The sequence below is a fragment of the Zosterops lateralis genome (genome assembly GCF_965231275.1).
Source record: "Zosterops lateralis genome assembly, chromosome: 19".
Lineage (NCBI taxonomy): Eukaryota > Metazoa > Chordata > Aves > Passeriformes > Zosteropidae > Zosterops > Zosterops lateralis.
Window position 1 is genome coordinate 2,015,533 of NC_139779.1, and position 143,220 is coordinate 2,158,752.

General features: G+C 43.3%; 4 protein-coding genes across 8 annotated transcripts in view; 2 read left to right on the forward strand and 2 right to left on the reverse strand.

Annotated features, from left to right (window-relative positions):
* Window positions 1-450: 450 nt before the first annotated feature.
* Window positions 451-65,407, reverse strand: USP32 (ubiquitin specific peptidase 32). 5 transcript variants are annotated; one of them, XM_083875098.1, is made up of 34 exons: window positions 65,294-65,407; window positions 45,090-45,217; window positions 41,460-41,565; window positions 40,840-40,958; window positions 37,747-37,906; window positions 30,185-30,316; window positions 28,664-28,771; window positions 27,767-27,882; window positions 26,671-26,733; window positions 25,114-25,197; window positions 22,740-22,801; window positions 22,527-22,629; window positions 20,856-20,901; window positions 19,444-19,619; window positions 18,604-18,744; window positions 16,836-16,953; window positions 14,190-14,344; window positions 13,873-13,954; window positions 13,305-13,379; window positions 12,700-12,838; window positions 12,293-12,398; window positions 11,740-11,913; window positions 11,108-11,282; window positions 10,332-10,483; window positions 9,633-9,744; window positions 8,863-9,074; window positions 7,956-8,140; window positions 7,523-7,609; window positions 6,486-6,606; window positions 5,624-5,815; window positions 4,775-5,066; window positions 3,945-4,348; window positions 3,535-3,627; window positions 451-2,887 (listed from the first exon to the last, which is right to left on the reverse strand). In XM_083875098.1, the coding sequence occupies exons 1-34, from the start codon at window positions 65,349-65,351 to the stop codon at window positions 2,714-2,716; spliced, it is 4,650 nt and encodes a 1,549-aa protein (XP_083731224.1). In that variant the 5' UTR covers window positions 65,352-65,407; the 3' UTR covers window positions 451-2,713. The 5 variants fall into 5 exon arrangements, with proteins under 5 accessions (XP_083731224.1, XP_083731223.1, XP_083731222.1 ...); XM_083875097.1 differs by having other exon boundaries at window positions 16,794-16,953; XM_083875096.1 differs by having other exon boundaries at window positions 20,709-20,901.
* Window positions 65,408-89,415: 24,008 nt separating this feature from the next.
* On the reverse strand, window positions 89,416-107,650 carry APPBP2 (amyloid beta precursor protein binding protein 2). The gene is made up of 13 exons (XM_083875024.1): window positions 107,488-107,650; window positions 99,208-99,296; window positions 98,379-98,530; window positions 97,752-97,875; window positions 93,536-93,704; window positions 92,598-92,687; window positions 92,105-92,172; window positions 91,916-92,021; window positions 91,493-91,617; window positions 91,275-91,360; window positions 90,767-90,957; window positions 90,224-90,389; window positions 89,416-90,019 (listed from the first exon to the last, which is right to left on the reverse strand). The coding sequence occupies exons 1-13, from the start codon at window positions 107,626-107,628 to the stop codon at window positions 89,766-89,768; spliced, it is 1,761 nt and encodes a 586-aa protein (XP_083731150.1). The 5' UTR covers window positions 107,629-107,650; the 3' UTR covers window positions 89,416-89,765.
* Window positions 107,651-117,417: 9,767 nt separating this feature from the next.
* Window positions 117,418-139,875, forward strand: PPM1D (protein phosphatase, Mg2+/Mn2+ dependent 1D). Its single transcript, XM_083875061.1, has 6 exons — window positions 117,418-118,002; window positions 123,218-123,446; window positions 126,158-126,282; window positions 132,845-133,035; window positions 135,170-135,409; window positions 138,423-139,875. Exons 1-6 carry the CDS (start codon window positions 117,564-117,566, stop codon window positions 138,960-138,962), a joined length of 1,764 nt encoding a protein of 587 aa, XP_083731187.1. The 5' UTR covers window positions 117,418-117,563; the 3' UTR covers window positions 138,963-139,875.
* A 2,249-nt stretch (window positions 139,876-142,124) lies between these two features.
* Window positions 142,125-143,220, forward strand: part of BCAS3 (BCAS3 microtubule associated cell migration factor) — a 302,849-nt gene continuing 301,753 nt past the window's right edge. The window contains exon 1 of the mRNA XM_083875300.1: window positions 142,125-142,321. The gene's annotated coding sequence lies outside the window, so the exon portion shown is untranslated. The remainder of the gene's footprint in view (window positions 142,322-143,220) is intronic.

The following is a 143,220-nucleotide window of genomic DNA, read 5'->3' on the forward strand; positions in this document are numbered from 1 at the left end:
AAGCAGAGCTCTGAGGGCAGAAAAGCAGAGCTGGGAGGGCAGAAATGCAGAGTTGTGAGTGCAGAAATGCAGAGCTGTGAGGGCAGAAAAGCAGAGATGTGAGTGCAGCAGGGCTCTCCCAGCCCTGGCTGCAGCAGGGACACCCCAGCACTGCACATCAAGTACCTGAACAGACACCAAAACAAAACCTTCCTGTACCTGAGGGATCACTTTGCTGCTGACATGGATTGTTTTCAATAATAAGAGTTATTAGCATCAACAAAATACCCAACTTACCTTTTGTAAACAATGAAGAAGCTGCAAAGAATTGCTGGATTCGAGCCCGTGCTTCAGCTTTTGGATTGATAAAAGGCATTTTGAGCTTCATGGAAGCAGCACAGACACTTCAAAGCAGGAAAACAGTTATTAAAAATTATCTGACAAGAAGTGACACTTCATCTGCATCCACAGTATTTAATTTGTTTGAATAATATAGTTACAGATAAACAGGTTCACTCCATATACAATTACCAATACCTTTGTTTTAATACAGCTCATATTCCAGTACATCAACACTATTTTATTTACAAGGCATTTATGTACATTAACATCTTTCTAAAGTCAGTGCATTGTCAATAAGTTTTATACAATAATTTACAAAGTGAATGTAGTTAATAGTTAACTTAATAAATTTACTACTAATTCTTGAATTAATTTAATTTAAAAAAAATTAATTACAACCAATGTAACAAACACAGAAGATCAAATAACATTAGTAGATTGTGCTACCTGCTTAAATAAAACATTTTTTAAAGTAAATCAGTTGAAAACCTTTCACTTTTCATGGAGTTTGCGGAGGGAGGAGTAGACAAGTGAGTGTTGAAAAAGCTTCTAACCTAGAAATTCACAAGTCATGTTTGCTTTTCTTTAGGCTCAATGTTCAGACCACTTCAAAGATAAAAGACCATAGAGGATAAGGAGCAACACCTGACAAGGTAAGACAAGACTCATTTTTGGAACAGATTTGCTGTCCCCAAAGAGGCACAACCTCCAAAGGCTGGGAGGGCTCTGCCTGAGCACAGACAGCCAGACCAGCTGATACCATTTCTTAAAATGGATAAACCCCAGATCCTCCTGGAAATGATAAAACTCACTGAAGGTTTGGCATTCTTGTCAAACACCCCAAAATGAATTAACAGCAGAGAACCACGTCAGTAACAGTTCTGTTAGTGAAGGTATAAAAATCCAGAGAACTGGGAAGATGATGTGTGACAAAAATTAATAAGCTGCTGAAGCTCAGCTGAAGAACAAAAGGCCAAAAAAGAGTGAAAAACTTTTATCTTCATTCAGATATGCAAAAAATTTAACACTGAAAATGTTTCAAGAAATACCTGCTCAAAAAAAAAAACCACAAAACTTTCTTTTTATTTTCCAGTCTCTACTAATTCTCAGTCACACTTCCCTTCATGCAAGAAGCCCCTTGAATTATCAGAGCATGTTGCAAGGGCATGGAAAGCAAGTCTGCTTTAATTGCAAGTATTTGCATAACCTGGTGTAACAAACAAACAAACAAACGGACACAAAGATCATTTGAAAAGGCAACCAAATTTTGAAAACAAGAAACTGAGTTAGGAAATCAATAAGAAAAACCCCTCCATCCATGAATGCTACGACAGCCACAGCTTTTCTTCCTTTGAAATACACAGTGGAGATTCACAGCCATTCACTCCAGAGCCCTTACAACAACAACAACAGAAAAAACCAAACAAACTGCGGGTTTCAATCGAATCAGATGCAGTTTCCAAAGTGCAAAAATTTCAAAAAGCAACACCAGTCATGAAAACAATAAGCTCAAGCATCTCTCCTTCCAAAAGCTGGGAACGTTTTTTTTGTGCAATGTGCACTTTTTTTTTTTTTTTTTAAGACACCGTGAGTGTAATCACAACTACTCTCTCCAACCTGAAGTTTCTTCTTGAGGCAGCTCAAAAAAAGTTTGAGCCAGCACTCTTCAGGCAGAAAAGCCATTCCTGAAACATGTTGATCTGCACAGCCAACACGTGGAGAAAAAAAACCACAAATATAATAAACCATTCAAGTGTAGAAATTAAATCTCTTCCTCAAATGATGATTTGGTTGTGCTCCCAACACACAAGAAAAAAAGCAACTGACACACATTAGTGGTGGCAAAACTGGAAACTTCTCTTCCCCACGACAGTAATCTGTTTCCATTTGTGCACTTTTCCTTCTCTTACCTTCCCTGTTTTGCCAATACAATGCAATAAAACTGCAGGAAAAAGGAGGTAGCAATATCATGTTGTCCAAAGACAACACTACAAATTGTTTTTCCCCGTTAACCTTAAACCTAACGAGAGCCTCGGGGGGGGTGTTAGGACAGTTGGTAAACTCTACACTACTCTGTTTAGCTCTTATTTGGATGTTTTAATTTAGCTCTTATTTGGTCCTAAGTCGGCTTTGCTCAAAACCATTGGATTTAAAGGCCAGTGGCAGTCTCAGATGTCCAACATCAGAAACGTTTTCGAGCATGTAGTGAGAAAACAACAAAAACAGATACTACTGGATATTAACTGCTTAACCAGGGGGCTCTTTTTGTGCTTTCAGCTCACAGGGGGGGACAACAGACAACCAGGAGCTGTTCTCTGTCTCAGCCAGGCCTTCCCCCCAAGGGCACATCCCGGGGTTCCTCCCTCAGCCTGTGGCAGCAGCTCGGGCTCACTCACTGCAGCACACAGTATTTCTTGTAGTCAGATTCAAAGTCCTCGTCCATGCTGCTCGTGTCTGCCATCTTCTTGCCATCGATCTTGGGCAGGAACTGGGCATAGTCCACCCCCTGCTGCTCGTAGAACAGAATGTAGGCAGAGTCCGTGTCGATCTCGTCCGGGTGCAATTCCTGACACGGGGAAAACACCCGGGGAAAAGCCCGTGGGATAAACTGTTGCGTTTCAAACACACCCTACACTGCCCTAAAAAGGGTATTTTTAACTGGGTGGAACACAAGGAATCCCGTGTTCTGTCTCCCTTCTTTGTTATCTCGCTCTGTGAATTACTTGGGAACTCTGACAATTTTACAGTGATGAATTCAAATGCTTAAAACTGTCAGAGATGAGTTATTCACCAACTGAATACAAACTGCTGCCATCATGGAAATGTATTCCTGGCTTTCCATTCTTAGTCAATTTGCCATCTTTGCATCTTCCCTTAACTGTGGGAGCAGCTGATGAACAGATGTTACCTTGGGAAAAACCTCAGTTAATAATTTTAATATTTATCTGCTGCAGCTTTGGAGATGCTCCTGATTTCAACCAGCAGCTCTCCACAAATGTTTCATTTAGTGGAAGGTGTCCCTGCCCATGGCAGAGGGGTGGAATGAGATGAACTTTATGGTTCTTTCCAACCCAAACCATTCTGTGATTCTAAAATTTCTTTAGCTACAATTTCCCGTTCTAACTTTCTTTAACTCTGGGTAACCAAAGCAAAAAATTATTTGAAATAATTATAATAATGATGTGAAATAATGAGGAGAAGGAAGTGCTTTACCTTGCAGCTGCTGTCATTGTAGCAGTACCACTTGTTGTTCGGGTTTTTGGCATAAGTGACGTAATGACCCCCTCCCATAATTCCTGAATGGCACTGAGGAAAGTGAAGAAGAAAAGAAATCCTGGATCAAACATGCAGTGAATGACTCCCAAGTCCATTACCTGTGAGGGAGCCATCACAACAAGGAGCTAACTCAACACACAAGCAGAACAAATCAGCAGAGACTTAATTTAACTTAACTCACACCCAGTTTTAGGGCGAATTTACCGCGCTGACTTTTGCTCTCCTTCCCTACACATCCCTGTGCTGGCACGACCCCACCAAAGACATTCGGGTTGAAATAGAAACTGAAATCTGGGTTGAAATCAGTGTCCCAAGGAGGCAGTTCTGGCAGAAGAGCAGCCACCTACCGAGATTGCATAAAGGTTGTAGATGGGGTTGACCCAGACGTCATCTCTTTGGTCGTCGGCCGTGTCGTCCTCGCTGTGGTTCTCGCCCTGCCCGTTGCTGAGTGAGCTCTGCTCCCACAGGTACCCGTTGGCCAGAGCCCCCTCGCTGTCCTGCCCGGGGTACAGCTCGCCCTGGCTGCCCCCCAAAGCCTGCCCTTTAGTCAGAGCATCCCCCTGCTCGTGCTCAGCACCGTTCTCCCTGTTTGCAGCCAGGTTCTCCTTGCTGCTGGACAGTTTGTTTTTCCCCAGCTGGGGCAGCCGCAGGCGCCCTTTGCCTCTCCCCAAAGTCCTTGGGCTGCTGTTGGGGCTGCTGTTTTTACTTGAAGGGCAGCTGGTTCCACTCTTCCTCCCCAAGGATGGAGATGCTAAGACAGAAAGCACAGAGATTACTAAGATTGAGTACAAACACAGTCTAGATTTCTTTTTGAAGTTGTTTATTTAAATAAGCAAACATTAAACCCCACTGTTTCACTGCAGCTCGTGAGTAATATATAGAAATAAAACCCATCTTTGTGCACACACATCCATACACCTAAAACCTGAAATTTAATTCTTTTATGCAGGAGCACATCCCTTAAATTCCAGCCCACTTACACAAGTACCAATATCTGTTGTCACTGAGCAACTTCTTAAATTTTCTTTCATTTTTTACATAAAATCTTCACTAAGAAACATTTCCAAGTGTAGTGCTTTGACCAAAAAACCTCCCAAACATTAAAATTTTGTACGTAACAACATTTTTCCCCTCCAAACACCAGCACTGAGTGGAATTTCCCCCAGTCATTCCCTACCTTTGACATTATTGAGGACAGTAGTGTTTAGGGAGGATGGGCTCCTGTTCAGCGTGTCCCCTTCTCCAGCTGTGCCAGTCACCTGCACATCTGTTTTCCTGCTGTCCCCTTGGCCAGCCCGTGCCTCAGGAAGGCTCTCAACCTGCAGGGTGAGCTGCTTCCTTTGGAAATGACTTGGATCCCTTTGTACCAAAAAGGCACTTGGGTCAAAATTTTCTCGGGGAAATTTAACGATTTTCTGGGATTTTATCCAGCGGCCGTTAACGAACTGAAATCTTTTCAGGTGAATGATCTAAGGGGAAACACAGGAGAGAAAATTATTAAATAGGGGCAATGACATCCCAGTGAATAATTTCACTGTTTAAAGAGAGATTTTCCCAAAACATACACATTTTATTCTAAGCTAGTAAAAATAATGCTCTGTGTCACAATCTGGATTTTGGGTCGAGCTGGTAAAATATGAAACTAATATTTTCTTGTGGAAATGATGGCAAAGGTTGCTTCAATTCAGTGATCAGCACTATCTGTTTTGAATAAGAAAAATAAGAACTGCAGGTGTTCCATAACCAGAGAGGAGATGGTGTCACCATCTGAGCATGAGCTGAGCACAAACCACCACCATTTCCTGCAAGGCAGCAGCTAAAAACATTCAAAAGGATTTGATGTTTGCTTTATTTGCCTGCAAACTCAGTCAGTTTAATATTTATCATTATTATTATTTAGTCAGTGCCCCACCTGAGAGTGTGAGCAAAGCAAATTATTTTATTCAGAGCAAGGCAACTTGAAAAATTCTGGGAACAACATACTTTGGGTTTTGCTGCTGAGGAGGAAAATGACACAAAATCCTACCAAAATAGGGGGAAGTCTCCAAAGGTCCAGTTTTTTGGTGGCCAGACAGTGTGTCTTGCACTTGGAGCAGTAGTACATCTCATCCTCCCCCAGCTCCTCCTCGCTGGTGAAGGCTCTCAGACAACTGTCCAGGTTGATGGGCTCAGCCTGGGCTCGCCGGCTTTGCTCAACACTCTCATGTTCCTCCACGATCTGGAAGGGAGAGAAAACTGTCTCTGACTTGGAAATGTAACACACACACTGCTCAGGAGGGCTCTCCTCACAGGATCACAGAAATATCTGCACTGGCTTGTTCAGAATTAAAGATAAAAACGAGATGTGGTAAGTTCTAGCAGGGATTTTATTTCAGTTATGAAGAGGCAGATAAAAGTAATTCGCTGTTCTTATACTTGGGTTCTGCTCATAAATTATCCATAAAGCACAACTTTATGGACAAAACTCATAAATTGGAAGTTATTCCAGATTAACCCAGCTACAGGTTTACCTTCAGATGGGTTTTGTTGCCTTAATGAGGAAATAGGTTTACTCACATGTTTATAGTTAGAGAAAATGTATCAAATTAAGATCTTTTGTAATGTATTATGTAATATATTATTATATATCTTGACTAGCTTAAAAGCAATTCACAACAGAGAGCAAATGCACTGCTGTGGTTCTTTAAAAGCTTCCCTTCCACACCATTAGACCACAGAAGGGATCTAACATTGAGACATCGATTTATCCACAATATATTACCCCATGATTGCTGTCTTTGGTTTAACACAAAATGGACAGAAGCAGCACCAAATAAAGCAAAGAGGCTGCAGTGGGAGGTGTTTCAGAGGTGCTAACAGAGAGCCAAGGGGGTGTGTTGGTGTTTTACCCGTTCCTGTGAGGTCTGGTAGCGCAGGTGCAGCGCCGTGGGGTCCCAGTCCACGGCAATGTAGGCATTGCCCACACAGGCCCTGTCCTCTGTGCACTCAATCTTACAGCCACGGCAGAACCTGCAACAAAATAAAGGTTGGATGTGGTCACTGAAGTGTCCAATCACCTCTGCATTAATTCAGTTCTGCTCCTTGGTTTGTGTCATCTGCACCCTCCGAGCTCCAGGCTTTGCCTTCAGTGTGAGATATTTTTATGCAGCAACATTCAGAGTTATTTGTGTTTTTAGTGCAAAACTTTACCAGAGTGAGAGATGGAAGCAGCTGGGAGAGCTCCACCATCTGCCTGCCCATGATGCAGTGGAAATGTCCCTGCCCATGGAAGAGGCTGGAATGGGATGATCTTTAAGTTCCCTTCCATTCCATCATGACCCAGTGCTGACCAAACCCAGCTACGACCCCAAAAACTCCACTGCTCTGTCTCCACAAGTTATTTTCACCATAACTAATCCTAAGAGCTACAAAACACTTTTTAAAAAATTAGTTTATGGCCTGAATTCCTTCCAACATTCCTTTCATTAGCAAGTCTCTGTATATAGAAAATTCCCAACATCCTTCCAGGGTAAATTTCTTATTGCCCATTTTAGATCTTACCCTTCAAATGGCAAGGAACTCATAGGGGAGGATGAATTACATCTAAAAATTTGGGTTTGTGTCAATCCCCCAAACCATGCAAGTCTGTGGATATTCGAGGCTGCACAGACACAGAATATTGTGAAGGGTTAATAGTTTTTAGATAATCTCATTTCTGTCTCCTAATTTAAAGTTTCTGTGGCAGCAGAACTTTTCAGCTCTGCAAGTCATAAAAGCTGTGCTGCAGTGCAAGTCTGCCTGGAGAGAATTCTGGTGAAATTACATTCCAGATTCTTATTGTTTGATATTACCTCTGAAGTCTGAAATGTACCACAGACCCATTACCATAAATTACCTTTCTGCTGGAGTGATTCCCTGCTGTAAATGGAAAAAAATGACAATTTACCTGTACCACGGACACCAAGCACAAGAATTTCCATCCTTCTGAACTACCCTGAGGGTGAAGGGGTACTGATACCCCATGCTGTCATCACTGAAATAGAGGAGAACACAACATCAAACAGCAGCACTCACTGCAATTACCTCCCTTCACTGGGCTTGTTATGATTACTTAAAGAAAACCCTCCAAAACGATAATTTTGGTTACAATTTACTATTAAAAGCTGCCTTTCCATGGCTTAAATTCATCAGATATAAATAATTATCAAATCACTGGATAAGAACGAAGCCAACATTTAAGTGCAGCTACATTTAACTGTACTAAAAATGAATTTAATTTTAATGACTGCCATTATTCTGAGAAATCAAATGAATACAATTTTAAATCTTGCAAGCAAGTGTAAGGGGACTGTATTCTAAGTCTGAGGTGCCCAACTCACCAGTCCTGGGCATGGTTACTGGCTTCCTGAGGAGGGAGGGGGCTGGCCAGCCTGGAAACCTGGATCCACACAGCATCATAGAGGTCCCTTTTCCTTGTGTGAACTGTGCAGGGGACAATCAGTGGCATCCCAAAGAGACTGGGCCGATTCTTCTGAGATGAGAGGAAATACAGCTCTGTCCTCATCTGTGGGGAGCAAAGGGAGGAGTCAGATGGGAAGAAGGTGCATTAACTCACAGTACAATAATCATCTGGATTGTGACTTATTTCAGGCCTTGGCAATTAAAATTAATCAATAATTGTATTAAAACTACACTAATTTCTATATTAAATATTGTAAATTTTGATCGCTGATTTGAAAAATGTTTATTGGCAAATCTCCACAAATGTTGTTATTTTATGATATTATGGTGACGTTATCTGAGCACGTCAAACACAAACGTGTATAATTATCCTGTGGACGTGAAAAAAATATTTTTGCTTTATAAAAATGCCTTTCTAAGTGTGCAAGGCCACTGACCATCTTCCTGTGGTAGATTTTGTAAATTTTGATCACTGATTTGAAAAATGTTTATTGGCAAATCTCCACAAATGTCATTATTTTGTGATATTATGGAGATGTTATCTGAGCACGTCAAACACAAATATGAACATGAAAAAAAAAACCTTTGCTTTATAAAAATGCCTTTCCAAGTGTGCAAGGCCACTGACCATCTTCCTGTGGTAGATTTTGTAAATTTTGATCACTGATTTGAAAAATGTTTATTGGCAAATCTCCACAAATGTCGTTATTTTGTGATATTACGGTGACGTTATCTGAGCACGTCAAACACAAACGTGTATAATTATCCTGTGGATGTGAAAAAAATATTTTTGCTTTATAAAAATGCTTTTCCAAGGCCACTGACCATCTTCCTGTGCACTGCAATGATGTATCCAGTGCAGGGGCTGTCACATAGCGAGGGCACGTGGCCGTTGAGGGTCCAGCTGGGCGGGCTGCGCTCCGTCCCGCACGGCACCACCGTGTTGGGCATCCCGTTGGGAATGAGGCTGGGCTTGGAAACGTCCCCGTTCATCAGGATGTTGGGGGTTCCGTTGGCTGATGGTCCAGTTGAGGTCTCTGCAGGCAGATAATTAAATTATCAATCATGTTATCACAGCTCATCTCAGGGGTTTTATCATTTTCGTTCTGTGTGGCGCAATCTGCGCTTGTCCTTCCCTTAATCCTGGCTTAGTGATAAAGTTTAGTCCTGAGCTTGTCACCACTGTCACTCACAGTTTAAACCACCCTATAACTTTCTGAAGAGTGGTTATAGACAGCTGAGGGTTGGTCTCTTTCTCCAGGCAGCACTGACAGAACAAGAGGACAGTCTTAAGCTGCGTCAAGGGAAATATAGGTTGGATATTAGGAAGACATTTTTCACTGAAAGAGTGATTCAATACTGGAATATTTAATCCAGTATATTTTATTTTTTATCCCCACTCTGCCAGGGGAGGTGGTGGAGTCACCATCCCTGGGTGTGTTTAAAAAGAGACTGGATGTGGCACTCAATGCCACGATCTAGCTGAGGTGTCAGGGCTGGGTTGGACTCGATGATCTTGAAAACCTCTTCCAACCCGCACACTCTGTGACACTGTGATTGTGTGAACAAGCAGGAGAAGCAGAGTTTTCCCTCACCTGTCTGCACAGGGCTGGCTGCTGACGTGGGGGAGCCTGGGATGGGGATCTCGAAGGCGCACAGGAAGCCGCTGACCGACAGCCGGACCTTCTGGTTGTCCTGGGGGAAGTTCTTCAGGAGAGAGGGAAAGCTGCTCAGGCACTGGGGCACCTTGAGCTGGGACCAAAACGTCTTCTGTTCTTCTGCAAACTGCTTTTATCAGTCCCTCCCCTTCCATCTGCCTCCTTACACCCTTCCAGAAGAATAAAGGAACCCAAACCCTCTGCAGGAGTTATCAAGAGCATCTCATTTCATGCATTTTTAATCTACAGCAAAAAAATCCATCTGGAAATATCCATACACACCCTAAGCCAGTCATTACTTATTGTCCTGATGTATTGATAGTGTTTAAATTCATCACAGCACCTTAACTTGAGATTTATTACCTCAAGATGATTTTTTTTTCCTAAAAATATCATTATTTTCCTAATGTTATCATTATCAAGCTATTTTAATCTATTTACAGCTAAGCCAAAACGCTGTTTAAGAATGAAGTAAAAGTTCCTATAGAGAGATAACTAAGCTGATTTTTTCTATCATACTTTTAGTTAAATTATTTCACAGCTTTTGTAAGCAAAGTTTAAATGTTAAAAATAATGAAGTAACAAAAGCACCCAAAGCATGATGCAGCAATAATTAATTTTTTTTTTTCTTTTTACCTTTATATTGGAGCTGTGCACCTCTGCAAGCAGAATCTGCTCTGGTTTGAGGCCACAGAGTTCACTGAGCTGTTTTTTCAAGCCTGTGTACTTCTCATCCATGTTCAATCTCAGCCCGTATCGAACAGGAGTGGTTCCATCTAATTTAATTACTGTAAAGGGGAACAGAAACACCCTGCTCAGCAAGCCAGGCCAGTTTTAATGACAATAATACATTACAGCTCTCTCCTTATTGGAAAATATTTTTTCCCCAACTTGAATGGATGATTTATTTTATTCTCCCCGTCAATTTTTAAGGTCTGCAGGCATTGATGTCACAATGTCAGAATGTCTCTTGCTGCACAGGCAGTAGAAAATGGTTTCAAAATTTATTTTACTTTTTTACCATCTTTCCTTTTGCCTCTTTTCCAAAAATCCAAAGCTCCTTCAGAGCACAGTTCATGACCCAGATTGTGTTTGTCCCCCAGCCCCTGTTTTTCCTCTGGGCAGATTTAGGACAACCTCCACAAGAGAAGGATCAGAAGGAAAGTTCTCAAAAATTTTCATTTTAAAAAGATTTTATATTAAATCCTTCAATCAGGACTAAAAATGGGCCATCCTTTTCTGTTTCTAAATGTTTTATCTTGATTTAACTGTGTTCCAATGACAATTCTTGCCCTCTATTACATTAAAATTGTTATATTATTATTAATAAGTAGTAACACAAAATTCGATGTTTTACAGCTGTTCCATTTATACAGATTTTATTTTAGGAATGACACATTCCCAGCACTCACCTGTAATTTCTAGGTGCATGTAGCTGTCCATTGGCAAAGGCAAGGATAAAAAATTAAAAGGGTCAAACCTAACACTTATATGCCCACAAGTTTTACATTTCACTTGTGACTTCAGCTGCCCGTGAAATAAATCTACAACAATGGATCTGTTTCTTCTCAGATGGTTTTCCCAGGCCTGAAATGAAGCAGAAAAAAAAAAAAATAAAATATAAAGTTAAAAACTGGAAGCTACTTCATTGGTCTCCAAAGTTTCCTTTGGCCTATGGGAGTCAAATTATTTCCTAATTTCTAATAAATAGGAATTATTTACTTACAGCTCAAGTAAAGTTCTCAACACAATAATCAAGTTATGACACCATTTAAAATATTTCTGAGAGGATCATCAAGCACCTTGAAATATTTTGATACTCTCTAACTTCGAGTTGTTCAAAATTATTGTGAAGTATCATCATCTTCATAATTTTACCACTACAATTAAAATTAATTTCCAGCTCAACGCTGAAATTATCTCTGTAAATCACAAAAGTGTTGCCACAGGCAGCCTCATCAACAATTCCTCAGCTTAGGAGGAAAGTAAGGAAAAGAAAAAACACCCAAAAAAAAAAACAAAAGGCAAAGATTTGAAGCTCCACCTCTGCTGCCACCTCCCAGTCTGGCCGACCATCACTGTCCTTCAGTTCCACATATGGCTTGTCATGAACTCTGTTCAAATCCTCATGAAGTCCATCCAGAAGAAAAGCCAGAAGCTCCTGGGAGTCTTGCTGTTGAAAGCCATTAAACCTTGGAGCATATTTTGCTATTGTCCACTGTAAAATGAAAACCGGCAGAAGTTGCTTTAGTATCGTGTAAAAAAAAATGTAAAAATAAATCAGAATATTGTAGGTGAGACAGGTAGTGTCAATGAAGACAAATTTAATTGTTGCCAAGAGTTGAAGGGAGGCCCTTTGCTTTCAGAACAAAAGCTCATTTACAGGGAAATTCATCATCTTTTGTACCTAAAAAGGGCTATAAAAGCACTTCTTAGAGCACAATCTGCATCAGATCACAGAGCTCCTTATAAACACAAATTCCACCAGCTCTGATAAACACTGGCTCCTTCTAGGGAAGACTCTGCATCTCCAAACTGCTCCAATCCAGGGAAAAAAAGTGATTTTCTGCTTTTCTAAGCTCCTTGTTTTAACTCACCCTCAGCTTTAGTGGGGCAATGTTCTTCTGGGTGCCACTCCACAGCTCCTGCACCAAATCCCCATAGCACTTGGCCATGTGTCCTTTCATTCCTATGGGATTTGTCCTACAAATCACAAAGGAATTAACACCAGATTAATTAACATCTAACCACAGCTCAAACCTGGAGATGAACAAGAAACAAGAAGTTGTTTTTTCCTGCTCCCAAGAAACAAGAAGTTGTTTTTTCCTGCTCCCAAGAAACAAGAAGTTGTATTTCCACACCTCTAATGTAATATCTGCTGCAGAGCTGCTAACGCTGAATTTAAATCACTCCTTTACACTGAATTTCAGCTTCTGCAAGAGCAGAGAGCCCTGCAGGAATGTTCCAGCAGCCCAAACTGGCAGTGCTGTCCCCCAGGAATTACCTGTTGAGCTCGTAGAGGTGCCTCCCTGAGATGAAATAACGTGTCAGGGGCTGGGTGTTGCTCACACATTGGATGCTGGAGTTCATGAAGCAAGTGTTCCCCAGATTGCTCAGGCCTGTAGCACCTTTCTCAGTAGGAACTGAGCAAAAAAAACAACATTATTTCAGCAGAGGAGGAAATTCAGGATGTTGTAGCAGAATCTTCTCAATTTAATTGAACCTGCTCCCAAATTATGACATTACACACTACAGTTTAAAATATCTGCTCTCTCAACTCTGCTTCACAGAAATTGAGGTGTTTTGTTGATCTGATCCACCACAGAGAGCAGTGCAACCCATACAGAATGTAATTATGGCTCTGAAAATTCTGGGTTCATTTGTTAAAATCTTAATTATTCCTTGCTTTAACAAAATCCAAGGTAATAAACAAATAAATCCCACCCTCCCACATTTCCAGCATTTAAGTTGATATAAAAGCCAAGCAAAGCAGCATAAAAGACCTCACCCAATGTTAACAGGATTTGTGTTTAAAAGAATTGTTTCAACATTTCAAGTGTTTTCTTGGATTTTTCTCATCCTAATCCAGCAACTCTGTGAAAGACTCACCTTTGTGTCTGTCTATTTTACTGCTGTTTGCTATAAAAGACATTTCTTCTGGCCAGCTCATGTCTTTGTTTCGAACTAGAAAAAGACATGAAAAGGGCTTTTTAAAAAACTGTTACTTACTCCAGAGAGCTTACACAGCTGAAGAGGTTTAATTAAAATTTTCTAATATTTGGGATTAGAAATGTGCTTTAATTCTAGCTATTAGTTTTGCTAGTTTCCATTTCAATGTTTCTAATCATTATTGGAGCTCATTCTAACCCTGGCATCCCTCCAACCACACCAGGAACATTTTTAGGAAGCAGCCCTGGGATTGCTTTTGCTGTTGAAGAGCAAATTTTTCAGTGCTTATTCTAATTCTCAATAAAGATCCACCAGGTCTGAACAAATCAGTTCATGAGCCACCTCCATTATTTTGTGTTGTTGCAAACCAATAAAAGATCCAAATGTATTTCAAAATAGGGACAAAATACATGTAAATTTTCCTAAATTAGCTTTGCCATCACCTCCCCATAGGTTCCCTCTGTAAACCTCTTATTTTTAGAGGTACAATCAATTATACTTTTAATACCTTCTATTACTAAATGCTGCTCATCTTGGATTTTAAGGTATTCCAGTCTGTGATCTTCATCATCCAGCAAAGTGAGATAGTTCTGCAGGAGAAAAAAAGAAAACACGCCACAGAATTAGAGTGTACAACATGCACCTCAAATGGAAACAAAAGCACAAAAAACTCTGAAAAACAAACAGCAAAAGCCTTTAACTGTAAAGATATTTATGGCCACTGTGCCTGTGTTGTTAATACACATTAATACACAATTCAGGGAAGGAATAAAACACAAAATACACATAAAATAATGAAAAAAGGAGGGGAAAAAGCAGGATTACCTCACTGTTGTAGAGCCAGAGGCGCATGTCCTCCTCCTTGATCCGTAACCGCTGCGACAGGTACTCGTGGATCTCTTTGATGGTTTGCATCCGACTGAAGCAGCCAGTGTAAGCCAAGACCCTTTTCAAAGGAGCATTTGGGGAAGGGACATTCCCTGCATCCAGTGGGAAAATGGATTTATTTACCCAGAATTACACACTGAGTGTGCTCTCTGCAAAAAGTATTAACACTCATAGTGCTCGTGTTTATGAGTTAGGTGGGAACCCAGTTGTTATTGATCCACTGGGACAACAAATTTGCTGTCACAAAGCAGGTAAAATACCTCCCCCTCCTTAGCAAAACCTATTGGAAAATTGCTTCTCTGAGATTCTCATGGGAAATAAAAAAAAAATCAGTGGAGTTTTACGAGTTTTCACCGTTCTTTTTGCCTCTTAATGACAGTATGAGAGGCAAAGGGGATTTTCAAAATAAAGAACTATAAAATTTCATAAGGATTTCCTTTTTGAGATTCAAAGAATTCAGTAAGTATTCTGTAAGAACTCTGTGAGTATTCTGTAAATATTCTAACATGCTTACAGAATGTTGTAAGTAAAATTAAGTAAAAAAAAAAACACAACAGTTTTGTTGTAGATATGTTGTAAGTAAAATTAAGTAAAAAAAACCCAGTTTGATTATTTTTGGGAGTAGCATGACTTTGGCTCAGCTCTTCTGTGGGGATGAATGCTGCTCTGTGCAATGAAATCAGTCTGGCAGCTCTCAATAGAAATACTCTTAAGAACTAAATTTCTTAAAAACAAAATTCTGTGAAGACACCTGGGATTTCCACCAAAATTCCTCAACAAGCTCACATTTGCAACAACAAATTAATTGGTCAAGATTGTTGCTCTTTCTAATGGGAGCTCATCTTTAAATAAAAGATTTGCACTAAAAATGAGACCAACTTTAAAGAGGAGGGAGGTTTTTTTTTGAGCTTTTTTTGTTAAAAATTCAGAAGTTCCCCACTCCTTACAAACATAAAAAGCTTTTATTATCCAGCCAAACCCAAACTGGGCAACTGCGATACTTAAGTAGCCTGAGAAGTGACACAATTCTGTTTTCACTGTTAAAAAATTACAATAAAATTAACAGTATAACGTGAAAAGGTGCAATATTACATCATCACATGCAATTTGACAAGAGAGTAAATAATACCTTATAAATCAGCAAAGCATCAGTCTGGCTTCAGTGTACCAAGCAAAGTACTCAGGTTTGGGTTTTTTTTTAAAAAGAAAACAACATTTTCTGAGATTAGGGATCAGAGGATTAGTTGTAAGATTACAGCAAGAAAGCACATCTGAGATTAATAACAGATTGGACAATCAAATTAGTGCAGTGCAAAGTAATTCCAAATCAAGATCAAATTTGGCACGTGAGAAGATTCTCTTCATTGGAATTTGGGCGTTTTAGGCTGTCCAAACAAAGCAGTTTCCACTGGATTAGGTCAGGCAGGAAAGCTGAATTTGGGCAGAGGCACTTTGTGCAGCACAGCTCGATGGCACAGGCAGCTGTGACCACACAGAGGGTTGAGATCCTACCAAAGAATGAAAAATTGAGCATCTGCACCAGGGTTTTACCCACATTCTGAAGGATTGAATTTTCAGCAATCAAGTGAACCCATTTTTTGGATTTTGGATCCCATTTGGATGTCCAAACGGGAACAGCAGGGATTCCTTCCAGCCTCTTGTGTGAGGCAAACTGGGAACTGCAGACAAATCCTGCAGCACCTCAGCTGAAATGTGAAACCACAACCTAAAGATTATTCTGGTACAATCTTTTGGTGAGCATTAACACCACAATTATGAAAAACAGATTTTAGCTGGGTGTTTGTATTTAATTGTCTTTTTGAACTACGTCAAATAATAGTCTTCATATTCCATTCATTTCATCTCTCTCTAAAGAGCATTAAACAATTTTGGGCATCAAAGCCCAGCTGCCCAAAGTAACTCAGAAGCAGTTGGCTGAGCATTAATTGAATTCATTGTGCCACTGCACTATCAGAGAGGCACAGAGGCACCTCTTCAGTGGCTACAGGAATCACTGTCCCAAAAAGGGAATGCCCAGCTCTGCCTCTTCTTCAGTTCAGTCCTGCAGTGCTCATTTCTCACTCCCAACTCACCCATAAACAGTGGCAATCAACTGATTTCCCTTCAACCTCTTCCTTTGAGGAAAAGGCAAGGAAAGCCCTTCAAATGCTCCCTGCTGCCTTTTCCTTTGAGGAGAGAGCAGGGGGAAAGCCCTGGATGCTCCACTGTGCCGATGATGCTCATTTCTCACTCCCAACTCACCCATAAACAGTGGCAATCAACTGATTTCCCTGCAACCTCTTCCTTTGAGGAAAAGGCAAGGAAAGTCTTTCAAATGCTCCCTGCTGCCTTTTCCTTTGAGGAGAGAGCAGGGGGAAAGCCCTGGATGCTCCATCATGCTGATGATGCTGCAGGACCATCGAGCTGGAGGCACAAAACGCAGCACAGGGAAAGCTCCCCCAGAGCCTGGGCTGGCCTAGAAACTGCACAAGGGGAGAGGGGTGGTGGTGCTGGTGGTTCTTGCTGCATTCTTCAAGTTACCTCTGGGCAAATGCTGAGGGAACATTCTGAGGCTCATCATACCCATATTGACCCAGACGTTGGACTGCTGGGTGCGCGTGGCCGGCTGCTGCCGCAGGAACAGCAGGTACCGAGGGAACAGCTCCAGCTCGGGCACGTTGGTCTTGCTGTTCTTGATCACCTGCAGAACAAGTTTGGAAAACTTTTAGAGATTTATCTTGCAAGTTTGAAGAGAATGGCAATAGGAATAGGAGTGGTTCAGTCATTAAATTATTAAAAAACCGAATTCTTTTATGTGGAGACAAAAGAATCCGAACTTATCGTGGGGTTTTAGGCAAATATCCCCAGGAATGACAATTTCTTGATTCCTAAGCACTTTTTTTGGAGCTTATTGGTTGCAGGTTGTCAAAAGCAAACACTTTATTTAGTGCAGCATCACTCTCTGCATCACACCATGGAAAGAATCTTTTTCTAATTCCTGTAATATATGTGAATCCACAATGAACCTCATTAATTCCACTCAGTGTATAATACTTCCAATATAAAAGTTTCACAGCTGTTGAAAGAACTGACAAAACGCAGGATAAGACATTTGGTTTGAACTTTGTGAACCACAGGATTGACTTAAAACCTTCATATTGCACAAACAGGCTGCAATCTACTTTTGCTTTATTGACAGAAATTACCCCAAACACACATTTTGCAGCTTTTCAGACACCGTTTCTACAAAGATTTTTGCCACCTAGATCTGCCCAAATATACAGGAAGGAATGTTCAGTCTTTTTGTGACCATGTGAAGCAGATGAAAACAGCTCAAGCTGTGAGAAAGAACGTACCACACTCAAGTGCCACAGTGTTCAACTTCAGCTACAACAAAAACAATGGTGATGACATTTTCTGAGAGGAAAAAAAAGCACATTATTTTGTGTATAAAGTGATGTGGCCTTTTCTGGATCATGAAAGGTGTTTGTTTCCATGGAGAATGTGTGGGAGGAGGTAAGAAGCCAGTGATTTTCCCCTGTAAAATAATTGTCTGCACTAGAGCCAACAGACCAAATTGTCAAAAATCGTAGAGATAATCCTCTCCCATCTGTGACACTGAATGTTTGTGCCACCAACCACCAAAAATCTACTGCTACCAGCACAAAAAAACCCTCACATCCTTTTTTTTTTAATTGCATCTCCTACAAGGGACTACCTGACAGAGAACAAACCGACCAGTCTGTGGAATAAACACACTCAAAAGAGAAATTGAAGAGAAAGTTCCCAATGTTTCCAAGTGAGGAGATTCCTGCAGCTCCCAGGAGGAGCCATTCTGACAGAGCAGAGTTTTGGCCTGTTTTCTTTCCTGGACTCACCTATTTCCAGCTGCTTTAAACTCTTCCCCAAACTTTGTTTCTGTGAGGCTGAACCTGAAGGAGCAATTGTTGCCTTCCCCTCACTCCACAAAATTGTCAGAGAGAAGGAACAGGTTTGCAGAGCTGCAGGTGTCCCCACTTTTCATTTTACAGCTTTTTAAGATGAGAGTTTTGATGGCAAAAGCCTTTTAAGTTGACCTCAGATTTACTTTTGTGTCCTTTTAGCAAACACCAGCAGCACTTTCTGCCCTGCTGCCAGAACCCCCTGGGATTGTGCTGCAAAACTCCAGCTTTCCCACAACATCCACAAAAAAACATCCACAACTTTCCCTCCAGGGCCAGTCTGGAGGCTGCTTTTTTCCCCACTTTGCTCTTCAAGACACAAGATGAAGGAGGAGGTGACTATAAGAGGTTACACCTCGTGCCACTGGATAAATTTGGTTGTTCAAAATGTCTAAAAAATCCCAACTCACCGGCCTGGGCAAGGACAGGTTTGCTCCATACCAGTGGTAAAGTGCTCTCCAGACTGGTTCTGGCACCATGACATAATCCTTTCCTTCCACCAGCTGTGGAGATCTCTTCAACCTTCCACCCTCCATAGTTAATGATGCAGCCTTTAAAATACAAACAAACAAACAAAAAAGAGGTTTTCGTCACATCTCAAGTGGAGAAATTAGTACACAGCCACAATGATTTTAGTTCATGAACACAGAAGGCTCTTTAATTATTAAAAGACTTCTAAGTAACAATTAGCAGCTGCTTTTCACACTGAGAGATGGTAGTTAAATGTAAGAGTAATTAACTTTCAAGTCTCATTATTTACTGTTTCTCTAAAAGCTTCTGCAGTACAAAATTCATGTGTTTTGTGCTCTTTGTGTCACCTACTCCAACAACTCTGAATAGAAATAAATCCCATCTCTGCTCAGCATTGATGCTGCTGCTCTGTGTTTCATGTTCTATTTGCATTCATACTGCAAAAACTATCCATTTTGTTTTATTATATTGTTATACAACAGCAGTAAATTCATATTTAGATGGAAATGCTCAAGTGTTTGATTATCAAAGTATTTTATTTTTAATGCAGTAAGATGCCTTTTCATAAATACCTTTCCAATTGTAAGAATATTTTGAATGTTCCCTTTTCTCACAAAACACAAGAGTAGCTGCAGAAGCAGAACACAATTTTCCCTTCTTAAAAGAAGAGTAAGAAACCTAAATTTTGCTGTGTGACAGAACAGCATTAATTCAGAATTAAGCTGAAAAAAAGCCAACATAAAAAAGCTGTGATGAAAGAGAGCTAAAATATGCTTCACCTTCACTGGCTCCTGTGTCACCAGGGGCTGGTTATCAATAGCTCCCGGTTTCTGGGGGTTCAGCTGCAGCAGAGAATTCCCATTGGATCCCAGGAAACACTGGTTGTTGTTGTCTGAAGTGTTGTGCTGCCTTGCAAAGCTCACCTCAGAGCCTGGGCTGCCAGGGTACAGAGTGTCTGAGCACAGGGAAAGAGAAAAAACAGAAATTATTCACTTCTTGATCCCATAAACCACAAAGGAATGAGTTACACTCTTGTTTTAAAAAGTATTCAGTTTGCTGCCCTTCATCCTGCAGTGAAACATGCAACTCCTCCACCTCCAGAGGGATCCATCTATTATCTCTCAGAAAGGGATTTATCATTTTATATTTTATATATTTTACATCTTTTATATAGTGATTACACAAACACAGCTCTGAAACAGCCTAACCAGCTTTGCAGGAGCAAATGTGGTGAGTATTAAATTGTTATCTGGATGTTTGAATATCAAACTCTTAAAAGATAGATCCAACAATGCCTTGCTTTATTTTTCCTTGGAAAGGAAAATAGATTTATTCTTATTTATTCTTATAGAAGTTGCTTTGGTCATGCAGAACTAAATGGAAATTTCAATTAAAATAAAAATAAAGAAGCTTTGTCTCTCTCTGTCCTTTGTTTACCCCAACCCCTATACCCAAAAAATCACAGCAATTTACCTAATTTCAATTGAAGTTGTGATTTTAAAATATCAGATGCAACCTTCAGCTGCCTCACAAGGAAAAAATCTCCAGTTCTCACAAGAACTCATTGAAAATCTGGAGTAAAATCTCTTTTTTCACAAAGATGGCTCTTAGGATCTGCACAAACTCATGCAAATTTAAATCACTTGTCCTGTAAAACCACAACTGTGCTTTTCCTCATGTTTTTTTGCTGTTTTTTCCCTCTTTTTTACCATCATTGCATGGCAGAGTATAAGATCAACCAGCTTCAAACAACTTAATGTTGTTTAGTTGGAAATAACGTTGGAAAGTGGGGGGAAAAATCCACTCAGAAAATCAACGATGAGACAAAAAAAACCCTCAAAAATAATTCTGGAAATAAATCCCAGCATAACAGATGAAGTGCTGTTAAACCAGACTTTGTGTTTACCCACCACACACTAAAAAAATCCTAAAAAAAAAATTCCTACAAATCCAAGCTGTGTTATCTCTCAGGCTGGGGGGTGGTCCATGCACTTTTCCCAAAAGCTGTTCTAACACGAACCCTCCAAGGAAATAAGATGCTTACTGCTGCTGCTGGACTCTGAGGCTTCTGAGGCAGTGGAAATATTATCTGAAAACTTTTCTTCTGGTGCACTGGAGTCATTAAGACCTCCCATTTTGTCTTCTCCCTGCTCTGGGGTATTGGCTGCAGCAGCTGCCAGGGGATTCTTACCTCCACTCAAGACAGATGAAGGCTCTATCACAACTGGGTTTGCATCCTAAAGTTGGGGAAAAATAGAGAAAAATGTTAATTATCACTCAAAATCAAAGACGTTTCAGTCAAAGCAGCCACAAAAAAATTCACAGTTCGGTGACCAATTTTGCACGAGATTTGCTGAAGGAAAAAATGTTCTCTGTGTTTATCAACAAAAAAAAATCAGCAGAAATAAACACCACCAAAATTGTTCAAATAATCAAATAAACCATTCTGCTACTGATATATATAATCATTTATATATCATTATATATATCATTATATATACGATATATATAATGATATATATGAAATATATAATGATATATAAATGATATATATGATATATATATTCTACTGTTTGATTGTTCAAACAATCAAATAAACCATTCTGCTATTGAGATATATATATATTATATATATCAGGATATATACAATATATATATGATATATAATGATAAATAAATGATATATAGGATATATATATTCCACTGTTTGATTGTTCAAACAATCAAATAAACCATTCTGCTATTGAGATATATATATTATATATATCATGATATACATATGATATATATCATATATTATATATATATATTATTCCACTGTTTGATTGTTAAAACAACCAAATAAACCATAAACAGAGCCAGAATTCCAAAATTATTTTCCCTGCCTAGATGCAGAAAAATCCACCTGGTTTTAAACAGCTGTAATTACAGACTGTAAATATTTGAAGATTATGTCTAAATGAGAACAGCAAGCACAACAACAAAAAAAATCACTTTTTTTTTTTTTTTTTTTTTTCTCAAACCTGCAGCATTTTCACAGAAATTCTGGTTTGTTTTTTTTTTTTTTTTTATTTGTCATTGAGAAGTGCAGTGAGCAATGGCCTGGTGCCATTGTGCACAAAGAATAATGGTCATTACAAGGTTAGTTAATGCACACAATTTTCTCAGTACTTTCAGCTATTTGTTTTTATAAAACAAATCAAGTATTTCGGTGATTATTTATGTGGGTACAAAAACTCTTTTGAGAGGTTTATTTCACTTGTTTAGCCTGCAAATAATGTATCTCTCCAATTAAATTTTATTAGATTTATTAAACGTTCTGTACTTTGTACAATTCAGTGGTGCTTTAGTTGAAATATTTCAATTAAAGTGTATTAAAGAGCACCCTGTATCTATAAAGTTTTAGCAGGACTCCTTTGATTGGGTATCAGACTATTTTTTGTCATTGCCTCTAAAGCAAATAATTCCAATTTCCTCCTTCATCCAGAAAATTCAGAGTGTATTTGTGGCCCAAGCCAAGTCAAGCCTAAAGTGGGCAGATTGATTATCAAATGGATCAGAAAACATGAAAGAAATTCTCCTGTGAGCATGGTTTTTATTCAAAAAAATATCTTAAGATGCAGAAACGATGCAAGAGATGAGAATTTAATGAAATTACAGAGCAAAGCTCCCCACATAACAATGATTCAGCAGAACAATTATTTTTCCACCAAGAGACATGAGATGCTCAATTCTGAGCATTATTGGTTCTGCTGTCATTTCCTCCACATTGGTTTGTTGTTTTTTTTCTACCAACACATTCAGAAAGACAAGAAATAATTTATTCAGTATAGATTATTATTATTATTATTATTTTACTTACATATTTGACATATTCTTTCCACTGGTGCCACCAGGGCATGGCAATGAGAAACCAGTTGTGCCCTGGCTGGAGGCCATACCTGCTCTCTCTTTCCAACCAGCCTCTGCACAGAGAAAACAGGAATTTTTAGCTTAAACAGGGAATTTCCTGGTCTTTTGAAAATGCTAAAAAGTGGATCTGAAAGTCATTGAAGCTCCTGAGCAAAGCACACACCTGATAATCTGTCCTTCCTCCTCTGGGGTGGCAGGTCTCAGTCCCAAAACTATGTGACACACCTGGAGAAAGAAAGAAATTCTTATTAACAGGCAAAAAAAACCAACTCAGATGAGACTTTTCAGCATTTAATATTGGAGCAAAATTACTTAAAATTGAGTAAATCACTACTAAAAAAATCTTTTGAGCTGTGAGAATTCCCAGTTTGGTTCCCAGTGTTGAGATAAAGCACCAGGAATGTGAAATGCCACACAGATATTAAGGTGAAGAAAAAAGCAGACTGAAAGAGGGAATGAGGAACTGGGAGAGTGCAGGTGGTTGGAAAAGGATGAACTAAAAGTTTAAAAGAATTTAAAGGGAAAAAACTGGGAATGAGTGGTCCTAGATGGGATTGAAAGGGGAAAAGTTGAAAATGAGTGGTTCCAGGTAGGATTGAAAGGGAAAAACTGGGAATGAGTGGTTCTAGGTAGGACTGAAAGGGAAACCAGCACTGGAAGAGGCTGAGGGAGAAGTTCAAAGCAGAGCAACCAACCCAAACCATGCCAAAACCACTCTGCAAAGTTCAGGCCACTCTCTAAAAGCTGCTATTTTAATTCCTCTTTTTTTAATTTAGTTTTGAGCTGAACCCAGAAGGAAAAGGCCCCATTCATCTCCTGGCCTGGGTGGGGTTTTATTCCCAGTACAAACCAGTGTCAGATAACTCCTGTCCCAGTAAAGGTGGGCAGGGAATGAGGAGAGGAGGGAAGGAATCCTCAGGATCCTCCCAGGGGAGGCAGGGACAGCTTTTCCACCCTCCCAGACGGTTTTGCTGCTCACCCCATGAGTTACAGCCTTATTTCTCCTTGGAGGTTATCAATTTGTATCTCAGCTGGAGATTTCTAATCACTGCTAAGATGTCTTATTTAAATTTATATTACAGGGAGAGAGACCATATCACATTTGGAATGAAACAAAGGCCATTAGCCAGGGGGGAAGCAACAGATTTTCCAGCACACACAACACAGCTGGGTTTGGTGTTTCTTTTTAAATTTGTGTGGCATTGAGCTAAAATGAGATTCTTCAGATAAAGCAACCCCTCTGCAAACAAACCCATTTGTTGACAAGCTTTCCACTCAGAGTATTTGGCTTTTCTCTGCAGATGAGGCAAATGACACCTCAAATAAACGCCCAGATAAATCAATGGCAGACTCTGCCCTCTGTGCTTTACGTGATAAAGTTGTTAAAATAAAAAAAAAAAAAAATTAAAATTAAAATCTAAAATGAAAACACAGCAACTATGCCAGGAGAGGAAAAAAAAAAAAAAAAAAAACATTGTAAATGAGACTTCCAATGAGCAATGTGCAACATTGGTGATGTGTAATCAGCATTAAAACAGATTTATTACATCTCAAGTCATTCTTTGTCAAGATTGCAGGGATATTTGTTAGTTCATCAATATTTAGTTATGAGGGGGATATTTGATGCCAGACAGGCCAAAAATAAAAACAGGCCCTTCTGGAGAAGGTTGCAACTTCAGCAAACATGATGTAATTGGAGATAAAATGAATTTGAGGAACTTTCTGGTGTTACTCTTTCCAGCTGTGGTGGAGCTGGTGGCCTCAGGATATTCTCACTCAGTCACCCTGAAGCTCTTGGGAAAGCATCATTCAAAATGTAATTTATAAAGCAGTCACAGGCCAGTTAGGATTATTATTATTATAATAATTTAAGCTCCAAGTATCAGCCTCAAAGGAAACCAGGTAAGGAACAAACTGCAGTGGATGAAAACACTCTTTGAGGGTTATTTTCTGCACAAAGCGAGCCAGAGCTGAAATATGGATTGCAAGGATTTAGAAAAATCCAATTCAAGCTCAATTAAAACCCAATTCAGCACACACTTAATCCTCAGATTCTGCAAGGGAACAGTGATAGGATATCCCAGCTTTCCGGGACTGCTTCATTAAGGAAGCAATGAGAGGTACCTTAGAGGGCCTTAACAAAAAGTAGAAAGGGAAACTGGTTGTAAAACATAAAGGGAAAGAATTTGAGATTATTTTTTTTTTCTCTCAATCCATGGGTTACTTTCTTGGCAAAGATTTGCCACAAAAATCATTTCAAACACAGCCTTTGTCTAATGGAAAATGTAATTGCTGATACACTGGAAATTTCATTTTGTGAACAGTGAACCAGGTTCTCTTGAACAGATGAGGCTTTGGGCATCTCCAGGCACTGCAAGGAACAAATCAAAGACAGAATCATCCTGCCAAGGCAGCCCAGAGCTCAAAGCCACATCCCCTCCTGTGCACACAAATGCTGATGCTGCACTTCATGGCCATGCAGAAAGCTCAGCAGTTAATTACTGTAAATTACAACCTTAGATTTCCCCTAAACATACCTGAAATAGCAGATTTAGAAATTCATTGGCAAGAGCACTCTTCACACTCCAGATCTGGTAGTCCTCCAGAGTGAGGTGTCCCAGCTGGAAGGGAGGAGAAAGAAAAGGGAAAGAAAAAAACATCAAAAGATAAACCTGATTCTGGTAAAATACTCATTACCTGCCTCATAAAAGGCATTAAAAAAAAGGGACTGGATAAAGATTGGCTTCTAGCAATATTTAAATAGAATTTGATCCAGGGAAAAAAAAGAATTCCAGTTTTAGCATAACACAGGCAAGTTAGAGAATTGAAGAGCTCTGAGAATACAGAGAGTGGACAGTGCCCAGTGTGGAATTATTCACACCCAGTGTCCATCACCGGCACCCAACTCCACACCCACCAAAGGGTGGCAAAAACCAGTTTTGTGTCACCAAATCCTTGTGATCTCACCCAACAACACAAACCCCAGCAATTCCTCATCACCTCCAAGTGCCAGTGGTGGAACACTGACCATGTCAGAGGGATCTTCCACCCAGTGAAGGGATCAATCTGGTATTTTTTTATAATTCAGAGCCAATTTTCCAGCCCTGGCAGTCACTCTGCCTCTCTTTACAGAGCATTTTCTCCAGAGTTCACTCAGGTCAAAGCTAACACACGAAAAGAGGTTAAATAATTGATGTAATTACTGCACCATCAGCTCTTTGCAGCACTACACTGATGATGCAACTAGAAAAATATTCTGAAGATTGAAGTCTTCTTTTTTAACTCTTTGTGGAATCAGGACTTGCTTATAAACAACTCTTTTTTAAAGAAGCCAACCAGTAAAAACCTCAAAGGATGAAACAGAGAGAAGCCACAATTTCCACTGGTTTGGCAATTAAAAAATTACAATAAAGTATTTGCCCACCAGTTTGTTATTGGAGTTCAAGCAGGCAAGACAACTATTCCAAACACATAATTAAGCATTTCTAGACATTCTTTATAGTTTTTCATAAATTATTTATCATTTCCCAATTAGTGAAGCAGAGGATGAAATAGTAGAAGCAACTTCCACAATATTTTTTTGTGGCTCTCTCCAAATTTCCTATTTCCAAAGAGCAAGGAGGAGACTTACAGATAATTACAGATTTACACCCAGCTACATTTAAACCACCAAGATTTTTCTGTTGTGTCATGACAGCTGCTTCCACAGGAGGATAATGTGTCTTGACACAGCATAAAATACAAGACAAACTTCTGCACTCTCTCTTAAGATCAATTTTAACAGGAAATAAAGAACAGTTTCCCCAGAACAGATTTAAAGCTGGTGTTAGTTATGCACAGCAGAGCTTTGCAAACTGTGCAAGGCTTCCAATTAATTTCATTTTGGGTTTAGCTTCAAGTATTAAAATGGCTTATAAAATTCAAACATGTTCTTTCTTTCGCAGAACAACGTGGTAAATTTTAATGGAAAGCTGACATTTCTTGAAAAAGATTCTTTTATTGACACATCTCTGCTCTAAAGAAAGCACTTCCTTATAAATAAACTGAAGATACTGGGCTATAAAAATGACAAGGAAAGAACAGCAAATTCCTACCTTTGTGTTATCATGCACATGTAAAATATCTTCCACGATTTCAGACAAGCTCATGTCCAACTCCTTCAACAAAAGGATTAGAAAACAGAGTTAAAGTCTCCCAGCAGAATGTGCTCGGAATAAAAATAAAACCGTAAGAGACGCTGGGAACTCTCAGTAATTCAAACCAAAGGCTCCCAGACAAAAAGCTGTGGTTTTGTACCTGTCTTTATGTGAAAGAACATAAATTATAGACAAATCAATGAGATTTGGGCAGGGCAGGAACACATTCTGAGCAAATTTTGAGCTTGGGGAGGTGACAGCTCTGCAAGGGAAGGGACAGTTGTGTGTCCCCATCCCCAGCTGGGGGGAGCCTGCACCTCACTGAGCCCCCCCAAACAAGATGTACATTCCTCCTCTGGAAGGAAGGCTGAGGAAACATGCTGAGGTGTCTTTCTCTGCCTTGGCCAGCCCTGACACCTCAACAGTAAAGGGGGCACAGCTCGGTAGCAGGGTGAACCTCACCGACCCCTGTGAGTTCTTTCTTGCTTGAAGGAGTGAAGCAACGATGGCAAGAAAAAAGAGGAGGCTGTTCTGGGTTAATTTAACTGCTGGCTTTATTCATCAGGGGATCTGCCCCAGCAGACACCCCTCAGCAGAAGCAGCAACGGGGGAAAAATGAGGGAAAAGAATCTTTCTGAACCCCCCAATGCAACACCTTTTATTGGGGGGAGGAACTCAGGGATGGGTTTAACTGGGGACAAATCAGGGGCCAAAGGGCTCTCTGAATAAATGACACACATAGTAACAAATTAATAACTCGGGTGGGGAGACAGTTGAAGTCTTGTCCAATCACTTGGGGTTTTTCCTGGAACTTTCCAGACTTTTGGGAGAGACCCCAAAGTGACAGACAAGACCCAGGGGATGGGAAACTTCTGACTGACACATAACTGGGGTTGGGGTGAAACCAGTGAGGGTGGGACATGGGGCATGGGACAAACCATTATAACTTATAAAAATGAACTTAATCAAGGAACAAATGCATACATAAAACTGATAAAACCAAACCCACACCACCACAGAAACAGAAGGAAACCAACCCCCAGAGCCCACTCACAGGTATTTTGTCTGTCCTGTTGTCCTTCCACACTTCTAGAAGTGCCACCACCATGTCCTTGAGCTCTGTGCGAGACAAGACCCCATCCCGGTCCACGTCAAACACCTTGAAGCAAACTGAGGGAAAAAAGGGAATGACTTTGCTGTTAGAACCACTCCATAAATCTTTTTTTTTTTTTTTTTTTTCCTTTATTCCTTGCAGCCTCTAAGCCTGCAGAGCCCCCCTGATTTAGTGCTGACAGTTCAGTGGGGAGGGATGCACTTGTGGAGGTGAGGAAATGGGAGCAGCTGTGTTTAATAAACTCAAATTCCTGCAAAAATCCTCTGCTGTGTTTGCTGATGGGAAGTAGCAGGGGATATATGTGCATCCAGAAATTTCCAGGGAATTACAGCTTGGAAGTTGCAACAATGTGGTTTTGGAGGAGAAGAAGGGAACAAAAAGTTGTTTGAAAAACACAGGAACCTTGCAGGGAGCCAGCTGGGGACTGGGCAGTGAAAAGCCACAACATGCTATTTACCACAAGACAATCAAATAGGACATTTGTTTTCTATTATAGATAATAAGTAGCTAAGTGTTTGCACTTTCTATATTGAGATACACATTTCTGCCTCAAAATGCAGAACACTGTAAAAATACTGAAATGTAGTTTTTTTCCCAGTTAGATAATTTACATGGAGCTACTGATAAGCTGTAAAATACATGGAATTAGGTTTAATCATCCCTTTATAAAAGGAAATCATTATATTTAAAATTCCTCTATTTGTTTTTAACTTCTAAAGTCACCTTTCACAGACTTGTTCAGTGGGAAAACAATCTCAAAAGGTGAAAACAACTAAACCTAATTGTTCAAACTGAAAAAACTCCTCCTAAATTAACAATTAAATTTTGCATACTTACACTTCTGTCTCTCTGCCAAGGGTCCCCTGCAACATGCTGAGAGCCCACAGGAAATTTCTTTAAAATCTATGTGATTGTCTCTGTTTTCATCAAAAGCATTAAACAAACCTGCAAAGCACAAAAGCATCTCCTGTTACAGCACCTGAGAGAGGGGTTCAGGGGGGAACAGGGGCAAGGACAACCACAAACACTGGTCATTTATTCTCATTAAAGGTGATAAAGGCAATTAAGCACTGCTAAGAGCATTTAGAGGTGAATGAGATCTCTCCTGGATGGCTGATCCAGGGCTGGGGAGGGAATGAAGAACTTTGAACAGCTCCTCACACCCTCTTTGTGATGATTGATTTAGAGCTGAACCAGCATGGGCAGAAATTCTTACAGAAATCACTGAATTTCACCGCAATGATTGATTTGTAATGATTGATTTAGAGCTGAACCAGCATGGCCAGAATTTCCAATTTGCCTGACAGAAATTCAGAAATTCCTATGGAAATCACTGAATTTTTCACTGCAATGTTTGATTTGTAATGATTGATTTAGAGCTGAACCAGCATGGCCAGAATTTCCAATGTGCCTGACAGAAATTCAGAAATTCCTATGGAAATCACTGAATTTCACTACAAATCTTGCCCTTAAGAGCTGTAGCTTCAGCCTTCAAAGCATTTAAGAGCTCAAATTATTCAGCATTATTTATACCATAATTTATTTTCTTTTAGCAACCATGACTCTACAGAAAGGAAAGAATGGTCAGAAACCATTCAGGTTTCCCCACAGCAGCTGTGCAAAAGTTTAAATCACTAAGTAGATAAAATACACTCAGAAAGAAAAGGATGTGGGGATACATCTCTGCAGAACTGGACATAAATTGTGATTTTTTTTTACCATTGCAGATTTGTTACTTACTGCTGCCACTTATCAGCAAAGCCAAATCTTTTGGTAATAAAAAAAATTGTCACTCCAGGAGTGCAGAGGTGCAAGAATGTCCCTGAATGTCCTCATGTCATGCAGCAAACGGCAAAACTGCAACCTCCAGTTATTACCAGAGTGGCTTCAAGTGGACAGACCAGTTTGGTTGTCAGTAGAAATAACAACCTAACAATGTCCTGAATAAAAATCTTCCTTCATTTACACTCTTAGGGAGGAGTGTTTCTTTGGCTCCATGGTACAACTTACACACTGAGTCATTTAATAGCTGAAACTCCCATTTGGCAGTTTAAAAATGCTCAATGTTCTCTCATCCAGGGCCAGAAGTTCAGTTTGTCTTTACAGAATCATAAGAAAAAAAAAATTTAAGCAACTACAGGGCAACTTCCAAATGAAATCTGACATTTTTCCTGCCAGCTGATAAGAATGCAACACCTCCTCCAGCATTCCAGATTTCCCAACAATGAGATTTCTCAGTTTTTCTCATTTTTCAGAACTCAGTGAAATTATTTCTGTTCCAGCTCAAAGGACATTTCAGAACAGAGACTTTGAAAGGCTGTGAGTGAGCAGAGGTTCCTCACTGAGCCCATCCCATACCTTCACTCAGGGATTGATGGATTGGGGGGGACACCAGGGGGGCAAACGTCTCCAAATCAAAGCGGCCAGTCCTGGATTGAGCTTTCAGCAGCCAGTAACGCTTCTCCAGGTCGATGATGTCGGATTCTTCCACTGCAGAATCAACAAAAATAAACCAAAATTACCTCCTTTGTCCACAGAATCCTCTCATCTATTCCCCATCGAGGAGTTCACCATCAATAACATCATCACAGAAATTCACTTTTCCCACTGTTAGAGCCTCTTCATTTTTCACCTGTTTTCTTTTTGGTGACTTTTAACAGGCAGATTAAATCTGCAGTGTCTTCTTTTCCTCAAGGGTTTCAGTATTTAAATCCTCAAAAAAGATGTGAAGTAGCATTAAAATAATAAATCTCAGATCTTTTATGGAAAAGAATTATGTAGTACTTGGCTGCCCTTAAAAACTCCTATTTCAAAATTTTTAGGATTTTTATACAGTAATAAATTAATAATTAAATTAATTAATTATACAGCTAAGTTAATAATGTTACAGCTAAGTTAACTAAGTTAATAAGTTAATACAACTAAGTTACTAAATTTTAACGTGGCATTTAAATGTTGTATCTCAGCATTATTTTTTTCCCAAATATAAAACAGTTTGTTTAATTTTATTATGTACACTATAGAATAATTTATAATTATTTAATTTACAGTAAACACTGAGGAGTGGTTACTCAAACCTACAATACAGAAGAACTTAAGAAGCAATTTAAAAATAGAAAAAAACCCAAATCCAAGAAACAAAACAAAGTGCTAAGCAAGGATAGACAAAAACAGCCAAAGGAAAAACTTCAAAACTTCAAAACACTCTATACAAATGCTCTCTTTATGCTTTATCCTCGAAATTAAATATATATATAATAAAAAAAAAGATTAAATTTCTGCCCAACAATACTTGTAACCTTTTTACATATGCAAGTGTGTCACAACAGTGCTTTAGGTCACTCAGTGCCAATTAATTGGTTCTCAAATAGATCTGCAATGACAGAGCTGTCTATATTAAGAACCACTACGTGTGATCTCATTCCCAGATGGTTCTGAGCCTCTAAATCCAAGCCAGTTTTCTAATAGGTTTAACTTGAGCTATTTGGCCTGGTTTAGTCCACAGAAACAATAATAATCCTGTCAGGCTTAAGAACACAAGGGCTTCGCCTAAAAAAAAGTTGTGTTCAATTGGAATTTTATTGATTTTTTTGCCCCGTTGGTGTCATTAGGGGCAGTAATTGAATTAAAATAGTAACTTGGGTAAGCTGCAATGAGGATGAAGTTGTTGTGAGCACCCAGCAGGAGCATCAGATGATGATGCACCAAAAAACTTACACAACTCCTTACCCAGAGTGGAAAAATCTGAATTAAATATCTGGAGTTGGAGGAGTGGAAGGGCTTTGAATTTTCCTGTAAGGTGTTTTTAGAGAGCCCAGCTGGAGAAGTGACATCAGTGACAAGTGTTCCTTTGCTGTGTGCCTTCAGAGCAGCCACAGAGGTGACAACCCCAGCCCTGCCTCCCCAGGGCATCATTCCCAGCTCCTGTGTGTTCACACAGGGACAAGAGGAGCTGATCCAGAAGAAAAACTCCTTTTTTTTCTCCTTTCCCCCTCCTTCCCAGATGGATCAATCCCCTGGTCTGTTTTACCATCCCCTGGCTCTTGGCTGGGGTGTAATCACACAGTTATTTGGGTTGGAAAGGACCTTTAAAGGTCACCCCAATCTCCTCCAGGGACACTTTCCACAGCATCCGACCTGGCCTGGAATGTTTCCAGGGATGAGGAATCCATCATTTTATCACAAAACCTTTTTCTCTCACATCTACACTCAGTTTAAAGCCATTACCCCATAATCTGTCCCCACAGATCCTATTTAAAGTCTGTCCCTAATCCATGAGGAAGCAGAAATGCAAATTTATGAAGGAATATTATTCTACTAGAAATCAAGAAAGAGGAATAGAGGAGTTATTTCTTTAAATATCAGAGATGTGAGGAGTTTCCCCTTCCCAAACGATGGCAGAGGGGAGGCTGTGCTGCCATTTACAGGAATCCCACTTCCACCTTCCTGCTCTCCTTAGCAAACACAAAAGCATTATTTCTGTCCTCTTGTGCATGACCATGTAAATCACTTTGCTTCCTTTTAATCCACCTCTGTAAGTAGGAAGAATAACAAATGTGTGAGCTGCACTTCATTCTTCGAGTGATGCAACACTGAGAATACTCAAAAGGCAGCAGGAAGCTCAGCTTGTCCTCACTGAAGAGGAAATCTGCAGAACCCTTTCTCTGGCAGGTGCAATATTTGTCTTTAGTAATTAAGAATTGCAAGAATGTTATATTCTTATATATGTAACTCATAGAAGTCAGTTGTATTATGATTTTTTTTTTTGATTGTACTTCTACAGTGGTAACTCCATTGATTTATTATTTCATTTCAGAAAATAAAGGTTAACAGAAATCATCTTGTGTTTCTGTTCACGGACATCATGGTCACTTAAAGACAGAAAATTTCCAAATAATCACCTTGAAAAGAACAGCTGATAAGTGTCAGCACAAAGTGTTACATTTTTATTCCTGCCCCAGTGCTCTGACTTTTTTGCACAAGAGCCAAGCACTTGAGAAAGTAAAACCAAGTAGTAAATAACATTCTTAGCACTGATTAGCCTTACACAAATCAGGTTAGGCACGAGCAAAAATGTGACAAAAGAGTATTTCTCATTCACAGTTATAACAAACTGCAGCCCAGTGCTCCAGTTGCAGTGAATAAAAAGGGACCAGGATTTATTGGATTGCAGCACAGGAAGTTTAACTGCAGCTGAGCAGCAGCTGTTGCATAATTTGATTTCTCCAGAGTGATATTTTTTTGCACATAATCTTGTAAATCAGTCTCAAGATATGCAGTGCACCATCCATTCCTCCATGAGTGCAAACTAAAAGAAATCTCTGGCAATTTATGATTATCCACATAATCATATTTGTTACTGAAGTTAAATGAAGCATGGGAAAGGCACACTGCACTTAATACCCAAACACACCAATGGGCATGACAAAACACCATATTCCACAGAGCTTTTGCACAGATAAAGGATTTTATCTTCTCAAAATATATACTTTTTCCCCCTTAATGTCTCTTCAAATCACATCAAAGTGTAAATTGGGCTTTCATTCAGATTACTTAAAAAGATCTGGTTTATATTCACAATATAGGCCAAAACCTCAGGACACACAGGCTTTCTAGGCCAAGTAATTATTCATTTTGGTAATTAAAGACATGATATGATTATTTGAGGTCACAAATACACCTGAGGAATTTAAGCAGTTTACTACCACAGGCTGATTTATGTCTCCCTCATCACTTGCCCAGTAGAAATATAAAAAACTTTCAGATCTGTAAATCTATGAATACTATTTTTTTGGTTCAATTCTCTAAGAATTGGACCAATATAATCAAGATGATAATAAGTACAACTGAAGCACAGTCTCCTTGTAAAGGAAGAACAAATAAACATTTTCAAATCAAAACAGCATCTGTAAAACTACTAAAAATGAGTTAATTTAGAACGTTGATCAATAGGCAGGTGCATAAACACTAAACCCTCATGTTACATTTTAATGCCGTTCCCACAAAATATTCCATAGATACAAAGCCATAAATAATCTCCTGCTTTAGAAAACAAATTTAAAAGGACGTTTTCATTTCATCCACTGCTTATTACAATTCTTTATAGGACCAAGAAGTCACTAAGTATTCCAAGAGATGATAAAATTCCATATTTACCCACCTATGGGTACAATCCTGTCTGGCTCACAGCAGCAGAAACATACCATATTCCCAACATTTTACCAGCACTTGGATTGTTCTCCTGTTCACCATGATGTGCTCCAGGCAGTCCCCTGATGGCAGGGAGGGCTCTTCATGGCAAACACAGCCACCAAACTCTGCTCCTCACTAAAAAAAAACTCTCCTTTGTGGCTTGCAAATTAACCCCCAGGAGACTCTGGGGCTCAGAGCTGCTTTGCAAGACATAAAATAGCCTGGAACTAAGAGGATAACAAGTGGCAAAATACAGATTAAGTGACACCGAGGCTTTTACTTATTGGCCTGGGCTGCTGACAGACTTTCATCTTTGTGTTTTTTCCTAATTAAAAACAAACACGTGGGGAAGGGGATATTAAAACCTGGGCTAAGAGAGATCCGTGTGTGTGTCAGAGATGAGTATCCAGCAGAATATGGATTATCTGTGCCTTAAAGTCGGAACAGGGAGGTGATAACAGCACAAGTGATCACTCTGTGGGAGGATGATGATGGGAAAATGCACTGAGGGAATCCCTTTGCTGGCATTAAAAGGTTGGGTGTTAAATTCTGGAGCTGGGACACCCACTCTGGGATGTGTGGAAGCCTCTAGAAGCCACTCCTGAAGATTGGGAAATGTTCAGGAGCCAAGCCACACTTGGGAAAGGCAGCACACAACGAAACCAGCCCTTAAAAGCTCCCCTAAAGCCAAAATCTTCAGGAGTGGCTTCTAGAGGCTTCCACACATCCCAGAGTGGGTGCCCCAGCTCCAGAACACGAATTTAACACCCAACCTTTTAATGCCAGCAAAGGGATCCCCTCTTCATCCTCCCACAGAGCTGACAAATCCCAACTTGCTCCTTCCACAATATTCAGCTTTGATTTTGTGCCGTTTCCAAAACTGCCTCTTCCACTTCCACCACCCATCCCTGCTCATCCAGGGCTTGTACTAAATGAGTGAGAAATGGATATTCTAAAATAGAATTATTTGTACTGATTGCAGTCATAACTGCACCTCGGTGGGTTGAGGGACTGTCAGAAAGAACAAGGTGGATTTTTCTGACCCCATTCATAGGGGAATTTGGGTGTTATTTAATCAGAACTCGGTGACACAAGAACTGGGGGACAAAGAAGTACAAATTAAACATTCTGTCAGCTCAAAACCAGCAAGCTGATGAACAGAATTATCTTCCCTGTGGAAAAGGGCTGAAAATCTGAGTATTTCAGCCCATTACATGATACTGAGTCACGCCAAGATGACACATTAAAAAGGCAACCAGCACCTATGCTGCAGCAGAAAAAAAAAACAAAAAACATTTGCAGCCAAATGAAAGGAATCAATGAGGTGTTCCCTGAGTCAGTGTGACAGAAATGTGGGATTTACAGGCTCCACCATAGTGCTGTTCAATGTGATGGCTTCAAAAATATAGATATTAAATAAATTTAAATGTATGTGATCATACTATAGAACTGAGAAAATCCAAATTATTGCTGTGTGGTCACTCCTCAGGTGTAAAACAAATCCATATCCCTGAAACTGCTTTTTTTAGGAACAAAGGCCAGTTATTTTGGCAGCTTTCAAATAAAATTATTCATATTCCTGATTTAAGTGAAACGGAACCAAATTTGATTAAAAGCAGCAAGTGTGTGCAACTTCCTGTAACTTTAAAATTTCATTTCTAATTATGTGTTGAGAAATGTAATTAAAGTCATCTGCACACCAAAACAAATGTTATTTACAAAGGAAAAATTAGTATTCCTTTGTTTCCCTGATAGCCTGGCTCATTAGGCAAATTTAAATGGAGTCACTGATGCCTTGCAGTGAAATGGGGGCTGTTTCTAAATCAAAGGGAATAACTTTTCCTATTTTTATCACTGCCATTTTTTTATGGCCCTGACATATTGTCCAAGAAGTTGGATGGGCAGCAGAGTGTGAGGTAAGGCTGGGGAGGGGAGGTTTGTGCCAGGAGATGCAGCAGGACTGAGAAATCCCTGAGTGCACCAGTGAGTGGCACAAATTACTTGGTATTTTGCAGGAGAAGAAAGTGGAAAGGTTTCCCTCTTTCTCTGGATTCTGGTGTTTGCCTCAGTTTACCAAACATGGTCTCACTTCCTGGTCCTTCCAAAGGTAACCATTCTTCCAGGAAAAATATTAAAATCAAATATTAATATTATAGTAACATTAATATCAAATATTAATATTATGGTATTGATATTAATGATAATTATTGATATAATAATATCTTAATATTAAAGTATTTAATATAAAATATATCAACAAGCCTTCAACAGGTTTTACAGATTCAGCTGGGTTAAAAATACTTCTGTACTGAATTTCTTACTCCTTAGAGTGACCTGATTAGGCTGAAATTACTTCCAAGTGCTCGAGCACTTATATTTTCCTTATTTTTGCATCTGTTGGATGAGATTCCTACACTGTTGTAAATCATAAAATTTATTTTTATCTAGAGGTTCAAACATAATTATCACATGGAGTTTCCAATTCTGTGACAGTCACCTCATCACCTCCAGGAATTTCTGGAATTCACTGAAAAGTTCCATCCCAGCTCTGACATGATGGTACCAGTGACAGGGACATCAAAACCAGAAGTGAGAACCATAATAAATATGAAATAAAATCTATTAAAACGGCAGCTGTTAAATTTATTTTTTTTTTTAATTCTTCAGTTTCAGTATTAAAAAAACTTTCTGTGAAAAGCAGTAAAAACTCTTCTGGAAGTTTCAATTTCAAAGCAAAAAAAAAGAGCAGATCTCAGTTTGATAGAGGTGAAGATCCTTCCCAGAGCTGAACTCCAGAACACTCAGAGGGTTTGGGGTTTTTTTTCCACATTCCTCTTTCTCTGCCTTGTCTATGAGACCTCAGAATATTCTGTGGTTTTCTGTAACCTCAGTGTCTCCTGCTGCCTTTCATGTAATGCAAATAAATTACCTGTTCATAAACTCCTGACTTCATCCTGCATTTTCATTTCAGACGGTCAGAGAAGAGTTTGAGTGCCCTTCTTTAAAACCAAGAGGATAAAAAGGGTGTGTTGTTTATTCCAGGAACTCACCCATTAGAGGATTCAAAGCCACACTGGCACCAGTGAGGAAAATCAAGGGGAACACATAAAACACACCCAGACTGCTCAAACCCCTGACATCTCCTCCTCCCAGGGATCCTCAGGGATGGAATAGATGCTTGCATTACACTGGTACATATCAGCTTTTTGTTTTTAGATTTCATTTCAAAACCAGCTGTTCCTTCTTTTACATTAACACAAACATAAGGAAACACTTCTGCTCTGGAGACAATTCCTGAACATGTTTCTCTTTAGTTAATTCTACCACATGCCAGGAATATTATTTATTTTACTGGAGAAGCAAATTAAGAGGTAACACTTATTTTTGAAACAAATATTATTTTCTCAACTCTCTCAGTAGTTTTACAAGCAAAAATAAACCCAGTATTACCAGCCAACCACTTCAGAAGACAGTTTTTGGTTTTAGCTTGCTTGGTAGCAAACTTCTATAGGAGTGTTGTAGCTTCAGCATTATTATCTCTTAAAAATAACAACTCTGTGTCCTTGTACACAACATTTTACACCACAGGAAGGAATGAGCTCAGAGAAGGAATTTCTCTCATTGAGCTGAATGTAGCTGAGGAGGGAGATTCAATGCACAAAGACCCTGCCCATGAACTCTGGCAGGTTTTGTGAAGATGTGCAGCACAAAGAAGCACCTTTACTCACAGTGTGTGACTCCAGCCAGGGTCTGGTAGAAGGTTGGGGTGTCACTGTCATCAGTGAGGGTCACGTAGACCCCTCCCGAGAGCAGCCACCGCGAGAAGGTGAAAGCGTCTTTGTTGTGCAGCAGCCAAACCCTGAACTTCTCATAGTTCACCTTCTCACCCTGCAAGAAAAAAAAAAATAGAAAAATGGGAGATGTTTTTTTCTCTCACTGCTGCCAGTAAACAGGAATCATCCAGCTGTATGAGCAAAAAAAAATTGGGACAATCTCCTAGAAAAAAAAAAAAATAAGCGCTAATGTAATTTTTTCTGCTTGGAGCCATGCCTGTTTTTCCTTTTTTCCTTTTGAAACAGCAATGGGAGGGAAATTAACTTTCAGTTCTCGCTGCATTTCAGCCACCTACTCAATGTGGCCTTTGGAAACTCATTTACCCTGAACATCAGGTGAAAGGGATGAAAAGAAAAATGGTTACTTGCAATTCAAAATAGCAGAGGTTATTTTGATGAATTTAAATGTATTATTATAGCTACCAGCTCTGCTGCACAAAAAATAAAAGCAGGTGCTATAAAATCATAAACACTTTTATCTGTGCAGGTATACAAACAACACAGAAAAAAATGAGATTTAGGAATAACTAACGTTGTGATTAATTACTGCAGGAACATGTGGAATTTTTTTGCTTCTACTGACCAAAACTCACGCTTGGAGCATAAATGTGACCATGACATTCCCAGGATTTGCTCACTCTCTGTCTCCTGGAGCTCCCTGATCAGAAATACATAAAATATACACATTCACAGAATTTCAGTGCTGTTTAAACCATTGATTTGAATCCTTGCCAAGCTGTGGCCATGAAACCATAGGGATCAGCAGACTAATTTCTACAGGACCTACAAAACTACCTCAAATAAAAGCAAACCCATTATCAGTAGACAAACTCATTATATGGAGATTCTCATCTCCAGGGGAAATAAACAGGGGTCTGCAAAGTGGAAGAGGTTTCAAGTCATTGATTATTTAAACTCCCCTCATATCACAGACCATTAAACTTCACTGAATTACATCTCTACAGAATCCAACAATTTGCATTTGGCCACGGACTATCTGCAACTGCCAAGTGCAGAAAATTGAAAATTCACTGTATTCCCTTTGCCAGGCTGCTCCAATGGTTCATCACCAGCACTGCTGAAACATTTGCTTCCTATTCCCATTGCAGGGGATTGTTTCAGTTCCAGATACTCATTCTTTTTATGCCTCTTCTTCTAGACTATGAAGAGTTTTATATTTTCATCCAGCAAATCCTAGACTGGTTTGGGATGGAAGGGACATTAAAGCCCATCCAGTGCCACCCCTGCCATGGCAGGGACACCTCCCACTGTCCCAGGCTGCTCCAAGCCCTGTCCAGCCTGGCCTTGGACATTTCCAGGGATCCAAGGGCAGCCAGAGCTTCTCTGGGCACCCTGTGCCAGGGCCTGCCCACCCTCACTTTGATTTCTTATTCTTTCATTTCTCCAACACTTTGGACCAAGAGAAAAGAACATTTTCTCACCCCTGTTCCACCTTTTCCCTCTACTTTTTGCATTGCTCTTTGTAAAGGCAGCATGAGCTGGGTCATTAAAACTCCAATTTCCCCTGGAAGGGCAATGAAGAGGGGCAGAAAAACTTTGGACAGGAGGAAGAAAGCATTTGAAACAAGCAATAACTACAGCTGAACTATGATAGAACTCGAGCAATGCAGTTATCACTGATTTTTTTTCCCCCCTTTATTTCAGAAACAAAATGAAAACTCAGATACATCCTAAAGCTTCTATCTCTAGCTGAGTACATGCAATAATTCTGATGAACAGAAGTACCTATAAACATCATTCTGGAAATCAAAGCCATCCTCCAGAAGGTAGGCAGGAAGGCCCACAGCAGGAACATTAAACTTTCTCACTCTCCAGCAATGACCGTGGATGATTAAGAGCCCAGTAAATCCTGCTGAGTGGGTTATTACACTATTTTCATTTTAAAAGAAAAATCAATATGCAGCGTTTTCTTGAACAGGAAAAAAAAATGCTCTGAAGCTCAGATTGATACTCATCTTCCTGCAAGGCTTCATGAAGCACTTCTGGATTTCTTGGACAGTGTGCAATTAACTTGTGGGGTGCAATTCATCACACCCCACTGATGGGAAATCAGGAAATGACACTGTGGGGCAGCTCCAGAAGCTGGGCTGGAGTGGATTCAGGATTTATGATCCCAGCCAGGGCTCAGGAATGCAATCACTGCCTCCAAAGGACACCAGGGCCACATCAGAGCCTGGCTCAGGCAGTGCCCACAGCCAGAGTTATCTCCAACACAGAACAATAAAATCTCGAGTAATTAAGTAACCTGATAGCCACAAATAAAGCTTCCCAGTCAATCTGCTCAATCCTTTTGCCAGAGGAATGTACAGTGATGTCTCCATTTTGCTGGTCTTAGTCTTCTGATAACAAACCAAGCAAAAAAAAACCTGAAAATTCATCAGGATCCCTGGAGTCCAAGAATCATCTATGAACACAGCAAAGTACCAATACCCTGCTTTAGAGGAGGAATTCAGCAAGCTCCATAAAGATTACATCTCTCAAACAACCCAAAGCATAATTAAATCTTGTAGCTCCTGACAGGAACAATGATACAAAAAGCAATAATACAAAACTATTATTTTGAAGCAACCACTGCTGTCAGGCATTTTTAAATCCTGATTTGCAGATTTGTTTTCTTCTCAGCTTTGTGTTCTAGATTTCTTCCCTGCTTGCAATAAAATATTCACACTAATGACTAAGTTCCCAGCAGCAATATTAGTATTTAAATTTACCTGATGACATGATTACCATTGGGAAATGATCTTTTTTCAGCACAGAGAATGCCTGTATTTATACACCAAACACTGCTCCCATCAATAGAAATTACATGTAATACCACAACACAAAAAAAAAAAAAAAGAGCTTTTACCCTATTTAAACAAGGTCAATTTGTTCCCAGACGTGCATGAGGATGAAAAAGAAGCTACTTAATGTAATCTTGACTTTTTTTTTTTGTAAATATAACAGGAGAAAAGGTGCATGACAAACCTCAGAGAAGCATTTCTTGAGTGACTCTGGGACTTTGCCATCAACCACATGCAGCATCTTCTCCATCTCCTCACGGACAACATAACTCCCAGATTCATTAGAGAAGAGGCTGAAAATATCTGAGGAAATAGAAATAAACATCTCTTAAAGTTTATAACTGGCTGAGAATGTCAAAGGCTGAGCAACAACTTAAGGACTAAAGACTTAGGTTGATCTGAGTTCAATATAGGCCCACAAGGTTTAGGTCGAGATCTTCCTTTTCTTTTACCATTGTAATCAAAAGGAAAATGAGTATCATCAAGTCAGATTAACAGAGAAGACAAAACAACAGAAGTCAGTAGGCAGATGATTTCTTTAAAAAAAATAAAATTATCAATGCCATTCTCTTTGCTCTGCCCACATACAGAGACCATCAGGCTTTTTGTAGGATCCCAACGCTGACATTGATGATGACTTGGCAAATATTTCATTTTGATGAATACAGAAAACAAAAATGCACCTAATTTTGAAATCTACAGCTAAAAATGCTTCCAAAAAACCCTGTCTTCACTGTAAAATGGTCACATTTTACACTCCCAATCCACTGCCTCACTGTTACTGTTTGAAGTTACATCACTTACATTTTGTTTTCTCCTCCTCTCTGCCTCTTGTGAGTAGAACTAATCCAACTATCAAGTTATTGAAGTGCAGCCCTTTGGATATTCCTCCAAATGAACAGTAGATAACCTAGAAGAATAAAACAGAGAAGTTAACAAAAAAATAGAGAAGTTAACCAGAATCAGGGCAAACAGAGATGTCAGAAGTAAAAACAGCAGCTCGTACTGAGGCTCCACCTTATGTGGTTTTTAGGCCCATCACTTTACATTCAGCTAAACACATTTCAATTATTAATTGTTTTCCCCTCTTGTAGCTCTTCTGGAGCTACAAACAGCCTTTACTTAGTGAAATCAGGTATAAATCATGAACACCAATATAAAATCTCCATGTTAGAACCCTCCAGTGAAGATATTTCTCATTTACTCGTGCTGTTATTTCCCCAAATTTCTTTATCAGGGCTGAAATCTCCTCTCTGATAATCTCAAAGGCATCAGGGGATGCAGCAGGAATCCCCAGGGCCAGGCTGGCAGCAGAGAGGGGAACACCAGAGAGCCCTGTGAGTCACTGCCCCATCACAGGGTGGTTTCCAGCACAAACCAAAATTAATCCAGGACTGGGAGTGCCCCGACAAAACCCGTCCTGGGCCTGGCAAGGCTGGACTGGCCAAGCCACACGAGGCTGATAAGGGAACACCTGGAGCAGAGTGGATACACCAGATTTACTGCTGCTCCTGCAGCCTGGCTGCACACACCTCAACAGGGCTGCAGAAATCCTCTCCTTGTCTGTCTGTCTGTCTGTCCATCCATCCATCTATCCCTTTGGAACACTAAAATATGTCTGCAGCATGGCAATGTCAATGTACAGCAGCATCTCATTCTCCACACAACATCCTGACCCCACTCGGAGACATAACATGACCCAAATTCTTGAATTTCAGCCTCTCCTCTTGCTAAACTTTAATCCATTTTACAAATGCTTGAAGGGCTGAATTATTAAAACTGAATTTGTGCTTTATTTGGACACAACAATTGCTGAGGCTTCGAGGCAGAGATTTGAATTCCACACTTTTTTATGTCTAATCCTTCTGTCTTCACCAGATGCCTCCAAGGCTACACTGCCCACGTGAGCAATTTACCTTCATGTTCCACTGCAACCATTATTTTTTTTTGGAAATATGCAGCTAAAATATCCTCTCACTTCTGCTGAACTTTGTACATCTCAGCTGCCACAGCAGATAGACACCAAATATTACATTTATACATTATTTCAACACAACACAAGGATTGCTCTGGAGATAAATAGAGGAAAGGGATTTTGTGGATAATGTCCAATGTATCAATATTTAATATATGTAATTAAAACTAAGGGAGTTTAGCTGCTTAATCATTCCTTGGGAAGAGTTAATAAACTCTGAATAGTCATATAACAGATTTTTAAGGAGGGAACTCCACATTTTTTCACGTTGGTGCGGCATCTGGAAAACTTCTAATAACATGCACCACCGAAATGTGATGCAAGTTTGTGTTTTCCAAAATGACTTCATGCTGTTGCAGCTTCGCTGAAAACAGCCACACCCAGGAAGAATCACAGCAATTTGCATTTCAGAATCTAACATTTACTATCATTATAAAGCACATAGAATTCTTTTTATATAAAATCTAAGCCTGACATGTTCTGTTTCATGGGCAACTGAAGAGTTTAACAAGATTTAAAAATCTGCTTCCCACCACCTGAGCAGCTTTCCTGCAGTTTAACAACACAGACACATCTCTAAATTTCCTTTTATTAATATCTTCAACTCCATTCTCCCAAGAGATCCTTCCAGATCACGACTGTCCTGAACAAGTAAAAAATATTTTGTGTGCAGGACAATCGCCCAAATTGCCGGACCAAAGTCTCACTGGTTTCACTTCTCTGTTTTGTGTCCCATTTAAAATTCCTGTGTTTTTAATTTAACAAATTCCTGAAGGCCTCTTACCCCTGAGAGATGAAAAGCCATTATTCACAACATGCAGAGCACACACAGCCCAGCAACCTGAGGCTCCAAATGATCTGTTTTAGTGACCGAAAGGCTGAAAACTCTGGATTTTTTAGCTGCCTAATGACTTTGCCTGCCTCTCCCCATCCTGAGGCCAGGAATTACAAAGCACCCCTTGACTCAAATCCCAATTTTGGCCCAATTTACAGTTTTCAAGCTCCCAGATTTGATATTCCACTGCCTGAGTATGAATGTTACAAGTGCATCGTAATTTGTACTCAAAATTTGAGATGAGTTCTGATGAGAAGCCATCAAAAACCAATTAGGAGTCTTCCATTAATTTTATTTCACCACCTGGAAACCAAGAACTGCTCTATAACCATCATGAGTGTTAAAAGAGATCATCATCACCAAAACTGTGTCTGTAAGGACAGATTTTTTTAAAAAAATAAAATAAAAACCAGACAGCAGATATTTGCAACCCCAGAATCTCTGTTTGTGACCAAATCAGTAATTTAATCCTTAAAAAGGATATAAAAGTACAAGTATAACAGAACATAAAAATCTCAATATTTTATATTATTTCAAAGTGATCATACATTGTGTAACATACATTTTTTTTGTTTAATCTTAGGGGTTACCAACTCTCAAAGCATCCAGAAAACACTCAAAAATTCACATTGAAGACAAGCTTTAAATCTGAGCAAATCAGACCCCTCCTTTTCCACTGCAAATTTTCCTGCTAAGCTTTAAACACCCACATAAAAAACCCAACTGTTTACAGAAGGAAAGTAGTATCATCCTCTTTGCCAACATTTAGGGAAAAAAACAGGGGAGGGAAAAAAAAAAAAAAAGAATGGAGAAAAGATTAAACTGAGGAGAAGGAACCCTGCCAGAGTGTAAAACCTTCAGCAATGCAACACTTCAGCACTCACATTATCTAAATAAAACTGCCAGACTTGCACGTTGCCTCTGAGGTCAACAGCTCTGAGGAGGCCAAAAATAGAGGCTGTGACTAGAAATGACATGGAGCAAGAGATCATTTGAAAGGTCTGCCTAATCTTTGGTCTCTCCACCAATAATATTTTGATTTCTCTCTCTCAAGAAAGGGGTAACTCTGTGAAAGAAAATAACTTTGTAAACACACACGTGTGTAGGGTTGTGTTACTGGTTTTTTTTAGATTTATATGCTTATAAATTTTGATTGTGGTTATTTTTCAGCTCATTTATACTCTTATTATGAACAAATTTATTTTTAAGAGCTTGTAAAGGTCCATCTTTAGAAAAGAAATTAACAGCCAACGGAATCTCAAAGAAACCAACAGCAAGTGCCATCTCTGGAGTAAATAAAATCTGTTATTGTGGTCTTGGAATTTGTAACAATCTTTTAATTGCCCAAATTTGCATCTGGATATTGAGGTTTACTTCAAAGTCATTTAGCAGGTATTAATAGTGTTGGGAGCAGGTCTCAGCCCAGCACATCCCTGACCACCCACAATCCAAGCCTGGAAAAACCATTTTCAGGCAGAGAAAATTGTGCATTGTGATGTTGCATAAAAAGAGAGAAGCAATTCAATAAACTCCATAAACATTTGTGTGTGCACAGCAGCATCCAGCTGCTCATTTATCCACTGCTTTTGGTTCTCCCAGGAAAAACAGCAAATTCACAGCTCACCTCAGCAACTTTGGGAGGGACCCCATCACCCAGAACTTCCCTGATGAAGCACTGCTGGGTCATATAATAGGAGAGGCCACAGGTTCTCTTGAAAGCATCTTTGAGCCTCTTCAGTTCTATGTCTGTAACTGAGAACAGAGGAAAGAAAGAAAGAAAGAAAAAAAAATAAAAATTGGTCAATAAAGATGTTACAGAAAGGTAATATCTTGAGGAATATCAAAATCTTCCTTATGTTTACCTTTACAATAAAAAAGACATGAAGAAATTAAATGCATGATTTCCCCTAAAGAGTGGGGAAATGTGACAGGGGAAAATGAGATCTAATAATCTAATCTTGCTTGAAAAGAGAAAAGGGAAGCAGACCTGTGGTTACCATCAGTGTGAACAACAGCTCAATGCCTAAGTTTTCTGACTACAATAGTGGATTGTAATTTGTTCTAAATTCAGCACCATTCTTGTCACACAAAGGAAAATAAGGCAGCTTTATGATCAATTCTGCATTGCATGTGAGCCAGGGAAATTATCTGCAACCAACAGTAGTGAATATTAGAAAGAGCAGCTCCAACAGCATCTTTCAAGCAGTTTCATCTATTAACCACTCTGCTTTTCTGTATTAAAACAAATACTTTTGAGTTTAGGAGACAGTGCAGTGAGGTGTGATTTAACAGGAATAAAATGCTGGACTACATTTAATTCTTCACCCAAGACTCCCTTTGCACAGCCAAAATCTGTTTGCCAGCTACACCTGCTCAAACTTGTTCCCAGCTGTAAAGGTGGAAAATGTGATGACATCCTGCTCCTCCTGGCCCTGGGAGCTCCCTGGAAAGAGCTGCCTTCAGATTTTACAAGCACAGAGCAACTTTCTAAGAAAGTGTTTGAGAAGGGGAGAAGGATCTCGTGGAATTAAACAAGCCTTGTGTCCAAAGCCAATTTGCAGGGAATGGCACAGGATCCTCTGGAAGTTCCTGAGTGGTGCAGAAAAAGCAATTTACCATGGAGGAGCTCAGGGAGATGATGCTGCTCACGGGAGCTGTGTCACTGTATTTATAGCAAGGCATTTTCCTTACCCTGCTATCACAAGCCAGACAGAGACAACACTGCCATGGCCAAAGGCTTGGCCAGCTTTCTGTCAGCCAAAATAAAACAGAGCATTCGAGGGCTTAATGCAGCACTCGGTAAAACATCTACTTTTTCAGTTCATTCATTCATCAAAAGCAAAAATCAATCCTTAGAAATAAATCACATTAAAATATTAAAACTCCCTAATTTTAATCCGAGTCAAGGCTGAAATAGATGTTAGCTCCACTTAATTGTGTAAAAACAGAAATTGGGTTGTTTCCTCTAAAATTTTATTACAAATTCTGGGTACTTCTGACCATAAAGAAAAAAAAAAAATCAAAGTATTTAAGAGATAAACCTGGAGTGTGACCCACACAGCAGCAGAGCTATCAATTAGCACAGTGGTGATTATCATTAGCACATATCTTGTTTTACTAAAACGAACCTGCTTTAATTACACGGCAGAAGAATGTTGATCTCATACTGTTACCTGCCTTACAAGGTGTTTAAATTCCATTATTTCACATTAACATCCACCCAGAGTCACCGTGTGCCTTTCCAGGTGATGCTTTAATGAACACTCAGAGAGGAGGAAATGAAGAGAGGTGCTTCACCTCCCATCACCTTTAAGCACAACGAATCTTGAGCCAGCAGGGACAACTCCCCACATTTAATGAGTGTTGGGATTGCTCAGGGATCAGGGAAAAGAGAAAACTACTGCCTTTGTAATTTTGGCAAAGCAAAGCAAACAACCTGGATCCCAGACTAAATCCAACAGTAGTTCTGGGATGAAAATATTCTCATTTTTTGCAGTTTTTATATGCCTGCACATACACACATACCTTTAACAAAAAATAAATTCTGTGCTCTGGTTTCTTCTCCCTCTATTAATTTTTTTATCTCCCTAACATTTAATCCAATCTAGTTTGAGGCTTTTGGAAAAAGTTTTTGTACAAACACAGCATTTGCAAAGCTGATGCTCACAGCACCCCTGAGTGCCCTGTGTGCACTCCAGGCAGGGCTCAGGAGCAGGAAAATCCCATATAAAATATCTCCCACAACCCCTGGGAGTGACTGGAGTGCCAGCCAAGGTGAGGGGAAGGTTGGGAACAAGACTTGTCAGGCAATACTCCCAAAGACCTTCAAAAAGAACTGCACTATCAGGGTGTTTAACAGCAGTGATAAGTTGATTCTGCCAATCCATATTACATTTCAAAAGCAGGTTTATTATTGCCAGAGCCCACTCAGTATTATTGTTTGCATGCAGAACCTACAGAAAAGGTCACGGAATAACAGGAAAGGTAATTACTTCCATTCCTTCCCCAGGAGCCATTAAAATGACTGATGCTGCCCATTTAAAATCATCTGCAAAGCTTTGTAAAGATAAGTTCATTATACATTTAGATCCATGCACATGAAAGTACAACTGAAATGAGCAGAGTATAAATCAACGATATTATCAATGTTTACTACGAGGCTGGAAGGCAAAATATTTGAATACAAAATCCCAACACCAAAGCACCGATTATTCAACAGAGATAGAACACGATGGCATGTTGAGAGGAAATAAAACTAAGTCTTCAATTATTAAAGGAACATTTCTAGAAGCAATACATCTATTACTATAATAATATTAGAAATTAGAACACTCTCATCCCCAGAAGCTGCTTTTTTTTTTCCTCTCAATTCCACACAGGAAGCACCAGAGAACACAGAGAGGTTTTTCATCCTGCCTTTAGACACCAGCGTGGTTGACAAACCTGTTTCCTACACTGACTGAAGTTCTTTCATTAGGAATACTCACTTTTTCCAAAGGCACAGATTCCCCAAACACTTCCAGGAAGGAGCCAGTTGTCTACAAACACCTCTGAGAGGAGCATTCACAAGCTTTCACTAGACACAGCACACAGACACCACACTATGGGCTGCACCCTTGTTGTATTCACAGCCTGACAGGGAAAAACAAACCCTGACAATTCCCCAGGATGAGTCTGTGATAGTGAACACAGCAAAATCCATCTTCACATCCCACCTGCCAACAACAGGTGCCACAATCTCAATATTATTGCAGGGAAAGCCACTCAATTGCCAACTCACTTTTAATTCTTTACATCTCCAAACCACACAGGTCACTTTGTGATTGTGAGGCTGATTCAAGGAAACAAAACAGAGTTTCAATAATTAGACATTGTGTGATAATTCTTAAAATAATAATAATAATAAAAATAAATAAATAAAATCTATCTTCCCACTTCCAAAAACCACCAGTGGAAGTCCCAGCACAGATTCCCCAAACACTTCCAGGAGCATTCACAAGCTTTCATTAGACACAGCACACAGACACCACACTATGGGCTGCACCCTTGTTGTATTCACAGCCTGACAGGGAAAAAACAGACCCTGACAATTCCCCAGGATGAGTCTGTGGCAGTGAACACAGCAAAATCCATCTTCACATCCCACCTGCCAACAACAGGTGCCACAACCTCAATATTATTGCAGGGAAAGCCACTCAGATGGCAACTCACTTTAAATTCTTTACATCTCCAAACCACACAGGTCACCTTTTGATTGTGAGGCTGATTCAAGGAAACAAAACAGAGTTTCAATAATTAGACATTGTGTGATAATTCTTAAAATAATAATAATAATAATAAATAAAATAGCGAACACAGCAAAATCCATCTTCACATCCCACCTGCCAACAACAGGTGCCACAACCTCAATATTATTGCAGGGAAAACCACTCAGATGGCAACTCACTTTTAATTCTTTACCCCTCCAGACCACACAGTTCACCTTTTGATTGTGAGGTTGATTCAAGGAAACAAAACAGAGTTTCAATAATTAGACATTGTGTGATAATTCTCCAAAAATCACCAGTGAAAGTCCCAGACTGTCACTGTGTCCATGTCAACTTTGCTAACAAAAAGTTCCTGTGCCACCTCAGCTGGAGGATTTCCAGGAAAGCTGCAGACAGTTGAACAGGAGATTAGTGCTGCATCCAACTCTCCGGGGAATATTCCAGCTCCAGTTTGTTTAATAAAGTTTAAATGAAACCATGCAACCTCAGCTAAAAATGTCACCGGGCTTAAAGTAATTGTAACAAACCTTCAGCTCACCGACTGCCAGAGGTATTTTTAGTTTCTCAGTGTTACTTAAACTTCAGGCTGTTTATATGGATGTACTATTTCACATTTTTTGTTTGAATTCCCATCTATCCAGGTAATGAAATGTGTGGTGCCTTCCAAAGATGGCCCGTGCTGGAAACCACCTCGTCCTGCTCTGCTTTCACATATTTGTCACCAAGTCATTCTGGAGTTTTCCTTTTGGCCCAAAACTGTACCTGAAACTCAGAATTGTTCAAGTCCAGCTCTAGACTTGAACTTTGTTTTGTCACTCCTATAAAACTTCAAACTAAGCTGGAGGAAATCAACCCTCCCAGTGGAGCTTTGCTGCCACATTCTCCATTCATTTCAGAACCTTTATTCACTATTTCTTTTTTTCTTTCCACATCCTGTAGCTCCGTCTGGGAAGGTTCTAAAATACCCTGTGAATAAAGTAGGGTTTGGGGTTTTGTCCCCTCCAAAAATCCCACTGAAAAGGCAATTTTTGACAACAAAAACTGGGCAGAAAACACCTGCCTCAGCAAAAGCTGCTCTGCTGTTACCAGGCTGATAGTGAGAATTATTAAGAGTTCATCATAAAAATATAACTGCATGGCTAAATACAAGTAATATTGATATTTTTGCTTGTTTTGGAAAAAAAGAGAGAGGAGAAAATGGTTACATCAAAGCCAATTCCTCACTTATCAAATTACCTACACTGCATTTTCTGTGATATTTCTTTGGAGGCCTCTGAATCCGTAATTTCTGCAGAAATTACCTCAATAAAGTGTTTTATTCAAATATTGTGAGAAGGAACTTAAAATCTTCCTTAATTATATCTGGTTTTGATGATGTAAGTATTGAACACGAGGAATGTAAGAACTGCCACACACCAATCTCTGCTTAAAGGTTAAAGGGAAGGGTTGGTCAAGAGTGTAATAACTCTAGTGGAGATAAAAATTATTATACACCTCATATGCATCAAGAGCAAACACAATAAATGTATTTAAAATTCCTGCAAAGTCAGGCCAGCCACAAAAACCTCCTTCCCTTATAATTATTTTCCCTCCATCCTTTAAAACTAAAGCACAGTGATGTAAAATGCTGAGAAATAGAGGCTGAGACCCAAAGCAGAGTTTCCCAAAGCAGCCACTTGTCTGAGGGAGCAAAGGTGACAAAGAAAAGCATTTGAACTCTTAATTCTGCCTGAGACATCCAGGCAAGAGACACTTAACCTCTCCCTGCCTCGTCTCAGCACTGAAATGGATATAAATTCCAGAGAAATGTGATAAATCAGCTAAGATATTGTGTAAAAGCTATTGCTAAAAAGCTGATTTAATCAGTGAAAAGGGCAGGAGTCCAAGTGTTTAACTGAGGGGAAGGTGGAATTAATCTGTCCTGGCTACTATAAACTGACCAATTAACAGCAGGTAGAACTAATTGGACACAGAAACACTTCCAGAATCACAAAAACTCTGCCATTAGGAGGAGCAATAACAACCACACCAAAAAAAGCTGATTTTTGTCCCAAAAAGGCTGAAATACTTCATTTGACTACATGAAAATAAAAGATTTATTCTGGTTCACAGGTTCCCCAAAGCAGCCCAATCAAAGGAGAAAACCACAATGTATTGGTGATGCTGAAAGTCAAAACAGGAAACAAAATATTGCATAAGCAGGAAGAGAAAACACAGGAGAAAAAGGTCAGTCAAGGTGAAGGGTCAAGAATCTTTCCAGCCCATCTGAGTCAAGTATTGGTAATTTTATACAGAAATTGAAGCATCAAAATGCTCCCAATGCTCTCAAAACACACCCCAAAATCTGAATTTCCAATGTCACTACGGAGTGAAAAGCAGCTTGCTAAGTCAGCACCTTAAAAAAAAAAAACAAAATCCCACCAGCCCTGCACATCACAAGTACACAAAGCAAGAAATAATTTGCAACCATCAGCATAACATCCCATTTATTCTTGACTAAAAATAACCAAACCTGAATTCTAATAAAACTGACAACTTGCTCATCCTTCAGAAAGCAAGAAAAAATCACCTGTCTCAAGTTCTTCCTCATTTCCAGCTCAGTTTTTTTTTTTTTTTGTAATTCTAATATTTTGATTTTTAAGTGACAATTTTAGAGGTTCAATATCAAACTCACAGGGCATACAATTCTCTAACCAGACAATTATCTTCCCTGTAATCACTCGCTCAATATTTCCCTTAGGAATCTTCATCCTAGTTATACATGGAAATTTTATTACTTTTTTCATTAGTCTTTATTGTGACTTAATGGCTGTGGTTATGAAGTTGTCAAGAACCAAAGCAATTACTAAAAAGCTTCAAAGAGGTAAAATGTGCAAGTGAAAGTTAAAGTGTGTTTGGGAACAACCCCAAATTGGAGGAACCGACTCCAAAACACAATTGAGATAAATGAACCAGCTCTGACTAAAAAGTCAACCTCCACACCCACACACCCTCAGCTAAAAAGGAATCCATTTGGGAGTATTTTGGGAGAAAACACAGACTAAAAAATTCCTGCCTTCCCTAATGGAGAAATGAATCCACTCCTGAGGAATCTTTCAGAAGTGGAATATCAGAAATGGCACCGCTCGATTTACACAGGGCACCTCCATAAAGGCTTCACACAGAACAAGAATTTAAAAATAACAACACAACAATTTGGGTATTAAAAAAAAAAAAAAAATTATTTAATCCAGTTGTATTTTTTTTCCTCTCACCTATTCTTTGTTTTTGGTAGCTCCTTTTGTGGATAAAGCTTTCCCTGGTTCTATCAGCCCTTCCCCTAATGCATATCAAAGGTTTAACATCTCCTGTGCAGGGAGTGCAAGGAGATTTAGTCATTACAATGGGATTTGCCAATTTTCCCTAACACGAATACTTAGCATTTATGTGATGCTTTTAATCTTCAAAGAGCTTATTCCTCACAGTCCCCATCCCCAAAAAGAATGGCAGCATTCCCAGCCTGGTTTATCCCTCTCCATCAGTTCTCCCAGTAAAGCCAGTGTGGAGAGGAGCTGGTACATAACAGCCAGGGAAATAATAGTAATAATAATAATATTACTAATAATAGTAACAACAACAACAGTGAAATAATCCTCCCACTATCTGAGCATGGAAATCTTATTGGCTGTATTGTAGATCCTCAGGAATTAAAAAGGAGCTCCCTGGTCTGACCATATGAGCCATGGGATAAATCTGAAAGAACCTGAAAATTCAAACTTTGCAGATCTCCAAAACCTACTTTACCATTTTTACAGCTGCGAATTTAAGCACAATAAACTGCAATATTATATATTAGGGACAGAAAGTGATTTATGTTATTAAATAATTGGTAAACTCATTCTCCAAGGGCAATTCCATCATCCCAGGATGTCACCTTTACCATCCATGTCCTCTGCTGGCTGGGAAAAGAGGGACGAGTTTTAAAAGGTGTAAAAATAGATTTTAAACTGTTTTAAACAGAGCAGGCATCATTTTGAGCAGCAGCACTGAGAACCCTGCACTACCTTCCAAAAGATAACATGGACTGAAAAACAACCTGGAGTTTGGGATGCCCATTTTCACCTGAGTTCCCCATATTTGCCTTCCCTTTCCACAATTTTCCTCTGATGCACCTTCACAGTTGTGATTTGTCCATGATTTCCCAGGTGAATGGTTCAGCTCTCAATCTTTCCAGCTTTTAGAATGAATGTTTAGCCCTGTTTAGATTAGAAACCAAACTCTGCTTTTCTGAGCTGTCCCTTCATCAGTTTTCCTGGCAAACACACTGAGAGTTTGTGCTGTTATAGGTGAGCAGAGCAGCTTCTGTCACAACTCAAAAAAAAAAAAAAAAAAAAAGCTGCTTCTGCTTTATTACCACCATGAAAAATCATCCAGACATTTATGCTTGTTAAGATTCACAAAATTACAATATAGAACTCGTTTCCAAGAAATAAACACCCTGTTAAAATGAAAGGCAAGTGCCAACTCTGTAAATGCAAACACCACATAAGGACCGTGCTACAAAATAAATTGTAATATAACAAATATTTCATATCCTGTCTGCCAACAGTGCCAAAAATACTAAATGCAGCTGTAATATGAATTGTTCTTTAAATGAAAAATTACAGTCTAAGCCTGAAAGTTAAACAGAAGCTACAACTTCTACATAGGAAGGCAAAGTTTCTCATCACCTTCAGTGAGGATGAGAGGCAAGGAAGGAGTTCTAATTTGGGATTGCTGGCATAGTTTTGATCAAATATTCACTCCAGTGTTGGCCTCTGGCAGCTAAAAGAGCCAACTCTTGTAAAGCACAGTACTTACAGACTATGACACCCATAATAAAAGATTCAGATAATATTTATACATCGCTACACCTTCATTTCCAAAGTCAGAGGAAAAATCTGACTCACTTGCAAGTCAAGTGTTCTGGCACAAACTCTCCACATGTGTGTGTATTCACATGGCCAAGAAAAGGCTCTCTGCTCCAGCCTTCCCATTCCCAATTCTTGGGGACACATCTGTCTAAAATATCATCTCAAATTCAGATGGAAAGGGAATATTTTAGCGTCAGGTCCCAAATTTCTGTCTCCTGTCGCGCTGTTACAAACACACAGTGACAAGCTTGACACACAACCTGTGAAAGGCTGAAAAACACCATCACAATCACAAATACAGACACTGGGCTGGGGAGTGAAGGAATAAAATAAAATAAAATAAAATAAAATAAAATAAAATAAAATAAAATAAAATAAAATAAAATAAAATAAAATAAAATAAAATAAAATAAAATAAAATAAAATAAAATAAAAACCACCACGTGCTTAGTTCTGGAACCCCATTACACGTTTGGTAGAACACCAAGAACTGAATCAGAGCTTTATTTTTTACCAGACAATAGCAAACAATTAGCATTACTATTTCCAAACTCCACTGCTGCATCTCCTGATTAGAGAATCCTCAATTAACACCCCAGGAATCACAGTTAGGACTCTCCTGAAAGAAGCCACACTAGTTTTACACATTACAGGATTTCTGACTGAAGATATGACATTATTCCTAAGGCCCTCCATAGGGAAGGATGAAACAGCATATTCAGATCCACCCTGGAACAGCTGCATGGAAAAGCAGCTCGGATGGATGGGATGACTCCAATTCCAGAGATTCATGTGAACACACTGCCCATTGTTCCACAGAAACAGAAAAGGTGTCACAATGACTCCACACCAAAGAACCCCAGTGCCCTGAAAGGAGGCAGCAGCTGGAATCTCTCCCTGAATCCCTGGAGAGACTCACAAGATATCCTCAAGGACATTACAGTCTCTATTAGCAGCAGTACATTTACATAATAAATTATGAACATTTTATGATTCTATATTTATCAAATATCTTCTGTTCTGCTTCGTAACCTCTATCCCTGTAACGCTGTGGCCTCTGCAGATATTTATCCTGTGTTCTGCACTGGAACTGGTGCATGGTGTGGTTTCTTCCTGCTCTATCAACATTGCAACCCATTCATTATTTAAAAAATAACATTACTTCTCACAACACATTTACACCACAATTCTTTAACCAATTTCTTCAACACAATTCTTTTTAAGGTGATCAGAAGACAAACCACTGAATTGCAGGCAACAAAAGAAGTGGGGGATTGGTTAATGGCAAAAAGATCAATTAGAATTCTTCAGGCAAAGACAAATCATGTTGTTAGCTGCAGGATTGGAAAAAACAGGGACCAAGAAGTGCTCACATTACTCTTCCACTGATAATAACAATCCTCCCTGAGATCCTGGCACAACCCAGGCTGCCCTGACTGCACCAACTGCTGCTCATTTGTCCTAAAGCACTCCTGGTTTCAGCTGCACAAAGTGCAAATCCACTTTTTCAATTTTTAAACTGAAATCCAGGCTTTAACTGTATCACATCACGAGGGAAAACGTGCTAGAAATCTTGACAAGACTAGGAAATTTCCAGAGTAAGATTTTGCTTCTGGATAATACCTAACAGCTACAAACGGGGATTGAAAAGAAGTGCTTCTTCAGCCCAAAATACATTCATGATGCCACATTCAAGTTCATTTTTAGAACAAATTCAATCTGCAAAACTCAAGTTCTCATAATTACTATCCCAATACTTTCAGTTCTTTTTCCCCCACATCCACAGACTTATTCAATCTGGTACTTCCTGTTCTGTTTAGGGCTCTGCCTTTCTTCCACTTCTTTTTTTTTTTTTTTTTAATTTCATTCAAGGTCTCAGAATTTTAAAAAAGCAAATTTTGCAAACTAATGGAGTAAAATTAATCGCTTGGAACAATTCCAGCATGTGAAGGGAGCTTACAAGAGAAGCTGGAGAAGGACTTTCCATCAGGAACTGTAGTGGTAGCAAAGAGGACAAGCTCAGATCAGACAGAAATTCCTGTTCAAATATTCCAGCTCAGGAATCTGTCACAAACCCCGAGCGCTGCCATTGTCACCAGATTTGAGATAAGGAACATCCATTCAAAAACCACAAAAGAAACATAAGCATCCATTCTATCTTAAATACTTAACATGAAATTAAACCCTGAGTGGATGACAACTGAAAAGACCAGCTAACAAAAAAGACAAGATACAATGTGAATAAAATCGCTGGGGTTTTTTTTGAGGAAGAATTCCAACGGGCTTGTAGTAGGTTTTATTTTGAAAGGATGAAGCCTACATTTTTTTATACAGAATGCAATTCTCTCTTATTTTGGCCTGGTGACATTGCCTCTCATAACTCGTGGGCCCAATTCAGACTCTTAAGTGAAACAACTTCAAAGGATTTGGACATTAAAAAAAAAAATAAAATAAAAAATCATCAAAATAAATGTTAAAGAGATTCCTTTTGCCTTTGTAGCTGCTGGCTGGAAGCGGTGCCTGGCCTGTGGCTGACCAGGAGGAAGTCACATCTCTCTTGAAGGTACAGACTGTCTCAGTGACTATTTAAAACCACTCCGAAAAGTCAGAAGTGCAGTGTCTAACAAAGCCAGACAAAGTCCTTTCTGCCCATCTCAGCCTGTCCAGAGTTTCCCACCACGAGGGAAGGGTGGCCCTGCTGGGTTTTTCAAGAGCATCCTTGTCCTAGGAACTGTTGGTTTGCAGAGAATTCCTGCTTGGTGGGCAAATGAACCTGTGCAGTTCATTAACACAAATTAATACTTTGTTCTGCCCCAAACAGAGGAAAGCACAGGTGGCCTCAAAAGCAAATTTCCATGGGATGGGAGAGGTTTATCCTGGTTAAAAGGAGGATTTACACACCCTGGAGATGAGGACATGTACCTGTGACAGCTGAGCACTCCAAGGGAGGGCAATGATTCAGCCAGGAACTATTTCAGTCCCACATTAAATAACATTTACACACTGGGAAATAAACCCTGGTCACTATCAACTGCCTGATTAGCCCTTGTCCAAACCTTCCTCAGCCATCTCCTTTTAGTCAGCACCAAATAAAGGCCCTGTTGTAACTGTTACCATATTTTTATAAGAAAAATGGTTTTGTTTAATTTTTAGATTATTAAATCAAGAGTCTCACATCTCTAGGACTTAGGCACATGCCAGTAATACAGTAAAATAATTAAGGAATTTCCTTTAATTGCCATTCTAATGAATTAATTCTGATTGATTATAACTCACATCATTTTTTAAGCAGATTTGGTGAACTACTACCAAACCCATCTGCAGACAGATTTAGTGTCAAATCATGATCTGAACTCAGTTTACAGCCATTAAAAATCAGAAATGCAGGAGAGATTTGACATCAGTTTAATAAAGCAGCATTTTAAAGTGATGCACTTCCCAAATAAGCCCCACCTGTAGGGACCATGTCAGCCCTGCTCAGCTGTAAATACAACCCCATAAAAAAAAAATCCCATTTCTCAGAGGCTTTAAAATTCATTATGCAAAAAAAAAAAGAAATGAAAACTACTATCACACGGCTCAGCTGCAAACATTAAAGCTACACAACCTGTGAGATATGGAGTCATCACTAACAAAGGTAAGGTGTCCCTGAAGAAATCACAAAAGAAAATATGCATTAGGATTTTGTTACTCTTTTTTTTAGGCGAGCAGGGAGTTTTATGCCAGTAAATGGTAGCAATAATCCAGCATTCAAAGTTTGGTGAATTAGCCCCTTTCAAACTCTTTAGGCAGAATCTACCTTAATGGATTTTTTCTTCTACATTCATCTTTGCCCAAAAGGCTTCATTGTCTCATTATGTAAATGACCTTTTCATATGAAAATTAAATGTTAAAGATGCTTTTTGTAGTTCTTCAATACTGCAAATATCACACGGACATTCACAATAATTCAGACTAAGTACAACTTATAGAAAAAGCACCTGCTTCAAGGAATGGAACAAATTAAGAAATAACTTGTTTTTAAATGACTAAAAATTGAAAGTCTTAATTAGAATTAACCCCCAGAACTTTCTTTTCTATACAGAAACTCAAAGTAGGAAACTATCAGGCAAAGAAGAGCTCTACAGGAGACCCTAAAAACCCCAAGTGGGGAGTTCTGGTTTACATCAGGCTTGGAAATAACCAAAGAGAGGGGACAGAAACAACATTATTTGAAAATGCAGCACTTGTCCTACCCTTCTTCCATCAGCTTTCTGTATGCTCACAGAACTTCTTCTTGGAGCAGAACAGAGCAGGATTATTTTAATAATAATTAATAACTAAGTCATACAGGTGTCATAAGAGCTCAAGGCTGACTAAACCTCCCACATACCAAATGATTTATAGCAATGTATGATTTCACAACCTGACCAAAGGTACACTCAATTTTCAGAAGATAGTGACACTTTTTGACTGACAGATATTAGTGACATCTGGGTTTTTAAATAGAGAAAAACCCTAACTAGTCCTACCTCAGAGCAGGAGTCCTACAATAAACCTAATTTACAGAATTCAATGGACACTTCATGCCTCACCTCATCACATTATTTGTTAATGCTGTGTTCTTTTTCATTCCCATAGGCCTGTCACCCCATTTTGTGAATCTGATTTCATTTTTTTTTGAGTACCAAAGAACTGAATGCTTTACTTATTTTATGAAAGGAGACAGTGGGCCGAGTTCCCTTGAGCAGAGCAGAGGGGTGAGGGTTGTTTTACTCATTCCTGCTGCAGTGCCAGCAGCCAGAAAGCCTGAAACTGTTACAAGTCAAGTAAACAGGATTCAAAGTAGTCCCCTCTTCTTTTTTTTTTTTTTTTTTTTACTTTCACATTTCATTAGAGATGCTTCATCTCACGCTGAACAACTTCCTAGTTTCTATTTTTGTCCTTTTTTATTTTTTTTTTTTTTCTTCTGTAAGACGCTGTCAGGTAAATTTAGGACTTCATCAAAACAAAATTGAAGCTGAACAGAAATATTTTACAGAATCTATCAGGTTGGAAAGTATCTCAGGAGGTCACTTGATTCACCCTTGTGAGTGAAAGTGGGTCAAGGCTGAATTCAAACCAGTTTCTGCAGGGTTTTGTCCAGACAGAGCTTGGAAATCTCCAAGGATGAAAGTTCAACAACTTTCTCTGGGCATGTATATTTAAAAAAAAAAATCCTGGTGTTACAGGAAGAAAAACTAGAAACTGATTAGAAACCATAAAATAACTGATGTAATTGATTAAAATATAAGAAATAAAGCTCAGGTTTGTGATCTGTGAGATATACAGGCATATAATCCATAATCCAAATAAATGTTTGGAGGACTCAGTTTCAGTCTGCACCAAGAAAAGAAAATGAATTACATACAGAATAGCCTGATAAGTGGTCCTTTCACTTATATCAAGATATTTAACACTCAAAATGAGGATTTGTTCAGCTTATCCTGTGACCTGCAGCCCCATGGCTGGAATGATATCTATTTAAACTCCCCTGGCAGCTTTCCTGCCCTGCTTTGATTGGAATCTCCAGTAACACGCTGACGGGACAAAACTGCAGCTAATATTGTCAGCCTGCTCCTATTTACAGACATGATTCACCTGAGAAGTAAGAAACCAGAGGATTCCCAACCTTTACTGAATCATAATTCAACTTTTTGAGTTTTTTTTTTTTGCTTTAAGATGATCAACTTTTTCTTATTTATGAAACATCTATGTTCTTAAATCCTCTTTCCTCACACTTGCATCACTCTCTGCACATTCAACACTTGAGCAATCACCAAATTTCTGCCATGCTTGGGAACCATCTAAGAATTACTAAAAAAACCTGCTCAAAGGATGCAATCAGCTCCCACAGAACCACAGCACTTGCAGCAGCCTAAGCAGGAGGCAATATTTACCCCCCAAATTTGTAAGTTTTTAACTGGTATTTCGTAAAGAACCTCTAAAGACCACAAAAGGTAACTCAGGGAAGGAAATTTACGGTTAGCTGGGTGAAGCTCACTCCACCAATGTTCCTCATTTCCAATAGGAAATAACTTGGGTAGTTCTAAGCAAGAGTTTGAAACCCCCTTGAGTTCACTTCTCTAAACTTGGAAACTGAGGGAGAGGAGAAAGTTGCAATTTAGCAGCTGAAGAATTAAGAGATTAAAAAAACATCTATTTTCCAATAAATCAAGCGCAGCTGTAGGGAGAAGGATTTGGGATGCTGGTGGGTGAGAGGCTGGACATGCCCTGTGTCCTGGGCTGACCCCACAGTGGGAAATGGGGGATCCTGTCCCTCTCAGGTGAGATCCCACCTGCAGAGGTGTAACTCCAGAAGGAGCTGGAGCTGCTGGAGAAAGTCCAGAGGAGGCACCAGAGGATCAGAGGGATGGGGCAGCTCTGCTGGAGGAAAGGGAGAGGGAATTGGGATTGTTCAGCCTGGGCAAGAGAAGCTTTGGGGTGTCCTCATTGCAGCCCTCCAGCACCTGAAGGAGCTGACAGGAAACACAGAGAGAGACTTTTCACAAGGGCCTGGAGTGCCAGGACAAGGGAGAGTGGCTTCACACTCACACAGAGTGGATTATACGGGATATTAGAGAGAAATTCCTCCCTGTGAGGGGGTGGTGAGGCCAAGCACAGGTTGCCCAGAGAAGCTGCCCCATCCCTGGAAGTGTCCAAGGCCAGGATGGAACAACCAGGTCTCATGGAAGGTGTCCACATCAGGGGGGTGGAACAAGATGATTTTTGAGGTCCCTTCCCACCCAAACCAGCCCATGATTTTAAGAAGCATCTTCTCACCACTTTATGGAAGTTTCAGCAGAATTCCCCAAGTCGCTCCTGCCTTTGAAATCCACATTCAGCAGAGCTGACTGAGGTGCCCTCCCAAAACAAGCACCACCAGTGAATGCCAGAGTTGTGAAATAATTACTGCTCTGTGAATTTGAGCGGCCACTCGCAGCTCTGCAGTTTTATAAACAGGAAGTGTGAAGCTCTGCATTCATACCTGCTTTCATCATCTGACAGAGCCCTGAAGCCATCAAATACTGGCTGACATAACAAGCCTCACTAGAGAATCCAGACTGTCTCCACAGTAGATTCAGTTCCCTCTGATAGCTTAAAAAAAAAAAAAAAAAAAAAAAAAGGCTGAGAGACTTCTGGGCATTTTTACCACAGGCCTCTGAAATTCAAGGCTCAAAAAAGCACAGGTTTATACCTTTAGAAAATAACATATCCTGAAGAACCTTCACCTCCCTAGCACGGTCAAGCTGTTGGTTTTTCAGCTATGAGAGAAAATAAATCAGAACAACCCCCCTTTGTGGAATACAGAACCACTAAAATGGTTCCCTGGTCGTTTTTCCTCAAAAGATGTCTGGGATTTAAAAAGTTAATTTCGTAATCTGGAGTAATAAAAAGCAGTTTTCCACGGGCTGAAGGGCTGAGTCCATGGATTTGTCACCAGGCTGAGATCGACAGCCTCAACTAGATGATTATATATTTGCACAAGTTTTCCATCATCCTTTTGTCAGATTTATGACATCAGTACGCTGGAGGATGTTAATGATCAGACACCAGATATATTTGCCTTGATTTAAATAAAACAAATGTAGCTATTTTTCAAATTCAATCAAGACACAAAAGGTCATTAGCAAGATTTATCCTCTGCCCATCACACAACATTAGTCATTACTGGCACACACTCACCAACCTCCTTGTGGGTTAAGGGAGGGGTTTTTTGTTACTTTGATGGCTTTGATGTTCTTCTGTTGGTACCATTTTAGAGGCACAAAAATGCCTTTAAAAATCACAATTCCATGAGCTCTCCAGAGGCCAAACCTGTGGAATTGATACAATTGCAAGTTTTGCCTTGCTGATAGCTGGCTTTTTTTTTTTTTTTTTTTTTTTTCCTGGCTGTTAGCTGGAATTTTATTTCCAACAGCACTATTTCTGTGCTTTCATTTTGCTCTTTTTCTCAGAGATCGCTGAGCACAGGACCAAACACAATTAAATGGATTTATCAGCAGTCACTCATTTCTGCAAATTCTACGCTCACTGACCGTGCTGATGTTGTGGCAGCTCTCTCTTCTTCCACCCTGCACTCGTGAAACAAAAATTTTACCTTGTTTTGGGCAGAAGGAAAAATCTGTCTTCCTCTCTGGCTCAAATTTGACAGATCCATGACTATCCACCAACATTTCTTAGTGGTTCCCTGACTTAATATTTAGCTGGAAATGGGCTGAATTACACCTGCTCTAAGTAACATTCACAGAAACTTTTGACTACAGATTCTACAGTTTCATAATTCCCAAGTATCTACGTAAATTCATGCTCAGTCTACGATTATCCTCTCAGAGTTTTTGAAGCAGAACACATTAATAGCCATTGGAAAATACAGTCCATAGAGATCTGAGATAAACTGGCCACCAATATCACACAGGCCTCTCTTTCCTGGAGAATTTTTATTAAAATATTCCATATATGACAGTGAATGCAGGAGCTGCTGTGCTGGAGCTAATAATGATAAAAAAGTTCTTTTTACAGAGTTTTACTGGCCCAAAGACAGCCCCTTTGAGGAACTGGGTGTCAAGACTGGCAGCAGGAGAAATAAAAGATAAAACAGGATTTTAGAGCACCATCTCCTTGCCAAGGCCAGAGCACCCAGACAGCCTGATGGACACAGTGGTAGGAGTGGGAAATCAGGGAAAAACATTGGAAAATCCACCAAAACAGCATTGGAAAATCCACCAAAACAGCATTGGAAAATCCACCAAAACAGCATTGGAAAATCCACCAAAACAGCATTGGAAAATCCACCAAAACAGCATTGGAAAATCCACCAAAACAACATTGGAAAATCCACCAAAACAACATTGGAAAATCCACCAAAACAACATTGGAAAATCCACCAAAACAACATTGGAAAATCCACCAAAACAACATTGGAAAATCCACCAAAACACGACCCTGGCTGACTTGCAGCACTGCCCTAGGAAGAAAATTGCTGTTGGATTTTAGGCCTAAGATAAAAAGCAACAAGCTCAAAAGCCACAGTACCAGTTCATGCCACCACAAATTTAGTTTGATAAAATAACTGACAGTTTTATGCTCAGTTTGGAACAAAGCACTTCTGGCTTCACCTCTAATGACCTGCCCAAGGATTTCATCTCCTCGGGAGCAGCTCTGTGGGGTCAGGAATAGCTCTCCTCACCTCTCATACCTCTTTCCACAGCAACACCACTTTGTCCCTCTGGCTGCTATAAATAAGATGACCACAATTGGCAAAATTCATAAAAAAAGAGATGTCTAAAATAGCATCCCTTGCTTTGCCACTGCCAGGGAGGATGATGAGAGTCCTGTGAGCTGCACTGGTGGACACAGGACAACTTCACTGTGCCCATCCACACGGGGCCACGTCACCACAGCAGTGCCAGCTGCCTGTGCCAAGGAAAAGGAGGAAAATAAAACACCAGGGCTGTCTCCTCTTCAAGGGTGGAAAAGGCCATCCTGCTCGGGCACTTTCATCTCCTCCAGCAGAAGTTATATTTTAGCTCTGGTTGTTTATATTGTGAGCCTTTAACCACCTTCCCAGACTTTGGTTACTACCAAAATGGAATTGCAACGAATTAAATTGCTCTAAAGTCAGCTTTATTTTCTGAAGCAGCATTTTTTCCAGATATTCTGAACAACTGGAATTCAAACTGGTGACTCAAATATACAATCACAGCATTCTGAATGATTGCCACAAGTACAGGTAACCAACTACTGATTACTCATGAAGAATTACCAGTAGAAAAAAAAAAATCTACAAGTATCACCTAAAGCAAAACTTTCTCGGCACTTAACGACCAGGAAATAATGTTAGAGAAGGTGGATCTAATTGGAGATAAAAATATTTGGCTTTCTTTTTTTTTTAATGTTGACATTTATTCATTATCTCTGTTTGTGTCCACAGAAATGCCACAAGTACCAGCAAGGTTCTGTGGAAGTGAGAATGGTCTAACAAATAATGTTTTGATAACTGGCCTGTTTCATACATACACTGATTCACTGGTTAAGTAAACAACATAGTTATTTAGCAAAACATCAATTTATAACAGAGTGCCTAAAACAACCTTTCTGGTCTCCTACAGAAAAACAGTATTGAAGGTCTCATATAGAGAAGAAAAACATCCCAAAAAAAAAAATAAAAATAGTAACAAAGAGAAGTATTATATTCACTGCACAGAAATAATTCCTTATTAAGAAGAAATCAATCTGATTAATTATGAAGCATCCAGATCAACTTCCTTGATTTTCTGAAGCAGTGTTAAGAGTTTAAATCTAACTTCAAAATCCAAAACACTTGCTTTTTTTCTTATTTATGAACTTTGGAATATACATCGTGACCAAACCGAGCGTATTTCCCACCAAAGAGCTTATTTTCAAACCCTCCCTGATATATTTAACTTCACACCTCTACCAAGCTGCATTTATAACTCCTGCTCTTCTAAAAATACGTGCACCAAAAGCTTTCAAAGGCTTCCTAGACTTTCACTAGCAGTGAAAATTCTTCAGGGCTGTTGTATTTAAAATCTGCAAGGCAAGTGACTTTGAATCATACGTTTGTTTCTCCTGCTTGACACTACGTTGCTCCATTTCCTATCTGACATGGCATCCCTCAGAGGCTCCACCAGGAAAAAAAAAAATATATATATTTAAAAAAATTAGAAAATATTTAACAAAAAAAAACCCCAATTCACGTCAATTTGTTTCTTTTTTCAGTTAACACCCAGCGGTTCCTCCCAGTTCTCCCTTATCACTCCTGACATGCCTCTCTCACATGCAAGGAAGGAATAAAAAAAAAAAAAAAAAAAAAAAAAAAAAGGGGCAGCAGCCATAGATTGAGCTGGAGGCTTGTGAATTTTATCAGGGCTTTAAACATCAAACAGGTGAGCTGCTCTACCTGCACTGCACCACGTCAAGGAACAATAGGGCAACAATTAAAACACCTGTCCTCCCTGCAAATCATTTACTGCTGAATTCCTGGCCCTCTTTGTCCTTGGACTTGGCTATCAGTCCCAGACTCAGGGTGTGTAGCTTCGCTGTGTCGCCTCGGAGCCCCTTGCAGCTGCAAGCATTCACCATTCAAGCTTGTTTATATTTTTCCCTCTTTAAATCCTCCGGGAGGACCCTAAAAACGGGGTTAAAAACAGCGACATGGAGCCAGGGAAGCCACATCCATCTTTTCCCCATGCGGGGAAAAGCACGGGGGGGAAGTAAACACGAGTCGAGGAGCCGGGAGCTGTGTGACAGCCCTGTCACACCGGGATGGCAGCAGAGCTTTGCCTGATTTATCCAGGCACAGCCACACGGCCACACACGGCCCAAGGCCGGGCCCACAGAGGAGAGGAGAGGAGGGGACGCGGCACCGGGCACCGGGGCCTGCCGTGGCCGCCTTAAAGAAGGGGGAAAGAGATAGATAAATAAATAAATAGATAATATAGATAGATAAATAAATGATGAGGTGGAGAGGAGGGTGGTGAAGGAGCCCCAGAACGGTGCAAGCGCCTCCGCGCGGGGTCCGTCATGGAGGTGCCGCCTCACCGGGGGGCACCGCGAGCCGGGCCCCCCCTCCCTGCTATCCCCACCAACCTCCACACCCCCTTTTCCCCTTTCGCCGCCCTCCTCACCCCTCCGCAGGGCCTCGTCGTAGCCGAGGAAGCCGATGCGGGACTCCTTGGCGCCCATGGTTGCCGGCTCAGTCCATGGCCGCGGCGGCGCCCGCCGGAGCCGCTACCGACGGGGGAGGCGGGGGGCGGGGCCTCCCGGGGAGGGGGCGTGGTCAGGATGGGGAGGAGGCGGCGGCCGCGCGCCCGCCCCGCCGCAGCCTCCATCGCCCGCGGGGTCACGCGGGCGCGCGCGTCACGCGGGGAAGGGGCGGGGCCGGGCGCTGTGATTGGTCAGAGAGGACTCGCCCGCCTTGCGGAGCCCTCCCCGTTCCCGCCGTCCGCTGGGCGGCGCTGTCGTGCGTTCCCCTCAGGGGGAGCCGCGCCGGTGCCTCCTCAGCTTCTCTCCTCGGTTTCCCCCCTCCTTTTCCCTCCTCGGCTTTGCTCCTCGGTTTCACTCCTCGGTTTCGCTCCTTGGTTTCGCTCCTCGTCCTTCCTGTGACGAGGGAGGAACCCGCTGGTTCTTGCCCCCGCCGTGTCGCTTGCGAAAGGTGTCAGCCGCTTCCCCCCGTAGCGTGCAGCCGGGGGAGAGGAGGGGAGAGAAAAAAGGCTGCGGTGCGATGATAGATAGTTCCCCCCCGGTGGAATAGCCTCAGGCTCCTGTGGGAGGGTGAGAGTCGTAGAAGCCTCAAAGCGTAGAGGGAACAGCCCCTAAATCCTGACAGGGAGCAGCCCCTCGGATCCTGGCAGGGGATCATCCTTCAGCCCCCTCAAACCTCACAGGGAACAGCCCCTAAATCCTGACAGGGAGCAGCTCCTCGGATCCTGGCAGAGGATCAGCCCTCAGCCCCCTCAAACCTCACAGGAATCATCCCCTCAGTGACCTCGAACTGCGCAGGGAACAGCCCCTAAATCCTGACAGGGAACAGCCCCTCAGCCCCACTAAAACTTCTCAGGGGATAAACCCTCAGCCCCCTCAGACCTCACAGGGATCGTGCCCTCAATGCCCTCAAACCTCACAAGAGCCCCTAAATCCGGACAGGGAACAGCCCCTCAGCCCCACTAAAACTTCTCAGGGGATAAACCCTCAGCCCCCTCAGACCTCACAGGAATCATCCCCTCAATGCCCTCAAACCTCACAGGGAACAGCCCCTCAGCCACCCCAAAACCTCTCAGGGGATAAACCCTCAGCCCCTCAAAACCTCACAGAGATGATCCCCCCCAGTTCCCTCAAAGCACACAGGGAATCAGCTCCTCAACTCTCAAAAAACTCATAAGGGATCAGCCCCTCAGGGGGAGCAGCCCCTCAGCCCCCTCAAACCTCTCAGGGCACGGTGTTTCTCCTCAAAAAAGTCCTCTCAAGTCGCAGGGCTGCAGGCATGGGGTGACAGTAGGAGGTTCCTGTTCCATTAAAATGTCTTTTCACTGTCTGAAACAGAAACACGGGCTGAATTGTAAAAGGATCAAAACCACCCCTGCCCTTTGCTGTTTCTCCAGCATGTTTGCTTTTAGTATTCAGCCCAGGACTGACACAGAATGGGAGGATTTCCCAAATGGCTTTGTTACAACATTAAGCCTGGTAAACCTACCCTGGGTCACTCCCGAGCAGAAAATAAGGAGTTTGAAAGAAAACACTGATTTCTAAGGGCAGCTTGTTCCAAGGATTGTTCCTGCCCTGAAACAAAGCCTGTGAAAACACCAGTTGCGAGTCATTCCCTGAGTTAGTGTTTCCTCACTGAGCGATCTTGCCACATCGGAGCTGAGGAAAGGTCAGGCTGGAGTTGCTTTCTCGCTGATGTAAGTTCATGCGTAGGTATTTTTATAGCAAACATTCCAAACAAATTTCATATCTGATATGCAAAGCCAGGAATGCTGCTCGCAGAGACACAGGGCTCCAAGGCCAAATTTCTCCTCCTGTAATCCAAGTGCAAACACACTACAAATGGAATAAGCTCCATAAAGCCTCCTTGTATCTTTTCTGATTTTTTTTTTAAATCTTAGATTTTTTTTTTAAATCTTAGATTATTTTTTTATCAAAAAAATGTAATTTTCAAGCATAAATTTTGTCACAAAGAGACCTTTGACCTCTCTGGAATATAGGCTATGAGGATGAGGAGGAGAACTTAAGTGATTTTTAAAAATATAAATTAAATTGGTGGAAACACACTACAAATGAAATAAGCTCCTTAAAGCCTCTTCGTATCTTTTCTGAATTTTTTTTTTTAATCTTAGATTTGTGGCATATCAAAAAAACATAATTTTCAAGCATAAAATCTGTCACAAAGGGATCTTTTACCTCTCTGGTAATCCCTATGAGGATGAGGAGGAGAACTTAAGTGATTTTTAAAAAAATATAAATTAAATTGGTGGAAATACACTTCACCCATCAGCCACTGGTTGTGTATTTATCATTTAAAGAGTTAAGGTGAATGTAAAGGTAGCAGAGGAATAAGAGGATATAAGCTCCCTTGATACATCTATCCTCTTATTCCTACTTTACCTTTGCATATCTCTTTTCACCAGAGTTCCTCACCAAGCAGCTTCCAGTTTAGAGACAAAAACTCTTTAAAACATTTGAGAATTAATTCAACAAACACGGCAACGTGTCAATCAAAAGCCTAAGTCGGCAATGCCAGAAACAGCTGGAGAAATCTGTTTTATCTTGTGATTAAGTGAAATATTGCATGGCATTCCTAGAGCCATGGATCCCTTTCCTAAAGCACTAACTCTCAGCTGAGGAGATGGAGTTTAATTCCTGACTTCTCTGTCGTGTTCCTGTGTGACCTTACATCCAGTAATAATATTTTAATGTTTTGGTTTCTCCCCTGAATTACAGAGATAATGACAGAATCCCATTTTGCCTGGAACCAGCAGCACTGGGACACGGCCAGCCCCAAACTGGCAGAGCAGTTAGAGAAAGCAATTAGAGCAGGAAGCTTCAGTGCTGGGGTGAGGCAGCTCCACACCAATTCCTGCTGGTTTCCAGGCCAAGTTCTCCACCACTGTTTATCCTCAGGCTCTTACTAGAGAGCAGCACAAAACCCCTGAGCACCAAGGCTCACTAAAGACCTGACACAGCACTACCAGGCCTGTTTTGTCTACACCCAGCAGTGAGGACAACTCTGACCCAAAGCCTCTGCAGTATTGGGGGTTTAATGACAGCTAAATAGTGAAAAAAATGAATGACTGAAATTATAATTACAAATCAGATCCTGCCACCAGTCTGTAGTCACAAACAGCTGACTGGGTGTTTGGTGCAAATGAGGAACCACAACCCTCTGGTGAGGAATTCCTTCCACTGTGGGAAGGAAAAGGGATTGGAGGGATGGTTCATAATAATGGCTAACATTTCCTATTAGCCAAAAAACCCAGACCTCTTCCAAAGAAAATGTATGGCACTTTAAGAAAAACCCAACTTAAAGTGGCATCCCTCGTGTCCCACACAGACAGTGCCCAAGAACCAGCAGAATTTTGTTTGAAGAGCTCTCCAAAATCATTTACTGGATCCATTGTACACACCAGGCCTGCACCAAATTTAATCACAGAGATACTCTGGATTGGAAAGCCAGGCTGGAGGCTCCCAGTGGCAGTGTCTTTGTTCAGATTAAATTAAGCATGTTCTCAAAGGCACTGAAGCAGGAACCCTGAGATAAGGCTGTGTGTGCTAACCCTGGATTAGATCTGGCAGTAACTTTTCACTGAAGCCTTATTGGGGAGCACAAGATTATAGATGTTGCTGCTATTTAAATGCTGTGTCAAAGGTAAATCAAATTAAGATACAGAGAATTTAGACTTGCATTAGGTGAATTGAGCTCCTCTCGTCACAGAGAAGTGCTACATATGCAAATCCAGCTGGGCACGTGTCCTTTGGATTGCTGGAATTTATTAATTATTCGCTAATCAAAAACTAATTCACAAGCACTTAGCAAATATCTTTAAGTGTCTCTGCATCACTGTCAAGGATCTGAGGCAAAGCAGGTATTTACTGCTGCACAGGAGCTGCGGGAGCCTGGCAGCACAGAACTTTACCTCTTCCTGCTCCAGACAGCCCTGACAAGGAACGTGGCAGGGCACATCCCAAATATTTGAGAAGAGTAGAAAGTGGGAGAGAGATGAAGATGCAATGAGAGGGTTCAGTCAGGTCTGCAGTGGTCAGAGCTAAATGGTTTCATATCTAATTACAGCGAACTGGTGAATGAGAAAAATACCCCGAATCCACCAGTCTGATTCTGATGTTATCAGGGAGAGAGGAAATACAAAAGCTTCCTCCAAGAATAACAGAACAACATGCAAATTGAAACTTCTCTCACATCCCACATTTTCTAGGAAACAAGTGGGTTTAGAGTGGTAGCAGAGGGTGACGGATTTATACGAACTCAGGGGGAATAAAAGGAACAGACTCTTACCAGGTCCCTCCTATTGTTGTCATGTAAGCTGTACTCCCACACTATTGCCAGCGTGAACTTTGTAGTGGAATGTTGCAGGGGGAAATGAAAAATGTAATTTTAAAAAAAATTAAATTAAATTAGAACCATCCTCCTGGTTGAAGGGACATGTTAATAAAGGCAGTGCTCAGCAGGGCTGCAGTGTGGTGTAGCCAGGGCACTGTCAGAGTGAGATGATTGGGAGTTTTTCCCTCATTTCCAGTTTGCGGGCACTTCTCTTTTCACACCTGCCCTAGGGATCCAGCACTGGACTCCCAGCACTCTCAGGACTTTTTGGATCAGCTGCCCCTGCCCCAACAGCCAGGCCTTTGCCCTGGCATCATCCCCTGCTGCTTCCCGGCAGCAGCGGACACCTCATCCCCTCCTTTTCCCTGGCGAGTTCCAAGCGGGGCGGGGACACGGGAGAGAACAGCGCGTCCCTCTGTCCCAGAGGGCTGGCGGTGCGGTGACAGCACAGCGCGGGGGTGACAGGCAGGAGTGACAGCCCTGCTCTGCACTCCCACGCGTGCCAAACGCCAGACCTGAACTTCAGGTTGTGCCTGATACGGGAACGGGGTTTGGACAGCACTGCCCAGCCTCTGGAAAAGGCAGCAGGGGAAGTGGGAACATCCCTCAGACCTCATCTGTTTAATTCTGCCACTCCTTTATGAGAGAATTAATGAATGTTTCTGCTGAGCCTCTTACCCCTGGGTGTTTGTGTTCAGGGAGCCCGTGACAGGTTGAAAGCTGCTCAGAAGTGCTGCTCACATTGCTGCTCAATCCATAATTTCAGCTCCAGTTATTAATAGCGGGATCTCCACAGCCCAGGAAAGTGAGGCACGTCACACGTTCACAGCTATTTTGAGGTTTGTGGGTAAGTGGTCCCCCACTCTTCCTGCAGTTGCCTTTGAAAGACAGAGAAGAAAACACCATAAGGCACCCTCCACTCTCGATATTCTCCTAAGCAAAGCTGCTCTGTGTGCGTGGAAGGGTGGCACCATCACACTTGAGGCCCACAAAGAACAGTGATAAACTCTTCTTTCCTGGCAGACTTTGCAGATGCTCCTCCAACCCTGGAGTAACGAGGTGCCCCAGCTAATGGCTCTCAAGTTAAGTGAAATGCCTTGGATATTGATAAAAATATCACGTCCTTCCCGATTTTCTATCAACCTGTTTGATTATGCCTTATACAGGGAAAGTGTGACAGAATTAATCAGCCTGCTGGAATGCACACTAAGGGAACAGATGAGCTTTGGCAAGGCTGTTGTTAGCACTGAAAAACTGTGACAAAAAAGAGGCAGTCTGCAATCCAGACGCGTGTCATTCAGAAAATGAGACATGCTATGATTTATCAACGTACCGACAATTGATGGGAGTAGAGATCTCCCATTTCAAAGTGTTGTCTCTGTGTAGATTAAGAGTAGTATCTGTCACCAGGAAACAATGGGAAAAGAAAGATATTTGATAAAAGCAATTCTGTGCTCTCTTGTAGATAGAAACCACTGTGGCGTTGGAAAGGAGGTGAAGGATTTCTCTGCAGTTCCATCCAGGGCAGCAAAAAAAAAACCCCCAGCGCTGTGACAAGAGGAAGTGCAAGTAATTAATACCAGAAGATCAAATGAAAGGAGTGGCTTTGCAAGAAGTGACTCACGTTGACTCTGCTCCAGGAAGGCGCAGATTGCGTTGTGGAAAGAGGAGTTTCCGTGGCCCCCGGAGCACAGCGGGCAGGGACTCACCGCGGTGGCACCACGGGGCACCTCTCCCCTGCAAAGAAAGGGCTGCTTTCTTCTCAGCTCAAAGGCTGCTGCTCACAGCGTCCCCAGCGTTGCAGCAGTTTGATTGTTGTGTACAGAGAAAGCAACACCAAAGCATCAAACACGGACCAACTTAGGGAACATTTTGCCAGCAGCTGATACAGTGGGAAGCGCATCTCAAAACAGCAGGGCAGCAGAGCAAAACAAAAGCCATGGAGCCAGGACTGTTGTGTCATTTGGCACATCCTGGCACTTCTCTTAATTCTGCTTCAGAGCATGCAAGGGAAGGCCAAGGCTTCTTATTTGCTAATTAAGGTTTCACACGATTCAAACATTGAACAAAAGGAGTCCCCAAACAGAGGAACCTGCCAGCCTTCGTGGCCCTGCCAGCAGGCTGATGTCTCAGTTCAGTGCTCTCCCAACACTGAGTGAACGAGCTCTGGACAATGACACATCCAAATGTGCACACACACACACATTTTTATGCTGGCACACACAAACTTCTGATAGGGCTCCAAAAGTTCCACCTCCCTGTTTTTATTAAGGGCACTCCAGACACCCTACAGACAGGGGTGAAACAGAGATTAAAACACCAAACCTTTATTTTATGGTGTCAAATGGCTAATAATAGTAATTAAGGATCTTAAAGTCCTTTATCAAGAGGCATTATCTAAGATGGCATCATGCCTGTAATCAGAGTCAATGAAAAACTGTTTGATCAAGCCAAGAAGGCAACTAAAACAGTCTGATGAGTTGCCATCTGCTCGAGCCACCCCACCCCCTGAATCCAGCAGTGAGCCACTGCAGGACACTGACAACCAGGTTGTTTTCCTGTCGTTTCAGCTGAACACTCAGTGCCTGTCCATGTGTTCCAGAGGACTCCCAAACATGACAGATCACTGCTGGACATGGAGCTGTGACAACACTGTGCCTTGCCACTGGGGTGGATTGATTGTGCCCATGCAGCAAGGTAAAGTATTAGGGGGTTTAATCAGAATTTTGCCTTCCATAGTAAGTATTTGCATGGATGTTTATTTTATAAAACATATGGTTAATTTATCCCTAAAAGCCTTTGGCACTCACTCAGCCCCTGGGTAAAAGTCCAGCTACTCCTAGAAGAGCTTTTGACCCAGCAAGTGTAATAAAATTTAGGTCTGGAGAGTGGAGTAGACTCTTGAGCAGATTCTTAGCAATAGAAGACAAGTTCAGGGTAGATGGAGGTTGCCAAATTGTCACAGTTTGAAAAAGAAAATTGGTACATTCAAGGAAGGAGCAATTTGAAGTTCTTATAAAGCACTTGGACACCACAATGATGGGGAAGAGTTCCTTCACTCATTTTGCTTTCTCTTATCACTTCCCAGCTGTTTCTTCCACTTTCAGGTAGTTTCAATTTATCCTTCTATTTTTACCCACACAGTTCACTAACAGCCTTTGAAAGTTGAGATTCTTCTGGCTTTAGTGCTGAGGTGCCAGCTGTGCATCCCTGCAAGCTGGTGCATCCACGACCTTGAAAATTTCTGGGAAGCCAATCAGGAGATGCTTTAAAACAGTTTCCTCTCTCCCAGAGAGCATCTCTCTGTTTTTAGCTTTAGATATATATCACATTATAACATCCAGAGCATCGTGCAGACATTACCCAGCCCAAACCCCTCCCAGCCTGTACCCTGTTATTGCCTAAGTAACAGCTCCTCCATTCCACTGAAGCCAGCCCAGGGAGTTCTTCCTGCTTCCTTCTCTGCAGGAATATTAAACCACAATGAGAATGAAGAGAGCTGTTAATTTTATGTCACGGCAAGGAAACTGAAGGTCTTCACATCACACTTTCTCCTCAGTCTTTTAATTGCAAAATTATACTTCAAGATTTGACACAAGTTTCTCACCTCCCTGTTTTTGAGCTACCAGCAAGCAAAACCAGACAAAAATACTTCTTTTTTTTTTTTTTTCCCTACTCTGCAGAGCCTGTTAATTTCAGTTAGGTGAAATATTGCTAATTAGTAGCATATTCTAACGGAACTTGTGATTTTTACAGAGAGCCATGTCAAACTAAACCAGATTCAGGGTCAGAATGTGCCAATCTTTTAATTGTTGTCACTTTGTGGTTTCTGTACCCCCTCACCATGTGCCCTCGTGGGTTTTTGGAGCCCTTGGCTAGCACTGCTCAGCTGCTCCACAGTTATTCCTCACACCAGAGCCAGCAACAAGACAAGCACAGCACACTCTTCTCACATTTTCTCTAAACATTAGGTACAATAGCAAAAATAGAAATCGGAGATTTAGAAGCAAGAGACATGGGAGTCTGGGGTGGAAACAGATGACTCACAGAATTTTTGCTAAATAAAAACACAAAAAGGGTAAAAAATATTCCTGAGCAGACATAATATCTTTCTTTTTATGGATAAGCACTAATCTAGGCCCTGGAACACTCCCACTTCTAGATGTGATGCTTAGTAACCTGTTTCTAATTTCAAATTTCATTTTAATGAAAATAATGGGAATACTCCTTACATAAGTTAGAATGTGACTTCCTGTGGTCTTCCTCCAGGTCCCACACTTTTTACTTTTGCCATGAGACTGCGATTAACTCCACAATGCTTGACCAGCAGTGTGCCATGTCCTTTCCCTATCATCCCTACAGCCATCCACAGTGTCTTTCCTTTTGATTAAACTTCACCTTCCAAGATGCAAATTCATGCCTTGCCTCTGGAAAACACCCTGCACAACAGGATCTGAGCATCTAGAGACCCCACTGGGGGCTACACAAGCAATAAATCCTCAAACTCCATTTTTTGTGCAGGTTAATGTGCTCTAAGTTACTCCTGCCATCAACTATAAACAGCAGAAAATGCACTTCTTTGCATTCCAGCATGTTGTGGGAGATCATAAAGGCACTTAATATATTATTTAAGCCATTTAAGTGAGATAGCACAACTGCTGTAATTAGCAACAGTTCTCCAAATCCCCATCTGCCAGACAAAGGCTCACGTTCAGCATTTCCAGGCTGGTAGGAGGGAATCAGAACATCCCAGAAATGAAATCCTTGCTCTGCTTTTTTATCCTCCTGCCAATCTCAGCAGAGCCTACGTTTCACTACAGCTACTCCTCTGCACCACCGTGCAGGAGACCCAAAGCATGACATAAAGAAGACTGCCCTTTTTGGGGTTTATTTTAAGAGTAACAGGCTACTTGAAGCTTTAAGAAAGAGAAATAAAGCCCCTTCTCTTGATTAGTATATTCTGCAGGCTGGAGGGGGACTTCCTTGCTTTTTCCTTTGAATAAAACCAAAATACAACGAAAACCAGAACTTGACTTCCTCTAGAAAATCCACGAACTGAAGTCAGTGTAAAGTGAGGATTTAGAAGCACTCCAAGGCAGCCTGTGTGCATCCAGGGTGAGGCACAGGGCAGGGTGATGGGAGGCACAGGGACGAGAGGAGAGGCAGGACGAGCACGCAAAGGGCAGCAGTGACAGCACAGGGATGAGACCTGGATGCTGCCATGAGCCTGAACTTCGCTGCCCTGTGCAACCCCAGCACACGTCACTGCCCAGAAGCCTCATCCCACCGTGTGCTCCCTGCAACTGCAGCCAGTTGGACACTCCTGTGCACAGAATATTGCTGGGGATAGACACCAAAACCTTCTAAAGGAGCAGGGAAAGGAAATACAGAACTGAGAACTTCTGCCACCAAGGGAGACTGTGGAATTGGGGGTGTCATGGCTCAGACAGGGGAGATGCCATTCCCTGCCCCATTCCCCAGGCAGCACCAACTGGGAAATGTGTATCAGGCTCATCATTTTCCAGGCTTCTCTGATTCATTGGGGAGAGGAAGTGACCGAGACTGGTATCACCTAGAGAGTTCATGTTTCATCATCCAAAAGAAGTCAAAATATTTTCCATAAAAAGAGATACCAAACTTGCTACAGATTTGATTTTATAAGTAGCACCCAAGGGATGGGCTCATTAACATCTCATTAATAATGCCTATTTTAATTTGCATAAACCTCTAAAAACTAATGAAGCACAATAAAAAGAAAAGCCTTTAACCATCCTGTTTCTCACAGGCTTCAAGTTGAAGAAGTGTGGAGGAAGCTGATAATGCTCTTTCAGTTCCTGAGGACTTCAAGCAGTTATAAAAGTTATAGGACATTAGCAAACACCAACAACAGCTGGCTGAGAAGCTGAAGACAAACATCTACAGAACTGTTGAAGCATAAAATAGTGCAGGAACATCTGAAAATACAACTATTGAGAAGGAGCACCAGAGGTTGGTCCCTGTGGGCACTCTGGAGGGTTTGGCTGCCTGTGTCTCCCAGTCTGGGAACATTTGGAACACACCTGATTTTGCCAGAGGTGGATAAAAGAGATGCAGATGTGTTGATGGTTTTCCCACACCACTGGTCACCAGTCACACTTGTGTTTAGACCACATTAATTACAAACAAGTGGTTAAATGAGCAACTCCCTACAGGTACCAGAAAGGAACTCCTCTGGCAGTTCAGATGCCTCTAATGATGCCACACAGAAACAATAACTGGCCCAAATTCTCTTTCAGTTCCCTTCCCCTGGCACAAGATTTGTTAACTGGAGCCAGTAGGCACCCAGCTGCAGGGAGAAGATCATCTTCATCACCCTTAAGCACCAGGAAAGGAATTTCCAGATGGAATTAGCAAAGCCTCCACCCTTACAGTCCGAGCAGTTGCTGAGTGTCATTAATCATTCCATCAAATGGAGCATTCACCACCCTCCTGGTAAGAACAGGTTGCTAGAAAACACTCCTCATTACAATTCCTATTTGGCATTACACTGCAGTACATCTGGCAACAGTGGTTGGGGTTGATGTTTAACTAAACCACATGTACAGGCAGTTGGTTTAAGTACAATGCAGAATACCTGTACATTTATCTGTGTTTATCAGCTCTCCTTCCTGTGACCTATCAGTACATAAACACCATATCAGATGCCTGCATATATTATATACACCAGATTCATCACATTACACCTGGTAATCATGTTAAATCTGCCCAAAGCAGCAAATAACAACCACCAGCAGACAGAGAACATCTTCACAACTGCTTCCTTTTTGGCTTCATGCCTACTCTGCACTGCAAGAGCTGCTGCACCAGAGGAGTTGGTTAATGTTTGCACTTGCACAGCTCCTGGAAGATGAAGGCACTCAAATAGAGAAATTAATATTCACAGGAGAGCTGTCAGGGGAAAAGGAAGAGTTTTCCCTAAGGTGCACTGTTTCAGTACAGTGTGTTTGACTGGCACTTGGGCTCCTTTTCTTCACGGGGAGAAACAGGAGAGGCATCGTCTGTTTGTATCTGATTTTCCCCATCCAATTAGAACATCCTTTCAAAACATTCCTGTTGTAGGTGGGCAGGATAATCTGATAGATTTCCACAGATGTGGTCTGTCTGGTGCCACCTTCCAGCAGGAGAGGCTTCCCAGGAGAAAGCAGTGTTGTCTCCCAGAGGAGGGAGAAGGACACAGCCACAAGCTTGGGCTTCTCTCATGCCTGATCTCACAGGAGTGAACCAGGTTGATGGACAACTTCTAAATACAGCAAGATCCTCAGCTGAGGGCTGGCCAGAGAAGTCCATCTGTGCCTCCCACTTGCATATCCCTGCCTTTGGCTGAGCTCCGAGCGCAGCCAACACTGAAAGGGAGAACAAAGCCCTGGATTTGCAAGGGGAACTCAAGGCCCTCTCAATCCTCTGCAAAGCAAAGTGTACACATGATAAGCCAGGAGAGCCATTCCATGGGGCAGTCACATGCCATGTGGAAGCTGTAATCTCACAAGGACACAGATATGGCCACACAAATATGGGTTATGCCTGTGCTAACAACCAGCTCATGTCCCTGGAGCTCCTAAAGGGCTTTAATCTGGCTGCTAATGCAGGTGAAAAGATTATGCTGGAGAAGCTTCATTTCTCCTGGCTCTGATCAGCCAGGAACATGCTGCCCTTTGGCACCTTGACTGGAGAGGTGAGGACATAACCTGGCTTCTCCTTGGTTTGCAGGTGAGGAGGAGAGGAGCTGCCTGTCACAGTGGGGACAGGTGACACGACTGCAGGCAGCAGGCACAACGGGAGGGCGGTTGGGAACAGGCATTTAGAAACCAGCTGCATTTTCAACACCCCCTTCAACCAAACCACTTCTAACAGAATCCTCACAACAGCCAGGCTGAGGCAGCACAGCTGCACTCACAGCTCTCACCTCTGCTTCCCTCTGCAGAGCTTATCTCGAGTAAAGTAACACCTAGCACTGTAAAACCCTAGTGTGAGTTCAACAATTGTAATAGACCTCAGATGGTCCCAGCAAACCTCAGTGCAAAGTTAGCAAGAATTTATCTTGGCATCCACTGAGCACCTGACTGTGAAGGGCTCCTGCATCCAGAGCTGACAGGGAAATTCAGACAAGGGGAAGGAAGAAAGCAGACACAGGAGGGAAAATGCCACAGACATCTTAAGGGCTCGTCTTAATGGATTTTTGTCATTATTGAATTCAGCCATGGGTAAAAGCCAAACTTCCCTAAGAGAGCCTGAGAACAAGGACCTGCCTCTGTCTCAAGACACATCCATAGGTGCCTTTCCCAAGGTGACACCTGCCCTGGGCATTTGGCTCAGCAGGAGCTCAGTGAGGAATTCCTGACCAAGATGATCCCAACTTCTGCCAAGAGCAGCTCTGGGCACGGAGCTCAGAGAGAGGGGCCTTTGTGCAGCCCTGGGGTGACTGAGGGTGCCAGAAGCGACCTGGCACAGGAGCACAGCTGAGTCACAGCTGCAGCAATTGCACCAATTGTCCCAGGGACACAACAATTGCACTTGTCTGGCTGCTCAGGCCATGACGGCAGCACAGGGCAGTTCTCTTTGTGAAAGCATTTCGCCTGGAAGTAAATTTCCAAAACAAAATGCCTTTAACTCCAGGCCTTTCCAGGCTTCTCCCTGGCGAGGGCAGTTTGCTGAGAGAAGGGATGCAGGGGAGAGAAATCTCACTGCTGTTGGCTTTCACCATCACCTGTGAAGGAGGGAACCCTGAATTCCCATTACACTGGGATGGGAATTGAGGTCTCAGCTCCCTAAGAACACCCAAGGTGCAGCCCAAGGTCCCTGTTCCCCACCAGAATAAAAGCTGTGCAAAGGGTCTGTCAGTGGTTACACTCTCAAGCCAGAGCTGGGGAGCAGAATGAAGAGGAGGATGAAGTTTGTACTCATGCACAATCCACATCTTGCCTTCTTCTCTTTGGAGGGAGCTGGTCTCCTTCTATCCAGGATGGACATGAAGCAACTGCACAATCTGTAAGGGCACATCAAGAACAAGCAAATGGATAAATCCCTGGTGAGAAAATGGGAAACTTGCTCCCCAAAAGGTGTTCCTGCTGTACTGATTTAAGGGGATGACCATACCCTGCAGCACCCATGTCCATGGAGAAGCCTGCTCCTGAGAAATCTCTTTATCAGCAATACTTTCCCTGCTGCTCTGGACGGCTGAGTGCTGTTTACAGTCTTTGGGAGCTGTTTGCTCATCCCATGTTCCAGCCATGCTTCACAGATCCAGTCTGACCCACAGCTTGGTCTGATTCTATAGGAATTAAACTTCGAAACAGGCCACAAGTTCAGGTACAGCCTGGCTTTGCCAGCACTGATCTCTGTGCCTGAGCATCACCTGTACAAAGGAAGGAAAACCCATCAAGTTCCCTGAGAGCACAAACTCCAAAGGGTTAACTCAGAGCCAACCATAAACATCTCCTGACCAAAGGCTGGGTGCACCAGGAAGTTCAAAGGTCCAAAAGAAATATGGACTTTAGGGAGTTTATTAAAAAATAATTAGAAGCAGATCCACCCAAAAAAAAAAAAAAAAAAAAAAAAAAAAAAAAGTGTCAACTAAGAAATTGTTTTGAGGAAATCAGAAAACAGGAACGACTTTGTTGGGTTACTGGGACATTTGCCTGCTTCACCTTTAGAAGGGAGCTGTGGTCATTTGATAGCTGGCCGTGATAAGGCCACAAATTAATGTGAGGCCTCAGGTAAACAGCTCTCTCCTCCAATTAGAGAGAAAAGGGAAGGCAGCCAGCTTTTCCTTTTAGTTCGTGGGGAAACAAAACCATTTGTTTCTTTTTAAGGCTCTGAGAAGATATTCCACCCAGGAAGGAATCAAACCTCCTGTAAAGAAAAACCCAAACCCAAATTCCTGCTGGGACAGTAACGGAGAGGCATTAAAAAGGCAGCTGGCAGCCCAGGGAGGCAGGTGGTGACAGGTGCTCCTGGAACTCCTCAGGGCTGCAGGGAGGAAATTCAGCTCCATTTCCAGCACAGGCCTGGGACAGCACCTCAGCTAAGGACAAACCCCTCTGCTCCCTCACACAAAGCAAAAAATCACTTAAACTACCTCCCATTATTTTGCTCCCCTAAAAAACCACCAGCAAAGCACAGAGCTCCATATCTTGTCATACAGGGAGGGGAAAAAGGGCCAAGGTGGGTTGTGGGTGCAGGAACTCACAGCAGGAGCTGTGGGGATGCTGAGGAACCTCCAGCCAGGCTGTGCTGGGCCCAGGAAAGGCCAGCAGGAGAAATGACAAACCTCACCATTATATAACGGGTGACAAATGCCTTTTGTTATGCAAGACAAGTGGGAGAAAAATATCAGCATTTCGAGACTCCCCTGCTCGAGCACAAACAACAGCCTGAGGCTCCGGGGGGCACCGGCACAGCAGAAATAGATGCCTGGGAAACGCCTCCTCTGATTCGGATGAGTCAACAGAAAAAATACAGAATCAATATTTAATTTTCAGGGATTGAGGTTGTCAGCGCGGTAATTTGATGATTTTGGGGGTGTTGTTAAAGAGAGAGGCCGGTGGGAAGCCATCCATCAGCCTTGCTCATCAGTCATCTGAAATGAGAGATCTACATCCCCTTGGCTCAGCATTTGGGGTTCTGGGCTTTTAAATTGGTATTAATGTAATTTCATAATAAAACCAATGAGCCAAAAAGCCTGAACACACATCTGGATATAAGCACTAGTCCCAACTCGGTGAAAATCCCAGATTCAATCCTCAGCTTGGAGCTGGAGCAGAGAATCCTCTGCCCTCTCCTGGCTCCTGTACGCGGCTGAAAGCGGCAGAAATCAGCCTCGCCTCTGGCTCTGAGAGAGAAATCAGACTCCTGAGCTCTCTGAGACCCTGAAAGTGGTTAAAAAAAAATCAAAATCCACTCAGCGTGACCTCTGCCATCAGGAAGATTCTCTTTCCCTCGGGATTTCCCAAGGGATGCGCAGCTCCTGTCCCGCCCTGCCCAGCGCAGGGACCCGCACGGCGACAGTGACATCCAGCGGCAGCAGAGCCACCCGCATCCCCAGAGCCCGCAAAATACCCATTCCCCGAGCCGGGAAAGGGCTGGGCTAAACCCCGGGGGAGCTGCGGGCTGGGTGACACCAGGGACAGCCCGGACACACGGCTGGCACTGCCACTGCAGCAGGGGAGGAGCCCTGGGTTCTCTGCAGGGACAAACAGAGGAGCCCCGGGTCCCCCTGCAGGGACAAACTGAGGAGCTCCGGGTCCCCCTGCAGGGACAAACTGAGGAGCCCCGGGTCCCCCTGCAGGGACAAACAGAGGAGCCCCGAGTTCCCTGCAGGGACAAACTGAGGAGCCCCGGGTCCCCCTGCAGGGACAAACTGAGGAGCCCCGGGTTCCCTGCAGGGACAAACAGAGGAGCCCCGGGTCCCCCTGCAGGGACAAACAGAGGAGCCCCGGGTTCTCTGCAGGGACAAACAGAGGAGCCCCGGGTCCCCCTGCAGGGACAAACATCCCTCCCTCAGCTCACTGCTGCTGTCACCCCACAGGGCTCAGGTTAAGCAAGAGTTATTGCCCAAGTGTGAGTCAACCTGTGCTGCTCGTCACATAGACGCCTCTAAAAGTGGGTTTATTGTTCCTTTTTTTTTTGTTTTGTTTTGTTTAAGCAATTCTGCTGTCCTTCAGAAAAACCCGAGTCAGTTCCAGAAGTCACAGGAAAGACTCTGAAGCAGCTTGAAATCAGTTGTACCTTCAGGAACAGCCGTGTCAAAGAGATTGTCACCTCCAACAGCTGCAAGGTCACCGCCCAGCAGTGACAGGTGAGGCACTCACAGCCACTGTCACACCCAACAAGGTGAACATTTTCCTGCTCAGAGACAGGTGAGACACTCACACAGCCACTGTCACACCCAGCAGGGTGAACATTTTCCTGTTAAGGGACAGGTGAGACACTCACACAGCCACTGTCACACCCAGCAGGGTGAACATTTTCCTGTTCAAGGACAGGTAAGGCACTCAGGTAAGGCACTCACACAGCCACTGTCACACCCAGCAGGGTGAACATTTTCCTGCTCAGGGACAGGTGAGACACTCACACAGCCACTGTCACACCCAGCAGGGTGAACGTTTTCCTGCTCAGAGACAGGTGAGACACTCACACAGCCACTGTCACACCCAGCAGGGTGAACGTTTTCCTGCTCAGAGACAGGTGAGGCACTCACAGCCACTGTCACACCCAGCAGGGTGAACATTTTCCTGCTCAGGGACAGGTGAGGGACTCACACAGACACTGTCACACCCAGCAGAGTGAACATTTTCCTGTTCAGGGACAGGTGAGGGACTCACACAGCCACTGTCACACCCAGCAGGGTGAACATTTTCCTGCTCACACAAAGCCTTTACACCTGGATTTCTTCCAGAAGGATGAGCAGGTGAAGATGTGATCAGTGCTGGAGGATCTGGGCAGGTTGAGCTGCTGTTCCAGACATGGGAAAGGGCAAACAGCAGCTGGAGAAGCTCCTGCAGCCGGGGAGGGAGTGAGCAATGAGCCATCCCTTTGTTGCCAGCTGCTGGTAATTAAAGTGTCCCTACCTTACAATCTGGATGCTCCAACATAGTTGTGGTTTGCTCTGGGCCCACCCCAGCCCAGCCACACGTTTGTCTTCCCCAGGAAAAATGCAGCCCGACCTGTAGCAGGGTGTTTGTGCCTCCCAGCGCCTGCACTGGTTACTCCAGCACACCCAAAGGTGCAATGACACAGGGACGGGAGAGGCAAGTGCTGACAGCACCGGCTCTGCCACAAACAGGTGCCACAGCCCGCCCGGGAAGGAGGATTTGTCCCACATAAACCTATTTTTCACGCTGCTAAAACACAGCCACATGTCCTGTGGGAGTTGTCAGGCACTCAGAACCAGCTCGTTTCTCATCTCTTTTCTCCCCAGCCTCTCTCTCTTTACCTCTGAAATGTCCAATCTGCTCTGTAACAGCTTCAAATCTAAATTGGGTAAACTAAAATTGAAATGCAAAGGAACATCCCGAGGGGCTGGGATTGCTCAGTGCCCAGAGGATGGGCCAGCAGGGCTGTTCCTGTGTATTCCCAGTGACAAAGTATCTGTGTGTGCAGCCACATCCAGAAACCACCCAGTTAAACCCTCAGAGCACAGACTGGGCTCTCACCAGGATCACTTCTGCCCTCCAGTCACTTTGAGGGGTTTTTAATGTTCCCAGACACCATCAGAGAGGTCAGTGGGAACTGATCAGTGCAGCATCCTCACCTGAACAAAAGCAGGGAATCCAGGCTGTCTCCATGGTTTCCTGGCACCACAAAGTCCTGCAATACTTGCAGCATCATAGCAACGAGCTCCAGCCCAGCAAAAGGAAAATTCTGTTATTTTAAACCATGGGATCATATTTTTTGATGATCCTGGAGATCCTGAAGGGTTGTACATCAACACCAGGGCTGGATTAAGGCTCTGGAAGTACCAGACCTCCCTTCAGTACTTCATTCCTCTTGTAAAATCCCCAATCATGGAAGAGCTTTTGGAGAAAACAGCAGCTGCTCCTTTCCTTGCTGAGGCAGAAACTCCTCACCCAGGGAGCTGGCAGGGCTGGAACACCCTTAGCTTGATGATCCCAAAGCTTTTTTCCAGCGTGAATGGTTCTGGGATTCTGAATGACTCTGCCTGGCCTTTGGGGTTGGCTGCATTTGATTTATGGTTCAATCCAGGCTTTAAGAAAAGATCAGAAATATCAATAATTTGGCCCAGCAATCTTCCAGTAAAAAACCCAAAGATCCTTCACTCCCATGTGCTGGAATGGGACAGCTGGGTGGGGGCTCAGCTACTGCCTTCAGCTCTGAACCTAAGCAAGAAAAAACCTTCCTAGACCACTTTGGGGGACCATTCTTAGAATCAGGACAACAAATTTCCTTTTTAAATGTGGATCCCATCCCCAAACATGGGCAGGGCCTGGGATTCCTGGCTGTGCTGGCCCTGGGCACAGCCCTGGCCTTGAGGGGCTGTGGGAGGATGTTGTGTCTCACCTCCTGGGGCAGCAGAACACACATTTGTGTGGTGCAGACCTGGCTCATGAGGAATTTTCTCTGGATAACAGAATAATTCCTCCAGCTAAAGGTAAACCCAATGCAGGAGTGCCCGTGGCTGCTTTAGGAAAACACTGTCTGCCCTCAAAGTGTCACACTGGTTTAAGAGGGAACTGAGCAAGACTAAAGGCTGCTCAGGACTTGGATTAGCCCACAATTTTTCCAGCAGGATTTATTTGAGGTGACTTAGAATGACAGGAAAGCTTTCAAGGAAAACTGAGCTCTGCCAGAAATAACTTCAATTTCCTGAGCAGGCGACGTGAGCAAAGAGGAAAGATTTCACCTTCGAGGACTCCTGCTCCAAGTAGGATCAGAAAATCTTTGGAATAAACTAGAGGATGGAATGCACAGGGATTGCCTTCCCTGCTGCTGGATTTTAGAAGATGGCAGAGGCAGCTGGACTTGCTCTCTCCAAAAATCAGCCTCATTCATACCTCAGTTTCCCCTTCACCTGGGCAGAAGTTTCAGGGTTGCTGCTGTTAATTCTTCCTTCACACCAGCAAACAGAATTATTTTGGAGTCTCCTGTGGTTGGCTTGTTCTTGGCAGTCTGGATCCAGCACTCCCCAGTTGTCACTTCCCCGAGGAAAAGGGGAAGAATTGAGAAAGCTGCAGGAGCACACACAGCCACAGGGATATCCATTTCCATTCACGAATTCAGGCTACAGGAGCAGAGCCCCAGGGACTCCAGGGTCACCCTCATGAGCCCGGCCCCAGCCTGACCTGGGCTCTCAGAGCCAGGGCAGTGTTCCAGGGCATTTTGCCTTTAAAAATGGAAATCTCAGCCCTGTGAGATGAGGGGAGGCCTCTGCCTGAGCTCCACACACAGCTGGGGAGCTGCAGGTCACTCAAACAACACAAACCTGATGGCTTGAAAATAAAACCCCCAAAAATGCTGCTTTTTAACCCTCTCTGTGCTCAGGCAGACACATGAGATGCTTTGGTGCTGCCAGTGCACACTCACAGCAGAGATTTTGTGTTCCCAGGGCTGCTTTAGGGGGAAAAAAGACCAAGAAGAAGAGAAAGATCCAGGAAGGATCTGGGAAGGATCCACATCTTGCAAGTACCACGGGCTGCCCCCTCCCACTGCCCACATTCCACAGGCACCAACACAAGCCCCATCCATAGGGATTTACCCTCCAAGGCAAAAATTTCACCTTCTCCTGCAAGCCCAGGCTCTGTGGGAAGGGAAGCTGTAACCAATTCACTGCAGATACTCCAGGCTGCGGGAACACTCTATTTATTAGGTCAATATTTCATTTGAGCAATACAGTTACAGAATATCACAATGCTGGTTACAAACATAGGATGGCTCCGTGGGCACAAAGGAGGGCAGGGAGGGGTGGGGAACAAAACCTTCGTCCTGACACCACAGAGAGGAGGGGGCTGCAAGGTCTAGTAATGAGCAAGATACTTTTTATATAAATGAAAGTGGCACTACAGGTGGAGATTCTGGTTTTAGAGGTGGGTTTGTGTAAGTAGTTCAATTTATACAGTTATACAGTTCAAGCAACATCTTTTTTTTTTTTTCTTTTTTTTTTTTTTTTTAATGCTATTAAATTAAAATCCCCTGTAGTTCAATAAAGTATAAAAATAGTACTGAACCTGGTAATATTCAATAAAATGTAGAATTCATTCACATCATTAAGTAGTAAAGAAATTGTAAAGTTGTAGTTACCATGGCAACATTGCTTCCCAGAAAGGAACATACAGAAAAGAAAAGTTACACACATGGTACCTGCGACGAGTATTTAGCGATCCAACACTGAACTTGTGCACCACAAACCGAGTTTCTAAATAGCTCTATATATTTATATAGTATATATCTTTTCCATCTTAAAATTTACTTTTGAAAAGAAGAAAAAAAAAAAAAAAAAAAAAAAGAAATGTGCACTTCAACAAACTCACTAAGGCCACTCATGCTATAGATACCGAGGATTGCAAGGAGTAGTGGGATACGAGACCCTAGAGCACACACTTTACACCACCCAGGGACACCTGTGTCACTGCCCAAAACGTTCCTGAGATTTAGGGACAAAAGCATTCCCAGTGCTGCCAGTTCTTTGTAGGTATTGGAGTTTGTTTCTGGACAAAGGAAATTTCCCTCATTTCTCCCCAAAGCCCTCCACGAGGGTCCCAGGGCAGGAGTGTCAAACACAGCTTTGGACTGACACTGGCCAGTTTTCTCACAAGGGAACAAGGATTTCCAGATAAAATCAGGTTCTGCACAGGCAGCAGGAGGAAGGATCTGCTGAAAGGGTGGTCCCAGCAGCCCCTGCCCTGCTGCCAGCCCGAGTCCAGCCCATCCACATCACCCCAGGGAGGCTTTGCCCAACAGCTTCCCCCTGTGTGAGGCACGGGGAGTTCTCCCTCCTGTGCTCTCCCACACTTAGGACTGGAAAAGGGAATGAACTTCAATGTGCATTTTATACCATGAGAAGCAGCAATGGCACCTCGAGTAAACTCCCCCCTCACTGATCCAAACAAAGGTGATCCTCCACTGATCCTCCCACTGAAAGTAAAATATTGAGGGTTTAACTTCACCAACAGTGAAAATAATTTACCTGAAGGTGACACCCGTGCTCACCACTCGCACCCAGTGACTCTGGGGTGATTCCTTTACTCACCTTCAAGGAAAAGATGCATTTCACAGCATTTCCACTCCCAGGTCTGCCCTTCCACTGCCAGCCCCACACAGCCCCTGGTGGGCGCGTTGTGCGTCTAGAAATGCCCATCACTCGTTCCTGGATGGATGTTCCACCGTGCCAGGGCCCCACCCCACTGCTGACCCTGCTGTGCATGGAAAACCTGCCCTAAGCTATGGCAGGACCAGAGAGGGGAGCCACGGGGGGCTGGAAAACCCCACAGGAGGAGAGCAGAGGGAGCTGCAGAGCTTTCAGCTCTGCCCGGGGCAGGACTGGAGTCACGCTACAAGATCCACCCCAATTAATCGTTTACCTGCCTCCGGCACCATCCCAGCAGCTTCCCCCTCCTCAAAAGCATCAAACAAGTGGTGAGAGCAGAGAGAGCACCACAAACAGCAGCAGCACAGCGTCCCCGACAGGCTCCGGGTGCCAACACAGAGCCTTGAACGGCCCCATTTGGGAGACAGGGAACCAAAACCCCACGGGGTCAGCACAGCAGAGCTGTCCCTGCAGCAGCAGCAGAGCTGTCCCAGGAGGCAGCAGAGCTGTCCCTGCCAGCCCCCCGTGCTCCAAAGGGACGTGCCCTGGCACATGGAGCTGTAGGAACAGCCCAGCCCCAGCCAGGATTCCCTGCAGGCACAGGAGGAACACGCCAGAGCCCTCAAGGGTCACCACAACAGCCCTTGGCCAAGTTCTCCACCAAAGGGATTCCCAGGGAGCTTTAGGACCTTCCTCCCTCCCAGCCCAGCTGATCCTGCTGGTGGAGCAGCTCTAGGGAAGGACACAGAGGAGCAGCCCCAGAGCTGGGACTGCAGCCACCAACAGACACTGCAGGGACACCTTTGTGTCACCACGTGTGGCTCCTGCCCAGCCTGCCCTGCCCTGAAGGCAAACCATGAACAGGGACAGGCCTGGGCTGGAACAGGAGCAGTGGTTCATACAGGCCACTGACTGGTGTCAGTCAAATAAAGCTCCTGATCCCAAACACAGCCCCCAGACCTTTGGGATTCCTCAGCCAAGAGCTGGAGACCCAAGCCTGGGATCACTGAGCAGATAAAGGATCTCCAGCCCGTGTCAGTGTAAACCCACACACCCAGCTGGCAGCTTTAACATTTCTGCAGTACAGAATCACTCAGGTTCTCCAGGACAGCTTTAAACCACTTTCCTGCCCGAGTTCAGACACTGTCATGTACTTTGTTTAACTTTAAATAACTTTTAATAGGACTTAAGAACTCATAAGAACTTTCTAACTTGTCAGTGCCATGGGCATTAAGGGAGAAGAAGGTTTTGTCTTGTATAGCTGAATTTGTCTGTAGCTCCTACACGGCCATAAACAAAAAAATGCTATAAATAAATCACATTTTAAATCCACACATAACTAAGTTGGATTTTCACTGAGCAGCTGTTGCAGACACACTGCAGTTAAGTCCTAATACCACAGGGGGTTTTATGCAAATACTTCTTTTCACCTCAGTGAAGATATTCTAAGTATGCAATCATTAATTTGCATTTGCTAATTATGTCATTGCATTTTAAAGTTGATATTACTCAGCCTTTCCCCCCCAAAAAACAACACTTGAAGGCACCAGAATATGAACTATTGGCCTGTAAAATTTCACTTCTTGGAAGAGCCATTAAGCTCCAAGTCATGTCCAAAACCTGTTTCTTCCCTGAAGATCATCCAGCACCTTTCCCTGCCACAAACCCCACAAACCAATGAAAATCCAGACCCCAAACAGAACTCCCAGCCCCAGGAAGAGCTGGACAAGCCCCAGCTGTGACTGGCCAAGGTCCAAACCCTGAAAAGAAGGGGAGAGAAACCCCCAAACTGACAGAACCCACAGAATCCCAGAGCCAGGGCCCTGCTGGAGCCACTGGCAGAGCTGAGGTAACAGCAGTGAGTCAGTTCTAGCTCGTGTTACACAGACTTCCAAATATCAGTCAACATCAGGAAACAGAACAAACCCCAAAACAACACCTGAACCCAAAGCCACACAAAGCACGCAGCCCCCAGGAGAAGAAGAATTAAGACAAGCTAGTGAGAGAGGCATTCTCAGAGGGTCTGTACAGCTGAGCTCTGCTTCGGAAAGTAACATAAGGAATCGGTTTCTGGTTGTACTCTTGTTTAATGTAGAAATGAAGCATCACAAAAAAAAAAAAAAAAAAAAAAATGACCTGTTGTGCTTTTTGGCATTTTCCACTGACCCCTGTGAACTGTACAGTAAGTTGTGTTGTCCAGAAACAGAAAATGGAACTGGATTGGAATACAAAACTCTTCACTGGTATAAACAAGGTATGGCCTCCGTTAGCAGAGGAAGAGCCCGTGGGAGAGGAAAGGAGGAGCAGCTGCAGCAGAGTGGAGCGTGTGGAGCTGTGGCACTGCCAGGAATCTCTGCAGAAGCTCACTGGGTACAGACAAACCATCAATTCACTTCCTAGCTCTGGATCTATCACATGGATATCATTTGCACTGATCAGACACCTAAATGAGAGAGTTCTACCGTCAAAGTGAATGCAGGGGCAGAAATATTAAATTAAAGCCACTGGTCCAAAACAGGTGTTTTTTTTTTTAGCAGGCTGGTCCACTGAGGTGTCCTGGTCCTGCTCAGGGGGAGCTCTGGTGGTGGCACCGAGGACACTGTGGTTTGCTGGTCTATGGGATCTGTACTGGTCCAGTTCAGGGCATCCACAACAGCACAGGTGGCACTCAACGAGCGGATGGTGCTCTCCAGAGTGGGTCTTTGCCACTTTTCTTGGTAAGGCAGCAGCCAAGGCCAGCACATCTCCCTTTGCTGGCTATTTACCATGAACTTTGCTACAGTGATACAGCAGCAAGACCTTTCTCCTACAGCTCCTCAGAGTACAGCTTTTGTTCTCTCTGTGAATCAGCAGAAAGCTCTCGATGAAACCTTCCATCCGTAATAAGAATGCAACTCTTTTGAACTCAAACAGTTTTATTTAATGTTTTCTTGCAGACTTTTCTGCAAAGTAGCTTCTTTTGAAAGAAGAGAGAAAGAAGGGGGTTGTTTGTTTGTTTGGTTTTTTTTTTTTTTTTTTGGGAATACCAAGTTAAAAATGTGAGCCGAACTAAACATGCCATACACATGCTGAGAGGAATTTAACACACATTCATCCGTATGGGCACTCTTCAGTAGACTGGACCAGTGTTTCAATGCAAATTCCAGCCCCCAGAGAACTACATGGTTTTAAAGATTTTTCACAGTATGACTTTTCCCCCTGTAAACCTGGGGGAAAAAACCTTAACTGGTTATAATTGACCAAGTTCTTAGCTGCTCTGTCCATCGAGGTTCTGAGACATCAGAAAAGACTGGACCACTTCCTCCGTGGACTGGGGGCTGGTGCTGACGTCCTCCAGCGCATCCGTCACCGAGAACTGCCGGTCCCGCAACCGGTTCCAATTGGCCAAAATGTTGTGGTACTCAAACACCTTCTCATAATTGCCAATGGAATTGTACAGTTTAATGAGACCTCTGTAATCGTATTCAAGTCCACTGTAGCCTTCGCCAAAAAGCTTCTTTCCTAGAGGGAGCCAAGAGAAAAAAATTAAATTGAGAGGTAAAATATCCACGGGCTGCGTTCTGAGTTCTCGGGTTATTTTTACCAACAAAATTTGCCTAACAAAAATTCTCTGCTTAGTCTCTAGCCAACATTTTGTGGCTAGAACATAACAGCCAAGTTTCTTTTCTAAAAACTTTAACTTCAGTTTCCTGTAGTCACACTTACCAATTGCTATGGATCTCAGATAAAGCTTTTCAGCATTTTCATACTGGTTCATGTCATAGTTGTAGAGGGAGGCGAGATGGCCCACGGAGAGGGCAACTTCATAATCCTCCTGCCCTAAGAGCTGCTCCTTGATCTGGATGGCCTTGATGTGCATTTCCTCTGCTTCCTGTCAGGGCCAGATTCACACAGGTCAGTCACATACCACTCACCACCCCAGAAAAAGAGGGGAAACTTAGTTTAAAGAAACTTAACTATGTAGCAGCTCGAACAGTAGCATTTGTAACAGGCAAAAAGTTACAAAGCCAAACATCTCCAAATTCTTTAGTTAAACCCATCAGCAGATTGCAGCACCAAGCTCTCTGAGACCCTCTGAGGGCATCATTTATCTCCATGGATTATTTTTGCACAAAGCTTTTGGGATGAATGATAAAGCACAAGTTTTCCAACACCAACTGAACTGGGAATTGTGGACACTGAAAGCCCTCACTAGTAGTGACACATTTCAGTTGTCTTGCAGATTTCAGGTCAGGAGTAAAGTCTTACCTTGAACTTCCTCATGGACTGATACAGTCTGCCCAGGTTGCCGTAGTGTTTGGCTGTTTGCACGTTGAACTCCCCAAAGGCTTTTTTAGCCAACTGGAGCGAGGAGAGGTGCAGGTCATGAGCCTCCTGGAGCAGCCTCTGCTCTGTCTCCTTGTTGTGACAGTCTATGGCAATCTCCTCCAGGATAAGTGCTGGGGGCAGGAGACAGGAGCTGTCAGTGTGCCCAGCCCAGAGCCAGGGACCCCAGACAGAGCTCCAGGCTCTGTGTGTCACAAACTGCTTTCACTCTGCTGTGCCAAGCTCCCAACACATTTTTATATTCTGTAATTTTACTCCCCCACTCCAACTCGTCTAGTTAAGTCTTACAAGTTTGGTGTTTTTTGTATTTTATAAGTGTGCTATAAACACCAAGGACTACAAACACCTCCTTGAAAAGACAACCCAAGCTACATTGCTGGTAGGGACCAGGCGAACACATCCAAATGATTCAAACAGCAAAAGGAACTACCTTTAACTCTCTTTGAAGAGGCCAAGAGGAGATGGTCTTCTGGGAGAATGTGTGTGATAATGCCAATAGCACGTTCAGCATGGAATCTGAGAGTTGAAATAAATTCAGGATATGTTTATGTACATCAGCAGTCCACTGATAAAAATTTAGAAATATTAATACAATCAACATTTTTCTTCATTTACAACATTAACTGTGCTGCTATTTGCTGTACTCACAGTGCATTGTCAAATTTCCCAGAGCTGTACTGGTGAACATATGAGGAATAAGCCAAGTCTTCATGAGCTGTAGCTACGTGGATGTTTTTACCTCCAAATACTGACTGCCGGATATCGAGCGCTGTCTGCAAGGGTTCCAAAAATACAATTTCATCAGTTAACACAGAAAAAAAACAAACCCAAAATTCATCTCTATGATGGATCTACTGGCTCTGAAATTCTCTACATATTTGAGACACTAATTATATAAAAGACATGAGTCAGAGGAAGACAAAGAAAGCAAAACCCCACAGCGGGTGGCATTCGGAGTTTTTTTTAAGCATCATGATTGCAGTAATTAAATCAACTATTCTCTATCTCCATGAATTAACTACAACATCTGAGAGATGAAAAACATCAAGAGGAACAAGCCCTGCTGCCTACCTGATAGATGGCAACAGATTGGCAGATGTTGTCTACGTTGAGCAAGTAAAATCCGTAGTCTAGTAGCGTGTCGGAGTATTTGGGGTGCTTGGCTCCAAAATGCTCCCTGCACAAACACAGCTCCATTACAAACTGAGGCAAGCTGAGTGGAATTTTAAAAAAGTTTTTTTTTTTTTAAATGGCCCTTACCTGGCAAGGTAGACAGCATGCTTGATGAGCTGCTCAGCCTTCTTGAACTCCCGTTTCACCACACAGGCCTGGGCAGGGGAAGGGAAGTGTGAGCAGCTGTGCACTCAGGGAGACATTGCCACACTCACTGGGGGTCTTAATTTCAGAATATCATTGTGGCTATTAAAGGACTTTTTCGGTTATTTAAGAAAAGGAGCACAGCATTAATAAACTCCTTATTTTCTCCTGCCTGACTGAAGGGACTGCGCTGTACTAGTCCAGACCAAAGAGGGACCAGAGCCCTTCCAGGGAAGTTCTCAGGTTAACTTTGTCACACACTCGTGCAGCTCAGTGTCAGAAAGACACAAACAGAAACAAACCCCTCCACCCACTCTGAGACCAACACAAACAACAACCCTTAAGGCCAGAGGAGAACTCTGGAGGTAACAACCTCTCCTCAGCCACCCTTGGCAGCAGTTTGGGGCTCAAAACTCTGGGGAGATTTCAGATTTACCTTTGAGGCTTGTCGTAGCACATCCACCACCACCTTTACAGGCAGCCCCACTGTGATCTCCTTCATGGCTTCTATGCACCACTTGTAGGCCTGGGGGACAGAGAGGCACCAACACAATGAAGCTGGAGCTTCACAGCATTGGAACATTAATAAAAAATATTACCTGCCTCTGGAAAGCTGGTCATTTACATTGCAAAATTTAAAATATCCAGTTTGATTGGTTATGTGTAATGAGTTGTCCAGTTACGTCTTAAGAGACAGACTTAAAGACCACTTTTAAGGTTAATTATGAATATGTAAGTATCTTAGATTAATCTAAGGTTTATAATAGTGCAATGATTTTTACAGACAGAACAGGGTATTTTATAATCTTTAATCCATCCTCACAATTCCCATTGTGCAGGACAACACCCTGTCAGTGAACTTAGGGGTTAAAAGAAAACCATTGGAGTGGTTACACCTAAGACACAGTTTTACAAACCAGGTGGAGAGGCTGTGTTCTGCCATTCATTTTCAATTATTAAAATAAGCTTTTATAACATTTCATTTCCAGCTGACCAACACATCTGGGCAAGGTAACACATGTATCTTCACACTGGTGCAAATGCCATGAAGAGCTTATAGACTAACACATGACAACAACAGCAGAACAATGAATTATTGCTCTGGCAGTGGCACACAGATCTGAGGGGAGCAGAGCAGGGCAGTGAGGGGCGGCAGTGAGGGGTGGCAGTGGCACACAGGTCCAGGGGAGCAGAGCAGGGCAGTGAGGGGTGGCACTGAGGGATGGCAGTGTCACACAGGCCCCAGGGGAGCAGAGCAGGGCTGTGAGGGGTGGCAGTGTCACACAGGCCCCAGGGGAGCAGAGCAGGGCTGTGAGGGGTGGCAGTGTCACACAGGCCCCAGGGGAGCAGAGCAGGGCTGGCAGTGGCACCCACCTCGTCGTAGTGGCTCTTGGCAAAGAGCAGCGCGCAGAGCTCCCCGTACAGCGCCGCCTTGTTGGCCTGCTGCCCGTGCTTGGCCAGCTTGTCCATGTAGGACTGGGCCAGCTTGAAGGTCTCCTCTCCCAGGTGGTACTTGCAGTTCCCATTCCGGACGTGCAGCAACCTTGGGGGAGGCAGAGAGAGCTGATGAAAGAGCTGGGGAAGCTCTGCATGCAGCAGCACCAGGGATCTCACAGGGCTGGAGCTGTGCCAGCCCAGCACAACTGCCCTGCCTGGGCACAGGGCAGCAGCTTTTCCTGAGGAGATGTCACAGGATTTGACCTATTGACACAGTTCTGCACTGAACCACTCTGGTGTGGTGCCTTTGTGTGTTATTTCCCATAAAAATTCCCATTTCCCATCCATTCCTCCCAATACTGCTGAGTTTCCATTCCCAAAGCCCTGCCCTACACAGTCTGAAATCCCTTCCACCTCCCTCCCAAAGGGTGAAACTCAAACAGCCACAGCAAGTACAACAGAGCTCATTTTGCTGCATCCCTACAATTTTCCTCCAAACCCTGAGGAGCTCCAAGTGAGTATTTTTCTGCTTTGAGCTTGGGGGAGGTCTTCAAATAAGATTTAGCCACATCCATTCCACATGAGATCCATCTCCCCCAGGAGAGATCATTTCATTGACCACAACAACTGAAACACCCCCTGCTCTTCTCTTTCTCACCCTGCTGCCTTCCCATTTGAAGGATCAACACCCAAACACAGCCAAAACCACCCAGAGCATTGATGAAACCTGCTCCTGTTTCTCCAGAGAAGTTACAGTTCCAGCTTGTGGCACTTGTTATAAATAAAACCAAAGAATTTGTGCATTGGTGCAGGCTGATGCTCACTGGCTTTAACGAGGTGCATTTGGAATGGGTGTGTTTTGATATTCCCAGCCCCGAGGGCAGAGCTGGATTCCCAGCCAGGGCAGCTGCTCCTGCTCCATGGCAAACACCTGCCAGGGAGCAGACATGGAATTTTGGTGAATTAACCTCCCCTGCCCCTGCTGGAAATGTGTCATTAGACAGTGAGTAACAGACTGAAAACACAGGCAAGGCTTGGGAAATCAGGGCAGCACAGGGAGAGAACTGCACAGAGGGAAGGGAAACAAGGAGAAGCTGCACTGCAAGAGGCTCAAACTCTATGGGTTAATGTACAGAAACAACATTTTAGCCTGGATATGCTATATTAGGATAAAACTTTCAACCAACTGTTAAAGGGGAAGGAATGAACAGGGAAGGTTTTGCTCAGTTTCTTTTCTAATCCTGTTTCCACTTTCCATATTTAAGCTATTGCAGCCATTAATAGCAGTAATTAATACTATATTATATAATAAATACCCCCAGTAATACAGCTCATTTCATCCTAAAACCTCAACCTGCCCAACCCTGTCCCTCAGTTTCCCACCCAAACACATCACCAAACTCAAACAGCAACAAGAAAGGAACTAAATTCCCATTTCCCTAAGCAGGGAGTGAAGGTGAGCAATAACAGATGTGAATTTGCTGCACAAAGGGAACATCAAAAGAAAAGCCCTTCAAAACCCAGCAAAAGCTACACAAACTCCCAATTCTCCAGTGAGAAACCAGACAGCAAAAAGCAACACCCACATTTTTCCTTAAATAAAGCCTCAGAACCAAACACCATGTACAAGTGCATTGTGTGCCTGGTCACAGGAACATTCCAGCAACAAGAGACAGGAATTATAAAGAAATCAAGAGAAGAAATAAAGTAAACAGTTTGTCTGAAGAGAAAAACCCATTTTGCCAACACCATTCAGCTGGGAGCTGCTGTGCAACATCAAAACCACGGAGCCCAAATCCCATGTAATGGAATAATCATTGGGGATAGCACTGCAATTTAGATAAGCTCCTGGGAAAGATCATATCCAGTGTCTGGATGCTTCACTGATAGTGACTAGAAACAAAGAAATCTCCCCAAAACCAAGCTAAACCCAAGCCAATCCTCTAGGATAAGCAGAGTTTACGTGATCCAGTTCTGAGTAACAGAAAAATCCTTCATTAATCCAAAGGAATCTTAGGAGATAAAGCCAAGAGGAAGAGAAAAGGCCTCGGGACGTTTATGCTAATGGCTCTGAACCTCCTTTGATGTCTGCAATAACAGCTTTTGGGGACTAACCTCCCCCAACAAACTCAGTCTCTCAGAGCCAAGGCAGCAGCTTAGGAAGTCTAAAACCACCAGGAGAAAACAGCCAAATGTTCAACAATGAAGCGGGAGAACCACATATTTGTGTTGTGCATTTGTACCTTATTGTTTAACACAGAATGGTGAGAGAAGGCAAAACCAAAAGGAGCACCACACTCCCAGGAAAGAAGGGTACAAACTCAGAGAAACCTCACACATTCCCAGCTTCTCCACAGAATTTACAACTGCCAGGGCAAGGAAACACCAAGTTGTGATTAAATAACACAAAACTTCACATGTTTTTTAAACTCTGTTCTATTAATAATGCAATGTATTAATTCAGCTCCCAGAGATTTGACTTGTTAGCTTTAGAGCAAGAGCTGACACTTGAAAAAAGTGTGGTACTTTCAAAATCTGGAATTGAATTTTGCTTCCTTAAAACTCCCCCTAAATCCAGTGTGAGAACCTCCTGCAGTGGGATCAGCACCAAGTTTATCCTCAAGCTGAAAGGCAGTAAACTGAGCATAATGACTGCACTCTGCCACATTAAGGTGTTTAGATTTTACAGATTTAGCCCTTCTCAAAGGGTCTGACCTTCTTTCAGGTTGATACAACCCCAAACCATCAGTGCTGAGAGTTTAGAGATGCCAAAACACTTCCCACTCCCCCTGCTGCCCAGAGGGGGATGTCCCAGCAGAGCTCCCCAGGGAACAATGGATGTCTCACCAGACTGAGCCAACAGCCCAGGTCAGAGGGGCTCACTCTAACACAGGATGCTTTCTTCTAGCACAGCATAAAAACCTCCTCTCCACAACTATTGTCCAGCAGACACAGTTCCCCCTTTTTTTTTTCCCTCCCTTTCTTTCCCTTCTTTTCATTTCTATTTGGAGAAGGTGACAGAGTTATTTTTAAGCAACTCCTCCAGCTTGCCAAAGAGCCTGATACAAGGAGAAAACTTTTTTTAGATTAATTAGGAGGCAAAGGACCAAGCAGTGGCTCTATATCCATCACTGCCCAGTTCTAGGAAGCTGGATGTGTGTGCCAGGCTCCTGGCACCATCTCTGGAATTCTGGCCAGCAGAACCAGGCACAGCAGTGTTGCCATGGCCCTGGGGCTGGCACAGGACAGCAGCAGCTCTTGGCAAAGCTTCTTTACTCTTCGTGTTTGCCCAACCATGAACAAGATGCAGGGCTTTATTTGGAGCAGCTTTCCAAACAAGTTTTGCTCTAGATTCAGATAAATACAGCACATGCTTTGTTCTTTGTTACAGCAGCTAAAAAAAAATAAATTAAAAATTCCTATTTTAACTCTGCCCAGCAGCCTCCAGGTGCCCCTGGGCACATCTGGAGTGTGCAAAACCAGGTTGGTCGTGGTGAGAGCAACAAAACCCAGCCAGGTCCTGCCTGCAGCTCCTCACACCTCAGCACACAGGGGGAAGAGCAACAGAGGCCTCTGTCAATGAAATGTGAACCTCTGCAGGAACAAGGCAGCTTCAAAACCCCAACAGCAAAGAAAAAAACCTTCTCCAAATGTTTTCAGGTGCCCACAAGGATTGGACATCCAGATCTTTACCCAGCCCCAGAGCTAAGCACTCAGCATGGAGCAAGAGAACTCACTGGATCTGGAATCAGGAAAGGTAAGTTTTGCCTTTAGTTCTGCTCAGCTGTATCTATATTGTTTGCGTTTGAATTAGGCAAATTCTCTTTGCAGTAAATAGAATTTCATCAGCAAAGTCCAACAAAGAACATTCCTTCACATGCAAGAATCCTTGGGAAAACAAGAATTGCTGGACCACAGTTATTATCCAGCAGTGTTACCCATGAGAGATTACACAGGGCAGCAAAACATTGGGTTTTTTAATCCATTGTACCGTGCTGCCAACTTAGAAGCTGAAAATCCAGGGATTAGTGTAAAACAAGCACCTCCTGATCTTCAGCTCTAGCCAGGAAAGTGTTTTGCTGCAGCACAACACTGGGGGAGCATCTGGAGCTGGGTGGATCCAAGATTTCCCGGGAATTCAGGGTGAGCTCACCTGACACAACACTCCACAGCACGGAACCAGTGCAGGATTTCATCGTGGAGGGTGCACAGCTGAAGGCAGGACAGGAAAACCTTCTCAGCATCGCTGTACCAGCCTGCATCTGACAGGAAACCCCCTGCAAAAATCACCAACAAACACCAATTTGAAGAGGACAATGTGTTTTCAAGAGAAAAAGGGTTTGCTCAGGTCTTGCAAGATGATCATTTATTTTACAGACTGTTTCTACAGACAGAAATCCTGTCAAGGTCAAAACCTCCTGACCTGGAATGATGAAATGTGAGAGGAGATTCTCCTACAGCTGAGGGAAACAATACTTTGGTTTAGGATGGGTTTTTCATATTACAGATTTCTGTCAAAAAACTCCCAAAACTTACCTACACTAAAATCATGCAAATTTCTCATCACATTTGCAAACCAATTTTAAACCTAAACTGTTGGAACTAAAAAGTCTGTACATTCTTAGATATTAAAATGCAATATATTTATTTTAAGACACGCAGTAGCTTTCTAAAAATTCCATTCCAAAAACACACAGCTCTTTAAAAGATCTACCTTTAATAGGAAAAGAATTAATGTTAGATTAACTGAAAAAGCCAAGAGCCCATAAGCAGCAGTTACCTAAAACAAAGCCAATCTGGATTGCTTTTTCTTTCACAGCAGCATCTGACTCTGCAATGTAGGAGCACCTTCTGCTGAAGGAATAGGCCAGGACAGAAGCAACCTTGACTCCATGGTCCATCAGAGCCTGGAAACAGTGATGGAGCAGATGTCTGTGACAAAGAGAGGCAGAATTTGGTTACACATGAAGGTCTGAAAGCAGTCATGGCTCTCATGGATTCCAAAGGAGAGAAATCCAGCCCAAGGCTCCATCAAACTCAGAGCAGATGAGGACAAGCCCTCCTGTGAGGCTGATGGATCCCAGGTGTGGGGTGATCCACCACAAAGTTCTTTACAGGGACACCCTTCCCTGGAAGGTGAACACAGGCTGCCCACACACAGGATTAAAACTGGGAGAGAGATTCCAGCTCAAACTCAGCAGGGAGGAGCCCCAAATCCCCCCTCCCTCAGGGATGACTCCGTTACCATCACACATGCTGTGGGTGGGACCCGTGTCTGAGCACTCAAAGCTCAGTCTGGTGACAAAGAATCTGCTCTCAAACAGTCAAGTTCTGTAACGCTGCAAATTGGAATATTGAATGACAGGAAAACTCTTCAAACTGGGGCAATCCCATCAGCAGCTTCCCTCAGGATTTGCTAAATCAGCAGGAAATGGGTGCTGTGACTGCTGCTCCCAGCGACTCCGGGCACCGACCTCTGGTGTTGAGCAATTGGGGGGTTTTACATCATTTGTTTTTCTTGTTTGTGCCTTTTTTTATTTTTAACATCTCTTCCTAGATGGAGAGATGAAGAGGTGACATGAGAATTATTGATCTGTTAAAATACTCACCTTTTATCTAAAGCTCGTAGCACCTTTGCAAAAACTTCTAGTTCACAAAATTCACTACCCAGCTGGCACAAGCGGCCCTGTTGGTAAAGCTGGAAAAAAACAAAAAACAAACAGGGAAATGAATCTTAAAATTGAGTTTTTCTGGGAAATTCAGCTTACTAGAAAAGATAATTTATGATGAAATCTAGACTTTAAAGCATTGAAATGAAAAAGTAGGTTCCTGTATCAGATTTCACCTCAGGAGCACAATTTCAGTGTTAAAAGCTGAATTATGAGAGATCCATAAGTGGTTTCAAGGATTTTGGGGTTTTTTTAAACTGTGGGTGTATTTCCAGGTGTTTGTGCCCTCCTGCAACACTAAAACACTGCCACATGTGAGCTCCAAATCCAGGACAAAACCAAGTGAGGTCAGTAAAAAATACAATTGACAGTTTTGATACCAAATGCTTTCCAAATATGTTTAAATGACACATAATGGAGGATGAAGCAACACAAATAGATCAGACATAAGTAAACCCAAATCCACAAGTTCTGCAAGGGGTCACTCACCAATACACCAGCCCTGTCCCCACTGACACCTGAGATTCCACAGGTAAATGGCAGAACTGGAGTCTGTTCATGCATTTAATAAAAGCACTGGTTTGTTTTGTGCCCACAGATAAGCAAATTTATCAGCTGAGTTGCTCACAACAAACCCTGCAGTTGTCCATGCAGTGCATGGTTAAGTTCTGCCAAATCAGGCTGTGAATGCTGTGGATTTACACAGGTACAAAGGGACTGTGCAAATAAATGTCAGGGAAATCCACTGGGAACTATTAATTCCCATTATCTGAAAGGCCCTGACCCAGAGATGAGCACAGGAGGGTACATGACCTAAGGAAGCACCACTCCACACCTGCCACAGGCACCATCGGTGCTTAAATGAAAATATTAATATTCCTCCCCGTTTTAATAATGCCTTAAAATGCTTCCAGTGATAAGCATCTGGTGCCTGGTTCATCTTTTTCTCTACAAACACTGGGAGCTGATGAATTAATATTCCAAACACGGCGTGTGAGAACATCTCCAGCCAGAAATTTAATTCTAGTCAACTCTTCTTAGAAAAGCAGATGACACTGGCTCTAGAGCACAGCAAATTTGTTATTTTAACAACACAACCTACAAAGAAAAAAAACCTTCAAAAATACTCTGACCTAATAATGTCAATTGCCAAAAATGAATGTTTTTTCTTTTTCGTTATCTGTTTTGCTGGGGGAACATTAAAAAAAAAAGTCTTTTAAAAAGTAGAGCAAGTTTGCATGTAAAGTTACTGCTCAGATAAAGCAGCATTTCCCTGCACTTCAAAGGGATCAGAGCTCCTGCTGGATTCTCTCTGGCACTGAAGGAACAGCCAAGGCTGCTGTATTTAAAAGCTACAGTCATGGTTAAATGTTCTCATTCCTTCAGCACAGCTGTCTCGTAGTGAATGTGCTGTAAAAACTGAAATGTAGTTTCTGTAGTTAAAAAAAAAAAAAAAGCTGTTTAAATTGCATGCCCAAAGTGAAGGTGGGCATCCCATCAATAATGGATGGGATCATTTCTGGAGAAAAAGCTGAGACACATCCCCAAAGCACTGGAGCAGGATTTAACCAAAAATACTATCACATTTCACAATTCTCACACACAGGATCACTCCCTCCTATCACCTTGCAGCACTAACCCAAAATCCCAGAGAGTCCTGGTTGATCAAAAATTAACCGTAGTAAGACTTTTAAAAATTTATATATTTATGAGGTTACATAAATACTTCTTGTGAGGAGAGAATCCCTCTCACAGGAGATTGTGACACTGCCAAGGAGTAAATGGCCTGGTGGGGTGGGAGGGAGGGGAAGGTCCCACAGCAGCCTCAGTTTTGGAACATCAATAATTTCGGGCACATGTCAAGTTTGGCTTGGGTTCCAAAGTCCAAGCTGCAATTTTTCACTGCTCTGATTTGATATACAACATCCTTGGGACTTTTACTATCCCTGTAACCCCTTCCCTCGACATGCTGGCAAACATTTTGAGGAATTAACTCAGCTGGAAGCCTCTTAGAACTGTTGTGGCTGTTACAGCAATACTTTCAAATGAAATTTGACATGGAAATAGTGAGTGCACGTCAAACTGTGAAGTAATTCCAGGAGATCCAGCACCACTCATTGAGAAGCTGTTGGGAGGACTGAAGAAATGATTCTCTTGTTAAAGCTCCAGAGAGACACAATTCCTGACCACAGCCTTGCTACATAACACCAAAACACAACAAAACAGTGATTCAAGAAAAACATGCCCTGACATGAACACAGAGCTCTGGACATATTAATGATATTAACTTGTAACTTTATTATTATATCATAATTCTGTTAAAATTATTGTCTTTCTCTCCCTGGGTAGATTAAGCTAAAAAAAAAAAAAAAAAAAAAAAAAAAAAAAACAAAACCACCCACCAAAACTTTCTGAAAACATAATAAAAAAAATTTTTTTCAATCATTTTTTAAAGCAGATGGGGTAAATTCCAGCCAGCTGTACAAGGATCCTCCAGAAGAGGAACTGAAGAAGACGCAATTTGAAAAATATGCTCCTGTTGCTCCGGTTTGGAAGAGAATTGAAAAAAAACATGGATATTTCAGTAAGAATTACAGAGGAAATCCAAGAAGCTCCCCAGGATGTTTTGTAATGCCTGATAATGTAACATGGAGTATCAGGCCAGACTGGGGAAGGACAATGTACTGAAACAGAATTTGGGAAAAAAATTGGACTGAAACCACCATCTTCCCCCTCCCACTCAACAAGGAAGGAAAAAGTTTTTCCAGGTCAACAGTTCACTGAATCAATCTGTTGACAAATGACTCATTATCAAAATAATCAGCTGAAATTTAGGTACATTCCATGCTTTTAGATCAATTTCAAAATCATCTACAAACCCTCTGGACAAGCACTGCTTCTACTGGATATTGTTTAAGGCATTAAAAAAAAGGAAAATTGCAGCTCTCCTTGGAAAGCACAATTCCAACTACCAGGCTGATGTGTACAAACCTCAATCAAATAAATAACCAAGAAAAAAACCCCAATATTATTGAACTAGAATGAATTCAGAGACAATTTTTAGAGCCCAGTGCTTGCACACCCCAAACATTCCCTGTAGCTGGGCCAGAGCAGCAGAGTTTGTGCTCCACAGGGTCCAGCACAAAGAGATACAAGGTCTGTGCCTCAGTCACAAAAACATGAGAGGCTCCTCAGGAACTGGGAAAACTCAGCCTACTTGGAGCTCAATCAGCCCAGAGGAAATGAACTGGAAATGGGAATTATTGTTCAGCAGGAGCTCAACACCTCTGTCCATGATGTGACCTCATTATCTCAATTATGATGAGTTCTGGTGTCTCACAATCAACAAGGATACTGGAAAGGAAGGGAAGTTGGAAAAAATCAGGATGAGGAAACATAACCCAGAGTTAGAGGTTAAAAAAAAAAAAAAATAAAATCAGTCTGAGTAGTACAAGTTAGAAGACAAGAAGTTTCAAACCAGTAAAGACAGTTCAGTTGACATCTAAATTTAGACCACAGAAATAAGGCATGTGTTAATAATAATAACTGGCAAAAACTCATGAGGTAATGACTCTCCTGCACTGTGAGGCTTTAATTTGAAGAGGTGCTGGAAGGATCTGATTTAAGCCCAGCAATATTCAGTGCACACTCTGCTCCTGCCAGGTGACAGAGAGGATGTGCAGTGTATGAAATCACCTTCCCACACACATATTTCATTTGTAACCCCAAACCCAGAGCAGCACGAGGGGTTCAGGCTCTGTGGGCTCACCCTGGGGTGCTGTGGGTGCTCTGCCCCCTCACACTCTGTTGGTGACCTTGGCTCAGAACTGAAGCAGCAGCACAGCCACATTTCATTTCAGGGGAGCTCATCCTTCTCACTCTCATCACATCCCCTGGAGACTGAAGCCTTGGGACAAGCTTGTTTTATTCTAATGGACAGAAATGATGCTTATAATGATTCCCCATCAGTAAACTCAACCTCTGCTGCAATGCAGAGAACGGACATTCTGCTGCTTGTTGTCAACAGTCAGCAAATTCCTGTTTGTTCATTTTCTTCGGTTCAAAGAATACATAAAAGTGACAGAAACCAAATTAATGTCATCTCCAGCTGCTCCTGTGGCTAATGATCTCACCAGAAAAGGTTCCAAGAACAAATAATTTTCAAGAAAAATCAATTGGAAGAAAAGAGAAACACACAATCCAGCAAAGACATTCCAAAAGGAACATGAACATGGGATGAAACTCTTTGTTAACCAAGACCAGTCCAAGATGAGGCTGGCACCGTGTAACTGTAACAAATACCTGGGGCAGGGAACACTAAAGCAAAAGAACCAAAGTCAGGAGATAATTATGCAAAATAGAGAATAAAGCAGAGGCACAAGGGGAAAGAACTGAAATCTGAACAAGGCACTGACTAGAGAGTTCAAAACCTGCCAACAAACTTGACAATTTACAGGAACACCCTCCCTCAAAACATTATCCTCACCCCAACAAACTATAGAATATAATAAGTTGATTTTTCAGGGGGTTTTTGTTGGTTTGTTTGTGGAGATTTTTTGTTGGACTCGCAGTTTATTCCAGCTGTCATTACTTTTTAATATACAATTTTGGCATTTTGCTCATAATGCTGAATCTCAGTTATATGAGATGCAGCATATTTCTTTCTTTGGCTTCTAAAACCTACACACCCTCTCTCACCCTCCTCCCCCAAAAAAACCAAGAGAACCCAACTAGTTTAACTAGGAAAAAACCCAACCAGGATATACACAAGCCTGGCAAACACCCAAAGGAAACAAAGTATGATATGAGTGTACATTTTTATTTTTTTCCCCCCCAGAGGCAGGTGTTACTTGTAACAATAGTTATTAAGTTCCTCAAAATACAGCTGTGATTAATAAGACATTTAAATATTTTGTAGCTCAAACGCAGGCTGGGAAATTTCCAGGATATCCTCACAAGCATCCTGCTCTGCCTCTTGTTTTTCTAATGGTGGCAAGGAAAAGTCAAACAGTGCTTGGAATAAAAAAAAAAAAGAGAGAGATATGCAGTGATACCCTCCTGCAGCAGAGCAGGTTTGTTGTTTTACCACAATCGTGATTATTTGATAGTGCCTTGTTTTGAGCTTTAGTCACTGTTTGAGAATGCTCCAGAAAGATAAATATGCTCAGTATGAGGAACCTGCCTGTTCCTGTCACCTTGCAGCAGAGCCCAGGCCTTAGCAGAGCCACAAGAACTTGCTGCAGCAATCCCAGACCCTTTCCCCGCTCAGGTGTGTAAGGATAGCCCAGAAATTATCAATTCTGGAGGATGCAGAGGTAAAGCAAATTGGATTTGTTGAGGAGTGGGAAATAAAGGCAGTAAGTTATGACAATAGAGCCAAACCCTGGGGAACAACAACACCAAGACCTTTTCTTCCCTTTTAAATAACAGCACAGTGACTGTCTCTGCTGCTGTTTCTCACCTCCAGCTTCTGAATCAACCTGGGCAAGCCTGGCAAATGTTCAGTTTGACTCTTAATACCAATGAATGTAATAAAAACATTTTTTGTATGGCCACAGACCAAAACAAAATCTGGTACCACCTTTAATTTTTTGTAAAAAATCAGTGACGGTTTCTCAAGGACCACAAACCATGACTAATACCTAGATTAAAAATTATTACTTAAAGTTATGTGTGAAGAATGGGAAACATTTTTTTTTCCTTTCAATCATCACAGAATGAAAGTAATACAGGATGCTAACAAATAACTGACACAGAAAAACAGCAACAAACACCATGTAGTAACAAATATTTAGATGTTTTCTAGTCTCCCTTACTGCAAAGGCTGTCAAAAGCTTTGGAAATTCTGCTTTAAAGAACTCAACAGTCAGGACATCGGGAATATGGCTCATTATGATGAATTGGGATTTAATATCCACCTGATATTCAAAATAACTACCCAGGAGCAAAGCAGCAAATAAGCAGCACACACACTGTGAGAGGGATGCTGTCCCCAGCCCAACCTCAATGACACTTTTGATGTGTTTGATGCTGCTCTCAGCCAAAAAGAGACTCCAGAACCAGTTACCAGGTGTCCTATAGGTGCACAGAGAAATGCAAACAGTTTGAGAAGATGTGTGATCTTTGAGGCAGACACCACCCAGTGAGGGCTGAGAATTCCTTTCACCTCCTCATGCAGAGTTTAGGGATATTTATGGATAAGTTAATGAGAAAGTGACAGGAGCACAGGATGGTTTGGGAGGGAAGGGACCCTGAAGCGGTTCCAAAATGCCACTCTCTACACCAGGTCACTCAAAGTTGGTTGTCCTACCCAGGAAAGGTGACACTGAGGACACAAAAGCCCAGCCCACTCCTACAGCACAGAACACTCACTGCAGGCATGGCCCAGTTTGGTTTATTCTGTGTGAGGACGTCCTGTGGATGTGGGTAAGAGGAACGTTGGTACACCTCACACAGTCCAAAAATTCCAGTTGTGAAACACAGAAATGACAGGAAAAGCAAGGGGGAAATGGCTTCAAACTGGCAGAGAACAGGTTTAGATTAGAGATTAGGACAAAATATCTAAGGTGGGTGAGGCTCTGGTTTCCCAGAGGAGCTGTGGGTGCCCCTGGATCCCTGGCAGTGTCCAAGGCCAGGCTGGACAGGCTTGGAGCACTTTGGGATAGTGGAATGAGATGCTCTTTAAGGTCCCTAAAACCCAAACCAGTCCATGATTCCATCACCCACCATCATTAACAGCAGCTGTACTGTCCAAACAACACAAACACTTTGGGAACAGGCTCTTATCACCTTTATTATCATCTGGCCAGCAAGGTGACAGACCCAGGTACACACTGAGAGTCTCAGAAATCAAATGTGCTGCTGGACCTCCTTCAGCATAAAGCTGATTCCAAAGCAAGCACTCAAAAGTGCTAATAAAAGCATAAAAAGTCAGTGATGTACTAAGCTCACCTACAGATGAGTTTTTAAACAGCTGGGAAAAACATCTCCTTGGATATTTCTATCATCAGAAGGAGGTTTTGTTTCATGCTGTTAAAAGCCACAGAGCACCATCCTCTCACCTGAATGAACAGGAGATAATACCATGGAAGTTTATTTGTCAAGGGTCATACTTATTACCCTCCAAAAATATTCTTCCACATGGTGATTATCCTATCTCTAGTCTTTAGCTGATGTGTCAATCACATCATTATCTGTGAGCATGCTCATATGCCATAAAAATGGGTTTCCATCCTTCTCAGCATCTCAGGCAGACATGAAATAACCAGGACACAGAGAATAAACGTGCCTGTTTCCATGCTAGAGAAGCAATTTCTCTCTCACCAGTAAATGCTACTACTCCTCATGTATATGATGGGTCATCACTCCTGGTTCATAAAGATTAGTCTAAAGAATTATTTCATTTCAAAACTCCTGAATTTTTAGAAATTTGCTGGCAGAGGAAAGGAGGGTTATCCTCATCTTAGGGTTTTATAGACATTTTCTCCCCTGATGAATGCTCATTTCCAGCTGTTCCTGCACATGAATGAAATGTCTGTTCAGTGGACAATAAGAAATTAATGGACCATCTCAGTGCACCTTTTACACCAAATCCGTATATTCCAGGGGGCAGCTGAACGAGAAACAGCCCCTTTTCACCGAGGAATAATTTAATGCTAATAAACCACAGCATCAAACAACAACCGTCAGTCCTTTCCATCTGCTTCCTCCCAGATCATTTATACCACCAGACCACGGCAAAACTGCTTCCTCAACCACTGACATCACCGTGCCCAATACATTATCACAAAAAAAAAAAAAAAAAAAAAAAAAAAAAAAAAAAAAAAGGGAAAAGGAAAAAAAAAACATATTCCAGCACAGCCAGGCTCGGCCTCATCCTGCTCCTCAATGGCGAGAAGCACCTTTCCCCCCGAGACCCCCAAGGCCAGGCCTCATCCCCGCGTTCCCCCCCAGCCCCTCACGGCGGCCTCGGGGCGGCTCCCGGGGGGAACCACAAGGCCCCAGCACGGCCCGAGCTCGGAGCCGCCGCTCTTCCAGCCGCAGCTGGGGTGTCCCCACAGTCCTTAAACCCCCCGGGCCGTGCCCGCACCGGCCAGACCCCGAATCCCCTCAGCCCCGCGCCCCCGGCCCGGCCAGGCCCGCGCCGCCCCCCGGGGCCGCTTCTCCTTCCACGTCCCGCAGGCCCGGCCGGGCCCGTCCCCGCCGGGCCGCCGCCCGTACCTTATAGTACACGTCGAACTGGATGTTCTCGGGCAGCGAGCGGATGTCGCGGCGCCGCGCCCGCCCGTAGCTGTCCACGACGGCCGAGATGGCCGTGTTGTAGAGCGTCTCGGGCACCCACTCCAGCTCCACCGCCGCCATCTTGGCTGTGCGGAGCCGCCTTCCCTCCCCTCCCTCCCTCCCTCCGCCCCGCCGCCTCCCGCCCGCCCGTCCGCTCCGCCTCACGGGGCTCCCGATGCCCTGCCCGCTCCGCCTCACGCCGCGGGGCTCCCGATGCCCTGCCCGCCTGACGCCCCGCAGTTCCCGCAGCCTTGTCCGCTGCTCCTCAAGGGGCTCCCGCTTCTCCTCACGCCGCGGGGCTCCCGCAGCCTTGTCTGCTCCTCGAGGGGCTCCCGATGCCCTTCCCGCTCCACCTCACGGGGCTCCTGCAGCCATGCCCGCCTCACGCCCCAGGGCTCCCGCAGCTTCGTCCGCTCTTCCTAACTGGGCTCTCGATGCCCTGCCCGCCACACGCCTCGGGGCTCCCGCAGCCTCGTCCACTACTCCTCAAGGGGCTCCCGCTTCTCCTCACGCCCCGGGACTCCCGTAGCCTCCTCCGCTCTGCCTCACAGGGCTCCTGCAGCCTTGTCTGCTCTTCCTAACAGAGCTCCCGATGCCCTGTCCGCTTCTCCTCACGGGGCTCCCGATGCCCTGCCCGCTCCACCTCACGCCCTGGGGGCTGCCACGGCTCCCGCAGCCCTGTACGCTCTACCTCACGGTGCTCTCACCGCCCTGCCCGCCTCAGGCCCTGGGGCTCCCGCAGCCTTGTCCGCTTCCCCTCACGAGGCTCCTGCTTCTCCTCACTCCCCGCGGTTCCCGCAGCCTCTTCCGCTCCTCAAGGGGTTCCCGATGCCCTGCCCGCTCCACCTCACGGGGCTCCCGCAGCCCTGCCCGCTTCTCCTCACTCCCCACAGTTCCCGCAGCCCTGCCCGCTCTCCCTCACGCCCCGCAGCTCCCACAGCCTTGTCCGCTAACCCTCACAGGGCTCCCTCTCTCCCTCACTCCCCGCAGCCCTGCCCGTTCCCCCTCACGGGGCTCCCGCTTGACCTGACGGCCCCACAGTCCCTCAGCCCTGCCCGTTCCCCCTCACGGGGCTCCCGCTCTCCCTCACTCCCCGCAGCCCTGCCCGTTCCCCCTCACAGGGCTCCCTCTCTCCCTCACTCCCCGCAGCCCTGCCCGTTCCCCCTCACGGGGCTCCCGCTCTCCCTCACGGCCCCACAGTTCCTCAGCCCTGCCCGTTCCTCCTCACGGGGCTCCCATTCCCCCTCACGCCCCAGAGCTCCCGCAGCCTTGCCGGCTTCCCCTCATTCCCCCTGGCTCTCATCCCCCTGCCCGCCCGTTCTCCATCGCTCCCCGGAGCTCTCGGTCCCCCCTCAGGCCCCGCGGCCCTGCCCGGTAACGGGGCACCGTGAGGGAGGCACGAGGGAAACGCCCAGGGGAAAGCGGAATAACGCTCTGGGGTGGGGTTTTATGGAAGGTTTAGAGCATCTCCCTGATGAGGAGAGACTGTGGCAGCTGGGCCTGGAGAATAACGGGTTATAAACCTCTCAAAGGTGTCAGAGGATGGTGCCAGATTCTCTCCGGTGATGCCCAGAGACAGGATGAGGAGCAATGGCCACAAACTAAAGTTCATAAGAAGTTCCACCCCAACATAAGGAAGAACTTTGAGTGAGGGAGATAAATCTCCAGTAGAGCTGGAATTTCCCTCTCTAGAGACATCCCAAACCCACCTGGGCACATCCCTGCTCCTCCTGCCTTGGATTAGATGGGTTTTAAAAATAAAATCTTTCCAAACCTATGGATTCTGTGAGTCCCCACAGGCAGCCATAGGGAGGTGATGTGGCCTCACACCATCCTGAAGGATTTTGTCTTTATCTTCTGGGACTGAACACCAAATAATCAAATATCTCCCCTCACGCCCTGAGCCCCACCCAGCCCAAACTTCTCACAGAGCCTAAATATAATTTACAGCTCACCTGTGCTGACACCCAGCTAATATTGGGCTTTCCATGACCTCCAGGTGTGTTGGCACCTCATGTCAGCACCATTTGTCACCCAGAGTTTGCTGTTACAGGACACTGTAATCATAAAAATTAAAGAAATTTCATTATTAAATGGAAGAAATTTCATTATTGCATGAAATTTCTGTTACTTGTGTTTTCTTAGCTTATTTAGGACTGCTACTGTTCTTTTTTATTTTAGAAATTTTAAGAGGCAGAGCTCCTGCTGTTTTGCTTTGGGCACGTTATTTTTAAAACCCAAGTTATTGCTACTCCTCCCATTTTTTGTGAGAGGACATTATTCTTTGTCCTCCACTTGCAGAAAGAAATGTTATGGTGTGGGAAGAAAGGAATGTGACACAAACAGACCGTGGAAGATTGTTAAGATTATTTTGTCCTTTTTTTTTTTTTTTTTCTTTCAAAGATTGTTTTGTCTTTTTTTTTTCTTTTTCTTTTTTTCCCCCAATTTTTTCTTTTATTTTCAGAAATGATGAAGATTTGTTTCACCTGAGAGAATACAACTGATTCTTGTTGGCAATTAGCCCCCCCAGGGGTAAAGACTATTTAGCTCAGTTACTTTTAGAGGCCTTATTTGGAAGGGTTGGTAAGAGCAAGACAGAGCTAGTTTCTAGTTCATGAAGGAAAAAATATTGATAATGTATCAAAAAGGTAATTTTTTAGCTTCTTGTTTGCTTCAAAATAAGGCATCTAATTTTTTTTTTTTAATGGTGAAGGTAAATATACTTTTGAAGGACTGTAGCAATGAATTTTATCTTTTTAATAAATTACTAGGTTTTGAAAAATGAGCTTGGCTGCACCTTTTACTGCCTGGCAACTTTTTTGTAGGCAAAACTAGAGTGTGTCCGTTCCGAAAAATAAAGAAATAAATGTATTTGTGAAGGAAGAACATTGTATAAAGCCTCTCTGGATTCTGTTTCACGTTTAGTCTGTAACTTATTTTGGTAGAGCCTGAAAAATAATCTTCATGGCAAAATTAATTTTGTCTCTAAGTAGAGGTAGAACTTAAATATAGAAGAATTTGTTTTTTATTAAGGCTGTATGGCTTGGTATATTTATATATTGAATAATTCAGTGCTCTTTTATTGTAAATACGTATTTTTCTGTTAAAGGTGTTATAGGGAGTTGGTGGAGTCCTCAGTCATTGTGTTGTGATAGTATATAAGCTTTAAAATAACATATTTACCAGCAAAACTGACTTATAACAGACTATTTTATTGAATAATTGGTTATTCCTAAGTTATAGAGTTTAAATCCTCTTTAATTTAGTTATAATATGACTTATTATTATTTCCTTAAACCATATTGGGAGCTTATTAACAAAACATTTCTGTTCAATAATGCGCTTTTCACATCCGTGAATTATTTTAATGCAATCTCTCATTAATCATTGCAGATGTTGGAAAATCCTCCTGACTCCAATGCTTGTTGGCAGAGCTTCTGATGGATTTCCTTATCTTTGTTGGTATCTTTCTCTTTCCTTTTGTCTTCTTTTTTTTAATGTGGAAGGAGTTTTACACACGCTGCCAATGCCTGAGAGCAGAATGGGGATGGATGTTGTTTGGGGGAAAAGCCTTCAGTGCTGCAATCTGAGCTTTTTGAAGATGCAGCTGGGGGTATCTGAGCTCCTCACATGCACAGAATCTGGAATTGGGGCACATCTGGGTGTCATTGCAGGGGAAGGAGATGCAGACAAGGCTCAGGAGGGGTAAATGTAGAGAGAAAATCTAATGGTGGTTATCATAAAAACAAAAACGAAACTGCCCCCGGAGATCAAACAGGCTCTGGGTTGTCAGAGCTCCCTGTGTGGAAGAGATTTTACATCTGGGTGATTTTTAGAGGGTGGGCGTGGAGATTGCTGATGTTCTACCCCTAAAAAAAGCTCAAAACCCTTAAAAAAAAAAACCTAAATCCCAACCAGATATTGGTTTTGAGTTACTATTTCTGGACAGCAGTGACTTGCTGAAGCTCCCCTCTGCTGGAGGAGGCTGTTCCCATGAAAGGCTGAGAGTTGGGATTGGAAAAGAGAATCTTCAGGGTTGACCCAACTTGAGCCTTCCAGCACCTGAAGGGTGCAGGGAATGGGTTCACACTGTTAGAGGGTGGATTTTGATTGGGTTTTAGGAAGAAATTCCTCCCTGGGAGAGCAGTAAGGCTCTGGCAAAGGATGCCCAGAGAAGCTGTGGCTGCCCTGGATCCCTGGGAGTGTCCCAGGACAGGTTGGATAGAGCTTGGAGAAACCTGGGACAGTGGGAAATGTGGGAATGAGATGAGCTTTAGGGTCCCTTCCAACTCAAACCATTCCATGGTTCCTTTCCATATCTGTAGTGAAACCATAGCTGGATGTCTAACAAATCAATTTGGTCTGAAAATTACTGCAGAGAGCAGCAGTACTGTCTTTATCTCACAATTTTTGACTCTGTAGCTGAGCTTCAAACTGAAAATAAGAGAGTTTTGTTATTTTTTTTTTCCCCTGTTGAGCTCATAGATTTATATTTCAGCCAAACAAGGAGTAAATGTTCATTAAAACTCACACAGAATTGTCTCTCCTACAGCTGCTTTTTTCTCACTGCTGTGCCCTCAGGTCAGGTTAGTCACCTGCAGCTTCACCTAAATCATTTTTAGCTGAAACCAATTAGGAAGTGCTCACATCAGGAGCATTTCTGGTGGGTAAATTTGAGAGATGATTTTTGTCAGGGAAGTGGTTTGGGAGCTCTCTCCACTGACCCAGTGAGGGGCTGAGAGGGGAGCCCTGCAGATGCTCTGCCTTTTATATGCCTATCTCAAATTATTTTCTAAACAAATAATCCTATATATTTTTCCCCCCCACATGAATATATTTCTAGAAAGCCTGGATGAAAAATATGGAATTCGTTTCATGTGCTGCCAGTGAGAGAATGTTGTTTGCATGCTTCTCTCAAAGGTAAGATACTTGTCAGAGAACAAAAAAAAAAAAAAAAAAAAAATTGTAACATTCATGTGGTAACAAAGAGGAAGTTCAGTATGGATGGAGTTGAAAATCTGAGCTAACTCATCACTGGGAAATGAAGATTTGGATCATTATCAGCCACAGTTTAGGCTTTTCAGATTGGCCCAGCAGTTCTTGTTTTGTCATGGATTTAAATGCTTGTTTATGTGAACAGCTTTGTTTTTGAAATTACTATAGCTGGGCTTAGTTAGTGGAAAAAGAGGTTCTAAGAAAACAATAAAAACCTGCTGAATTTCCTTGCAGTATGCTTATTTTGAAGTGGGGAGGAAGTGAGCTGACATGGATAACATATGAACCTACTATATCTCCTTGATGTGGATATTAAAGGAACCTTGAAAATAGTTTATGGGGAAGTTGTTGGAGGCTTCTAATTTTAAATTCTTAACAGGAAATCATTAAACTGTAGAGGAGCCAATGTAACAGACTGTTGCTCTAAAACAAGAGCTAAATGCAGAGCATCCACGTGAACTTGTCAGATCTTTTTTTAATAGATTTTTTTCCTTTCCTTTCATGTTTACTGTAACCCAGATAAATACATTTTCATTTCTGTTTTTCATATCCATCCAGTTCAGGATCCCATTCTGACCGAGATGTGAAACCCTGATGGTCAGACCTCGGGGCAAGAGGAAAAATTCACATTATCCATCAGATCCAGGGGTGTTAACTCCTTGTGTGGTCACGTCCCACCTCCTTTGACTGATGGAAAAAAATTTAAAAATGTGGATATTGTTCACTTTTAGTTTCTTCTTTTTACATGAGATTTTCACTCTTTATCTGAGCCCCTTGCTGAGATGATTGGCACATTTCACACCAGCTATGCAAGAGGTGTAACAACCTTTGGGCACTGTCAGCTGGGCTGATGAAGCTTAATTAGGGGCTTAATTAGGGGCTGGAGGAAGGAGAAACATTCTGAGGTGTCTGTAAGCACTAAGACATGAAGGTGAGTCCCTAAATGCACAAATTATTTTCAGGTGAAAAAGGCTTTAAGGACAAAAGCCAGGTGGGCACTGCTGCTTTCTGCTGTAATAATTCCTATAATTAATAAGCTTGTGCCTAAATGATGAGCTTTTCTATAGCTGATGTGAATATTCATGTGTTGATAATTACATATATTTCATCTGTCAGACAAAATGAGTCATGGCTTTTACAAAATATAACTTGGAGTGTCTTTAAAGGTGGTAGGGAAGAGGGGACAGGATGCTGCTCACCCAGCACCACATTGGGATGGGGAATTAGGAAGGATTTGTTTCTTTTCTTGTTTATTTTGATTGCCTGATGCAGCTGAGGGGAAGAAGTTCTGCTGTCAAAAAAATGTAACTAATTTTTTAAGATTTTTTTTACGCCTCAGTTAAAAGAAAAACTGAACTTTGCATCACAAAAGGAATTGTGGCCTTTGATTTTTGATAAATTATTTAAGTTAGTTGAACCAGGGCATCCTGAGGTGGATTTACTTCAGCAACTGTTAGACAAAATGAGGAAAAGCTATCATTAAAGTCAAGTAAATATCTGATTGTGTTTGGTTTAGAAACCTTTTATGTGAAACAAATTTAATTCTTACATTAAAAAAGCTTTTAACGGTGAGTGGTTTAACCTGACCTCTGCATCTGAAATAAATAGCTGAGAAACCACGGGCAGTTTCTTCTCAGCACTTGCTTCCTTTAAGCATAAAACAAGAAAAGCACTCTCCATTTTTTATAAATGCATCAAAGGTGCATAGAAATTGCTAAATTGCCCTTCAGTTATTGCCTGTTCCTCAGGTCCTGGGGTTTGGGAATGGCAGTGGTACTTTCTGTCAAGCTTCATCTTTATTCAAAGTTTTTTCTCCCTGCAACAAACTTTACCTTTATTAGAATTTTTTTTCTCTCTGCATCTCCAACTTTTATATGTTCCTATTTCTGTGAGGGTCTGGTTTAGCTGAAGGGTTGTTTTTTGGTTTTTTTTTTTTTTTTTTTTTTTTTTTTTTTTTTTTTTTTTTTGTGAGCTGAAGGACTTCAGAAGAAAATGAGAAAATATGGTTTGAGTTGCTGCAGGATCTGCTGGTTTTGTGCCCTGTAAATCTTGAAGCACTTTGCTTTTCCAACAGCAGTTGGGAGAGTGTAGTTGTTGCAGGCAGAAACATCTTTAATGTATCGTAATTTGATTGAATTTGTGAGTGCAGGTATGATTTATACGGGTTATTGTCTTGATTGTAGAAGTATTGACAGAAGTGAGGCACCACTTCACTTGGAAAGGTGAAAGCAATACTTGGATATAAAAAGACAGAAATACCTTAGGGATTGAAAAGGAGTTTCTTCCCTCATAACTGTGGGTTGTTTTTTTTTTTTTTTGTTTCCTTCTTTTTACCAGACTACCTAAAGTATGTTTATGTAAAGTGTAGGGGTAGAAGCCAATCTGTGGTTCTGTTCCTGGAGTAACTTGTGATTTTCCACTCAAAATTATTTAGGAAAGCATTGCCTATATCGGATGAGACTATTCCTCCTGTGACAACATATCTGGCCACACTTATCCAGCTACCAAATAAGGTTATTGCACTTTTCTGGAAGTAAAGAATCTAAACCTGTGATGACACAGGTCTGACAATGTTATTTTGTCTCTTTTTTTGTTGATAGTTTTAAGTCAGTTTGGTTTGTTTTGTGGTTACTTTGTAATTAAAAATATCCTTCTATTGGGGTGGCAGTGCAGGCCTGGCAATTGATGTGTCACATCTATGTTTTTTTATGTTAATTAAGAGGGGAAATAGTGATACATTGTGATGTTTGGGATTGCACAAAGCTCAAATTAGTCTTTGTCTCCTTTTACACACTGTTGAAATGCCCAATATACTTATAGAAAATACTGTTATGAAACTTCATGGTCAGGTTTTTAAAGCAATTCTATATTGGGGTGGATGATCTGGTGATTGATCTGAGGGTATAAACACCTGTAAAGTAGGAAGGGATCATTACCTGATTGGATTAGTGTGGATTAATCAATTAATGGCTGTAACAGGTCTGCAAATCCCTCAGCCCTCCAGGAATCCAAAGCTTTGTTGAAAAAAATATATATATATTTACTGTTTTTAATACTCCTGACTTTAATGTGGCTGATGGAAGGAAATCCAAAGGACTCACAATCCTGAAGCCAAACAATTATCTCCAGGGAAATGTTTTTGCAGAATTCCATGGTGGTTTTTGCTGTAGCAAGAAGGGGCTTTGGGAGCTGGCAGTAAAGGCAATGTCTGGAATTTCAGCTATAAAAACCAAGTGCTCAAACCCCTCCAGAGTGAAGAAAACGTCTTAAATGGTCACGAATATAAAACAGTGCAAGGATGTGTAATTTCAGAGGGGTCATGGGTGGGAATAAAGTAGGAAAACTTTAGGAAAATAAAGTAGGGATGGAAACAAGGAGCAGGGAAAGATGGGGCTGAGTTACCGTGGGGCTCCTGGAGCAGGGAAAGATGGGGCTGAGTTACCGTGGGGTTCCTGGAGCAGGGAAAGATGGGGTTGAGTTACCGTGGGGTTCCTGGAGCAGGGAAAGATGGGGCTGAGTTACCGTGGGGCTCCTGGAGCTGGGAAAGACGGGGTTGAGTTACCGTGGGGTTCCTGGAGCAGGGAAAGATGGGGCTGAGTTACCGTGGGGCTCCTGGAGCAGGGAAAGATGGGGCTGAGTAACCGTGGGGCTCCTGGAGCAGGGAAAGATGGGGCTGAGTTACCATGGGGGGCTCCTGGAGCAGGGAAAGATGGGGCTGAGTTACCGTGGGGGGCTCCTGGAGCAGGGAAAGATGGGGCTGAGTTACCGTGGGGGGTTCCTGGAGCAGGGAAAGATGGGGCTGAGTTACCATGGGGGGCTCCTGGAGCAGGGAAAGATGGGGCTGAGTTACCGTGGGGGGTTCCTGGAGCAGGGAAAGATGGGGCTGAGTAACCGTGTGGTTCCTGGAGCTGGGAAGGACAGGAGAGCTGAGAAACAACCAGGGATTCCTGGAGCAAAGGGGAGGAATCCTGCGCATCCAGTTCTGCATCCTGCTCGCGGTGCTGAGGTCTGCGAGAAGACTTTTTTGGGGGTGACCCGGGGGACACTCATGGCTTTCTGCACCTTCGAGCCACCAAGTTGTGTCAGGGGATGTTCAGGCGGGACATCAGGGAAAGAAAGGCTTTTCCCCCGGAGCACCGACCGGGCTCCCCAGGGAATAGGAACAGCCCCGATGCTGCCGCAGCTCCAGGAGCGTTCGGACGGGGGATGCCCAGGCTGGGATTGCTGGGAGATGTGAACAGGAGCAGGACCGGAGGGTCCCGCTGAGCTCCCGTCCCGGCCGGGCTCAGGGGGGGACGATTTTGGGGAGCTCGGGGGAAAGGGGCGATTTTGGGGAGCTCGGGGGAAAGGGGCGTTTTTGGGGAGCTCGGAGGCGCTTTTTGGGGTCCCGGAGGTGATTTTGGGGAGCTCGGGGGGGACGCTTTTTAGGGGCTCGAGGGGGGGGCGATTTTGGTGGCTCGTGGCGCTTTTTGGGGATTCAGAGGCGATTTTGGGGGCTCGAGAGGGGGCGCTTTTTGAGGAGCTCGGGGCGCTTTTGGGGGGCTCGGAGGCGATTTCGGGGGGCTCGAGGGGGGCGCTTTTTGGGGAGCTCGGGAGGAGCGATTTTGGGGGCTCTGGGGGGGGGCGATTTGGGGGGCTCAGATGGGCGATTTTGGGGTCTCGGGGAGAGCGCTTTTTGGGGGTTCGGAGGCGCTTTTTGGGGGTTCAGGGGGGCGATTTTGGGGAGCTCGGAGGGGGGCGATCCCGGTCTCTCCGCCGCCGCTGCACTCCCCCCCGCCGGCCGCAGGGGGCGCCGCGGAGCCCCGGCCGCGCCCGCCGCCCCTTCCGCCGTGGCGGGGCCGGCAGGGGGCGCTGGGCGGGCCCGGCCCCGTTCCCGTTCCGGCGGGCGCAGGGAGCGGCCCGGGGCCGCCGCGGACATGCCCGAGCACCGCCAATTCCTTTTCCTCCAGCAGTAATAGTCGTCGTCGGGCGGGCTGGGCGGCGGGAGCCGCTCCCCCCCTCCCCATTCCCCGCTTCTCCCCATGGAGGGGCCGTACGCGCTCGGCGTGAGCGTGTTCTCCGACCAGGGCGGCAGGAAATACATGGAGGACGTGACCCACATCGTGGTGGAGCCCGAAGCGCCGGCCGGCGGGGCGCACAAAGGCGGGGCGGGCCCCGAGAGCCCGGCCGAGAGCGGGAGGCGGCGGGGGGGAGCCCCGAGAGCGGCGGAGGACGGGGAGCAGCCCCCCGGGACCAGCAGCGGCACCGGGACCGGCCCCGGGCGGCGGCCGCGCCGCTCCGTCGCTTTCTTCGCCGTCTGCGACGGGCACGGCGGGCGGGAGGCGGCCCAGTTCGCCCGGGAGAACCTCTGGGGTTTCATCAAGAAGCAGAAAGGCTTCTGCTCGGCCGAGCCGGCCGAGGTGTGCGCGGCCCTGCGCAAAGGGTTCATCGCCTGCCACCGCGCCATGTGGAAAAAGCTGCGTAAGGACCTTCCCTTCCCTTCCCTTCCCTTCCCTTCCCTTCCCTTCCCTTCCCTTCCCTTCCCTTCCCTTCCCTTCCCTTCCCTTCCCTTCCCTTCCCTTCCCTTCCCTTCCCTTCCCTCCCCGGCCTCCTCCTCCCCTTTTCCCGCACTATTGTCAGCGTTTCCCTCCCTCCATCGCTGCCATCCCCGCGGGAGCGCAGCCTGGCGGAGTAAATTGGGGAAAAACAAGGGAGAAGCGGATGGCTGCAGGGAGCAGAGCGATGTAAACACTGCAAACACTGGGCGAGGACGCGCTGCTGTGTGTTCCCCACCCGGGGATGGGGCCGTGGTGGGGCTGCGGATTGTTCTCGCCGTGTTTTCGCCTCCATTTCCCAAATTCGATTCATTTCCGAGGTCTTTATCTTGTTGTCTTTGGGTAATCGCGCTGAGCTTCCCTTTAGGCTTCCATTGCATCGCAAAAATGAATTTATAAGTGATTTTAACGAGCTGAAATGGGCTGGGAAGGATGTTTTTTTTTCCCCTTTAACGGTGCTTCAGACTGTTTTTTGGAAAGGATGGAAATGTGGCTGGTATATAACTCATGGGGGAATACACAATGTGCCTGACAAAACAGAAAACACGCTTAATATCCTCAGGATGATTTCCTGAGATATAAATATATGTCTAATAATATTTATAATTGTGTATTTTCTGTGTGTATTAGTTTAATTGCAGTGGCACGGAAGTTAGGGTGATTTCGGTATAAATATATATCTAATAATATATATCTATATATAAATATATATCTAATAATATCTATATACAAATATATATCTAATAATATCTATAATTATTTCTGCGTGTATTATTTCTGTGTATTTTCTGTGTGTATTAGTTGTTTAATTGCAGTAGCACAGAAATTAGGGTGATTTCGGTAGATATATGTCTAATAATATCTATAATTATGCATTTTCTGTGTGTATTAGTTGTTTAATTGCAGTAGCACAGAAGTTAGGGTGATTTTGGTAGATATAAATATATATCTAATAATATCCTTATGTATTTTCTGTGTGTATTAGTTGTTTAATTGCAGTAGCACTGAAGTTAGGGTGATTTCGGTAGATATATGGCTAATAATATCTATAATTATGCATTTTCTGAGTGTATTAGTTGTTTAATTGCAATAGCACAGAAGTTAGGCTGATTTTGGTAGATATAAATATATATCTAATAATATCTATATGTGTTTTCTGTGTGTATTAGTCGTTTAATTGCAGTAGCACAGAAGTTAGGGTAATTTCGGTAGATATATGGCTAATAATATCTATAATTCTGCATTTTCTGTGTGTATTAGTTGTTTAATTGCAGTAGCACAGAAGTTAGGGTGATTTTGGTAGATATAAATATATATATAATAATATCTATATGTATTTTCTGTGTGTATTAGTTGTTTAATTGCAATAGCACTGAAGTTAGGGTGATTTTGGTAGATATAAATATATATATAATAATATCTATATGTATTTTCTGAGTGTATTAGTTGTTTAATTGAGGTAGCACTGAAGTTAGGGTGATTTTGGTAGATATATGGCTAATAATATCTATAATTATGCATTTTCTGTGTGTATTAGTTGTTTAATTGCAATAGCACAGAAGCTAGGGTGATTTCGGTAGATATAAATATATATCTAATAATATCTATATGTATTTTCTGTGTGTATTAGTCGTTTAATTGCAGTAGCACAGAAATTAGGGTGATTTCGGTAGATATATGTCTAATAGTATCTATAATTATGCATTTTCTGTGTGTATTAGTTGTTTAATTGCAATAGCACTGAAGTTAGGGTGATTTTGGTAGATATAAATATATATCTAATAATATCCTTATGTATTTTCTGTGTGTATTAGTTGTTTAATGGCAGTAGCACAGAAGTTAGGGTGATTTTGGTAGATATAAATATATATATAATAATATCTATATGTATTTTCTGAGTGTATTAGTTGTTTAATTGCAGCAGCACAGAAGTTAGGGTGATTTTGGTAGATATAAATATATATATAATAATATCTATATGTATTTTCTGAGTGTATTAGTTGTTTAATTGCAGCAGCACAGAAGTTAGGGCCATAAATAAGTCACTGTTGAGGAGAGAGGAGCATGTCCAGACAAGTGACAGTCATCATTCCTGTGCTCATCCTCCTCCCCAAGCTCTTCTGAGGCTGCAATTTGAATTTCTGAAAGGCTTTTTTTTTTCTCTGTACGATATTCTGACTTAGTGTGGTGGTTTCTATAGGATGTGTGTATATTTTTTATATGTTTAAGCATTCAAAAGGCTCAGAAAAGAGGGAAAAAGCAAGTACAGAGTGTGAAGGAAGGTGTGGAACAGGGTAAAACTGGATCAGAAATAGTGACAGTGACAGTTGGGCTTGGGAGGGAAACCTGAAAAGCAAGAATTGCACTCAGAGCACCTCGGGCTCTCAACGAGGTGATTCAGGAGGAGGGAGTGGTAATTATAGCTTCAAAACAGTTTCATTTTCCTTTTTCTTGAACAGCAAAATAGAGAAGTTGTTTGAATGTCAGATACCCGGGGAAATAACGGGGCAGGGCTGTGAATTTTAGAAACACCAGAAGTTGAGCACAGCCTTGGCAATGGGATGTGCAGCCTCCAGGGCTGGGTGATAAGGAGCAAAATGTGTGAACATGGCATGGAGGGGGAGAGATAAGGAGTTCACTTCTCTGCCTGTTGTGTCTGGCTGGGGTGTTATTTCTCACTGTGAGCACCAAAGGCAGGGAAGAGAAAAGTGCAGCAATCTCTATTTAGTGGTGAATGTTTAGCAAACAGCACCGGGGGTTTGTGGAAGCAATTGGAAATTGTTGTGAGAAAACAGCAGAGCTCTGGCTGGGAGCCTTTTGGTGCCACTCGGAGTTGGTGTTTAGTAAACTTGGTGTTTAGTTTAGGAGTGTGTTTGCTCCTCCTGGTCTCTGCTGCACGCGTTGAACAGCCTGAGTTGTGTGGGACAAGCCCATCTTTATCTCCAGTTTATAACTTCATCCTGTTGTGGATGGTAATTCTACTGACAGGCAATGATTTTTCACATTAGCACGTGTAAAGCAGCTTTTGGACTGTGTGGACACAGAATGGAGATCTTGAAGTGTTTGGGATTTTGGGGTGGAGGATGAAGTCTTTATTACTGTTGGAAAAGGAAACTTGTACTCAGCTGTTAATTGTTGGAAGTTCTGGAGTTCATCCCCTGATAGACACAAACCACACTGGTCGTGACAGCAGCAGGAAAAACTAAACCAGAAAAATGCCCGTTTGTCACTGGTGGTAATTCTGGAGTAATAAAATTCCCTGAATGCCAAAGATCCTCCGGAGTCAGAGTTCACTTTGGAATGAGTTTGAGTTTATGAGTTCAAAGTTACAAAGCTGAGTGTGAAGGGCAGTGGTTTCCAGGTAGAGGGGAGATAAAATGTTTTAGGAAGTTGTGCTGTTGATGCTCCTGATCTGTGGAGAACTTGGATCTCTGGATTTGATTTTAATACTTGAGCTCAGGAGGAAACCCAGCAATTCTGACACTTTTGCTGGTTTCTGGTGAGATCAAATCTCTACAGAGAGAACTGGGATATATCTAATATTTATCTCTGAACAGGAGCAAGGCATGAACTACAGTCTCTGGATGACAGGCAGATAATTCCTGATTTTGTTGAGCCTAAAATCTGAGGCTGCTGCATCATTCTTTCTCCCACAAGTGGGTGATTTCCTTCTCTCTGCACCCCATCCTCATAAAGACTGATTTGACTCTCTAATATATTTTATTGCTGTTCAGAGGTTGTTGTACTGACAGAAACTCATTAGTTGCAGCTTGTTTTCTGTTAAGTGCATGGTTGAAATTCTCATTACCACTTGGCTCCCTCCCTTGTTTGCTTTCCATTTGGAATGTGTTAGATTTAATATCCACAGTTAAAACTGCCAAAGCACTTCCAATAAGCTGATTGAATGTTCGTGTTCTTGAAATAAAGCTGCTCCCAGGGAGAAACTGTGTTTTAGCATTTAGAACACAAAGCTAGAACTGTTGGAACTTCAATGTTTAAATTGAAATGTTTAAATGCTGGATGTCTTGGTAGCTCCCACTGAGGAAATGCAACTTGTATTTTCATACTGCCTGTGAATTCTACTTCTCCAAATTCTTTTTCCATCAGCTCTTCTCCATGTCCTCTTCCCTCAGGCACCTGAACATCATTCAGTGACACTAGAACTTAAACAGAATCCAAAAAAAATGAGGGACTTAAAGCTTTAGAAGATTAAAATATCTGTTTTCACAGAGGCTGAGGTCTGAAGTGTGTTTCCCTTTTCTTTCCCCGTGTGTTTGTTGTGGCACAAACAGAGTTTGGCAGCCTGAGCTGGGGGTATTTCCTGCAAACAGCTTGTGTCACAGTGGAATTTTTGTGTGAAGCCTGCCCGGTGAAGTGCAGGAGAATAGGATGTGACAGGGAAACGAGGCTCCCTTTGGAGTTTGTCTCAAGACGTGAGTGGGCGCAGCGAAGAAGAAACATGAGGTTGCTGTTGACAGTTGGAATCAACTGATAACTGGGAGCTGAGCCTGGTTCTCGTGGGTGCTGGGGTGGGGAGGAGGGTGGTGTGGCTGGGCTGGCTCCATGGGGGTGTTGTCTCAGTCAATTTGTGCAGTTTTGGGAGAAAATGAACTTGTGTAGGCACAAAAATAGGAAAATTGTGAAAGAGAAATTTGGGTTGGATGTTGCTGCAGAGTGTGGTGTAATAGGAAGTGGTTTGAGGGTAAAGCAGTTGAGGAAGAGTTTCCTAACCAGGTGTAGTTGTGTTATTACTCTGAATTCCAGGGGTGTCTCCTGTAGATTTAAGGAGAGCATACTGAGATAGTCTGGATTATTCAGTCCTCCAAAGGGAAGTGTGAGTAAAACACTTGAGATGTCATTCAGCACAAAATGTTGCTGTTCAGCCTACGAAAGTAAAATAGCAGTTTTTTTCCTTTCCAAGGGGATCAGGAATGCCCACAAACCCTGATTGCCAATCAAACCAAATAACTAAATTCAGGACATTTCTACCACTTCAAGCAGGGACGCGAAAATCAAATCACTTCTTGCATCATCCCATAACCCTCTGAGACACCCTCCAAAACATTCCCCAGCTCCCCAAAACTAAACCTTTGCTTTTTGTCTGATTTTTTTTTTTTTTTTTTCCTGGTTCCTCCTTGCAGCAGAGTGGCCCAAGACCATGACAGGGCTGCCCAGCACGTCGGGGACCACGGCCAGCGTGGTGATCATCCGCGGCTCCAAGATGTACGTGGCCCACGTGGGGGACTCGGGGGTGGTGCTGGGGGTCCAGGACGACCCCAAGGATGACTTTGTGAGAGCTGTGGAGGTCACCCAGGACCACAAACCGGAGCTGCCCAAAGAGAGGGAGAGAATTGAAGGCCTCGGGGGCAGGTAGGTTTGGCTGCTTTTGGTTGTGGTTGTTGTGGGAGGGCACGTGAGGAGCTGAATTTCAGCTGTTTCTCTTTTATTCTCTTTTTTTTTTTTTTTTCCTCTTAGTTTGTATATTTTTTTGTCCTCTTAGTATATATTTTTTGTCCTCTTAGTATATTTTGTTTGTCCTCTTAGTATATATATTTTTTTTTTGTCCTCTTAGTATGTATATTTTTTTGTCCTCTTAGTATATATATATATATTGGTCTTCTTAGTATATATATATATTTTTTGGTCCTCTCAATAGATATATCTGTATTTTTTGGTCCTCTCAGTATATATATATTTTTTGTCCTCTCAATATATATATCTATATTTTTTGGTCCTCTCAATATATATATCTATATTTGGTCCTCTCTCTATATATATATATATATTTTGTCCTCTCAAAAAAAATATATATATTTTTTGTCCTCTTAATATATATTTTTTTTCCTCCTTAAGTATTTCTTTTGTTCTCTCAATTTTTAAATTTTCTCTCATTTTTTTAAAGTTCACTTTTGTCATCTTAATTTTTCTTACAGCTTGTTGGGGAATAAATTATAGAGGTCCATTGTTACCTGGTTGTGTATTTTGCTAGTGGTTTATGGTACATCCAGAATTTTAATTTCCTGGTGGGTCACGCAGCTGAGGGGTGGTTACGGTTCTAAATGTTGAGTTCTAAAGTTCTAAAGCAGAGATGCTCATTTTTTTTTTTGGCCTATTTTCCTTTAAATTCTGAGGAACCTGCAGGTTGGTTCTCAAAAAAACCTGCAGGTTGTGCAAATTGCCTTTTCCCCTCGGTAAAACGATAGGAGATTTGGAATATCCAGTTTGTCACAGCACTCTCAATTTGCCAGGCATTCTGCATTGTCCCTGCCGTGACAATGGCAGCTGTTGAATCAGCTCCTCAAAGCTTCTGCTTTAGGAGAACATGAGAAAAAATCCTGGATTTGAAACAAAACCCTGCCTTTGCTGCTTTAACACCACAATTTAACACCTGTCCTTCCAGGAGCCAATATTTCCTGGATGGTAGGAAAGAATTGCTCCTGGAAAAAGCTTTTTGGAGGAGCAGGAGCTGGGAGATGTTGGCACATCCCAGCTGGGGTGGGGTTTGTTGTGTTCCCTGGGAAGGCTCTCTCAGGTGGCACAAATGTTTGGAGACAACCCCCAGGGCTGGGATCTGGGAGCTCTGCCTTCTCCTGGTGCCCACAGCAGATGGATGGGCACGGTTTTCTCCTCTGAGCAGGGATCACTGAAGGTTTTCCTGCTGACATTATTCATCTGAGAGCCCTGTCAGCCCATTAACCTTCAGATATTTGTGTTCTCTGGCACAGGTGGGAGTTGATCAGGGGCTGCTTTGCAGGAAGGATAACCTCCAGTTTTGCTGTAGTTTTCCAAGGTGTTTCTCACAGATTGGAAGACTGATGGTTCAAAGAAGCATTCCCTAAAACTTAGCATCTACAGGAATAGTTAATTTTATTTTTTTTTTTAATTTTTTTCTGGCTCTCTTCCTGTTTTTCCCAGTCTGGCTGTGAGGCATGTGGTGGGAGTGGGGTGGAACTGTGCAGCTGTGCCTGGGAATGCCTTGTCTTTCATGAGAGCACACTGGGAACACTTAATGGGAGAGCATTAAAATGCTATTTTCCCAGTAACAATCTGAGTGTGGGATGAGCTTTTCCCTCCAGTAGTGACTGAAGTGAGCTCTGTGTGGTCATCAGCTGTACACAAATGGATGAGATCAAGTTTTAGGCTCTGGTGTTTGTGACTTTGCCGTGCTCTGGATGGAGCTGAACATGCCCTTGTTGTTAAAGCCTTTTGAAGTGTCAGGAAGTGCATCTTGAATGGCTTCAGCATGAGGAATCTTGAGGCTGTTCCAGAGCTGCTCAGTTTCTAATTACCAATGGTTGTTCCTTGGATGAAAGGAACTTTTCCAGTATCCAGTTCCTAGTTTGGTTGGGACCAAGCTTTGCTTAGTTCCTGGTTTCCTTAGCTCTAATTCCTTGTTGGTTCATATTTGTTATTTTTTCCTTCCCTGCCTGACACAGCTGCCTCAATTATTTGCTCTGCAGCTCCTTTGACCCTCCAGTGCCATCTGGGAGAGCTAAAGCATTTCTCAGTGCCCCAGAGCAGGTGTTCACATGCAAATCCTGAGCTGTTCTCACTGTCTCCTGCTTCCTGCAGACCCCAGCCTGGGACAGTTCCTCTTTTTGTGTCTGCCTCCTCTTGGTGTTCCTCCCATTGAGCAAATCCTTTCAGGAGGGTGCTCCTTCCTCTTCTGTTGTTTCAACTGTGCCATGCTGCTCTGTGCAGTTAAATTTTGGGAGGTGTTGAAGCCTGAAGGAGGAATTATGTGGAATTTACACCCGAGTGAGCTGATGGTTCTCATCTCAGGGAGGCAAATCCAGTTCTGCACTGTCTCTGACAGATTAAAAAGACACTCTTGCATATATTGTAACCAGCCAGAATTTCTTCCAGGTCTTCATTACCTTGTTTTTTATTTTCTTCTGCCCTTCATCTCTCACTTTTCCCCTTGGTTTTATAGGGAACTGTCAAAGTGCTATTGCGTTTTTTGAAATATTCACTGTGCCATCATCATTACCCCCACATTTGCATATTTAACTGATTTTGCCTCATTGACACCAACTTCCTCGCTGCTGTTGCTGACCTCTGCCCCTGTCTGGTGCCTGCAGTGTGATCAATAAGTCTGGTGTGAACCGGGTGGTGTGGAAGAGGCCCCGGCTGACCCACAACGGCCCCGTGCGCCGCAGCACCGTCATCGACCAGATCCCCTTCCTGGCCGTGGCCAGAGCCCTGGGTGAGTCCCCTGAGCTCAGCTCATCCCCTGAGCTCACTTCATCCCCTGCCTTTGCTAAAACACACAACTTACAGGGCTCTCTTCTTTTGCCTTCTCAAAATCTGGGCTTTTAAAGTGCGTTTTTAATACAATAATGTTGTGTTTTTTGAGAAGCGCTGTAGCTGCGGAGAGAAGAAGGTGAATTTTAACCTGCGGGGTTTTCAGTGTCAGCACTGCAAGGATGGGATTTAATTTTACCACCAACTAGTCGAAAATGACAGTGTCATTATCTCAGTGAGAAAGAGCCAAGTGTGCTCTCCCTCCTGGGGACACACACAGGGGTTGTACATTTTCACCAGTTTTGCTGGATGGTGTATGAAATGCTTCAGTCTTTCTTTTGTGGAGAATATTTTTTTTCTTTTTTCTTTTTTAGACTTGGCATAGAATGGGATGAAAGTCAAATCTCTTTAACTAGAACTTGCCTTTATTTGGGAGCACTGAAGATGAGAAACTGTCTTTGAGGAACAGCTCATTCCAAAGACAGAAAGGGAATAATGCAGGACTAGAAAATTTGTGATGAATGTTTTTTTGGGAATTATTTATTAACTGAATTATTTGGTTTCTCTTACCTATGAGTGTTAATGTTCCTGGTCATTTTTTCTCCTTAAATTCCATTGCAGAATGCCAATCTTAGGCTGTTCATGTTATTATATATTTTTTTTTTCTTTGTGCAGTGAAGAATCTTCTATGCAGAATAGGTTTGATTTGATGGGGTTGTGGTTTTTTACCTGTAAGATCTGTGCTGTAATTCCTGGCTGGCCCTTGGCAGTGCTCCTGGGTCAGCTGGCAGTGCCCATGGGGACAGGCTGTTCTGGGACCAGGCTCTGGATCATTCCAGAGCCTTGCTGTGTCTTATTTCACAGGCAGGAATAGCTGGGCCACAGGGATTTGGCCAGAGTTGAGGAGAATTTTCCAGTGATAATGAACGTGGAAAAGTCAGCTGTGTGTCAAGCGAGGAGTCACAGGTGCCTGAAAATTAAAAAAAATTAATTTTAAAGACTTTTTCTCTGCATCTGAAAGTCTTAATGTGTCGTATTTCAGGTAGGATAGAGTTTATTTTGTGGTTAGGAGAACTGACTTGAGAGTTTGAATAATTCCTTTGGAGTTAATAGATGAATAGCAAAAAAAACCTGAGCAGCAGCACATCCCTGTTGTTCCCTCCTACAGGACAGGGGTGGTGTGTCCCTCCTCGGTTGCAAAACTTAATTTTTGATGCATCTTTTTGTTCCTGTGATTTCAAGTTTGTTGCCTGTCTAGAGAACTCTTGATGTGATTGCTCCCAGCAAGCTGAACAAAAGGATTTTGGCTGGGGTTTGTGTGCAGATGGGAATTGAAGGAACCATGCATTTCTTAGCCCCCAGTGCATTCTTTCCCAGCAAGTGCATGGAGAGAGGATTATTGGAGAGTTTTCAGGTCCAAAAAATGGGAATATCCATCTCTTATCAGTTCTTGGATTTGAAAGCTCAAACCTCATGCTGGGATCAGCCTCCCCCTCCTGCCTGGTTAAAATTTTTTAGCAGGATTTTAATGAGGATCTGTCAACAGAGAAATTTAGAGTTGGGATTTTATTATATTTAGAATGGGGGAAATGATCTGATTAAACCCCTTAAAATTTAGATCATAGATGGTGTTTTAAGGTGTCTCTTGCAACACTTTGAAATATTTTGATGTAGTCTCATCCTCTGGTCTTTAAGTCTAGTTTAACTAGATTAGTAAACTAGACTAGTTTACTTTAACTCTTAAGGAGTTCAGGGAAGATTTTGGAAATAGCAGGAATAAAGCACCATGGAAAAGTTGCACAGTTTTCTTTTCAGCCAGCAGAAAATCCTGCTGCAGAAGAAATCCTTGTGGCCAGATTAATTCTGTTGACATTCCCTTTCCCATTCTGATTGTCATAAGTGCCCTTCTGCCCTAAAATAAGCATTTGTGGTATGCACAGTGGCTGTGTTTAAGTATTTAAATAATGCTTAATTTATTTATAGCCCCATAACAAGTCAGAAATATTTGGGCTTTGTGCTGTCCCTGTAAAGCATCTGTAAGCTGCTTTAATGGACACAGCAGGTTTCTGTGTCTCCTGATAAACCATTTTAAACTGTAGCAGAGTTCTGTGTTTCCACAGCTACTTCTGCTGATCTTTTCTGGGCAATAATATATGTATTATTTTTTCGATACTAATTTGCCTTGTAATACTCATGAGTCTGTGGTGAGGGATTGCCTGGCACTGCTGGAGGTGTTTAAATGAATGAATGATGAAACCTGAGCCAGGAGCCCGTTAGTTCAACCCCTCCCTCCTGTGAGAACATGAACTCTGCTCTCCCTGGTTTGTTGTTTTTTTTTTTTTAGGCAGGACTATAACAGACTCAGCCCTGTATTTCAGGTGGAGCAGGTAGAGGTTTTACTTCCCAAGAACAGGAATTTCTTGCTGCCCCCTCCAGGAGCAGTTTTGAACCAGGACAGGGAGCTGCTGCAGGAATCTGTGACAGGGATGGGGAAACTTTTCCAGAACAACTGACTGAGTGCCAGGACTGTTTTGTGGAGCTCTCTGAGTGCACATACCATGAAATCCTGGGGAAGAGGTTATGGCTGACCTCAAATGATCCGAGGAAAATCCTGTGTGAGATTTCAGAGTTGTTTTCATGCATTTAATTATTTTTAAAATTAAGTGCCAATCAGTTTTTCCTTCCTGCTCCATTGTAGGCCATGAACCTGAATCACAGGGAATTGTATAAAATGTATTTACAGCAATTTCCAACTTCCATTGATAATTGCTTTTCTGTTTTATCTCTGTAAAACCAGACAAACTTGGGGGTGTGTTTGGGAATCTTTTCTTGTCCTCAGGGTATCTTGCTGCAGCTTGTAGAATTTTCTTCAGCCCTGAGACAAAATAAGAAATGTGCTGTGTGTGTGTGCTTTGTTCTGGGGATGTGTGTGTTACACACATTGTGTCAGGGCACCTGTGGCTCCTCGTGGAGGAAAAAAAACTTTGATTTAAAAAGCTCTGGGATTAATCAAACTGAGGGTTTTATTTTGGATTGAGTTATGAAAGTAAAGTTTTCTTCCCTCTATTAAAACCAAAAGCCCCCTTTTATATGCAAAACAGCATCTCCAGAAACTGAAATGAAAGACTTGATTTATGTGATTTCTGGACGTGCTTTTGCTCTAAGAAGGCTTTGAGTTTAATCCAATTCAGCCCATTTTTACATGATGGGTGTTTTTGTTTGTAACTTCCATCACTTCCCTGGCAGCACTTGACTGGGGTTTGTTGTATTTTATGAGGTAACAGTGAGCAGATAAGAGAAGACTGCATAGTTTGATACATTCTTATAGGCAGCTAAATTAGTTTCCTGCTCCTTTAGGATCTGATTTCAAACATTTATTTCAGTTTGTAAGATGCAGTGTAGATCTCTGTATATTATTCTGGTTTGAGTCAGGACTAAGAAACAGGTTTTTCTGGAAGATATAGAAGGAACTACATTAATAATTAATAATTTTTTTTTTTTTTTTTTTTTTTTTTTTTTTTTTTTTTTTTTTTTTTTTTTTTTGGTTTGGAAAAGAAATATGCAAAACCTCACACTGAAAGAAATACTCCCAGCGTGTAAGTTTTTAAACAACAAGCTTGTCAAGAGTTTTGTAAACATTTGGGTTTTAATTCAGAACGAAAATAGTCTGGCTCCCAAATGGGGAAGGCTGAGAGCCTGGCATTGTACCCCTGGAACTGCAGCCCCTGGCACAGCCCAGGCTGCCAGAGGGTCACTGACTGCTCTGTCTGCTCGCTTTGGAGCACAATTAAAGATTTCAGAGCACTTGAAACACTCAGGGAAACATCTTCTCTGCTTGCTGGCTGCTCTCCTCTCCCTTTTCCCCTCCCAGAGTTGTGACAGGGGCTGCCAGGGGAAACTCCTCTGCAGGCTTGTATTCCTGGGGGTGTATTTATTCCTAGTATTCCTGGGGTTGTGTTTATTCCTTGTATTCCTGGGGATGTATTTATTCTTTGTATTCCTGGGGTGTATTCCTTGTATTCCTGGGGGTGTGATTATTCCTTGTGTTCCTGGGAGTGTATTTATTCCCTGTATTCCTGGGGTGTATTTTATTCCTGGGGGTGTATTTATTCTTTTATTCCTGGGGGTGTATTTATTCTTTTATTCCTGGGGGTGTATTTATTCTTTTATTCCTGGAGGTGTATTTATTCTTTTATTCCTGGAGGTGTATTTATTCCTGGGGGTGTATTTATTCCCTGTATTCTGGGGGTGTATTTATTCCCTGTATTCCTGGGGGTGTGTTTATTCCTTATATTCCTGGGGGTGTGTTTATTCCTTATATTCCTGGGGGTGTATTTATTCCCTGTATTCCTGGGGTGTGTTTATTCCTTGTATTCCTGGGGGTGTGTTTATTCTTCGTGTTCCCGGGGGTGTGTTTATTCCTAATATTCCTGGGGTGTATTTATTCCTCGTATCCCTGGGGGTGTATTTATTCCTGGGGTGTATTCCTTGTATTCCTGGGGTGAGGAATACACTGAGCTCTCCAGCTGGGCAGGGAGAGGCACAGCTGGGCAGCAGCTCCAGAAAGCTTTGCCTTAGGCTGGGGAGCTCTGCCCTTTACAGGAAAAAATAAAAATATAAATGTCCCCCACGCCGTGAGATGGGCTCAGAGTTGGAAGGAACTGTGAGAGTCACTCTGTGCCCTTCAGCAAGTTTCTAATCTTTGGAATTTGCTTTGTGAGCACTGTGAATATTCCCAGTTATCCCTGTGAGGAGCCTCCTTCCTCTTGGAGCAGATCCCCTGGAGTCAGTGATGGTCATTGCTTGGCTGTTTCCTGGGGAAGGGCAGCAGATGGACACGATGACACACACACGTGTGTGTGAAAGAACCCAAATTAATGAGCATCGGGTTATTTTTATCACCCAGCACAGTATTTTTAATTAAAAAAACCGATTCAGCTATTAACATTTTGTCATTTCTCCTACGTGAGTACGAACAGACTGGCAAATGGACGTGTAAAAAAATATTATTTATATATTGGAAATTGATGCTGCTCCTGTTTATTTTACCTGCTGTGGCTGTGACAGAGAAACTCTGAGTTCAGGAAGACTTTCCCTATGCAATTCACATCCCAAAAATTGCTCAGCTCTAGCGTTACAGTATTTATTTTGATCTCTCTGCCAGCTGGCTTTGAGTGCACCTCTGGAGGAGCAGCCTTGGCTTTTAATTAGCACTCATTAGCAGCATGGCCAGGGAGAGCCGGGGCTCTAATGAGGATGGGCTGTAGTGGACTGGGGTAATTGACTTGAAGTATTCCCTTTCCTGCTTCTTCTGGAAAAGTCTTTTCAACTGGTTGGTAGCTTGAAGGCAAAGCCTAATGGAAGGCAAAGGAGGAAGACAAAAAAAGCTGATTTATTGTCTTGAAAAGGGTGGCTGATGGATGTGGAAGAAGCTCCAGGCTTTGTCCAGCAAGAGGCAAAGGAAGAGCCTGACAAAACCTTGAGCTCTTGAGTTGTTGAGCTTCTGTGTTTGCTGCTCAGCTCTGACGTTTTAATTGATTTCTGCTTTTAAAGCTGTGTGTTCTGCACAGGGAAATGTAGCCAGTGGTTGCAAGTAATACTAATAATGTTACTTTTTGTTGCTTATCACTGCAGGATACTGTTTGTAAACATGGAAATAAATTTAAAGAAGAGGTGTTAGGGCAAATTATTGCAATTCTTGATTTGAAGCTTTAGAAAAGGTTTTTAATTTTTCAAGTATACTTGATAACTAGAATTGAAATGAATCGATATGGAAATGCATTTTTTCCTGCTGGAGTGGTTTTTATCTGAGGATGGTTTGGAGGGAGCTCTTGAACCAGGGGATGATCTGACTCAGACTTTGTTGCTCAGCTTTGTTTCTGGTGAGGTGACCCCAAACTCATTGACACAGTGAGGGAGCTTTAAAAATAGAACTGTTCCCTGCAGGAGGCCGTCCCAGGGAGAGGCTTGAGCTCTTATTTGCTGCCTTCCTGCTGGAGCTCGGGCAGTGCCCGTGTTCCTGTGGCTTCTCTCCAGCTCCCAAACCTGGCTCTGCAAGGGATGCTCGAGCTGAGGGAGGAAAAGGGATGGCAAAGGGAATTTAACAGGGAAAAGGCTGCAGTCTCCTCTTTTGCTTTTTATTTTGTCTCTTCCCTGTAGCACAAATATTTGTACATTTGGTGTGGGATCAACAAAGCGAAGTTTTGCTTCTTTTTAAGGAGAACTTGATTAATTCAGATAGGTTTTAGTTTGGAGAGTGGTTGAGATTTCACTATTTTCTAGGTATTTATCAGTTTCCTTTCTCCTTTTCTTACAAATACTTGTTCTAAGAGAACGGAAGACCTCTCTGACTACAGCTTGGTTTAGTTTAAATATGATGAGAAAGTGGCAGCAGCAGACTGGGCTGGAATTTCTTTCTGTTCCTGCTGATGGTTTTTCTGGGAAAGCACATTTTTCTCTCTTTTCCAAGAGTGAGATTTCTCCTGTGTTATGTAACAATCCCAATCCTTTTTATGCTTTTCCAGGTGATCTCTGGAGTTATGACTTCTACAGTGGGGAGTTTGTCGTGTCCCCCGAGCCCGACACCAGCGTGCACACCATCGATCCCCAGAAGCACAAATACATCATCCTTGGCAGTGACGGGCTCTGGAACATGATCCCACCTCAGGATGCCATCTCCATGTGCCAGGATCACGAGGAGAAGAAGTATTTCATGGTGAGAGCAGTGGCCAGAAGTCAGCGTGTGGAAATTTCGTCCTTATAACCTTTAAAAATTGTTCTGTCACACAGGGATGGAAAGTACCCCACAGAGTTGTGGTGGGGTTTGGGCAGATTTGGTGGTTTTGCCACAAGAGAAAAGTTGTTACAATGTGGTTGATGTTAAATACCGTGGGTGTTAACATAGTTTAAATTATTTGCTTTATGTTCTGGGGAAATTTGACTAGCAGGGTGTTGTCCGTGACTAATAAAGGAGACAATGAGTTTCTTCTCTAAGGAAGTTACACAAAATGCTGTCTGAACATTAAATTTATTTCACATTAAGGTGCATGTTATAATGCAGACTGTTTAGACTGAATTAAATTACTCTCTGATTTATTTCACAAAACAGTTGAGAATTTATATTGGAGCATCAGAGAGTAAACACTCCGCAAACCCCATGAGGGACTTTGGAAAGGCTGCAGGTTGTGTTCCAACCTATTACAAGCTATTTATACTGTTTATAGCACTGTATAAATGTGGGATGTATAGCACAAACTGGTTTAAAGGTGGATTTGAGAAGGGAGATGAGTTTTAATCAGTATTTCTGGAGGTGCTTTGTGGTTTGTAGGAATGTGTGTGGCATGAGGTGGTGACACAGTGACTCTGTGTGATGGTGGCCCTGTGTGGCAGTGACTCTGTGTCCCCTGTGTGTCCCCAGGGTGATGTGTGGGAGTTGTGCACATGGTGGCTCTGTGTGCCAGCCCTCTGTGATGCCCCTGTGTGCCAGTGGCTCTGTGTGACATTCTGTGTGCCCTGGGTGAGGTGTGGCAGTCTATGCAGGGATGCTGGTGGCCCTGTGTGATGCTCTCTGTAATGGCTCTGTGTTCCAGCCCTCTGTGACACTTTGTGTCCCCTATGTCCCCAGGGTGAGGCATGGCACTTATGTGCCTGATGCTGGTGGCTCTGTGGGGTGTCTCTGTGTGACACTGTGTCCCCTGTGTGTCCCTAGGGTGACACAGCAGTCGTGTGCCTGAATTGGGGTGGCTCTGTGTGACTCCCCCTGTGACACTGTCCCCTGTGTGCCTGGATGCTGGTGTCTCTGTGTGACACCCTGTGTGACACTGTGTCCCCAGGGTGAGGCGCAGCAGTCCTGTGCCCGGATAGGGATGTCTGTGTGGTGGCTCTGTGTTATAGTGTGTCCCCAGGGCGAGGCGTGGCAGTCCTGTGCCTGGATTGGGCTGTCTCTGTGTGGTATCTCTGTGTGACACTGTGTCCCCATGTCTCCAGGGTGAGGCACAGCAGTCCTGTGCCCAGCTGTAGGTGTCTCTATGTGTTGTCTCTGTGTGACCCTGTGTGCCCCACGTGTCCCCAGGGCAAGGCTTGGCTGTCCTGTGCCTGGATGGGGGTATCTCTGTGTGACCCTGTGTCCCCCATGTCCCCAGGGCAAGGCACAGCAGTCCTGTGCCCGGCTGTAGGTGTCTCTGTGTGGTATCTCTGTGTGACACTGTCCCCATGTCCTCAGGGCGAGGCTCGGCAGTCTTGTGCCAGGATGGGGGTTTCTCTATGTGTTGTCTCTGTGTGACACTGTGTCCCCTGTGTGTCCCCAGGGCGAGGCTCAGCAGTCCTGTGCCTGGTTTGGGGTGTCTCTGTGTGGTATCTCTGTGTGGTATCTCTGTGTGACAGTGTGTCCCCTGTGTGTCCCCAGGGCGAGGCTTGGCAGTCCTGTGCCCGGATAGGGGTGTCTCTGTGGGGTATCTCTGTGTGGTATCTCTGTGTGACACTGTGTCCCCTGTGTCCCCAGGGCGAGGCTCAGCAGTCCTGTGCCCGGATTGGGGTATCTCTGTGTGGTATCTCTGTGTGACAGTGTGTCCCCTGTGTGTCCCCAGGGCGAGGCTCGGCAATCCTGTGCCCGGATGGGGGTGTCTCTGTGTGGTATCTCTGTGTGACACTGTGTCCCCTGTGTCCCCAGGGCGAGGCTCAGCAGTCCTGTGCCCGGATTGGGGTATCTCTGTGTGGTATCTCTGTGTGACAGTGTGTCCCCTGTGTGTCCCCAGGGCGAGGCTCGGCAATCCTGTGCCCGGATAGGGGTGTCTCTGTGGGGTATCTCTGTGTGGTATCTCTGTGTGACACTGTGTCCCCTGTGTCCCCAGGGCGAGGCTCGGCAGTCCTGTGCCCGGATGCTGGTGGGGCGGGCCCTGGGCCGCTGGAGGCAGCGGATGCTGCGGGCCGACAACACCAGCGCCATCGTCATCTGCATCGCGCCCCTGCGGGAGCGCGGCCGCTGGGACGGTGACGAGGAGCTGGTGCTCAACCTGGCCGAGGGGCCCAGCTACAGCAGCCCCGATGCCAGCAGCCTCACCCCCTCCCGCTGCTGCACGCCCCCCGTCAAGGTAAGGGCTCTCTGTGTTCCCTCTCTGCCTCCCTCAGCTCCCTGGGGCAGTCAGAACATGGCCAGAAATACTCACAGGAACTCCTCACCTGTCAAGTTGCATTGCTATTTAATGTTGGTATTTTTAATTTTGAATTTTTGCTATTACTGAGATTGGTTAATTGGTGTTGCCATTCCATTCCACTCCCACCTCTGGGTATTCTGTGAAAGCGACAGTTATATCCTCCATTCTTCCACCTGCAAAAGGTTTGGAGACCAACTTTTAACAGTGTTTCTTAAAATCTTTTAACGCCCTGCCTTTATGTATGAAATGAATTTTCAGAATTGCTGCTGGTTGTTTATTGGTAGTTGTTGATCTGTGCTCCCCCCCTATAGTGGAAGAAATCAGTACTGTTACTTGACAAACCTTGAAATGCGTTGTTTCTTAAAGTAAGTTTCCTGAGAGCCTCCCCAAAATTCAAGGCAGTGTTTTGAGACAGAGAGAAACCAGAGTGGGGATCAGAGGTATAAAATCAAACTATTCAACACACCCCTTTAGAAATTAGGGCTGGGCTGCAGTTTCTCTTCCTGCCTTACCAGGTGTTTGTGTAGTTTGCCCAGCCCAGGGATTGCAGATTGTGAACCTGTCCCTGACAGGGCGTGCTTTGATTTGGCTTGGTTTGGTTGTGGTGGTGTTGGGCTTTTATTTTATTTTTTAAGGTTAATTTGTTCCAACACATGTTGCTGTAAAGAACATTTTCTTTCTGTACTGGGAGATCTCATTATCTTCCTTTGGTTGATTCCATGTTCTTTGTTGGAGGCAGAGACATCGTAATATAAGGTTTTTCTGAAGGCTGCAAGTTTGAGTTGTTAACATAAAGCAGAGCTCTTCAAGGGGTTTTTGTTTTGTTGTTTTGTGGCTTTTCTTCCCCCCCCCTCTAAGAACTGGAGTGTAGTTATGAGTGGCTGTTTGTTTCAGTAATTACCAGCTGCTCCTGATTTAAGTCACTGTCCTTTGATGTTCTGCAGAATCTTCAGATAATTGTCCTTTGGGCAAAGGAAAAGAAAGCAGAAATTAGAAAGGGAGTTTTAAACATTCCCTTGGGAGAAACAAGCTCTAATAAAATGGCAAGCCTCAACTTTGTCTCCTCCCCTTTCATCTAGTGGAGCAAAATCCATGAAAAGAGCTTTAAACCTAGCAAAATCTTGAGGAAAAAAAATGAAATTGTAAGTGCTCCTCAAATTTTCAATCACAGTTTCTGTGAGGGAAGCAGAGATGGCCTTGACGCCTGACAGCTGCTACCTGCCAAAACAATTAATTTGGAAATAGATGGAGACCAAAGTTTCCTAATTAAACAAAAGTATTTCTTAATTGTCTGTGCTTCTGGCAGCAATTACTAATACCAAATTAATTCCAGTATTCCTGAGGCCAGTGAGGAAGATTGATTGGGTTGTTGAGAAATTCAATTGGTGATTTGTGGTTTATTTTTTACATCACTCTCCAGCAGTCCATCCTTTGGCTCCCCAAAGCCTTGCTCAGCCTCAGCTGTTTGCACCAGCAGGAGATGTTGGGGAAAAGAGCCACAACATTAAATGTGTTGCACAAAAAAAACATAAAGCTAAGTTTTATGGGATACAATGTCAGAAATTAAATTGAGCAGCTGAAGTAGCATTGCCAGAGCTGCTTTCTGTGTGTGTGTGATCTGGTGTCCTTCTGGGTTCTGCAGGAACTGAGATGAAAAATAACCTTTAAAATTCTGTTCCTAAAGGTCTTCCCTCTTGTGTTGCTGAATATAGTGAAGGGATGTTATCTAAATGGTTTTGTCTACACATGGGGAGCCACAGAGGAGTAAGGAGATGTGGAAAATCAGCGTAGATGCTGGGAACAATCCTGATTATCTTTTCTTTTGGAATGCATTTTATTAAACCTGGAGTTGTTCTGGGTTATGGCTTCAGAAGCATCTGTTTATTCACCTGAGATGTGTCCCTGACTGATCCAGCTGTGTGCAATTCAGTTTCCAGCACATGATTTTCTTAAAATATCTGCCATTTGCCTTCCACTGAGAGTGTGTGATGTGGCCTTGAAATTTACTTTTGAAGGACTCACTGAGTAACCAGGGACTTCTTCACAATTAAATCTTTAATAAGGTCAGAATTCCTATCTTCAGGGCGCTGCATGAACACTTAATTTTCATAATCCCCCTGTGGATAGTGAGAGCAAGTCTTGTCCCCATTTTCCTGTTGGTGAAACTGAGAATGAGGCAAAAACACTTTTCAGAAGCTGCAGAAGAGATGAGGGTCAGAGTTTAGGAAGTGCCTGGTTTTTGGGACCTCACTGTGCTTCCCAGGGAGTGGCTGATGTGCTGTGAGGGATCCAGAGGCAATAAAAAGTGTAACCTTACACAGCAAAGGGGAATATTTTTAGATGTCTGTGTCTGACACTGCCCCTCTCTGTGGGCAGCTGTGAGGAGGAGTCTGATAACCTGGTTATGCAGTAACTGGGAGTGCTGAACATGACAAAGGTCAGGAGGCTCTTGCTGCTGTTTGCCCTGAGGCTGTTTGGCCACCTGCCATGTGTAAATCAGAGGGCAGTGCCTCTGTCAGTGCCTGACGCAGGGAAGTCCTGCTGAGGAGAATGACAGAGGTTACAGGCACTGCTTTTTTTTCCCTGAATTCCCAGCAGCTGCCTGCAGATCCCTCAGTGCTCTACAGCTGCAGTTCACATCCCCAGTCAGAGTTGTTTCCACCTCTCAACAGGGAGAGAAGATGAGTCTGCTTTGGAGTGGGATTTTTCTGCCTCTGATCAAAGATTGAGGGAAAATCTAAAGGTGCCACACATTGTCTGTACCCTCACAGGATCAAGTCTGTCCCTGGGAGTATCCAAGGCCAGGTGGGACAGGGCTTGGAGCAAGCTGGGATAGTGGAAGTTGTCCCTGCCATGGCAGAGTTTGGAACTATGTGACCCTGAAGGTCCCTTCCCAAACCATCCTGTGATTGTATTTATGCCTCAGTATTTTGTTTCTTTTTCCCCTCAGCTGGTAGAAGATGACCCCTGGCCACGACTGAACTCTGCCGAGCCCATCCCTCCCCTCCTGCACAGCAACATGCTCTCAGAAAAATACCTGGAGCTGCCAAACGAGATTGCCAAAAGCAATTCACCTTCCTCCGGAGGAGGGACCCCCAAGGATTCAGCCCCTCAGGAGGAGAAGTGCAGCAAAGCCCTGGCCTTGAGGCTCCAGGAATCCTACAGCAATGGTTTGTCAGTCAGCCTCTCCCCTTCCAACTCAGGCACGGACCAAAAAGGCTTCAAGGCTTCCCCTAACGGGCCGAGCAAGGCGCAGGAGGCGGAGAGGACGCCCCCGGCCAGCTTTAAGCGGACACTGGAGGAATCCAACTCGGGCCCGGCGGTGAAGAAGCTGCGGCGAGGGCTGGGGCGATCCCCAGGGGAGGGAACAGCCGCCACCCCGCAGCGCCGCAGCCCCTCCAAGCTGGCCATGAGGCGCAGCCTCCGCGGGCAGAAGAAACTGGGCAATTCTCTCTTCCACCCGCCCAGGAAAGCCGTGTGCGTCTGCTGAGCCTCCTCTTCTCTCCCAGCCTGATGAGTGGGGCGTGCACAGCTTTTAAAGCTCTTCCCTCGTTGGTCTGTTTTTTAAAGTAGGAACTTTTTTTGGTATCTGACAAGCTTTATTCTTTCCCGGCCTTGTATTTTTTTTTTTTTTTTTTTTGCTTGTATTATAAATGTGAATTTTGTAGATGTGTAGGGTATAAGTCACTGTAAAATGTGTGTAAATTTGTATTCCTTCATATAAATGTAGTCTCTTTTTCTTCCTTGTATAATTGTTAACGGCGGGGCTAAGCCTTGTTTAAAAAAAAAAACAAACAAAAAACAAAAACAAAAAGCAAAATGATCCTTTTTGTTAATTTACTAAAGTCATCAATTTGTATACGCTTCTTGTGAGGAGAATTTCACAACTTTTTAACTAAAGTAAATTATTAAACAGAATGGAAGATATGTATTTTCGTAGTCTGATACGTTCCACCTAAAGTGTGTCTTTTAGAGAATACACTAGGTCTATATTTTGGTTTTAAATTTTAGATTTCTCTACTCAGAAATGAAATGTATGTGGAAGCAGAGATTTGAGTCTTGCTTTACACACCTCAGTGTCGATTTTATGTTAATTAAAATACTATGCAGTATCTTATTTTAGTTGTATTTTTTTGTAACGATAATCGTCAAAAGTATTTAGCAAAAAAAAGTGTGTTTTAAAAACTCCCAACTCCCCAGAGCATCTGACAAAGCCATTCCCATCCCCTGTTCCAAATGATGGCATTTTCACTGCCCTCCTGAGATGTGTTTTCTGCTATTCCAATACCAATGGTGCTGCTAATAACCTTTCAACACAAGTTCTTAAATTATTTTATGACTATTTTCATTGACTTATGTGGACCATGTGTATGTTCACCTCAATAAAACACATGAAAATTTGATGGGGGATGCTTTTTATTTTTTATTTTTTATTTCAAGCTTAAGCCTTGTTATTTATTCAGCAGCGAAATATGAATTTATTATTGTAAAAAATATTCATATTTATCTGGTATTGATTAAATATTTGAATAGTTTCTCACTGTGGCTTAGGAAACAAAACATCCCACTTAGACTGATGACAGAACTGATCTTGGCACTTTATACTGTAGCAATATATTGACTTTTTAAATTTTTATTTTGATGGGAAAGCAAAAAGGCTAGGACTTTATTCCAGTGGCCAGGATGGTTATTTAAAGAATCCATTTCTTTTACTGCTGGAACAATAAACCACGGGGTTGGAAGCAGGCCTGCCATCTATATGTGTTACCATGGTTACAGAAATCCCAGGGGATTTTATTCCTGAAAATATTCCCTTTCATCCGTGCTGGGAACACAGAGCTGCCTTAGGAGATGAAAGAAAACAGCCTGTCCAAATTGGATCCTGCAAGAATTTATTCCTGTGCATGTGGGGAGTGACTTCAGTTGGTAAAGTTTTGCTGTGATGTTGAAATTCTCCCCCAGATGGGGAGGAAAGGCTGCAGAGGCCACGAGTGTGTGGTAACAACCTTTGCAACCAACTAAGGTAATAATTATCTGTTTTCAATTAGTTTGTATTGAACCATCTAAAGAGTGGCTGTAACACCTTGGTTAGATGACTCTATTACTACTAATAAGGGAAATATGCAAAAGGAAAGAAAATTTGTAGTGAATTTCCCATTTTTTTTTGCTCTACAAAGAAGGAAAATTTAAGTTTCCACAGAATTCTGCTGCACTCAGAAATGTGAGCTTCACTAAAGTCTCCTCAAGCAGTTAAAAACTTGGGCTTCTCCACCTTTTTGGTGGTTTTTTTTTTTTTTTTTTACTCTTAAAGAATTAACCCAACCCTACAATTTTTCCTGGGGAAGCTGCTGGATGATTTTGGTCAGAATTAAAGAGCCAGAGCTCCTCTGCACTGGACAGAAACTTCCCTGCTGATAGAAACTGGCAGCAGTTTGTTTGCTCCTGGGTATACTTTGCCCACCTCTTTTATCATTTGCCTTCTCTGAAATTAATATTCAAAACTGAGACAGGGAATTTTACACCTGGTAAGTTAAGAGAGGTTCCTTTGGTAAAGTCAAACCTGAGTTACAACTTTTTCTTGCGAAATAAAACTCCAAACCTGCTCACAGAGACTTTGTGAATGTTTCCAGTCGTTGTTTCATTCCTCTGGTATGTGGCTGATGATGTTGTCACAGAAGTCAGGTGGATTCCCAGAGCAGGTCACCTCTTCCTGACCCGGTGCCACTGTCTGGAAACCTGAACCAGGGCTCTGTGTGTCACCCCGAGGGCTCCGGGCAGTGCTGGACACCTGTAAACATAAATCACACACTGGGCTGGGCTGAGGAGAACTTAAACGTCACCCACAGGCAGAGACACCTTCCACTGTCCCAGCCAGGGATGGGGCAGCCTCAACCTCCTTACCCTCCCAGGAAACAATTTCTATACTCAAAATCCACCCTCTGGCAGCGTGAAGCCATTCCCTGTGTCCAGTCGCTCCAGGCCCTTGTCCAAAGATCTCTCTTGGCGCTTGGAGCTCCTTAGGGGCTTTTGAGGCCTCTACCTCAGCCGAGTCTCCAGCGCTGCTGCCACAGCGCCCGAGCTCTGAGGGGCAGCACCTCCTGCCCTGCGCTGTCCCTGAGCTCTCCAGCTCCAGCTGGGGAACGCCTCGGCCCCGCGGGCTTTTCCCCCTTGCCGGGACTTTGTGCCTGCAGCGTTCTGCTCGTTCCCCACCTTCACCTGGCCCCTCCGAACGGGTCCCGCCCTGAGGCGGCCCCTCCTGGCCCCTCCCGGCCCTTCATTGCCCCTCTTGGCCCCTCACTGCCCTTCAATGCCCCTCACGGCCCTTCATTGCCCCTCACGGCCCCTCGTGACCCCTGACGGCCCCTCCTGGCCCCTCACGGCTCTTCATGGCCCCCCACGGCCCCTCCCGACCCCTCCTGGCCCCTCACGGCTCTTCATTGCCCCTCCTGGCCCCTGACGGCCCCTCACGGCCACGCCCACCGGGCCACGCCCTTTATGTGACGTCACCGCGCGGGGGTGACCCCGGCCAATCCGGCCCCGCCTCCCCCTCCCCGCCCCACGTGCGCGGGGCGGGCCCCGGCGCGCGGCGGCTCTCGCGAGAACCCCGATGTAAACAAAGCCGCGGGGCGCGCGGTGAGGGGGGGCGGGGGGGGCCAGCGCCGCCCGCTTTTCGCCGCCCCGGCCGCGTCCCGCCACGCCCCGCCCATCACCAGGCGGCGCGGCCTCCGATTGGCGGAGAGCGGGGCGCGGCCCGCCCCCGGCGCGCTGCGATTGGCTGAGAGCGCGGTGCGCTGGGTGTCATTGCCCGGGGGGTCCCAAACAGTGTCAGTGGCGCCGGGAGCCCGGCAGGTGAGCGCGGCCCGGGCCGGGGGTTGGCGGCGGGGCCGCGCTCGGGGCAGCGCTGTGACGGCTCGGAGCGGCCCCGCGGGGAGGCCAGGCCGGGCAGCGGCCGGGGCGGGGGGCGGCGGGCAGGGCAGGCCCGCCCGTGAGGCCTGGGGGACCCCCCGGTAGCCGCGGGCGGAGGGCGCGGGGTGTGAGGCGAGCGGCGGCCCGCGCGGTGGGCGCGCTCCGGGGAGGCCGCGGCCCCGCTCCCCGGGCGGCGGCGGCGGGAGAGAGGCCGGGCAGGTCGCGGTGTTTGGGTGTGGAGTTGCTCAATAGCGGCGGCGGAGGGTGCCCAGGCCGGGCCGGCCGCTGTCGGGGCTCCGGAGGGCTCGGGCAATCCCGGTGGCGGCCCCGCAGGTGCCCCGGGCTGAGGCGCGGCCGTGCCGAGGCCCAGATCAGGAGCTAAAATCTGTCCCGGTGCTCCTTTCCCCTCGGGGTGGGGTGCCACAAGGGGTTGGCACTGGGGGCACGGCAGGCGCTGGTTTCCGTGGGGTGATTTCATCCTTTCCGTGACATTTCGCCTTTCAGGGTTCCTCGGTGTGTGTGTCAGGCTGCTGTTGTGTTGTTGAACGTTTCGTTATTAATTATTATTTTGCTGCTCATTTCCAAGCGGTTATCCTGCCTCCTTTAATGAGCTGGCCCTTGTAAAGGCTGGCCTGATGTGAAACGATGCTGATAATTGATATCACATTGAAGATTTGGCTTTTTCTTTAATTTTATGAGCAGATTTAAGGTGGGGGGGACACAACAGAGCAGCTGAGGGGGTTCCCTAAAGAGCTGACTGGGATCTGTGGTGCTCCTCAAGTCCTTTTTGCCTTTAGGAACATTACACAGAATTTTCCCCTGGAGAACAGAAGTGAAGGAAA

What these genes read in the sequence shown, in the direction of transcription:
- USP32 (XM_083875095.1), bottom strand. Translation starts at nt 65,351, where the DNA reads ATGGGCGCCAAGGAGTCCCGCATCGGCTTCCTCGGCTACGACGAGGCC. An exon ending in TCTGGCTCTACAACAGTGAG is followed by an intron (nt 13,955 to 14,189) that starts GTAATCCTGCTT and finishes TTTCTCCTGCAG; the next exon opens with AACTATCTCACTTTGCTGGA. An exon ending in GCTTGGTGTCCGTGGTACAG is followed by an intron (nt 6,607 to 7,522) that starts GTAAATTGTCAT and finishes ATTTTGTTGCAG; the next exon opens with GTTCTGCCGTGGCTGTAAGA.
- APPBP2 (XM_083875024.1), bottom strand. Translation starts at nt 107,628, where the DNA reads ATGGCGGCGGTGGAGCTGGAGTGGGTGCCCGAGACGCTCTACAACACG. An exon ending in CTACGAGCTTTAGATAAAAG is followed by an intron (nt 98,531 to 99,207) that starts GTGAGTATTTTA and finishes TCTTTGTCACAG; the next exon opens with ACATCTGCTCCATCACTGTT. An exon ending in TCTGAGATCCATAGCAATTG is followed by an intron (nt 90,020 to 90,223) that starts GTAAGTGTGACT and finishes GGCTCCCTCTAG; the next exon opens with GAAAGAAGCTTTTTGGCGAA.
- PPM1D (XM_083875061.1), top strand. Translation starts at nt 117,564, where the DNA reads ATGGAGGGGCCGTACGCGCTCGGCGTGAGCGTGTTCTCCGACCAGGGC. An exon ending in GGCCGTGGCCAGAGCCCTGG is followed by an intron (nt 126,283 to 132,844) that starts GTGAGTCCCCTG and finishes ATGCTTTTCCAG; the next exon opens with GTGATCTCTGGAGTTATGAC. An exon ending in AGGAGAAGAAGTATTTCATG is followed by an intron (nt 133,036 to 135,169) that starts GTGAGAGCAGTG and finishes CTGTGTCCCCAG; the next exon opens with GGCGAGGCTCGGCAGTCCTG.